The sequence below is a fragment of the Telopea speciosissima genome, chromosome 7 (genome assembly GCF_018873765.1).
Source record: "Telopea speciosissima isolate NSW1024214 ecotype Mountain lineage chromosome 7, Tspe_v1, whole genome shotgun sequence".
Lineage (NCBI taxonomy): Eukaryota > Viridiplantae > Streptophyta > Magnoliopsida > Proteales > Proteaceae > Telopea > Telopea speciosissima.
In genome coordinates, this window is record NC_057922.1 from 44,647,686 (window position 1) to 44,791,864 (window position 144,179).

Here is a 144,179-nt window from a genome sequence, read left to right on the forward strand (position 1 = left end):
AGCCCGTGATCACACACACGTACAGGGTAAGGATCATAAACCGAGTCAAGTTTGACCTTGCTACCTGTTGATATACTGACTATCAATTTTTGGGCCATTTGCTTTGGTTTGATAGGTATCTTCTTGGCAAAACAAGGGGACACAAAAGAATGTGATTCCCCCGAATCAAACAACGCATAGGCAGTCTGAGAGCAAACAAAGATCACACCTGACAAACAACAAACAACCCATCATAGAAACAAAAACTCTAAGGATGCACATCTCAAGAGTTGAGTGCATTACCTATAATAACATTGGGGTCAGCCTGGGCCTTTTCATTAGTGATAGAGTATACCTGCCCTTGAGTTCTATTAGCCAGAGTAAGAAAAAGAGAATGCACGGTCGCCTTAGCTTGGCGTGACTTTTGTGTTGCTGAGCCCGGAGGACCTATCATCCGAGGATGAGGACATTCCCTGATCATATGCCCGGATTCCTTACAATTATAGCATATGAAAGGTTGGGCTCCATAGTGAGGGTTTGATGCGGTCTTGGGTGCTTGTGCCACATCTGGCCTACGGGATTGGATTGGGGAAGCAGCAGTGTAGGATCCTTTCTTCTGGAACTTTGTGGATCCCCATGGCTCATAAGGGGTCATGGGCCTCTTACCAGCCTAAATGGCCCTGTAATTCTCCCTCTGTTGGTCCTCAATTACCTTGGCAGCTTGGACCGTCTCTGCATAAGTGGGATATTGGTGCAGCACCACAGAAGTACTGACACTAGGCCTAAGCCCTTTCTCGAACTTCCTGGCCTTAACATGCTCGGGCTTCATATGTGCTGGCGCAAAGTAAAACAGTTCTTCAAAAGCTTGTTGATACTCAAGGACCGACTTGGATCCTTGATAGAAGTTCATGAACTCGGCCTCCCTATCGTGAAAGTTTTGAGGAAAGAAGTTTTTGAAAAAGTCTTCCTTGAATTGAGCCCAGGTCGCATCTGGATGAGTTGCCCAGAAATTCTCTTTGGAGGAGAGGCACCAAGCATCGGCATCACCTCGAAGTTGGTATGTTGCACACTGGATCTTATCTGTGTCGTTGCATTGTAACACTTCGAAGATCCTTTTAAGATCCCTTATCCAAGTTGTCGGGTACAAAGAATCATGCGACAACTTGTAGAAGGTTGGAGGACAGTGCTTCTAAAATTTCTCCACAGCTTGGAGGCATCTGTCCAAGTTGGTGCCGCTACTTGAACTGGAGGAACCTCATGAGTGGGAGGTAGAGTGGGTACCGACACCGCTTGTGCCAATGGAGTTTCGACAGCGGCAGGAGCCGAAGGAGTACCAGGTATGGCAGTACCCATAGGGGCTGGTGGAGGAGGATCCACCTGTATGGGAGGGGGCACTGGATGCCTTTCCCTGACAATGTCTCGGCGTTGAGCAGTCATATCTTGCATAAATTGACACTACTCTTGTTGTGCCTCTTTATGCTCACGTTGTATGGCTTGCAACATATTACCCAATAACGCGGCGACATCCGCATTGTTATTGATTGGCGGTGGTACCGATAAGGCTGTGTTCGAGGCTTCTCCGGCCTCTTCCCTAGGAAGGAAACGGTTCATAGTCGACCGGGTATTAACCATGGTTGACACCTGATTAAAGTCGACACCAACAATAACAGGTACAATTAAATTTAATCATAAGAAAGTCAACCATAAAGTACAATTTAAAAGGGTAAGATAGGTCACAAGGGGTGAGGGAAACAACAAATGAAGGAAATAAAAGTCTAAAACAGGTCGGTTCAACAAAACGGGGCAAGAAAACCCTTTTTGGCTTTGGTGGTTTTATGCTCACTTTTCCTTAAATGGTGAAACCGCAAGTACAACAACCTGAGACAAAATTCAATAATTGGCCTTTGCCTAGGGCGATTTTACAGGTGGTTTTTACCCAGGCCGAAACCACATGTAAAACCGTCGGGCTTTTTTCTTTAAATTTAAAGCCCGCGACTTCAAGGGTCATTTCCCTTCTTTCAAGCCGCGACTCCCAAGCTCTGGAGAAGCTTAAGCCGCGATCATACCTGCTTTCCCATCACTCCTTGGTGGATTTTAGTGCTCTAAAACACTTCACATCAACACCAAATCGTGCTCAGGTAAGATTTCCCTCTTCTTCCCTGATTTTCCTCTTGGAGAAAACCCAAAACACGATTCTAGGTTTTGGAATGTTGTGGTTATGCTTCCTTCTTGCTTAGTAGACTGTTTGTAGCCTATTCTTAACCATTTCTACACCATGTACAACCTATACAAGGGCTTGCACACGATTATGGCATCTAACTCAAGGATTTGGGTTAGATTTTGGAAAAAACCAAACCCTAAGTCGAATGTTCACCTCTCTTTTGCCATGTATGATTCGGTCCATGAATGAGGGAGTTAATTCATGTTATTTAGGTTATCATAAGTTGCATATACTCTGTTGCACATGATTCAACCCTAAACCAAGCAAAATTTGAAGATTTTGGAGTTCACAACATGTTTTTATGTTTGATAAGTTCATTCCTTACTTGAATCTTGCTGTTCTGTATAAGGTATTATGTTCTAGGCATAGTATGGCCATGGATCTTTATTATTTATGATGTCATTCACATAGTGGCCATGTCTTCCTCTTTTCCCCAATTTCTTAGGTCATCTTTTGATAAAAATCAGAATTTTTTAAGCTTAAGAATCTTGCTATAATTTAATTTTCTTTGAAAGGGGATCAGAGGCTAGGTCTTGAACCTAATGACTTTGTATTACTCATCATACTTGGGGTTTTAGCATTCAAGGTACTAATTTGCTATGTTTTTTTTTTTTTTTGGCTATTGGTTGTAGGTTGAAACCATCCAATGGCTCCAAAAATACGATGTGCTCGCGCTAAACAAGTTGCATCAGTTATCCTTGACCCACTGTGGTTTCAAGGAGTAGAGGACTAAGAACTTTACCAGGACTACTTCCACTTCAAAAAGATAGTGGAAGGGTGGGATGTGGTGTTGGATGATCTCAACGCTTACAAGGTTGAGCAGAGATTTGAGGCTTTGGGGTGGACCAACATCCTCAACCTCCCAGAACCGTATTACCCAAAGCTCATTCGCCATTTCTATGCGAATCTGAACGTCGAGAACCCGGGCACACAGAATTTTCGGGTCGTTTCATATGTTAAGGGGGTTCATATAGCCTTTACTATGGCACAACTAGTGGGCATTCTCAATGTGTCTATTGGGGGACTGAAGACCTATCGTTCACCAGGAAGGAACCCCTATTCCTTCATCAAGTGGAAGGCGTACAATGAGCTGTACAAAGTGCTTACCCATGGAACATTTGAGTTAAAGGTGCCCAAGACTTCATTTGGGAAGTCCCCGAGGGTGTTGAGTCGGATAGTGTAGCATAACATCGTACCTATAGCAAAACATCGCACCATGCCCTCAATCTTTGTGGGGTACGTGGCATATCATTTGTACAAGAGCGTGCCACTCTGCCTACCCTACGTCATCATGTGTACCATGGTTCACACAGGGCAGAATCCTAAGAAGAATTTGGACTTACCCTATGGGAGGTTGCTTACTACAATCTTCCAACACTTCAGGGTTGATTTCAGTGGTGAGGACCAGGATATAACTGAAGATCCTCCTCTAGATTGCAATGCAATCGTGAGGATGTGAATCCGGATTGACACATACAGTGATGGGGAACCAATTCCCCCAGCAGAGGATTACATGCCGGAGCCCAATGCACCAGAGCCTCCTCCCCAGCCAGCCAAGCACATGGCCTCACCATCCGGTACTATTCCTGGAGGGTCAGATACAGATAGGGTTCTTGCAGCCTTAGGTTAGATGAGCACCAACATGACCTAGGGCTTTGCTGGTGTGAATGCTCGACTCGATGTGACTGATAAACGCATCGAAAGCCTCAAGAAGCAGATGCATAACCTGCACACCTATCTTCACGATGAAGGGACCGATGACGAGTCTGGCAGCGGTGAAAAGATGGAGTTATAGACTCCATGACCTTTCTTATCATGTTCTCTCTTTTGAACTTTCAATTATTTAGCCGTATTATGTAGTACCTTTTAGTTATTTCTCAGATGTAAGAACTTATAGTCAATATTTCAACTGAAGTTTTGTAATTTCCTTTTTGGATTTGTGGACGATGTATTCACCTCCAGGGGAGGTCTATGTACACAACAACTGAAACTTAAGGAATATATAAATATAAGTTTTTTCTTTCTACTGTTGTTCCTATTATTCACTATTGTCATCGGCTTTCACACTGAACTAGTCTTCTTCCTAGGTTTCACATACATTCCAATTCTTCTCGTTGGAAGCTTTTAAGTTAGACCCTAATTATATAGAGTAAATCATGAGTCCGCAAGACTGTGGTTGGTGCAGAGCATCACGCTCTGATACCACGCTGTCACGCCTCTATTCCATTCAAGGAATATAATATAATATAAAGGGTGATTAGGACGACACGTGTCATCCCATTAAGCTATCCGGATCACTGACACAGTGTCCCAACGCATAGTCATAACTATATTAAAGCAATATAATATTAGAATGCTGGAAAGGGAATATTATATTCCAAAAGATCAGTAGTTTGCGGAAGCGTATAAAATCAAATAGTTACAAGATGTTCAAAAGGCTAAATGATAAGGTACTGTAGTTAACATATTTACCATGACCATCTAATAACTATCAAAAGGGTATAACAGTAATTGTTTATACATGGGCTTTAAGCCCCAAAATAATCAGAAAGGGACCAAGTCCTAAGTATCCTCACGACTCGTAGGCACAATCATCATAAGGACACCCGTCACCGTATTCCTCTAACACAGCTTTCGGCTCCTCCGTGCCAATATCATCGTATCCTAAGGGCTGGACTTCGAGTCCCGTGAGATAACCACCATCTGCATCATAATCTAAAAAGTGTGTACACGAGGGGGTTAGCTCCACTGAGCCAGTGAGGGGATGGGGATGCACAAACACACAATTCACATATAGTCCATGATGCATGCACATGTTAGTAAATTTTCCACCTATTACACAGACTAAGTCAATAGTATATGCTATTATAACAACTCAGGAGACACTGTGGGTCACTTAGATTATCGCCACAATGAAACCTCAATTGTCACCAAGGGGCATACACCGGTCGAAGCCACTAAAATCACCCAGTGGAAGACCCCGATAACTATTACTACCATGACTAGCTCTCTCTCACGCTCCACAGAATCCAAAGCTTTGGTTACCCAACACCTAAACCCCTGTTGGTAAGGGTCGTAGCATAAGGGAACAAAGGTCCTAGCCGCAGATATATTACATGCAAGTTCTATCGTCCCGAGAGGTATTTCGGGTGCATCAACGTCCCATTCCATCTAGCACCTGGGTACCAACACAACACGGCATATATAGTTCAATATGACATTCAATAAAAGATATTATACATTCCTAGGGTTCCGACATCGGCACTTACCAGCACCTTAACCCTAATAAAAGATGGAAAGCAATCACAACATCATCATATCAATCAAGTATTATAAAGTATGCAAGATGCGCAATCATGCTTAATAAAGTGTACTAGTAGCATGATATATGTACAATTAATAATAGCAAACCCAAACAATAACCAAACCCACTCATAATATAGGTTATGCCTCATTGTTACAAGTTTGTCGCCGCGATTGAGTAATACGCTACAAGGTAGGAGTTTTAAGCCTAGGGAAAGAGTGAGAATAAAGTTAAACAAGTGATGGAGAGGATCCCCAAAAGACATCCCTTAAATCACCTAAGTATAGGGTTTCAAAGGCAGGGCAGTTTTATGGGTGGTCTTAACCCAATTCCTGAAACAGCATGTAAAACCTCTCTAACCAATAGCTTTAAAGCCTGGCGGTTTTATGGGTGGTTTTACTCAGAACATAAAACCGCATGTAAAACCTCTCCAACCAGTAGCTTTATAGGCTGCCGGTTTTATGGGTGGTTTTACTCAGAACATAAAATCGCATGTAAAACCTCTCTAGCCAGTAGCTCACATAGGGAGGCAGTTTTAAGGGTGGTTTCTCGTAGCTCTCAGAACCACATGTAAAACCTTACACCTTTAGGTTCGAGATTCAAGGGATTCTTCACCTAGGGCTTCATTTCCAAGGAGTTTGAGGGCATGAGAGCACTAAAGTAGCTTCCCCCTAAGTCCCATAGGGCCATAAGACCTCATTAGGTCCATACGACCCAAAGGATTCAAGAGGAGAATCCAAGAAGAGCCTAATCTAAGGCATAGTAGGGTAAAACCCTAAGTCCTTCAAGTAGGGTGAGATGATGAATCTTAGGGTTAAGAACGGAGTGTAATATCTCCACAATAGCATAGCCTAAAGATTCCAATCGATCCTTGGGTTCCAAGTAGAACCCTAGGTTAAGGTCTTCCCATCTCCCAAGTCCCAAAACCCAAAAATAAAAGAAGGGAAGAGAGTTTAATGGCCTACCTGGCCAAGACAAAGGAGCTCCACATTTAGGACTCCAAGGGGTGGGGTCTCAAGCCTCTAGCCAATCCCCTTTACCCACCTTCTTCTTTTTCTCCTTTCTTCTTGCTCTTTTCCACGATTTAGGGTAGATGGGAGGAGTTATGACTAATGAATGCCCATGGGTTCTATTTATAGTAAGTGGGACTTATGGTCCATTTGGTTGGGTAACAAAATAGGTCAAAACTCATTTTGGGTCAAATTAGATTAAATGGGTCCACCTATTGGTCCCACAAAGAAAAGAAGATTAATAATGGGGTCCACAAGATATGGGAACACAAGTCCCTTACACGTTTCCCAAGGTAAGCAGGACCCAGAATAAAATATTCCACCAATAGCTAAAATAGCCTAGACGGTCCTATGGTGGCTTTACTCAGCACCCAACCACATGATAAATCACCTAAGCAAGGATGGGTTACACCTTAACCCAGACATTCTTAGCTTTGCCCCGCATTTCGAGGACATCAACGGGAAGGGTAAACAAACAAAACAAGAGGCTAAAAACTTACTTCTCAACTATCATGGTGTGTCCCCCCATGACCCCGGATAGTTTCCTCACAACAATGCCAAGTTCATCCCTGAACGAAGTGTCCAAGTGAGGCGATGCTCCAGGGTACTCTCTCCGAAATTCTTTGCTTCCCGGGCTAGTATTAGGAGGATAGTCGAAAAAGTCACCATCAATGAAATTTCCCGATTGCCGGTTGAGGAATCTTTCCTCCACAGGTAAACCCATACTATGGTCAATGATCTTGTAGTTTGGTTTGACCACCATTGAGAACAGCTCACCAGCATACAGGGCAGCAGTATCTACAAGTCACGAGGAAGAAATAATAATTAATTATGATCTCAGGTGCGGGTATAACAGTTTCTAATTCCTGGCATGTCAGCTACCGACTAGGCAAAGACGTCAGCATTAGCCCTTAAGAAGGCCATGATTTCTTCCTTTTGCTTTTCTTTCATTTGGCTTCCAATTTGTACAGTATAGTCTAGATGGTCCTCAAGGATCGAGATGATCAAAATCTTTTCAAGCTCTCCCCTTTGAACTGTGAGCTCATCCCTCTGGTCAAGAACTTCTACCATCAAAGCCATTCCTCCGTAATTGTTCTTATTCTTCATAAATGTCGTGTAACATTCTCTAGATTTTTTCTAATCAGTTTGATTTTTTTCCACATCATTAGGAGTCGGGAACTTTATCTTTAAATGCTTCATTGACACGATGGCTCCCAACACATTCTGAGCGGGTCATCCCAGAATTATGTTGAATGCCAAGACCGTTCTCACTACTATAAAGTTTACCATGATGGTCTCCTCATTCGGATATTCCCCTGCTGTCACAGGCATCTTTATACTTCCTTTGATCCTCACTGCAGCTCTAGAAAATCCATACAGGTTTGTTCTGTCGGGTGTCAAACTTTCATCGCCCAGACCAAACTATTGAAAAGCTTGTATGAAAGTAAATCCATTGAAGCTCCTGTATCGACCAAGATTCTGTGGACGGGTCGGCCATCGATGACCATTTTTAATACGATTGCATCATTATGAGGCTAGCTGATACCCTCCATAACATCATCGGTGAAATAAATGGCTTGTTCAGTTCTTGCCACCTTCTTGGTCATCTTGGCCACACCAAAAAATCTAGCATGTGCCTTTACCTTCCTGATTGACTCCTGGTCGGGCCCTCCTAGAATTGTTAAGATAAGTGCCGCCATAGGCCTGCTTGGCCCCAATACGTCCTTGGTTGGCTCCATTCACCTTTCTTCAGCTCTTCCCTTTTCTCTGTCAGTCCTTCTTTCTTCTTTTTAATCATCTCTTCTCTCCTCTCTTCTCTCCTCTCTTCTCTCCTCTCTCCTTCTATCTCGACCTCCTTCCCTGTGATCGAGTCAGTTGTCTCTCCTTTATCAACATATAGGGTCAGATGCCCCTCCTTGATTAAATTCTCTATTTCTCTCTTCAGTTGTCTATAGTCCTTCGTATCATTCCCCATATCTTTGTGGAAATAACAATACTTGTGGGGGTTCCTATCCTCGGCTTTTGAGAACATCGGTTATGGCTAATTTAGGAGACCGGCCTATTCTCAATTTGCATCAAGATATCAAACCGCCTGGTGTTGAGTGGGGTGTAGTCAGGACTTGGTGCCCTTTCAATTCTTGACTACCTTTCTAATTTCTTGTCAGCTTTTTTTCCCTCCCTGTCGAAACCTTTCTTCCTTTCTTGAACTCCATTTGCTTCATTTCATGCTGCAATGACTTCTGGCATGTTGGTGAATTGGTGGAATCGATTGATCAGCTCAGTCATGTTGTTGGCTTTATTCAAGATCAGAGATTTTGTCAACTCTGTCTGTGACCCCACTATTAAGTGCATTGAATGCAATAGACTCATCCAGGTCGGGAATATCCAGAGACTCTTGATTGAATCGCGAGATAAAGTCTCGTATCGGTTCATCTTTTCTCTGCTTTGAGGTTCGCCACAGTCTTCTTCTGCCGAATGCTACTCTGGAATCGGGTGACAAATGCACAAATGAGCTCGACGAAGTTGCTGATTGACCTGTGTTTCGGGTGAGAGAACCAATAAGTTGCTGCTCCCTTCAATGATGCTGCAAAAAATCTATAAGATGCAGTGTCCGACCCTCTACAGACCATCATTACCGAATTGAAATAGTTGACATGATCAATCGGGTCAGTCGATCCATCGTACAGTTCAAAGGTTGACATCTTGAATCCCTTAGGAAGCTCGACCTCCATGATTCCCTCTGGGAATGGGTCCTGATTAGACACTGTCAGCATATCCTCAACTGCTCCTTTACCCAAACTCTGAATCCTCTCATCGAGGTCTTTCATTGCCCCAGCTCAACCTCTTCAGGTCAAGATTGAAAAACGTTCTCCACCCGGGACGTCTCTTGAAAAGAACCATGCTTGCTCTTAACAGGTGAAGAACTCCTCCCGTTACGGTCCAAGCTCCACCGGGAGCGTCTCAAAATAGTTCTCTCCCGTTCTCACCTTGGATTTTTCTCAAGTTGGGACGATGGATGTGTCTGAGATTCTAGCCTGCTATTTCTCAGATCACCACACCACTCCTCTTGATTGGACCGAGATGGTGTACGTCTCCTTACATGGGCTCTATTGGTCCTGCTTTAAGATCGGTGGATTGACCTACCCATCCTTTTGGGTCCAGGTTGGGGTTGTTGTTGTTGTTGTTGTTGTTGGTTTGCCCCGGCCTACATAATATATGCCCTTAACAACGCATTATTCTCCAAAACTTGGAGTCGCAGATCATGCACCTGTGCATTGGTCGCGGGTGCGTTCGGGTTGAGGTATTCTATTCCCAGGATGGCAGGTCTGGGTCCTAGTCTGCCACCTTGTATTCTTGGAATTGGCAATGGAGGTGGAGGTGGGAGATTCTCCTCGATTAGCATCTTTGAAGGTTGCTACACCTGGGGTGCCACACCTATTGGTAAGAGCAAGGCTCGGGTCGTCTGGCGTGTGACCGAGCCTTCATCTACCCGACTCCCTCCTCGATGAGAATTCCCCGTTGCACGGCTATTTGCTGATTGAGAATTGTTCATCCTATCAGTAACCATGATCAATTTCCTTTACGTAAAGTTTCCCACAGACGGCGCCAATCTATTGCAGTGAGATCCGAATTGCTATCCACCTGGCCGAGCTGATCTACACAGGTAAACAACACAAGAGAAAAGAGTGTCGGCCCATACCGGTTAGTACACTCTGATGCCTAAGTCAAATCTCTACAACAGATAAATTCTCAAATTCAAAGAGTTTGAAAGTGAGAGAGAGTCCCCATTACCTGGAATAGGCCCTACTATTTATAGGTTTGAGTTACTAGATCGTAAGGATGTCAATTTGGGACCAGAACCGGGAACCATCCTAGAACCGTCTCGCTAAAACCTGATACCGGACCGTCCCATTAAGAAATAGGATGGTACTGGGATCTGATTTTGGTATAGAATAATAAACGGGATGGGATTCCTAATGGGACCAGTACCGAAATATCGATTAGGTACTAGATGGGACTAGAACTATCAATACCCTTTCAAAGGGTATATTTCATGTTCTTTCATTCAAGCTTTATGGCCGGACTTTGATGTATTTGGGTGATATTTTCTCTTATGGAGGTTTTAGCTGATAGACCTTTAGTTCTATTTCTATAAATTTGTTTTGTGATAGCACTAAAACTGTATAGGGACTTGTTTATTTCATTCTTGTTAATTCTTAGTCGCCATTTTGAGAAGGTTAAATGTGACCTAAAGAAGTGAAACCATGAAATTCAATTGATCATGGTTTTGTATTCTAAATTACTTTTCTAAATTACTTTCAAAAGTAAGGAATGCCTTAGATCTAGGGATGTAAACGGAACGGATACGGATCGATGTGATTGGAACCGGATATTCCTGTGAATACGGATACCTCTAAACGGATTCGATGCGATCGGATTCGATTTTCACCATCCGTTACATCTCGCCGAAGGACCTTCCTCCTGATACATTTCACTCTCAATCCATATCTCTTAGATCATGATTCTCTTTCCATCATATTCTAGAACTTGTTTAATCTTCAAAAACCCTCAAAATCATTATTTACTTAATTTTTTATTATTAAGTATTCGGATTATTTTCCGGATATCTCTAAACGATAGATGCCCTAAATCATAATAGTGAAAAGATCTCATAATAGTGAAAAGATCCGCAACACCACTAATTGAACCATCTCATTAGAAACCATTAAAGTTCTTTCTCCCTTTTCCTATCAGGCTTAAAACCGTTTAGAAACCGGTACCGTCCCATCTCGTTGATAATCGTGATCGAGACCTAGATTTGGTCCCGTTAACTAAATGGGACGGTACTGGGACTGACACCTTTGGTACCGATATCGATACAGACCCATCCCGAATACCGGGAACCGTCCCATTTGACACCCTTACTGTTAAACCCGTGCCCAAAAATATGGGCTAATTTGAATTTTTGTTGAAGGTCTGGAACCCGAGGTAAAGCTACCATTACACTATGGTGCTTTGATCCCATGGTTGAATTTAATGAGGTAGTCCTGTTGGTGAGAACCTACAATTAAGAAGGTAAACACCAACTCCTTGTAACTATACAGTTCACCATCAAATATATAGCCTAAGATGGGTACCATCCCTTGATTTCTTGGGTCCTACCCGAGTGCATGATACATCAGGCCTTTGAAGCATTTAGGGAAGGTTAATAGGCGAAGACATTAAGAACGGGGTGATTCGACACTGTTTCATTAAGGAAGAAAGAATAATAAAAGAGAGGCCTAAGCTCCTAAACTTAGCTTGAGTGTCAGAAGCCAAGCTTGGAATCCTATCAAATTGCTTCAAATTTCTAAGGTAAAGATCCCAACCTAGTTAAATTCTTTCTCCCAACCTATTCTTAAACATAGGGTTGGTTAGTATTCTGGAATTAAAGATAAGAAGTTAACATCCATCTTGCTTGCATATGTTCTATCTTGTTTTGGGTTAATTATAAACCTAATTCTTTTGCATGCATGCTTAAACCCAACCATAGGACCTAATCCTAGTTCTAGGTTAAACTAATGATGACCCTCATCACCTTGAATGTTTGAGTTAAAGCATTTTTAGACCAAACATCAACTTGCATGTTTGATTTGTTGATGAGAACTTAATTCCATACATGCATGTTAAATCTCAACATAAATATCAATTTTGCTACTCTGACAGATTGACCCCCGCTTAGTTAAAATGATATCACTCCACAATCCGAATTTCATTTGCCTTGGCTCCAATTTTTTTAGAAACTAGACTCATAGAGTTGCATTTCCTTAGAAGGAACCATTGTCCAATTATGTCTCTAAGTGAGCTGAAATTCACTTCAAGTTGCTGTCTAGAATCGAATCCTTCTGTTGGACAGATTGACATTTGTTTAATAAAAATAATATAACTCCATCATCCGAATCTCATTTCCTTTGATTCTAATTTTGTTAGAAACTAGACTCATGGAGCTGCATTTTCTTAGAAGGAACCATTGTCCAATTATTCCTTTAAGTGAATTGAAATTTCATTTCAAGGCACAACAAAAACTCAGCAGAGCTGCATTCTTTGGACGTTGCACTGGACGATTGGCCCAAAGGTCCAGTGTAAGCTCCAGAGAAGCTGAAACCTGTATTTTCCATTCCAAACTTGTGGTAACTGAGTACATTGCTTGCAAACACTCCTTATATGAACTTTGAAATTTTAGGAACCATCCCTTACCTTTGGGTCCATGTGGGCCCCACCCATATGGCTAAAATGGGCAAGAATCCAGCTACAAATGCATTTTGAGTTAGGGGACTGCCAAGCCAAATAGGCCTTAGTTACCCCCAGCCTATAAATAGATGGCCCAGCCTTAGGGTTTGTTTCCTACTGTTCAAAACGTTGGAGAGAAAAAGAGAAAGAAAGAAAGAGAGGGAGAAGGAAGGAGAAGAAGAAGAGAAGAAGGAGAGTGAAGTTGAAGAGCCTTGGGCGAATTCACCCAAGCCTGAAGGTAACCATCCTAGAACCTATTCTACCCTTCCCACCATGCTTTCAATTCTGTTCCATGTATGTGAATCCCAAAGACTCAACCATATTACCATATCCTACCATGGTTCCTTGTGTAGAATCATGTAGAGTGTATAGTTGAGCCATGGATCATTGCATGCAAGACTTCTTGCTTATGTTTCCCTTTCCATTTATACTGTTACAAGTTGTAGATGCTTAGATTTCAAGTTCCAGCCATATTTATAGCTTAGATATATGCAAACTCATGTATATAGCACATGGATGGTTGGATAGAACCATGGATCTTCACATGCATGTTGTATTTCTTACTTGTTAGCTTAGTATCTCTACTGTAATTGACTAAAACACCAATTTCCTACACTGTTAGTAAGGATAGATGATGTTATAGGACTGGTTATATAGCCTTGCCTACTTGATCCTTGATGCATGAACCCAATCCATTGATCCATATAGCAAACCATGCTTAGGATCATGTAAACTCATTGCTTTTGCCCAAGTATATGTATTACTATCCTCTGGGAGTCATCCCAAATCGAAATAGGGTGAAACCAGTAAGCAAATCCAAGCTTGGACTAAAAAATCCCGTGTTAAATAGGGATTGGACGATGCACTGGGTGTTACACCCAAATGTCCAGTGAAACGCCCAGTGCTGCTATTCAAGGTCTAAATTGATTCCAACCTATTGGATCATCACCCACAGGCCTAAAATAGTATGAGGGCATAAAAATCACCTTAAAACCCTACCCCATCCATCCTTGCTGATATCCATACCTTGGGTGCATCGGTGAACCCAAAAGGGGTCACACCAACACTATAGCCTAAGCTAAACCTGGGAAAGGAACCTTGCTACTGTTTCCCATGATTGTTGAACAATGAATAAGCAAACCTAGATCAATCTTGGAACTCTAAGACCCTTTTGAAACAATGCTTGACATGTTCTAATGGTCCGGTTAACATAGCTTATAACCCCGAACACGAGGTGCAGTGTTAGATACCAACTGGGACCAAGCCGACTGAAGAACAAGCGGGATTTGCACAAGGTGAATGGAATTACACCATGGTGTAGGTGTAACATGACTGATGAGTCATGACAATATTAACAATAATATTTACTGTTTTTATTCATTTAAATTGTTTTGTATTCCTATTTGATTCTGATTTATATCTGGTGGATATTGGAAGTGAATGTCAATGCTATACATGTGAAAATGCTAGTTTAGATGCCGTAGCCGGCTTGGAGATGAGACTATTGGTGGCCCATAGAATGGGATGCGGGGCACCACACGACTCATTATGTCATATAGAATGCATATAGCTAGGAAATCATCACCTGTGCTACGAACCCTTGCTAGCAGGGGTTTAGGTGTTGGATACCACAAAAGTGTGAGACCAATGTCATGAAGGGCATTGCTCGGTCAGTTGGCTCATCAGGTCACTAGGACATGTGATGCCTGTTGGCCCATTAGTTAATAGGGCTGGTGGTAGCACAGTGGTAAACCTAGAGGGCTAGTCAGACTGACCTGGGAAGAGATGCTGGAGCCGACTAGTTTTCTCCGACAACTCAATGGGTGTATCGGCAGAAGGGATTAGAGGCCCACACCAGGGATACATGTATTGGGGATTGTAGTAGCACTATACCTGCCTTAGTTTTGTCTGTTTGGTGGCTTAATAATAACAATGAATATAATTCATATAGGCTCATGGTTGTGCTTGCATGTGTACGCATGGTTTATACCTCATTCACAGGCTTGGTGGAGCTCACACTCTTGTATATTCTCTTTTAGGTGATTTTGCAGGTACTGGTTTGCCAATGGACGATGAAACTGTTGATGGAATTCTAGATCTTCCTCATGTTGTTGATCTATGAAAATTTTGTTATTATTTGAGCTTCTCTCTTTCAAGAAGTGTAATTACCATGACAATGTACTTTTCGAACATAAATGGATATGTATATGGTATAACATAGGTATTTAGGATTTTATTATAAATGATATAAATCATCTATGGGTAGTTCGATCTTCCGTTGCACTTTGATATTCATTTATTATCTTTTATCCTCATTGTGTGGTTTGTGACATATAAATACTGTTTTCTGGATCCTTGGGGATTGGCGGATGCCGTAGGATATCCATGTCACTTGCCTAAATCCTCCCAGGAGGTGGTTTGGGGCGTGACACTTACTAGATCGGTATGAGATGTATATATTTCATATGATCCTAGGTGTCATTCCTAGGATTCGACACACATTCATAGTTCCGAGTCCGATCTGAGCAGATTGGGCCGATCTTCTACTTGACTCGGTGACTGGTTTGCCTGGTTTGTCACTTCGGGTTTGTTCGCCCGGCACTTGATTGGTAAACTGGTCCTATACGTCATTCAGTCTCTTTACGTCCTTCATGGTTGATTTGGGCACAATGCCGGTTCGGTCATGGACCGGTCCGCAACATGTTATTCTGGTTCATCGGTATGGATTTGAAATTGATATCTTTTAAGTTGCGGTATGTGAGAACAATCAAACCACAAACCAAGTGGAATTAATCCAGCCCAATCCTGAACTAAGAGAACCATAGGACCCCGATGGTTGAAGGCCCTATCGGTCTTTCGGTACTCGCTCTTTCCCTCTTCACTGCACAAACGGAAAAGCTGGGAAGGGAAACCGATACCACCTCTTTACTACCTTCGTTGGCGGGAAACAATAGCCACTTATGTCCGCTTTTGAGTGCAGACTTCAGACTCAATCAATCACTATTTGGAATTCGGATAATATTGTAATAATTCCTTCACCGCTTTGGAATTTTGTTGTATCTGTTCGATTGATACTGTAAAATAAAACCCCACTCCAGATTATGCAACCTGAAAACCAATAAATTTCAGAACTCGCGGACGCAAATCAATGGAGGCTCGTTTACCCAGAAGGCTTGCTTTGAAAACCCATCAATCCAATTGGAAGCAAAAGGTATCATCTCTTGCTTCACTTTTTTGTTTTGGGTGAATTTGCTTGCTTCACTTTCCTTCTCTCTCAGCTTAAACTTCATACAATTCTAAATTTGATGATTTTTTAACTCCTAGAAATCCATTGTTTCTCTTTCTCTCTCTTATGTTGCACTATGTTCTGTTTTATAATAGTTAATTCCACTTTCTAATTGAGATTCTTATTGAAATTCTTGCTGTATAAGTAGGGTTTTAGATGATATTTTTCGATTGCTTTTAATAAGATTCCTTATGTTGGTTGCAGCTGCGGGAGAATTGCTTCAGGAGGGTAAAGGAGGGACGGACCCGCTTGCTTTGGAAAATGAGATTACCTGTGGAATCCTCTACGAATCAAAAGGTTCTTTCTTCCACATTTTCGTTTTTCTTTTTCAGAGTAGAAGTTGTACCAATGTTAAATTTCAGTTTGTTTTCTGAAGAGAATTCTAGTTTTACAGTTTATGGCATGTAATGGGCTTTCAGATTTTGTTGCTATGTGCTTTCCATTGGTGACGACGGCTTATGCTTTCTAATTAAGTCAGCTGATTATAATTCTGGAATTAGAAGTTTGAAGGGGTATAGGATAGGGCTCCTTAACAAGAAATTTTTTCAGCTACATAAGAGTTTCAAGTCAAGAAAATAATTTGAACTATGACACAATTATACCATGCATTTTTTACCACAAAATCAAATCTAAACCTTTCTACTTACATGAATTAAAGTTTTATTGTAGTAAAAGGGAGAATAGGGTTTGATTTAGTAAAGCATACCAATTCCAACTTCCCAACCCTATTTGCGCAATTGGAGCACCTACCTATTCACAGGTTACGCTGGAATCATGGGAAACTTCCACCAATGATCTGCTTCACTTTCCAATATAAAGTCTGCCTAATTAACTTTCTGATCATCAGAAACACTCCAAGTCCTCAAAGATTTTCTCCAATTAAACCGTATGTTCTCATCACCTACATCGCCTTTGCATATACTTTTTTCGTTACTGATGTTATTTGTATTTTGAGGTTTGCGAGTTCAGTTCCAAATTCAATATCCCATATCTTGTTTATTCATCACTTTTCTGCCTAAGTAGATGTATGTTTGTTGTGAATTTCTTGTTTAGATCCTGTTGTTTATGTATATAAAAATTTGGTTGCAGGAAATTGTGGAACATGCTTTCAGAGACATAGTTTCTGAGGAACTGAAAAAGATAAAAGGCTCGTCTTTGGATGGTGACATGGAAATCTCAACTTGTGCGGTTGAAGACAGTGATACTCTGTGGGAATATGATGGCGTGCACACGTCTTCTCAGTCAGATGAAAGCGAATGTGAAAAGATAATGTTAGAACTGCAAAAGATATTTTATGAAGATCTCAGGGAGGAATTAACTAGTAAGGGTAAATTTTATGGCCTTTTCAATGTAGTTTTTGAAAATAAGTGGTTTCTTAGATTTTCGATCCCACATTTCAACCAATGCTTATGTCTTTTTTATTTCCAGAGGATTGTTTAGTTTCTTTTCTGCAGATTTGAGAAGTTACAAGAGCAGGTGGTAAATCGAGAATTACTTTGGAGGAACTGGTGAAAAAAGATATGAATGCTCTTGGTTCACCACAAACATGGTTTAATCAGACTTGAATGGTGAAACAAGATCTGAATAGCCCACCTTACTTAGTTGGAAAGGCTTAGTTGAGTTGAGTTTTTTGTGGTTGCTTCTCTTCAAGAATATGGCTGATTAGATCTTGACACATGTTATCTATATGAGGATTGTACTACAGATTAACTGGATTATGATGCCTTTAACTCAATGCAACTAAGCTGTTTTCTAAGTAAATTGGTTCATACCAAACTTGTCTCACCATTCCACTCTAGTTAGAGCCATAGAGCTGTTAACTCATGAGTACTCATATCGTTCCCATGGACTCCAACCCAGTACATCTTTGGGCTACCACTTATACTTTTAATACCTTCAATTTGCACAATGGACTCCTTAACAGTGTTATATTGCTCCTTGTGTAGATATCCAAACCAGCTCAACTGCCCTCTTGTCACCTATTGGTTTAACTCAGTTCCCTGGAATGTATTTATTTATAATTCTACCCCTCCTAGTCTTGCTATCACCTAAACAATCCTCACTAGACACATTGTGTGTCTATATATTTGTTTCTTTGTTGCAAAATGGTATACATGCCTTCCTGGTCTGTGAAGGCCATTTTACTTTATCTGGCTATATACCTAGTTTTATTTTTTTTGAATGAATAAGAAATTCATTACCAAAGAAGAGAGAAAAATGAATACAACTTATAAGGCCCTGACTTTGCAAAGAAAGGGAGTCATGGGGCCAAAACAATAGAAGGGGAAAGCCCCGGAGCATCAACAATCAAACTATTTGTAGGGTGTTGGCACAATGGGAGTAGCCGAAAATTTGGATCTAACATCGAAAAGAATGGTGTATAAATCTGTTGGAGGGATCTTGACTTAGAAGTCCATCTTCTAAGGTTACGTTCTAGGCAAATGTATTAGATAGCAGCTCCAAACGCAAGCTTTCCCACCGTATCGCAGCAACTTTTCCCGGTGAAGGTCATGTTCACCCATATCCATTCTCTTGTCAAACGGCAAGATCCTCCTTCTTTGAGGCCAGCATGTGGACTGTATACTTAGTTTTGGTACGTGGAAGGATATTTAGGAAATGATAAGGACTGGACGTGTCAACTTTCAGCCTCAAATTTGATCACGTATCCTCTAGTGTATGTCCAGGCGCCCACCATGTAGTCCATTAACGTTCTTCATTGTCCTGAATTTGAATTTTTCAATGCTTTATTTTGCTACTTTGCAAGCTCCATCTGGGCTGAAACTTGGCTTGTGAGCAAGAGACCTCAGGGTATACCTGTCCACAAATTTTAGTCTCATCTGAGCTGCCATGTGACAATACATGTGTGCAGAACTGGCGAAGTAATGTGGTCTGTAATGTAGTCCTACAGAGGTAGAAGACCTACTAGAAGCCAAACAACCAGGATCTTTAGATCTGCTGGTTCGATGGGGGCAGAATTGAGGTTTTAGGTCAAGTTTAGGGTTAGGGTTAGGGTAATGGATAGGTATCTTATATGGTAAAGCTAGAAGGTTTAGGGGAGTGTAATGAACTAGGTTTTATGAGTTTTGGATGGGTAGAAGTAGGTTAGATGGATTTGGGCAGCAACTAGGGTTTGGGTTTTGAAAGGTGGAAGATGATGGAATCTAGGGTAGGAAATCAGGTGGTTGAATGGGCTTAATATTTAGGTTGAGTATGGGTAGGGTGGACAGGAATATATGCTGAAAGTTGCAGCTAAATCAGATGGTTAAATCTAGAGTTTTGGAGGTTTCCTAGTAGAGATAGGAGGGAGAGTTAAAAGTGTTGTTGAATTATTTATCCACCCGTGTCCTCCTTTGGATAGTCCGCCGTATTAGAGCTCCTGTATGATATACATATTGTATCCTCCCTTTCCTATAAGGTCGGCCTTTTAGAGGAAGCGGTTCCATCATGGTATCAGAGCAGGCAGGGGTCACGGTATCGAGCCCCCCTGGGAGCACGCAGGTGTTGAATTATTTATCCACCCGTTTCCCCCTTTGGATAGTCTACCGTGTTAGAGCTCCTGTGTGATATACATATTGTTTCCTCCCTTTCCTACATGGTCGGCCTTTTAGAGGAAGTGGTTCCATCATGTTAAATTCCGTGAATACTGGCTTTTTGTCAGAGTGACTACAACCATCCTTTATTTATAATATGTGAAAGAACATTCTGGAATAGGTACAAGGACAATATTACCCCTATAACAATTTTACCCTTGAACCCATATTACAACACTCCCCCTCAAGTTGGTGCATACATATCAAACATGCCCAACTTGCTAACAATAGGAAAAAAATAACTTATTGTTGATCCCTTTGGTAAGGATATCAGCCAGCTATTCACTAGACTGGATAAACGGAATACAAACTGTTCCCTGTTCCAATTTCTCTTTGATGAAATGCCGGTCAATCTCAACATGTTTGGTACGATCATTTTGGACTGGGTTGTGAGCAATGCTGATTTGCTATCATAGTAGAGCCGCATTGGAAAATTAGCATTCATCCCCAAGTCTTGAAGAAGCCTCTTGAGCCAGAGAAGTTCACAAATACCCTGTGCCATAGCTCGAAATTCAGCTTCAGCACTAGATCGAGCTATAATAGCTCGTTTTTTGCTTCTCCAAGTAGTAAGGTTCCCTCCAACATATGTGCAATATCCGGATGTGGACTTCCTATCATTAGGACTGCCATCCTAATCCTCATCAGTGTATGCTTCTATCCGGAGATGGCTGTGTGAAGAATACAAGACTCCCTTTCTAGGAGAGGACTTGAGGTAGCAGAGTATTCTGTATGCTGCTTCCAAATGAGAAGAGTGAGGATCATATATGTATTGACTGACAACACTTACAGCAAATGTGATGTCTGGCCGAGTATGTGAGAGGTATATCAATCGGCCAACTAACCTCTGATAGCTACCCTTGTCCACTGGGTCACCTTCCTTACTCTTTAAATGTGTGTTGGGCTCAAGAGGGGTGTCTGCTGGTTTATACCCAAGCATCCTTGTTTCACTCAATAGATCAAGGGTATATTTTCTTTGGGAAAGAGATATGCCCTTAGCTGAATAGGCAACCTCAATCCTTAGAAAATATCTCAATCTCCCTAAATCTTTGATTGCAATTTCAGTGCCCAAATATGTCTTCAGCTTCTGGATTTCAAGTGCATTACTACCTGTGATCACTATGTCATCAACATAGACAATCAAAATGGTCACTTGCTGTCCCATCCTTTTAACAAACAATGTATGGTCAGCATTGCTCTGCTTATACCCATAAGCAACCATAGCCTTATGGAATCAGCCAAACCAAGCCCTTGGTGACTGCTTCAGACCATAAAGAGCCTTCTTCAACTTACATAGCTTTCCTTGAGTCTCTAAAGAGGTGAAGTCAGGATGTTTCTCCATGTAAACATCTTCTTCCAAATCTCCATGTAGGAATGCATTCTTCACATCAAGTTGTTAGAGTTCCCATCCTCGATTTACAGCACAAGAGATGATAACCTGTACAGTATTCATTTTTGCTACAGGAGCAAATGTCTCTTAATAGTCAATTCCTTGGGTTTGGGTAAACCCTTTGGCTATGAGTCTTGCTTTGTATCTTTCCACTGAGCCATCAACCTTGTGCTTCACAACAAAGACCTATTTACAACCAATCGGTTTCTTTCCTAGTGGAAGATTTACCAAATCCCAGGTCTGATTCTTCTTAAGGGCAAACATTTCTTCATTCATCGCATCCGTCCATTTCTGTTCGGCTATTGCTTCCTGCCAATTGTTAGGGATGGAAACAAAGGATAAAGAAGATACGAAAGCATGGAAAGCAGGAGTTAGAGAGTTGTATGACACATAGTTGGAAATAGGATGTTGTCTACAACTCCTTTTTGGTTTCCGAATAGCAATGGGTAAATCAAGACTGGGATCAGGAGGTGACTTACTAGAAACATAACTAGGAGCAAGACTTGGAGCAAGAACAGATGCCGATTGTGTAGGGTCGGTGGTGGTGGTCTCTTTGTACCGAGGGCCATCCAAAGGAAAATCAGTTCCCCGAGTGTAAGTTTGCACTTTATTCTCCCCCTACACCTGTTGCTGTTGCTCAATCTGTCCCACTTCTTGTTCTTGACTTGTAACTCCATCTTCTAGTTCAATAGAGACATCATCTATAGTAGTTGTCTCAATGTCTAGAGGAGCAATCAGCAGGACCTCTTCACCACTTATGAATCTCCCCTTGCAGAGGTACCAACTGTTTAAAGTAAGCCTCAGACTCCCGAAAGACGACATCCATAGTGACAAATACCTTTTGTGTAGGATGATGATAGCATCTATACCTTTTCTGGGTAGTTGAGTAACCTAGAAAAATGCACCGCAGTCCTTTGGGATCAAACTTGCCGTGTACATGGTGATTCCTAGCAAACACGACACAGCCAAAGACCTTTGGAGGCACAACAAAAGTAGATTTTCGAACCAATATGTCCAAGGGACAACGGCCACCTAAGACTCGAGAGGGAAGCCGATTGAGAAGATAGGTAGTTGTAAGAACAGCATCACCCTAGAAGCGGGGAGGAACAACCATAGTAAACATAAGAGAACGAGCAACCTCCAAGAGATGTCTGTTCTTGCGTTCAGCTGCTCCATTTTGAGCAGGAGTGTCAACATAAGAGGTTTGGTGTATGATTCCATGGCTGTCCAAATAGGAGCGGAAGGCACCATCCATATACTCTTTTCCATTATCTGAGTGGAGAATCTTCACCTTGGCATCGAACTGGGTTTGGACCATCTTATGGAATAGAGTAAAACAAGTGAAGACGTCACTTTTACTATGCATTAAATACACCCAAGTTGTCCGGCTAAAACAGTCAATGAAAGTGATAAACCAGCTAAATCCAGAAGTAGAAATACATTGAGCAGGGCCCTACACATCAGAATGTATCAAACCAAAAAGCAAATTGCTTCGATTATCAGAAATAGGAAAAATACTTTTAGTTTGCTTTGCCAAAGTGCAATCGTCGCAAGAAAAATTATGTTTATTACACCGTTTCACTAGACTAAGAAATAAAGTAGATAAAACTCCTATAGGAGGATGGCCCAAACGATGATGCCATTATTTAACTCAAAAAGTACAGAATCAAAATCAAAAGATGTCGGCTGAGATGTCAAAACTGCCTGGGAACTGTCAAGCACATACAGACCACCAACTACTTTACTACATGCAATCGTACTGTCCATTTCCAAGTCCTGAAACAAACAATAGGTTGGAAAAAATGTTACTTTGCAGTTTAAATCCCTAGTTAGGCTACTAATGGAAAGCAAATTAGTAGTAAACTTTAGAACATGTAAGACAGAGGAAAGGCTAAGAGAGGAAGTGTACTGGACATATCCCTTCCCCGAGATAGGAGAAAGAGACCCATCAGCAACACGAACCTTGTTATGACCAGAAAGAGGAAAATACTTGGAAAAAACAAATGAAGAACCTGTCATATGGTCGGTTGCCCCTGAGTCAATTACCCAAGAATCGGGCATGACTGAGGTGCAGTTCCTACCAAATGAAATACCTGTGGAAGAAGAAGAATTTGGGTTGGTAGGTAGAGACAAATCCGAGGCAGCCATGGAAGGAGATACTGATGCCGAAGAAGATGTGTCCAATCGATTCACCATATCCCGAAGATTTTGCAATTCAACCACTACTTGGCAAATAGATTGATCATGCTGGTCGTCAGAAGTTGCCTGATGAGCACGGGTGTTACTAGGCCGATTGGATCCACCCCTCCCACGCCCGCGAGTCTCCGTAGGGCCACTATGAAGCTTCCAGCAACGGTCTTTGGTATGCCACTCCTTCCCACAGTGATCACATTTAATGGGAGGGCGATCACCAGATGTCCGATTAGTACTAGTAGACCTGGTAGAATTTGCTCGGGAAGACTGCGAACCAGAGACAAGAGCCGATCGTTCCTGAGTGACAGGATGAACCATGGCTGTATGCCTACTGTCCTCAGCCGATAGAATCGCATAGGCTTGCTCCAGAGATGGAAGTGGGTCTCGGTTCAAAATATTGGCACGGATCTGATCAAACTCAATATTGAGGCCGACCAAAAAATTGAAAACATGTAAGCCATCCTCCCACTTACAGAAGGCCTTGGCATCAACATCGCAGGTAGCAGTGAAGGTGCCCAGAGAGTCCAACTGCTGCCACATAGTACACATGGTATTGTAATACTGAGACAGTGACAACTCCAACTGCCTGGTAGAGTGAACTTCTGACGAAGCTCGTAACATTGGGCAGCATTCCCAACCTGAGAATAAGTATCCTTGGCTGTTTTCCAAATCTTCACAGCCGAATCAAGGAGATAGCGCCCGACAATATCTTGCTCTATCGAATTGATACGATATGACATGACCAAAAAATTGAAGTTCATCCATCGATCCACTGCAGAACCAGCCTCGATAGGCCTGACTTGAGTGCCCGTGATATAGCAAGAGAGACCATGGGATCCAATAGTGAACAAGCAGGAACGAGACCACAAAAGATAATTGCTGCCATTGAGTTTGATGGGATTCACCGGAAACAGAATAAAGTCACGTTGGGATGACCCATCAGAACCAGAGGAAGCAGACGTGATCTCTGAAACATCAGGCATGGTGGCTGGAAAAAAAAAAGCAGAAACCAATAAACAAAGCCCCAAAAACAATCAGAACATATGGAAGGGAAAAAAGGAACCCTCGGTGGGAGTCAACTTACCACCAAGGGTGGGGAAAAATAACGGCGAAAGGAGGGGGACCTCTTGCGAGAAAGAGAGGAGGCGAGAGGCCAGCGGGCTTGGGAGAAGTGGCGGAAGGTGGTGGGGTAGCCTGCTGTGGCTGGCAGAGGTGGCTAGAGACTGGCGGAGGTGGTGGAGTGGCTTGTGGGGGCTGGCGGAAGGTGGGAAAGGGCTGGCGGTGGTGGCTGTCCTTAGGGCAAAATCACGAAGAAGAAGAAGAGAGAAAGAAAAAAGAAAAAAAGGAAAAAATTTCTAATTCCCATATCCTCAGAATATTTTTGGCTCTGATGCCATGTTGAATTCCGTGAATATTCGCTTTTTATCAGAGTAATTCCCTTTATTTATAATATGTGAAAGAACATTCTGGAATAGGTACAAGGACAATATTACCCCTATGACAATCTTACCGTTGAACCCATATTACAACAAGTGTAATTTCAGACGATCGGCTGGGTGGATGGTACTGAAATTTGGATCGAGTCTCTCTTAGGGTTTGAGGATGATTTGATCAAAATTTTAGCAGATTCTAATGGTTAGATTTGGTTAGCAGAATTCTTGCGAAAATCACCTTGCATGTGACCTTCTAGTAGGGAAGAAGAATAGTTGCAGGTTTTAGGGTTCTAATGGGTCTATGGTATTAATGGTGGATGAGGAAGGTAATAAGGATTGAGTATTGGCAATGGGGATCGATGGGGCTGGGTTTAGAGGATTAGGAGAAGAAGGTGATGGCTAATACTGTTAAGTACTTACTTGGAGTTGCAGGTCTTCAATGGCAGCAACTTGAAGACAAGTAATAGGTCCTCCTGATCTACAAGATGCAAGGAGTCAACTGGAGATCCACCAGTCCCTTCACCTTGATATGACTCACAAAGCAACATTCAATAGAGCAGAGCAGCAGCTATGGCAGCAAGCAAAAGCTTTTTCATTAATCAAATTCGTGTTCAATATTGTGCCCCCTTACAACTTTATATAAAAGACTCAAAATTAGACTCCTATACTAAAAAGGAAAGGCCTAACCCAATCCTTAATCTATTAGGTAACTTAAACTGAATAGGAAACTGAAATAGACTCAAAATAGAGTCCTAATCCAGTTCAACTAAACAATTAAAAGAAAACTACTAAAATCACTTAAATTAAACCATTGATTCAAACCAACTTTGGACCGGTTTAATTTAAAACATTAAAAACATGAAAATAAAATTAAGTATAGGACTAAAGCATCTAATCCCGTATGCAACCTAATTACCCATATTTTAGGCCCATAAAAGTGGTTATTACATAGAAAACCCATTGGATCAAAGGCCCAACATGTATATAACCCAACCCTAGACTTATTCCTAATAAAAGAAGCCTAGTTTGGTAATAAATCTGCATCAACTCTCCCCAGGTTGAAAAAATTCGTCCTTGAATTTTGTAGTGATGAGGGGGAAACAACATGTGAGTAGCAGCTTTGACCATTCCCAAGCAAAATTTTGGTTGCTTGTAGACTTTAGGGATGTAGTCTTCAAGGCGTGGAGCTTCCTCTTCAAAAAACCATGGTGGCATAACGAACTCTATGTGTTCGACGTCTGAATCAATATCAACCGTGAATGTTGTTGGTGAGAGATTAGAATTAGGAGTGAATGCTTGGATTGTCTAAGGTAGACCCCAAACCATATATTTATAATAAGGAATGAAAATTAGATGGACAGAATTGTCCCTCTCATAGCCGATATGGCTGTACATGAAATAAAATAGTAAAAAGTCCAGAATACCCCCCACGGTATTCTGGCCCATACAATCCAACACTCCCCCTCAAGTTGGAGTATATATGTCGTGCATGCCCAACTTGACTAAGATAGGAAGAAACACTTTGCCACTTAGCCCCTTGGTGAACACATCGGCTAACTGATCAGTAGACTTTACAAAGGGAACACAGATGAGTCTGGCTTCGAGCTTCTCCTTGATGAAATGTCGGTCAACCTCAACATGCTTAGTACAATCATGCTGGACAGGGTTATGAGCAATGCTAATGGCTACTTTATTATCACAATAAAGTATAATGGGAAGATGGACAACAACACCAATATCCTGCAACAATCCTCTAAACCACAAAAGTTCACAGATTCCTTGTGCCATTGCACGGAACTCTGCTTCAGCACTGGACTTTGCCACAACATTCTGCTTCTTGCTACGCCACGTGATAAGGTTTCCACCCACAAAGGAACAATAGCCAGAAATTGATTTTCTGTCAATAGAGCCAGCCCAATTGGCATCAGTATAAGCTTCAACCTTTAGATTACCATTGGGAGAGAATAAGGATCATGCATAAACTAGCTCATCAAACTTACAGTAATGGCTATGTCAGGTCGTGTGTGAGAGAGATAGATTAGTTTGCCCACTAATCGCTGATAACGGGCTTTGTCAACAGGTTCACCCTCTTTCTCCTTAAGTCTTGTAGAAGCTTCCAGAGGAGTATTTGAAGGATGACAACCTAGCAACCCAGTCTCAGACAACAGATCTGGGATATATTTTCTTTGAGAAAGAAAGATGCCCTTTGAAGATCGAGCAACTTCTATCCCTAGAAAATATTTTCGAGTCCCCAGATCCTTTACTTCAAACTCACGGCCAAGGAAGTGCTTCAATTTCTTGATAGCATCACCATCATTACCAGCGACCACAATATCATCCACCTAGACTATGAGAATAGTTACTTTGTCACCAACTCGTCTGATGAACAAAGTGTGATTAGCATTGCTTCGCTTATATCCTGCTGAAATCATAGCTTTGTGAAACCTGCCAAACCAGGCTCTAGGTGACTGCTTCAAACCATAAAGAGCACGCTTCAATTTACAGACCTTGCCCCTGGTCCTATCATCAGAGAAACCTGATGGAACATCCATATATACCTCTTCCTCAAGCTCCCCATGGAGGAAGATATTACATCCAACTGCTGAAGATCCCACCCAAGATTTGCAGTACAAGACAATAACACCCTTACAATGTTGAGTTTCGCCACTGGTGCGAAGGTCTCCTCATAGTCAACTCCATAAGTTAGGGTGAACCCCTTTGCAACCAATCGTGTCTTATAACGATCCACGGTCCCATCTGCCTTCTGTTTGACCACAAAGACTCATTTACATCCTACTGGTTTTTTCCCTGGAGGAAGAGCCACAAGATCCCATGTATTATTTTTGTTTAGTGCTCTCATTTCTTCCAACATTACTGCCTTCCACTTTCCATCTGTAGATGCTTCCTGCCAATTTTTAGGAATGGAAACAGAAGAAAGAGAAGATACAAATGCACGAAAAGAAAGAGAAAGAGAACTATAAGAAACAAAACGAGATATAGGATGCAGAGTGCAAGTCCTAGTACCTTTACGATGAGCAGTAGGTAGGTCGGAAGAAGAGGGCTTACCAGGAGAGGAAGGATCTGAATCTTGAGCCGGCAACTGGATGGGTATTGGTGCTACAGTGGATTGAAGCTGCCCCCTTTTGGTGCTTCCCTTTTTGTAGGTGATCATATTGGAGTTGTCAGTCTTCTTCTGAAACTCACCAATAGTTCTCTGGACAGGAGTTAGCTGCCCCTGAATGGGAACATCAACAACACTCTTTTAAATGGTCTCCTAGTAAATGATTCCCTTCGGATGAGGGGGGGAACAGCCAGAGGGGGCTCGGCAGCAGCCAAGGGAGATTGGGTAGCAGTCAAAGGAGGCTGGACCGTAGCCATGGGGGGCTGGGCAGCAGCCGTAGGGGGCTCGACAGCAGCTGTAGGGGGCTGGACAGCAGTCGTAGGGGTTAGAAAAGGAGGAACCTCAAAGGACAACACATCTTTACTAGAACTCTCCCCTTGAAAAGGTGGTGAAGAATAATAGGAAAGGGTCTCATGAAAAATAACATCCATACTGACCAAAGTATAGCGGGAAGGGGAGTGGTAGCACTTGTAACCCTTCTGGGTTGGAGAATAACCTAAAAAAATACAACGTAACCCCCTAGGTTCAAGTTTGCTTGGAGATTTTGTATCTAGCATAACACACATAACCAAACACCTTGGGAGTAACAACAAAGGAGGAATTCCCCAGTAAAACTTCAACTGGACTACGGGAGTCAAGAACCTGAGAAGGTAGCCTATTGATGAGATAGACAGCAGTGAGGACAGCATCTCCCCAATATTGAGATGGGGTATGTCTAGCAAACATCAAAGCCCTGGTCACCTCTAACAAGTGGCGGTTTTTCCTTTCTACCACACCATTCTGGGCGGGGGTATCAACACAACTGGTCTGGTGAACAATACCATGGTCAGCTAGATAGTTTTGAAATTGAGATTCTTTATACTCGGTTCCATTATTACTTCTCAATATTTTGAGAATAGCCTAGAACTGAGTTTGGACCATTTTATGAAAATTCCGAAAACACTCAAAAACTTGATTTTTTGTGTGTAAAAGATACACCCATGTGTGCCTAGAGTGACAGTCAATAAAAGAAACAAACCATCGGTGACCAGATAGAGATGTTTTACGACTAGGACCCCAAACATCAGAATGCACCAATTGAAAACAAGAACTTTTATTTGATAAAAATAAATTGATCGTGTCGGTTTGGCCTGAACACAAGCCTCACAAAAAAAGTCTTCCTTAGTACATGGGGTGACCAAACTAGGAAAGAAATGTGCTAAAATTTCTATTGGAGGGTGACCTAATCTAGAGTGCCATTGCTAAAGTTCAGAAGAGACCAAGGAGTTCTGAGGTAGCGGAGAAGGCAATGGTGGTGGGGAAGGACGACCATCTTCAAGCAGGTACAATCCACCATGTACTTTACTTAATCCAATTGTCTTTCCAGAGTCCAGATCCCGAAAAACACAATGGGAAGGAAAAAAAAATTACTTGGCAATTAAGAACACGAGTAATACTACTAATAGAAAGAAGGTTAGTAGTAAAATTAGGAATATGTAAAACAGATGACAAAGGAAGAGAAGAAGTACAGTTGATGATTCCTTTTCCAGATATGGAAGAAAGGTAACCATCAGTTACTTTGACCTTGTCTTTCCCAAAAGTGGGAGAATAACGATGGAACAGGCTAGAGGAACCGGTTATGTGATCTGTAGCTCCAGAATTTATGATCAAAGGATGGGAAGCTACAGAAGCACAGTGACCACCAAAATGGAATACCTGACCGGACAAAGTGTGAACCTAAAGGACCAACAGAGTTGGTAGTATCAGCAGATGTAGTAGAGGCAGCAGCATCGGAAGTCCTTAGCACACGTAGGAATGCCTGTAGATCATCCTGGAATAGACCAATGTCAGTAGCAGGGGCTGTAGTAATAGTCTCAGTGTGATGAGCCTTATTCTTTGGCTTTATCTTTGTCTTGGCAGCCCATTTAGCTTCAAAGTCAGCTGGTTTCCCATGAAGTTTCCAGCACTTCTCTTTGGTGTGGTAAGGTTTGTGACAGTGCTCACAAACAACAGTCCCTGTTGTAGAATCACCGAGAGAAGCAGTGCCAACAGGTGCAAGAGTAGCTGGGGCAGCAGCCTTGAGGGCTGATCTGTTAGTAATAGGTGGGTGTAGCATGGTAGCCCTGCGGTTTCCTCAAAGGAGACCAAAGAATAGGACTGTTCAAGAGTGGAAAAGGGTTCTGGCCCAACACCTGAACCCGAATTTGGTCATACTCCACATTCAAACCAGTTAGAAAGTCATACACTCTGATCTTGTCCACATGCTTCTTGTAGGAAGTAATGTCAGCAGTTGTAGTAGGGTGATAATCAGAGAAGTGGTCCAATTGCTGCCAAAGGCTGCGCAAAGTAGAATAGTATTTAGAGACTGATAACTCTCCCTGAGTAGTGTGAAGCACCTTCCGCCTGAGTTCATACACCTGGGCATCATTGCCAAGCTGCCCATAAGTTTCCTTGCAAGCAACCCATATTTGAGAGGCTGTATTAAGGGGAAGAAATCCATGCGCAAGATCTGAAGTCATCGAACCAATGAGGTGTAACATGAGCACCCCATTATTGGCAAACCATCTATCTTGAGCATGACCAATCTCAGTTGGTATAACAGTGGTGCCATTAATGTAACCAGTAAGGCCATGGCCAGCAATGGCAAAGGAAGCAGACCGAGACCAAAACAAGTAATTGGAACCATCCAGTTTGATTGCATTAGGTGGAAAGGTATGAAATTCTGATTTGCCTTGGCCATCCCCAACAAAAGTTGCAGTCGAATTAATTGAGTCACCCATGATCACAGAGAAGTTGGTCGGATGAGAAACCCAATAATCCCTTCAAGGTAAGGGCTGAAATTTGTTGGAGAATCCTCTTTAAATGTAGGAAGAGATATCTCAAAAAACCAGCAGCATTTGGCAGAGAAATCCTTGAGATCGATTTTTTCAGGGTTTTGAAAAAATCCTTGATTTTGGTGAAATCGATGGAGGGCTGATTGCTGACAAAAAAACACCAGATAGAGCTGAAACTTGGATTGAGTGTGCTTCTAATAGGACTGAAGTACTCCTCCAAAAACTAGCCCCAATGGAAACCTGAAACTCCTAGATCAATATTTGTCAGGGTTTTGAGAAAACCCTTATTTGATGAAAAGAAATCGATCTAGGAGGTCTTCAATCTTGTTGGAGATAGAAACTGATCCAAAAAAATAAACACTGCCGTAGTTCTTGAGTCTTCAATGAGGTAGATTGGTCCCTTGGAAAGAAGTGGAAGCAATCCAAAAAAAAACCTGAAGATGAAAATATCGCAGGCAGCAAGAAATTGTCCCTATCAATCAAAAAACCTTATCATAGGATGAGGTAAAGGAGGGCAGCGACTGGATCTGTCAATCACCTCATCAGTGCTGCCCTAGTGGGAGAATGATGGAGAGAAGATCAAAACAGAAGAGGGGGGTGGGAAGAAGAGATCGAGAGTAAAAGGGAGGAGGGGGGGGGGGGAAATTGAGAATGGAAAAAAAAAACTCCCTAATTAAAACCTCCTCTGATGCCATGTTGAGAGATTAGAATTAGGAGTGAATGCTTGGATTGTCTAAGGTAGACCCCAAGCCATATATTTATAATAAGGAATGAAAATTACATGGACATAATTGTCCCTATCATAGCCGACACGGCTGTACATGAAATAAAACAGTAAAAAGTCCAGAATACCCCCCACAGTATTCTGGCCATACAATCCAACAGTTGTATTCATAGGGTCTTCAACGTTGGTAACCTTCTCACCTAGGACTTGAGGCACAAGCTGTACCTCTTCAAGAACAGCATCTTGAATGCAAACGATTTCCTGTGGAGTGTTCTCAACCACCTCGTCATCTTCTGCTGTTTCGGCTTTGTCCACTTTAACTTCTTCAACGTAGACCTCTTCAGTAGAATCTTCCACATGTTGACCTTCCATCTTTGAAGCTTCAAGCACTATCTCTTTCTTATCATCACAACTCATTGTGAGCACTTCAACTTTATCTTCAACTTGTGCACTCTCAATTTCCTTTAACAATGTAAATTTGTATTCAGCCCCTGATTTAACACTGGTGATGCCAGATTTCCAACACTCTTCAATTTGCAAACTGAATCTCATTGATGGAGGTTTTAAGTTGTCTTCAGATTTGAAGGCCTTTTGGTGGTGGTGTTGTCGAAGGGAATTTATTTGACCTTGTCGTCGAGCTCTGAATGCCCGTGGTAAATATTTTCTACTCAGGTCTTCCTTCATCTCTGCTCAATTAATAGAAGCTTTGCCTTCACACTGAAGATTCCTCTCAGTAGTTCTCTACTACTCAAGGGCTGGCCCCACTAGATTAGTACGAGCTAACCTCATCTTCCTAGACTCAGATAGATCATACCAATCAAAATAGTCATCTAAAGCATTTAACCAATCACAAAATAACTATGGATTTGGTCTTCCATCAAAGTCTCTCAACTCATATGCCTCTGGAGGTCTAGGCCGTTCCTTGTAGTCTCTGTATTTGTTCTTTGTTCCTGTCTTCACTGTGATCTCTGTACCTTTCTCTGTCTTCTCTGTATTCCCTATAACTGTCCCTGTCTTCCCTGTCTGTCTCTGGGATCTCTGTGATCCCTGGATCTGTCTGAGATTCCCATCTCTTCCCAGGGTTCTTTGTACCTCTGAATTGACTTGATACCTGTCCTCTTCCAGGGGTTTGTTGCTGTCCCTATTAGGGGTATTCCTCTATTCTTCTAATCGTAACAATTTGTCATTAATAATCTTCTGATCAGCAGATAACTTTTGGAGCATCTCCATTATGGCAGCCATGGGATCGGGTGGGGGTGGCAGCACTGGATTGCCATGTTCATCCATGCCTCTGATACCACTTAATGTAATCCTAGATAGGTAGAAGACTTACTAGAAGCCAAACAACTAGGATCTGTATAGCTGCTGGTTCGATGGGGGCAGGATTTGAGGTTTTAGGTCAAGTTTAGGGTTAGGGTTAGGGTAATGGATATGTATCTTATATGGTAAAGCTAGGCAGGTTTGGGGGAGTCTAATGAACTAGGTTTTATGAGTTTTGGATGGGTAGAAGTAGGTTAGATGGATTTGAGCAGCAACTAGGGTTAGGGTTTTGAAAGGTAGAAGATGATGGAATCTAGGGTAGGAAATCAGGGTTGAATGGGCTTAATATTTAGGTCGAGTGTGGGTAGGGTGGAGAAGAATATATGCTGAAAGTTACAGCTAAATCAGATGGTTAAATCTGGAGTTATGGAGGTTTCCTAGTAGAGATAGGAGGGAAGGGTAAAAGTGTAATTTTAGACAATTGGCTGGGTGGATGGTACGGAAATTTGAATCGAGTCTCTCTTAGGGTTTGAGGAAGATTCGATCAAAATTTTAGCAGGTTCTAATGGTTAGATTTGGCTGGCAGAATTCTCGCGAAAATCATCTTACATGTGACTTTCTAGAAGGGAAGAAAAATAGTTGCAGGTTTTAGGGTTCTAATGGATCTATAGTATTAATGGTGGATGAGGAAGGTAATAAGGATTGAGTATTGGCAATGGGATCGATGGGGCTGGGTTTAGAGGATTAGGAGAAGAAGGTGATGGCTAATACTATTAAGTACTTACTTGGAGTTGCAGGTCTTCAATGGCAGCAGCTTGAAGACAAGTAATAGGTCCTCCCGACCTACAAAATGCAAGGAGTCAACTGGAGATCCATCAGTCCCTTCACCTTGATATGACTCACAAGGCAACATTCCATAGAGCAGAGCAGCAGTTATGGCAGCAAGCAAAAGCTTTTTCATTAATCAAATTCGTGTTCAATACTTTGCCCCCTTACAACCTTATATAAAAGACTCAAAATTAGACTCCTACACTAAAATGGAAAGGTCTAACCTAATCCTTAACCTATTAGGTAACTTAAACTTACTAGAAAACTGAAATAGACTCAAAATAGAGTCCTAATCCAGCCCAATTAAACAATTAAAAGAAAACTACTAAAATCACTTAAATTGAACCACTAGTTCAAACCAGCTTTGGACTGGTTCAATTTAAAACATTAAAAACATGAAAATAAAACTAAGTATAGGACTTAAACATTTAATCCCGTATGCAACTTAATTACCCATATTTTAGGCCCATAAAAGTGGCCTATTACATAGAAAACCCATGAGATCAAAGGCCCAACATGTATATAACCCAACCCTAGACTTATTCCTAATAAAAGAACCCCAGTTTGGTGATAAATCTGCATCACTCTGTGCAGACCAAGAAAGCCTTACCCTGAGTAACTCATTGGCATTATTGAACTCATGTTTTGAGGGGGAGGGTGAGTAGGAGTCCGCCAATTACAATAGGGACCTGCCCACATTTGATCATCATCTTGGCACATTCATCTAAAAAATGAACTAATCCCTACCCTTGAAGCACCTTAAGACTCCAATAGACCTTGATGAACAGCCATGGTCTCCACAACCAAAATCAGACACCATGGCTGTTTTGCTCCCATTACCAAACAAATGAGTACCACGATTCACACATAGGAGCAATTCCCAACAGCTTTCTTCACTCCACCTTTGACGAACCTAAGTTGAATGGAATTTCTATTATTCTTTTAAACCTGTTAGAAGCTTTGACCCAAATTTGGATTAGTAAAGTGGCTTTACTTGCCGATATTTTTAAATGAAAAAGTAGATTATCTATCTTTGCAATATGTACCTTTAATACTCTCTTTTTATGAACTTAATTAATTGAAGCAGTTTTTTGCAGAGCTGGAAGAATGTGATGGATCTTGGGAAGACAAAGAAGATGATTACTTAGCTCGTTTAGTTATGGAGCATATGCAGCTGAGTGATGGTCAGGTATGCATACATAATTAATTTATTATATGCCTACAGCTGCAGTATATGTGTTTTTTCTCATTTATATCATGTGGACCGGTATACATTTCTAACGTATGATAGTTCTGAATGCTATAGTTATGCACTAGTTATTTTCTTTCAGATAAATAAGGAAACTCTGTATGACGTAAATTCGTGGGCTACACAAGAGGATAAGTCATGCTCAAAGAAAAAGAAGCTTTACAAACATTTCATTAATATTACCTTTCGATTTCTTCTTAAATACAAACAACAACTCAGCCTTATCCCAACTAAATGGGGTCGGCTACATGGATCCTTGAATCAGTTCTATTCGAGGTGATACTTGATACAAGGCCTAAGCTATGCATGTTTTTCCTCACCACTTCTCTTAAGGTCATTTTAGGTCTGCCTTGGGCTCTTTTAGTTCCTTCAATTTGAGTTAAATCACTCTTTTGTATTGGAGCATCCAAAGGCCTCCGTTGAATATGGCCATACCACCTCAAACGACTTTCTCGTAACTTATTGTTTATCGGAGTTACTCCCAAATCAGCTCTAATATGATCATTCCTTACTTTGTCCTTCCTAGTATTGCCACTCATCCATCTCAACATCCTCATCTCCGCTACACTGAGTTAATCTATATGATGCTTCTTAACTGCCCAACATTCTGTACCATACATCATAACCGGTCGTATGATTATCCTAAAAATTTTCCTTCAAGTTTTTAAGGAATACACTGATCACACAACATTCCGGACGCACCTCTCCACTTCATCTATCCTATTTTATGTTTATGTGAAACATCATCCTCTATATCTCCTTCTTTATTTATGATTGATCTGAGATACCTAAAATAATCACTTTGTGGAATCTCCCTCTCATCAATTTTCAACACCTCATTATCCGTCCTAGTGTAATCAAAGTTACACAGCATATACTCTGTCTTCGTTCTAGTTATCTTAAAACCTTTTGATTCCAAGGTTGATCTCTATAACTCCAACTTGGCGTTGATCCTTGCTTTTGTCTCATCTTCCAAAACAATATCATCAACAAAAAGCATACACCAAGGAACCTCATCTTGAATGTCTCTTATTAAATCATCCATAATAAATGCAAACAAATAAGGGGCTTAAAGCTGATCCTTGATGTAACCTAATTGTAATTGGGAATTCACTACCTTGGCCTCCCACAGTTCTTACACTTGTCATTGCACCATCATACATATCTTTAATTATGTCTACATATTTACTTGAAACACTTCTCTTCTCTAGTACTTGCCAGATTAACTCTCAGAGGACTTTGTTATAAGCTTCTTTTAGGTTAATAAAGACCATATAGAGATCTTTTTTGCAATTTCTAAATCTTTCCATGAGTCTCCTAAGTAAGTAAATAGCTTTTGTCGTGGATTTTCCTGGCATCAAACCAAATTGGTTCTCTGTAATAGTAGTTTCTTTTTTCAGGTGTGTTTCAATAACCCTCTCCCATAATTTCATAGTATGACTCATTAGTTTTATGCCTTCATAGTTATTGTATCTTTGAATATCACCTTTATTTTGGTAAATCGGAACCACGATGCTTCTCCTTCATTTATCTGACATTTTCCTTATGCTCATAATCTTATTAAACAGCTTGGTTAGCCAAAATAAACCACATATTCCTAAGCTCTTCCACACACCTATTGGGACCTCATCTGGGTCTTGTGCCTTGCATACTTTCATCCTCCTTAAAGCTTCTTTTACTTCGGACGCCCTAATTTTTCATATATTACGACATGTGGTGTCTTGATGGGTAATCCAGTCTTTTGGAACATTGTTAATCGAAGTGTCTACATTTAGTAGGTTGTAGAAATAGACTTCCCATCTCTTCTTAATTTCCTCATCCTTTATTAGTACTTTCATCTTTACTTCTAATACATCTAACATGGTCCAGATCTATACTCTTCCTTTCCCTTACTTTAGCTATTTTATAGATAGCTTTTTCCCCTTCATTTGTGCTCAGATTGTTATAAAAATCTTTGTTAGAATATATCCCTCTTAGGATTAGTGTCAGAGAGATTGGCGCTAATCCCGAGATGGCTCTCTTTTTTTATTTTGTTTTCCCTTTTTGCCCTTGTGTTATTACCCTACCTCTATATATTTTTATTCTTTCGGCTCTCTTTGATTATGAGAGTGTAGTCATTCTCTTTCTCTCCTCTTTCTCCTTATTTACATGGTATCAGAGCAATCTGATCTGTAAGTCCATGCTTCTTTTCTCGATCTCTCATTGTCTCTACAACACAAAAAGGAGGGGCAGACTATGATCGATACAACAAAAGTTTTCGATTTCCTTTTTGCAGCAGGGGGTGTTCTCATCCCTAGTTAAAGGCTTGAAGTTGTTTGGATATGACTTGAAGACATCGTTATTTTAAATCAATCACTGATTCTCAAGTTCGATGTCTTTTTTATTTGATTTCTACTGAAGATTGATTGTTTTCAGATTGACATTTATGGTCGATGTTGCTGGTTTATAAAGATTGATGTTGAAATCGATTTTTGAATCGATATTGGGGCTGGTTATTGGATTGGTTTGAGTTCGGTATTGGTGCAGCGTGATTTTTCAGATCGATTTTCGTTTCGGTATTGGGAGGCTGGTTGTTGATTGCTTACCTAATTATTTTGGTGCAATTTTTGGTGCTTCTTTTGGTGTTGGTTTGGTTTTACTCTCTGCTCGATCGATTTTTGGTGCTATTTGCGTGGTGGTATACACTTGCTGGTTGAGATGAGTGATGCACAAAAAGATGCAAAACTGGTGACTGAAGTAGTGTCCTCTTCATCTACTTATCTTACTTCCAAGAAGTTGGAAGGTAGTAACAATTTTCAGCAGTGGTAGAAAATTGTATCTCTAGTTCTCGTAGGTAGAGGTGATAAGAACCACTTGACAGGGTAGGGACTGATGAGATCACATGGGAAACTGTTGATGCCCATATTTTGGGGCAGATGCTGAACTCAATGGACAGCAATATAGCTGATCTGGTGACTCATATTAATACAGTAAAGGAGCTGTGGGTTTACTTGGCTGTGTAGCCTGTGTGATATTTTGGACATAATAATCTCTCTTGGATCTATGAGTTGTCCCAAGAACTTTATCATGTTGATCGGAAGGGCCGCCCTCTTACACAACACTTTGCTGGCTTTAAATGGATGTATGAGGAGTTAAATTCTTTGCTCCCCATTACATCTGATGTGATACACTAGAGAGAGTTGTTGGGTACTTCATGGTTGTCCCCTTGGTATGGGTGGTGGTTCCACTGGTATGCATGTTGGCAGGCGAGGAAGACCTCGAGAAAATACTGTGATGCCTGAGCCTGACCCAGTGGCGTACCATCTGGCCCGCCGTCTCATCATAGTTACCTTACTAGGGACGACATTGCAGCACTTCACAGGATTATGTGTCAGTTGGGCAGCTCTTTTTCTTCATCCACAATGTCAGACACTTCGGCTTCCGCCTTGCAGGTCTCCCCCTCAGCCCCTTCCACTACTCCTTGGGTCATCGACTCTGGTGCTACCGATCATATGACTAGTATGTCTCAGTATTTTGATTCTTACTTTGTTTGTTCTGGTCGCTATAAGGTTAGGGTTGTCGATGGCTCCCTTTCATCCATTTCTGGTAAGGGTAGTGTACATGTTATTTCTTCTATTCTCGACTCTGTCCTTCATGTTCCTAATTTTGCCACCTACCTTCTCTCTGTTAGCCATGTTACCAATTCCTTGAACTGTTGTGTCACTTTTTTGTTTCCTCCTCTAATTGTTTGTTTCAGGATTTGCTGATGAGGATTATTGGCATTGGACGTGAGGAGAGAGGCCTTTACCTTCTTAAACCCCGCATACCGTTTTTGCCCGTGGCCCATTCCTATGTGTGTGGACGGAGTGATAGCAGTACCCTTGATTCTGTGATGCTTTGGCATCAAAGTTTAGGCCACCCCTCTTTTGTTGTTATGAAAAAACAATTGCTACATTTGTTTTTTTCTCTTCCTCTTATGTTTTTCAGTATGAACCATGTATATTTGCTAAACATTGTCGCGCTTCTTATTCATATCATGGTAATAGATCCACTGTTCCTTTTCATATTGTGCATTCTAATGTTTGGGGATCCTCTGTCACACCCCGCCCCGGTTAGTAAGGGCATGGTATGACCGGATGCCAACAGACATCCAACAAGCACTAGGATCGCAAGTGCAGTACTCCCATTCACAGTTCATCACAATACAGTAATCAAAGCAGTGGAAGAGAAACAGATAATAAGTAATAACAGCTGTAAGGAGAATTGCTAAGTGATAAATATGTTATATTCATATAAGAACTTGTGAGTACATTGTACATCTTCACAAAAGTAATTACAAGCAGGGTTTAAAGTATTGGTGCATAGCGTACCGTATCGGCCGATATGTCTCGGTATTGGTCGGTGTCGATACGATACATACCGATACGTATCTATTTTTTTGTAAAAAAAACAATGTATCGACTATATCGATATGTATCGACCGATACATGTCGATACGATACGGTCGATACGTACTGTTTTCAATTTTTTATTATTTTTTAAATGTATCGGTACGTATCGATACACATGCCTTTTTCATATTTTACTCCAAACACGAACTAGAACCCCCAAACATTTTTTCCTGGGCATAGCCCCCGAACCCCCCCCAAAGAGATTTGTTTGCTTGCTACAGGTGGGGCCTATCGGCCCAACCCTCTGCGTCACGAACTAAATCTCAACTTTTTCTCCCTTCGAGTCGCGCCACAGAATATGTCGGGTCGGGTCGGATCCACATCGCACTTGAATCCTTGGAATACAAGACATACTCAACACTTGAAAGGGAAAAAGGTAGGCTTTTTCAAAAAACTTGATCTTTTGCTTCAAATCTTGCATTTTAGTTCTTTTTTTTTTTTTTTTGCTATGATTCAAGGAGAATAGGTTCAACTAACTATTAGATGCATGCTTTGTATACATTTGCAAAGTTTTGAACTCAATCCACCATTTTTCACCGAAAACCGAAAATGGCTTCCTTAAGGGTCAGTATTGTGCTTATGTTCGGTCAGTACACAACATCATCCTAGTTGCTCTTATTCTTGAAGACCCTTACAGACATGAGTTTGATCCACACCGATATTCTTCATGGCAATAGAGTGACTCTGCATGTAAGAAATCTCATCTTTTATAACAATGTAGAAGTGCCGCACTTGTTTGGTTATACATTATTCACAATTCTTAGTGTATATGCATGATATATGACATATATTGCTTGTTTATATTGTTTTTTGTGTCAAAAAATTTAATTTCATGTGTATTTTGATCATTTTCATGCGTTTATGCACCGATCGATACGCCTCTCCGATACGATACGTCTCTTAAATCACCTGACCGATACGATACCCGATACCGATACTTTAAACCTTGATTACAAGTATAGATGTTGTTGAGAGTTGGGGGTATTTTGGTCTTATAGTTTTGGGTTTGGAGTTAAGAGTAATTTTCTTATTGTCTTGTCCTTATTTGTAAGTCTGTAATAATGTAAGGGCTTAGGGGTAATATTATAAACCCCTAACCTCCTTACTTTCTTTTTCCTCTCTAAATTATTATATATATGTGTTGGTTCGTGCGGTAGTGTATTCCTAACTACCGTAGGCTGTTTCTTCTCTCCATCTCTCTTGGCTGTCTGTCTGTCCCTTCTATTCATCTTCTTTCCTAGTTTCTCTTCTTCTCTCTTCTGCTGATTAGTTAGGATCTGGTCTGCAACATGGTATCAGAGCCATACTAATCAATAGAAGGGTTCCTCTAAATCTCCTTCTGCTGATCTTCTTTTCAGGTTCTAGCTTCTCTGGTGTGCAGCATTTGTTGCTGGTGTTTCTTGCGATGGATTGAAGACTCCTATTTGAATGAAAGGAGTTCTCCCTGTTGCTGTGATTGCTAGTGATTGAAGACCCTTCGAAGATTTGATTGAAGGATGAATTATGTTCTGAATTCTTCCATCGATGGCACTCCGTTTCTATTTTTTGAGCCCAGTTTCTAATTCTGGTTGAGCTCGAACAAAAGTGATTTTCTGCCAAGTGATGTTTCTCATATTTTGGGGGATTGTTGTACCTATTTGGAGGGAGACTCGAATCTCATTTTGTTCTGGTGTGGTGGCCTGATCTGTTACTTCTGGGATGTCTTCATTCAAACTGGCGGATGCGCTGTTTTCTGAGTTTTTCTTTGAGACCTGCAGTTGGCTTCACAGGTTCTAATCTGGTTGTTGGCTCCACCTGCCCTTTGGGGTTTCATTCTCCCCTCCAGTTACTAGCTTCGATCACCATATTAGCCCTTAAAACCCTGCTGTGTGTGAGTTCTGAAAAAGCTCCTATATAGCAGGCGCAAATGCTCTGTTTTTGGGTTTTTCTGCCCCAGCCGATTTTGTTTTTGGCAGTATTTCTTTTTATTGGTTGATTGCTGGTTTCCCTTGAAACCATTGCTGTTCTGTTGCCTTCTTGGTATCCTAGTTGGGTGTGAGGCCATTGGCTGTGAGTTTTGTGTTTCTGCCCTATACCTGCGTGTTCGATTGAAGGTTCCAGCTGCTGGTTGTGTTAATATTGGCTGTGAGTTTTGTGTTGCTCCCCTATATCTGAGCTTTTGATTGAAGGTTCCTGCTGCTGGTTGTGTTAATTGTTGATTATGGAGGACAATAAAACTACACCTGTTGTTACCTTCTTCTGAAACCCTGAATGTCACTATCACCTCCATTAAACTTAAGGGCAGTTCCAATTATTTGTTGTGGGCCGAAGCTGTGAAAGTATATATTATGGCTAGGAAGAAGCTCAAGTACATTACCTTGGACCCCCCTGCCTCTGATGCTACGGACTATGAGGATTGGATGTAGGAAAATGTTGTTATCTTAATTTGGTTGTGGAACAGCATAGAACCTGATATTGCTGCAAATGTGATGTTCTATACTACTGCTAAGGGTGTCTGGGAAGATTTGCGGGACACCTACTCTCAGGAGTAGAACATGAATCGTGTTTATGATCTTTATGGAAAGTTATTTCAGCTCCGTCAATCCAATAAGCCTCTCCATGACTACTACAGCTCCTTCAAAGGGCTGGTTGAAGAATTAAATGTTTTTGACATAGACAAATTAAAGGTCCAAAGGAATGTGTTCTTTGTTTCCAAAATTTTGGCTGGATTGGATCCTGAATTGAAGTCTGTTAAGGGACATATTCTGGTTGGTGAGTCTGTTCCCACTCTTGCTGATACATTCTCTCGTCTTCAGTGTATTTCTACTCCTGAGAAGACTGATTCTGTTCCCAAGGATACTTCTGCCGTTGTTGCTGGCCATGGTCCAGGGTGTGGTCGTGGTGGTGGTGGACGAGGTACTAGTAGTTCATCCAATGATAGATCTACTCGCAAATGTACTCATTGTGGCAAGACAGGTCATACTGTTGATTTTTGTTGGGACAAGCATGGTAAGCTATATTGGGCACCTCAGTCGGCCAATCATGTTGTATCAGATGGTGGTCATGATGGTGTTCCTCATAGTGATTCTTTACAAGGTGCCCTGCTAGGTAGCAGTTCTACTACAACTCTGCACCGTGATGATCTCTTGCAGATATTACCGCGCTTGCAACACCTCGAGGCATCCGGTCATTCATTCACCGGACCATCCTCCTGCTACTCTAGCTCATGCAGATACACTGGCTCTGTTTACCACTACTACACCACCCTAGGTCATTGACTCTGGGGCTTCAGCTCTTATGACTGGTGAGTCATCCCTGTTAACTTCTTACTCTCATCACCATACATCTTCTCTTGTCATACTTGCAAATGGTTCATCTACCCCTATTTCTGGGCAGGGTACTGTCTCTCCTTCATCCATTAGTTTTTATATTTTGTGTTGCATGTGCCTCAATTACCTTTGAATCTTCTTTCTGTGAGTCAACTAACTAAAGCTTTACATTGTTCTGTGACATTCTTTCCTACTCGTCGTGTTTTTCAGGATCTTCACACGAGGAAGACGATTGGTGGAGGGTGTGAAAAGGATGGACTTTACTACCTTAAGCGTGGTGTTGCTTCTTCTTCTGCTGCTACTGTTGCTTCTGTTGGTGGGGTGACTCCTCTCCAGTGGCACTGTCATTTAGGTCATTTATCTCTAGTTAGGTTATAGTTGTTATTTACTTCTTTTAAGTCTGTGTCACGTTTAGAGTGTGAAGCATGTGAGTTGGGCAAGCATCACTATGCTTCCTTCCCTTCTCGTTCTATGGCTTGTAGTTCGTCTTTATTTTCTTTAGTTCATTTAGACATTTGGGGTCCTTGTCGTGTTCGGAATAAGGGTGGGTTCATGTACTTTGTTACTTTTGTGGACGACCATTCTCGTCTTACATGGTTGTATCTTTTGAAAGATCGTTCAGAATTTCTCCCTGTATTCCAAAATTTTTATAATGAAATTAAAATTCAGTTTGGCATGCCTATTAAAGTTTTTCGTTCTAATAATGCTTTGGAGTATGTTCAAAATGAGATTTCTGCGTTCTGTGTTGCTCATTGTATGATTAATCAAACTAGCTGTTCCTACACCCCACAACAAAATGGGGTAGCGGAACACAAAAATAGATACTTACTTGAGGTTGCTCGCACTTTATTGGTCAATATGCATGTTTCGAAGCAATTTTAGTGTGAAGGGGTTCTCACTGCCTGTTATTTGATTAATCGCATGTCATCTTTTGTTCTTGACAACAAGTCGCCCTTTTCTATTGTTTTCCTTGGTCAGCCCGTTTTTAAGTTACCCCTCCTGTTTTTGCGTGTGTGTGTTTTGTTCAAAACCTTCATGTCAACTCTGATAAACTTTCACCCGGGTCAACTAAATGTATTTTTTTGGGTTATTCTCGTACTCAGAAAGGATATAAGTGTTATGACGCTTTCAATCACTGATATTTTGTTAGTACTGATATCACTTTCTTTGAGGAGCGTGCTTATTTTCCATCGTCTCCCTTTGGGGATGAATGGCATGTTGTTGATCCTCCTCCTGCTCCTGTCATTGTTCCCTTCGATCCCCCACCATTACAGGTCTATCAGCGGTGGAACCGAACAACACCACAGGAGGAGGTTCCACCAGCTCTGTCTACTTCACCACCTCTGCTGGTTTCTACCTCTATTGAAGCTCCCTCTTCTTCTGATGACTTACCAGTTGCCCTTCGCAAAGGTACCCGCTCTTGCACCCAACGGTCTAATGTTGCGCATTCTATTGATAAGTATGTCTATCTTTCTCATTTACCTTTGTCTGTTCATAAGTTTGCCTTGTCCTTGTTTGCCAATCCTATTCCTAAGAATCATACTGAGGCTCTTCGCATTCCCGGTTGGAAGAACGCCATGGATGTCGAAATGGATGCTCTCTTGTCTCGTCATACTTGGAGTTTAGTGGATTTGCCTCTTGGTAAGGATCTTGTTAAGTGTTGCTAGATTTACACTGTCAAATACCTACCTGATGGCTCTGTTGAACGGCTCAAAGCCTGTCTGGTTGCCAAGGGGTATACTCAAACTTATGGAGTTGACTACTTTGAGACTTTCTCTCTTGTTGCTCGCCTGAACTCTGTTCGCTTGCTTATTTCTCTGGCCGTTAACCTTGATTGGCCCTTGTTTCAGTTAGACATTAAAAATGCCTTCTTATATGGTGATCTTCATGAGGAGGTCTATATGGAGCAACCTCCAGGTTATGTTGCTTAGGGGGAGAATAGTGCTCGAGTGTGCAAGTTGCGGAAGGCAATCTATGGTCTCAAACAATCGCCTAGAGCTTGGTTTGAGAAGTTTAGTGCCACGATTGTCTCGTGTGGATTCACTCAGTGCTACTCTGATCACTCTGTGTTTGTTCGTCGGCATAATGGCAAGTTGGTTGTCTTGGTAGTTTATGTTGATGATATTATTGTATCTGGTGATGATATGACGGGTATTGCTGAAGTGAAAGATTATTTACGCCAACATTTTCAGTCCAAATATCTCGGTGATCTTCAATATTTTCTTGGCATTGAAGTTGTGAGAAGCAGGAAAGGCATCAGCTTGTCCCAGAGGAAGTATGTGCTCGATCTTTTGTCTGACACTGGTATGCTTGCCTCCAAACCAGTGGATATACCTATGGATCCCCATCAGAAGTTTGGGGTAAATGATGGTGACTCTCTCAAAGATGTACACCAGTACAAGAGTTTGGTTGGGAAGCTGATATACCTTATTGTTACTAGACTAGACATTTCATTTGCTGTTGGTGTTCTGAGCCAGTTCATGCAGACTCCTCAGAAGGTTCATTGGGATGCTGTTGTCTGCGTTCTTCGATACTTAAAGAGTGCTCCTCGTAAAGGGTTAATTTATCGTCCTACTAGGCATATGGATCTAGTAGCATATTCAAATGCTGACTGAGCTAGGTCGGCTAGTGATCGTAGTTTTAGTACAGGTTATTGTACCTTTGTTGGGGGTAATCTTGTTTCGTGGCGTAGTAAGAAGCAGACCACTATTGCTCGACCAAGTACAGAGGCTGAATATAGGGCCATGGCTCACACTACTGCTGAGTTAATGTGGCTCAGGTCTCTTCTTCTTGTGATGAGTTTTCCTGTTCCTACATCTATGAAGAATTATACTAAATGCTTATTTTCAAATATTCTCCCATTATAAATTGTCCTATACCAACATGTATGGCTAAATGATGATATTCAAATTGTTCGAAGAAAACTAAACTACATTATACTAAATACTATGTACACTACACATGGACACTTAAAAGTCTACATTGTGCCAAAATCAAAGGTTAACGGTAAAAATGTATATCTGTGCACTAAACCAATGCGATTATGAAAGATGCAAGATGGAAAGCGTCCCCCGGCTCAGGTGGGAGACAAATGACCGACTTATCCTCTTTTGAACAGAGTAACGACTTGCAAGTGTTGAGTCTTGGAATCTCGGGCAGAGTAACGGCATCACGAGGTCTTAGGAGCCAAATGCTCGATCCTCAGATAGAATAACTACGCCATAGAGGATTCTCAAATCTTTAATGGAATATGGTGGAAATAGGTTGGAAAGTCAAGTTTGGGGAATCCAGACCTTGGGTAGGGTAACAAGGCTCGAGGATTCGAAACTGGTGGTGGGGCGGACCCCGAAATAGGCAAAACAGGACTTTGGGAGGCAAAATAGGCAAAACAGGGCTCTAGGAGGGCTTTTCCAGGGAAATCTTCCCCTCCACAAATGAGGGAGGGGACCCCTATTTATAGGGGTTCCCGCCACTCCGCGGCGCGGTAGTAGCTACTATGGCGCCGCAGTAGTCTTTAGATTATGGAGGTGCCGCAGCTGTTGTGCTGTTATGGTCTAAAGACTACTGCGGCACTGCAGCTACCGCGGAGCTGCGGTAGTCCGACACAGAGTCCGCAGTTGCGGTGCGCCGCGGAACCCTAGGTACAGGCTTTGCTGCCGTTGCGCGATTTTGGCTCTTTCTTTAAGGGTTTTTGGGTTTGAAAGGAGGTGTCTGCGAGGGACGTCATCAATCATCCGTGTCCGGTTCTCGTCATTGTCGGGGGTGGTGACAAAATTCAGCGTCTACACCAACATGCAAGGAACAAAAATTAGAAACCAGTAAATATAGTAACTACTAAAAAGAAAAAAACTGTTACAGAACCAAAATCCTGTAACTAGACTTCAAGAAAAGAGAAGACAAGACAAGAGAAAAGAGAAAATAGGAGAAAGGGAGCTGCGATCCCAAGGGAGGAGGCAGCCTGCGGTAAAGAGAGATTATTCTCTATCGTGGCTGCCTCTCCCAAATATTTTAGAAACTAAAAAAGTATAAAAAGTACAGAACTACCCCTGTACTTAAACTCTAATACAAAACAAAGAATAAAACTAGTAATAAGGGCAGTGGACAATTCTGCCCCTAATACTTGAGATTTCAACAGTCCCCCTCAAGCTGGAGCATATATATCATCCATGCTTAGCTTGTTACAAGACACACGAAAAGTAGGAACAAACAAAGACTTGGTAAACATGTCCGCCAGTTGATTTGACGAAGATACAGAAGGAGTTTCGACTAGCTTCTTCAAGACAGCATCTCGAACAAAGTGACAATCTACTTCAATGTGTTTAGTCCTCTCATGGAAGACGGGAATTACTAGCAATATATGTGGCTACTTGGTTGTCACAGTACATCTTCATCGGTGTTGGCACAGGAAAGCCCATCTCAAGAAGGAGCTAACAACCCACATTAATTCAGCAGTAGTATGTGCCATTGCTCTATACTCTGTTTCTGCACTAGACCTGGCAATGGTAGTTTGTTTCTTACTACGCCATGTAAACAGGTTACCCCCTACAAAAGTACAATATCCTGTAGCAGAACGATGATCACTAGCCGAATCAGCCCAATCAGCCCAATCAGCCGCATCAGAGTACAGTACGCCACCAACTCCATATGCCTATTAGGACGATAAACAAGTCCTTTACCCAGAGCACCTTTCAAGTAACGAAGAATACGAAGTACGAACAATAGCATCCAAATGTGCCTTTTGAGGAGACTGCATAAACTGACTGAGTACCCCAACAACAAAGGATATGTTTGGTCTTGTGACCGGTAAAATAAATTAACTTCCCAATCAAGCTCCTATAAGAGTGCACGTCCTTGAGAAAGTCACCATCATTAACACCAAATTTCTGATAAGGGTCCATAGGAACATCCACTGGTTTTGAAGCAAGCATACCAGTGTCTGATAGTAGATCTAACACGTACTTCCTTTGGGATAAATTGATCCCTTTTTTGCTTCTGATCACCTCAATACCTAGAATATAATGAAATTGGCCTAAATCCTTAGTCTAAAAATGTTGTTGTAAATAAGCCTTGACTTCTGCCACACCAACCTCATCATTGCCTATTACAATGATATCATCAACATATACCACCAGGACAACCAACTTGTTAGCACGCTGGCGAACAAAGACCAAATGATTAGAATAGCACTGAGAGAATCCACATGTAGTCATAGTAGCACTAAACTTCTCGAACCAAGCGCAAGGAGTCTGTTTAAGTTCGTAAATAGCTTTCTGCAGCCTGCATACATGACCACTATTCTCCCCCTGAGCAACATACCCTGGAGGTTGCTCCATATAAACCTCCTCGAGTAAGTCATCATAGAGAAAAGCATTCTTAATATCAAGCTGAAATAAAGGCTAATCATAGTTAACAACCAAAGATATAAGAACACACACAAAATTCAAACAAGCAACAGGGGAGAACGTCTCAAAGTAATCAACACCATAAGTCTGGGTATATCCTTTAGCAACCAGACGGGCTTTTAGCCATTCAACTGACCCATTAGAATGGTACTTAACAGTATAAACCCAATGGCACTTTACCAGGTCCTTACTAGGGGTAAATCGACCATCCTCCAGGTGTTACGAGCCAAAAGGGCATTCATCTCAACATCCATGGCAGCTTTCCATCCATGGATAGTAAGAGATTCAGTATGAGTTCTGGGGACATGATTAGTAGACAAAGACAGAGCAACCGCATTAACAGACGATGGAAGATGAGATGAGGAAACAAACCGATCAATGGGGTACACGAACAAGGATTTTTGAGTACATGACCGTGTACCTTTACGAGAGCAATGACAAATCATCAAGCACTGGAGGACTTAGATCTGCACTAGAGGGAGCAGGAGGTGAAGGAGGTGGAGCAGTGACTTTTGGAATAGGTTGCCCCAATGTCTTCCTTCACTGCCGGGTATAAACCTAAGAAGGGGGCTGCTGCCTGTCAGAGATAGGAACCACGGATGGTAGAGGAGGTGGGTCAGACTCAGCCCAGGGTCCTCAGACAAGGAGGACGAACTGGAAAAATAGGATGTGCTTTCAAAGAAAGTCACATCAGAGCTAACAAACTGTTTATGGGTAGTAGGGTCATTGCAACGATAACCTTTCTGAGTATGAGAATACCCCAGAAAAACACTCTTAGTGGACTTAAACGAAAACTTATCACCATGGGAATGTAAGTTGTGAACAAAGCACATACACCCAAAAACTCGGGGATGCAAATGAAAAATCGGTAAGGCTGGAAATAAAATAGAGAACGGGGACTTGTCGGAAAGGAGAGAGGATGGCATACGGTTAATCAAATAGTATGCAGTTAAAATAGCATCACACCAAAAAAACTTTGGAACATGCATATGAATCATAATGGCACCAGCCACCTCTAGTAAATGTTGATTTTTACATTCTGCTACTCCATTTTGTTGTGGAGTATAGGTTCAACTAGTCTGGTGAATCATGCCATTAGAGGTGCACAAATCAGAAATTTCAGTTTCAACATACTCCAAAGCATTGTCAGAATGAAAATTTTGAACGGGTAAGCCAAACTGAGTCTTTATTTCATTGATGAAATTTTTGAATACATATAAAAACTCTGAACGATCTTTCAAAAGATAGACCCATGTAAGATGAGAATAATCGTCCACAAAAGTGACAAAGTAACGAAAACCATGCCTATTACTGACCCGACAAGGACCCCAAACATCATAATGAACTAAGGAAAATAAACTAGGACTACGTGAAATGGTGCGAGAGGGAAATGAAGCCCGATGGTGCTTTCCCAACTCACAACCCTCACACTCTAATCTAACCAAAGACTTAAACTGCGGAAACAAAAGTTTTAACTTAGATAACGACAAATGGCCTAACTGACAATGCCACTGAAAGGCAGGCACCCCATCAATAGTTGTAGCAGTAGTAGAAGCATTAGGGGCACCACTAGAGAGGTAGTACAGTCCATCTTTTTCACGCCCTCCACCAATCGTCTTCCTCGTGTGAAGATCCTGAAAAACACAATGTGATGGAAAAAGGGTTACTGAACAGTTGAGAGACTTAGTTAGTTGGCTAACAGGAAATGTAGGAACATGCAACACGGAGGAGAGATTGAGAGTAGAGTTAATGGAAACTGTACCATGACCAGTGACTGGTGTAGGGGTACCATCAGCAAGAATAACGGAAGTGTAGGAATCAGGGGGAAGAAGACTAAAACAAGAAGACTTACTAGTCATATGAGTAGAGTCACCTGAATCAATGATCCAGGGTGTAGAAGTAGTAGTGAGGAAGGCCGATGTACCTGCATAGGCCAAAGTAGCAGAGGAAGAAGATGCCCTAGTGGATGTGGAGGTGGATGTCTCAAAGACTCTGTAAACGGCACATCAATTGTTGAACCTCGTCACGAAGGTTGGAGGTAGAACCATCACTAGTAGGTGGACCTGACTTAGAGTCATAGGGAGGTACTGTATCAGAACCATCTTCAGAGTAGGCATGATTGGCCAGCTGTTTAGCCCATTTGGGTTTGCCATACATGGCCCAACAAGTCTCAATGGTATGATTGGGCTTGCCACAATAGGAGCACTGTCTAGGAGGACGATCACGTTGCTGCCCAGCATTACTACGCCCTCCTGAACCACAACCTCCATCATAAGAACGACCACGACCACGACCACGACCTCGGCCAGCATTAAATGCAGAATTATCCTTAACTAAGGATTCTGATTTTGCAGGAGGACCAATGCTCTGCAGCCTGGAGAAAATTTCATTAAGAGTGGGAACAGTCTCTCCAACTAACAAGTAGCCCTTAACAGTCTTCAAAGTAGGATTCAGACCAGAAAGGAAGAGAGATACATAGAACTCATTCCTTTGAGACTTGAGTTTCTCAACATCAGTAGTAATAGGCTGAAATACATTCAGCTCTTCGATCATACCCTTAAAAACACTGTAGTATTCCTGTAGAGACTTGGTCGAAATGAGAACATCTTCTCATACAGGTCATATATACGGGTCATATTCTTCTCTTGGGAGTACATCTCCTTGAGATCATCCCACACACCCTTGGCTGTGGTGTGAAACATGACGTTGGCAGCCACATCTGGCTCCATACATTCCATAACCAAATCTGCAGAATAGTATTATCGTTGACCCACTCATTGTAATCGTTAGAATCAGAAGCAGGAGGATCAGCAGTAATGTAACATAGCTTATCCTTGGCAATAATATAAACTCGACAACTTGAGCCCAGTGTAAATTATTAGAACTGCCCTTCAACTTAATTGAAGTCATCTGAACATTAACTGAATCGGTGGTAGATTTGACCTCAGCCATAGTAAGAGAAAAATCCAAAAAGATCACCAAAAAACTCAATCAACAGCAGCAGCAAAAACCGATACCTGATAGGATGGAGAAGAAACCCGAACAGATGAAGAGCCAGCAAAACCAGTAGAAGCAGCCACAATAGCAAGTAATGAATCCAAAAAAAATTTCCAGCAGAGAGATCGACCAGTCATCCAAACACAAAACCCAAAAAAATAGCGCCAACCTCCAATATCGATTGGTCAGGGTTTTGAGAGAATCACCAAAAATCGATGAACTTGAAGGAGAGGCTCCTCAATCTTCAGCAAGTGTAGTAGGCAGCAAAAACAAGACCAAGAAGTTGATCCACGTAGCATGACACAGTAGTCATCAATCAGTCAACAAACCAAAAAATCGATTTCACTGTTAGGGTTTTCATGAAAATCGATCTCAGGGTTTTGATAGAAAAAAAGTCTTCAATTACCAGACATTGGTACTGTAGTAGATAGGTAAATAGCACTTCATAAATAATATGAGAAGTGCTCACTTCATGATAGAGGCAGCAGTAGATGGCTGCACACCACTGGAGGGGAAACCGAGAAGAAGACCAGCAGAGAGAAAAGAAAACAAAACCTTGGTTGATGACAGTAGCTCTGATACCATGTTAGAGAACCAGAATCTTGTAACCAGACTTCAAGAAAAGAGCAGAGAAGAAGAGAAGACAAGAGAAAAGAGAAAAGAGGAGAAAGGGAGCTGCGATCCCAAGGGAGGAGGCAACCTGTGGTAAAGAGAGATTATTCTCTATCGTGGCTGCCTCCCCCAAATATATTAGAAATTAAAAAAATATAAAAAGTACAGAACTACCCCTGTACTTAAACTCTAATACGAAACAGAGAATAAAACCAGTAATAAGGGCATTGGACAATTCTGCCCCTAATACTCGAGATTTCAACAGAAACAAAATTAGAAACTACTAGATACCTAGACTTAATAACTAAGAAGCTATTACAAAAATAGAAACCAAGTTAATAGCAGCTTCTAATAGAATATTCCACCAACATCCAGCAGCTAATCTTCATAACAGCAGTCCATATCAACCCCAAATCACCGTTCACGTGAACAGTAACTCGGGTACTGCTAATGTGAACATTAACTTCCTTTTTTTTAAAAAATTTGTGTCTTGGTCTTTGTAGAAAACCCTAAGACCTGTAACCAGTAACTTGAGAGAGAAGAGAAGAGAAGAGAGAAATAGAGAAAATAATATCATTGATAGGTAAGCCCCTCTATTATGGGAAATTACAACGAGACTAAACTAGGCGATGTGGGACTAAAACCCACATAGCCGACTGTACCTAATAACATAATAAATAAACTAACCCCAAAGGGACCAGAATACCCCCATGGTATTCTGGATTACATATTCCAATACTCCCCCTTCAGCTGGATTATATAAATAAGTAAAGAAAGAAGATCCAGCCTGAACTAAAGAAAAAAGAACTCCTAATAATGCTAACACTGTCCCTCAAGTTGGCGCATACAAGGTACTAATGCCCAAGTTGAACAAAATGGGAAAAAAACTAAGGTGCAGCAGAATCCAGCTTGACATATGAATGCAGCTTCCAAATAAACCTTCAAGAACTTGAAAAAATAGATCTTCAAAACTTGGACAGACATGATCAGCAAATCGGGACTGGAATGTCTTCCAAAAAAGGCAGCTTTCAACGATCTTCAATAGCTATTCAGTGATGAATCTCAGATTGTCATAATGACATAAAATCTTGAAGTTAAATAACTAGAGCAGCAAGCATCGAAAACAAATTGAATCAGGCAGCGGAAAAAATACTGTATCAACCTAACTCAAAGTTCTCAAATAGGCAACAACCAAATATCTTCAATACTCTTCAATACTTCAATCTCCCCCTTATGGCAAACTCAACCCAATAACGAAGGATACCCAATGGCTGCAATGGTGGAGAAAACTGATCTTCTATGTTTTGCACTAATGTTCCTACAAGTTCTGCGTTCTGCAATGTCTGTAGGTGTATTGTACATAATCCCCCCCTCACGTGTAGTACACGTGGACATAACAGAGATGATGTAAGAGATAGGGCAAAAACATAATATTCCAGAATTTTCCAAGAGGTGCTAAGGGTAATGGAAAAGGAAGAAATGGCAAATTAGAGAATACCATTATCGTCCAAAGTAGTTATGGGTATATGCCAAAGGTATAGGATATGAAGGGAATTAGAATTATTGAAAGGGAACGGTGTTGGAAAAAAGGATGGCATGGCTATAATTTGGTGGAAATCCACTTCTAAATACAATCCAAGCCAAAGGGCAAACTGGTAATAAATCAGAATTGTCAAGGGTCAATTGGGTAGTCAAATAAGGGAATGTATGAAAAAGTAATGGCAGTTTCGTAAATAACCAGAATTATGCAAGGGGCCAATGGTAAATAAAGAAGTAACGGGACATGAAGAATTAGTATTGTTGTATGGGACAAATTAGGCAATGACATGAAATATGGATATGAGCTAAATTAAGCATAAAACCAAGGGTTTTTATGGAAAATGATAAATTATGGGATTGGCATGGGACATGGTGACATAAGTGACATGGGGACATGGATGACATAGGGAACATGGGAGACATGGGGTAATAAAGGACAAAAGAAAAAAATACTTAAAATAGGTAATGTGACTGTCCTTTTTTTTCTTGACAGTCACGTAACCAGCAAAAGAACTCAAACCTCACGTTAACTATAGAAATCATGTTCTACCTCTAGCCGAAAAACGAAACCAACACCTTTGACGAAAATCAAGGAACAAGAGCTGCAACGACATTGTTTACAAGGATAGGGCCTCAACAAACACCATGGTCGTCTTCAACCTTTGTAAAACCAATACTAATCGAAACACAACCAGCAACCAGAGGCGGAAACCCAGTCGTCGTTAGTAGCAGGATTCAAACAGAGATTCAGATTCAACAGTATGCCATTGTCACCTTTGTAGGTCTTGCAACTAACGAAACCAGTGGGGAAAAGAGTGCGACCCATCGACCAAGAGATCATGCCGAGAAACAAGCAAATCAGGAAGAACCAGCAACAAACCCATCAAGAACCTAGGGCTCGAGTAATGGTTCACCAACCTCCAGCATGAACTAGAGGGGAAAGACAATGAATCAAAACAGAAGACTGGCGGTAACCAAGCACATATCACAGGTGCAATCGAGGCAGAAAACCAATAGCGTGAACCAGAAACCGAGAAATCCGGAAAATAAAACAAAGAAAGTACCGGACGGAACTTGCAACCGAGAAATCCGAAAAAAAAACGTCTTCAACCTTCCAACCAAGAAACCTGGTATAGAAGGAGGCGGCAAAGCAAACAGAATAGCAGATTCAACGATTCAGTTTGATTAATATACATCTATCTTCAACGAAACTTATAGGAAACCCTAGTTCTTCTTCGTTTATGAACAAGGGTTTCTCCATAAATCGGAAAACTTTGAAACGACTCTCAAAACTGCAAATCTTGGGGAGAATCAGTCACTGGTTGCCTAGCTCTGATACCATGTAGAAAACCCTAAGACCTGTAACCAATAACTTGAGAGAGAAGAGAAGAGAGAAATAGAGAAAATAATAGCTTAGAATAATATCATTGATAGGTAAGCCCAGGGGAAATTACAACGAGACTAAACTAGGCGATGTGGGACTAAAACCCACATAGCCGACTGTACCTAATAACATAATAAATAAACTAACCCCAAAGGGACCAGAATACACCCACGGTATTCTGGATTACATATTCCAACAGTCTCTTTTCTTCTTCATGCTCCACTCTGGGCTGGGGCTGCCTTAGGTGATGCTCCATCAAACCAATAAAAACTTTCCACATCATCAGACCAGGCTGCCTCTCATAGTAGTCGCATCCCACAACCTTGCTGGGCTGGTTTTGGGGCTTGTTCCTGCGGGTACATATGGACTTGTGATCTACATCAATAATGCTTATCAATTCCAGTCCTAATTATTGTCTGTTTCTTCTTTTATTCAGTGTCAATATTGCATTAGGACACTCCATTCATAGCATACGGCTGGAGGAGCTAGTTTTGATTTGGTTTCTATTATTTTACTTGTTTCCTTTTCCAATTGTGGTCAAGTTTCATCAGGTTATAAAAAGCATCTAAAGGGGAAACTATCCATACAATTTGATTAATGGAATGGAAAGGATTAGTATGTTTTGAAAGGTAAGATTCTTTCTTTTCTCCCTCCCCCATGATCTGTTCTCTCTCCTCTCGCTTCTTTCATACCTACAGCACTATTGCAGGTTTCTGTTTCCCTTCTTCCTTCTACTTTTCCCTCATCTTGTTATCAGATCTGATCACAGCTTATCACTCTGCCTGCTTGCGTCTGAGACCCATAATCTTTTGGATTTTCAGTTTGCATAACCTGGGTTACCGGACTGGCTCAGAAATTGCAACCTCATATCAATGCCCATTCACTTGTTACCTTCTCAGATGCTTGCTGCTTCTTTTCCTACTATGGTAGTCACAAGGATAATGGTAGTAACTCCATTTATTTGTCTACATGATGTAGGACAAGTTTGGGAAACCACATCTTTCATCACAATCAGCCCTATGCCGGCCAAACAAGTATGATTTATTGGGGTTTACAGGCTGCTGTAGTTGAAAGAAATAAAGGAAGGGACTTGAGAAATGAAAATGGGGTTGGGAGAAATATGATAATTAAATAGGGATAGTTTGCTGTACGTATAGAGTTTGAAAGAGGGGAATGGATAGGGCCGCTTTCTGTTAGTGTTAGTAAGATGCGGATACGATCCTTAGAATTGACTGCTATGAGTCCATTCGCAACGCACGTTCAAAGATTACTTACGCAATTAAGCTAATATTCATCCAGTTTACTGAAAAAAGAAGTCTCTCATAATCTCGTATTTTATACTAATTGTTATTGAGATTATGTAATCTCGGTATTAGCGCCTGCTGCTAATGCCGAGAATGGTTAGAGGGTAGTTTAGGGAGTTTTTATGTTAGATATGTTTTTTGTTGTTTTACTGTTATGCCCTGAAGGGCTTATTTAATTAAGTTTTGTGGGAGGTCACACATAACGTGCGACTCCCAAGTTGCATTCATCTTCTCCTCTTCTTCTTCTTCCTTTTTCTTTTATTATTGACATGGTATCAGAGCTTTAAGCACTGTTACAGCTCTCGGTGGACTTCTCTATCTCTTTTCTACAACCTAAGATTGAAGATTGAAGTGATATTGAAGCTTGAAGACTTGCGGTTTCTCCCTCCCTCTGTTTGAAGGGGTGCAGCACCCTATGCTGTATTTTGGAGGCTTTTAGAGACTAGTTCATGGTATAAATTAAGCACTAGGTCTCTTTTGTGTTTGTGGATTGCATTGGATGGAGTGAAGATTAAATTGAAGGCTGCAGCATTGGATCGACACCTTTTGTCAGGTTTTTGAGATATCTATTTTTTCATAGGGGTTTTGAGATCGATTTTTGGGATTGTTTCTGGACTTTGCTGGATTTTTGGAGTATGCTGCCCCCTCTTTCGAAGGACATATATCAGAATTTCTTGGTGTTGATTATCTTCTCTTAAAATCAATTTTTTGTCAGGGTTTCTGATAAAATCGGTTTTTGCCAAGGTTTTGGAGGTTCGATTTTTCCAGAATTTTTTATTCCTTCACTTCATCAATTTGGTAGTAAATTATGGGTGATGGTTCCAAGTATGTAATGACTGAAGTTTTCTCTTCTTCCTCTAATCGAATCACTGAAAAGAAATTGGAGGGAAAACTTTCAACAATGGAAGAAAATTGTTAAGTTGGTATTGACAGGACGTGATCAGTAGGACCACCTGTTTAAGCTCAAGCCTGATGATGACCCATTGTGGGATACAGTTGATGCTCGAATCTTGGGACAAATGCTGAATTCTATGGAACACAAATTGTTGATTTGGTAACACATATTGATGAGGTTAAGGAGCTTTGGAAGTATCTCAATATTTTGTACTCTGGACAAAACAACCTTTCTCGCATTTATGAATTGTCCCAGAAGTTCTATAGAGTTGATCGAAAGGTTCGTCCTTTGACCCAATACTTTGCTGATTGTAAAAGAATGTATGAGGATCTTAATTCACTTCTTCCCATTACTTCTAATGTGGAAGCAATGCAAAGTCAGCGGAAGCAGCTTGTTGTCATGGGTTTTTGGGAGGACTTGGGAAGGAGTTCGATTCAGTCCGTTCCCAAATTCTTGGTGGTGACAAGGTAGCCACATTGTCTGAGACTTTTTCTAGGGTTCTACATGTCTCCCGTGAGAGTACTACTATTGTTGATAATTCGGCCTTGGCTTCTTTTCCCCAGAACCGTGGGCCCAACGGTGCGGCTGGTACTGGTGGTAATGGTAATAGTAGTACTAGTCGTGGTCGTGGTCGTGGTCGTGGTCATGGTCGTGGTGGTGGGGCTGGTTCTAGTAAACCACCTACCTTGGGTACTCAGAGTATTCTTGATGGTTCGGGGCAAGTGAGGACTTGTCATCATTGTGGTCGTCTAGGACATATCTAACGCTTTTGTTGGATACTTCATGGAAAACCACCGCAACAACAGTTTACCAATTCAGCTACCACTATTGAGTCTACAGTTTCTGCATCTCCACAGCCTGAGGGTAAGACCGTGAAGATGTCTGATGGAGAATATGCCCATTTTACACAATTTCAGATTTCTCAGTCAACCCAGCCTCCAACCGCCACCTTTGTTCAGATAGGTAATGCTACTGCCTGTATTTCGACTGCTACTCCTCGTCCCTGGATCATTGATTCAGGGGCATCGGATCACATGACTGGTGTTTCAGTTATTCTTTCTTCCTTCTAAAATCTTTGTCTAGTGTTACTTTAGCTAATAGTTCCTTAGCTAACGTAATTGGTACTGGTACTGCACATGTTACACCTTCTTTGTCTTTATCATCTGTTCTCTACTTACCTGATTTCCCATTCAACCTTTTCTCTGTTAATCGTTTTACCCAATCTTACAACTTTTCTTTAACCTTTTTTTCGGATTCTTGTGTTTTTCAAGGATCTTACGACAAAGAAGATGATTGGTAGAGGTTGTGAGTTGGGGAGACCTTACATCCTTGAGGACACTTCATTTATGGCGTGTACCGGTGTGGCGTCACCCCACCAGATTCATTGTCGCTTGGGTCATCCTTCGTTGGAGAGTTTAAAGCGTTTGAATAGTCGGTTTCGGTCTCTTTCTAGTTTGAATTGTGAGTCCTGTCAGTTTGGGAAACTTCATTGTGTGAGACCCTCCTAGAGTCAATAAAACGGTCTGACCAACCTTTTTCTTTAGTTCATTCAGATGTATGGGGTCCGTGTCCTGTCGTGTCTACTTTGGGTTATCGTTACTTTGTAATTTTTGTTGATGATTATTCCAGGGTTACTTGGCTTTATTTAATGAAATGTCGTTTTGAATTATTCTCAATTTTTTGTGCATTTGTGAATGAAGTCAATAATCAATTTCAGACTCCTTTGCGTATTCTTTGTAGTGATAACGGTAAAGAATATTTTTCTGCCCCCTTTTCTGAATGGATGATTCAACGTGGCATTATTCATCAATCCTCTTGTGCTTACACCCCACAACAAAATGGTGTAGCTAAGAGGAAGAATAGACATTTATTGGAAGTTACTCAATCTCTATTATTTGAGATGAAAGTACCTAAATCTTTTTGGGCAGATGCTGTTTTGACTTCTTGTTATCTCATTAATCGCATGCCTTCTTCTGTTTTACATGGTGGTATTCCCTTTTCTTTGTTTTTTCCTTATATGCCATTATTTGTTTTACCACCGCGAGTATTTGGCAGTGTCTGTTTTATTCGTGATCATCGTCCAAGTGTCTCCAAGTTGGATCCTAAATCTCTCAAGTGTATGTTTGTTGGGTGTTCTCGCACTCAAAAGGGTTATCGTTGTTATTCTTTTGAGTTGCGGAAATATTTTGTTACTGCTGATGTTTCTTTCTTTGAGTCTACTCTCTATGATAGTTCATGTTTTACTGTGTCTGACTTGGATGATGATCTTCCTGTTTCCATTGTCCAGTCTATTGTTCACTCTGTTCCGCAAGATGCCTCATCACCGGCACCTCCACCTAGTGTGTTTAAAAGTCACCAATGGAAAGTATGTACTTGGACCCCCGCTTTTGCGCGTTCTGCCACACCTACTTCTTCGCCGGCAGATCCTGAGACAGGTATCACTCCTCCTTTGGAACTTCCTTTTGATCTTGATATTCCTATTGCTCATCGTAAGGGTGTTCAGGCTTGTACTCAACGCCCCATTTCTAACTTTGTTTCCTATGCTGGTTTGTCTTCCACCTTTCATTCTTGTTTACAAACTGTTGAAAATCATCCTAATCCTAAGTCTGTCGCAGAAGCATTGCCCAGTCCTGGTTGGAAGGCTGCTATGAATTAGGAATTGTTGGCATTGGAAGAGAATCAGACTTAGGATCTTGTGCCCTTACCCTCAGTTTAATCTGCTATTGGTTGTCGGTGGGTGTTTGTGGTGAAGGTGAATCTTGATGGATTCTTGGCTTGTTTGAAGGCCTTTCTTGTTGCGAAGGGCTATGCCCAAGTATATGGGGTTGATTATTTGGATACTCTCTCCTGTAGCGAAGCTCACTTCTGTTCGCAGTATGATTTCTCTTGCTGCTACTTACCATTGGCCTTTGTATCAGCTAGATGTCAAAAATGCTTTTTTACACGGAGATTTGACTGAGGAAGTTTATATGGAGCAACCTCCTGGGTTTGTTGCTCAGGGGGAATCTGGCTTGGTGTGTAGTCTCTGTATGGGCTGAAACAGTCTCCTAGGGACTGGTTTGGCAGGTTTGCTAAGGTTGTATTAGAGTTTGGGCTGACACGCTGTGGTAGTGATCATTCTGTGTTCTTTCGCCATTCTGGTGCAAGGAAAATATTTCTTATGGTTTATGTAGATGATGTAGTCATTACAGGAGATGATGTTTCTGGTATTGAAAATTCGAAGGTACACTTGCAGCAAGAATTTCAAACCAAGGATCTGGGTGAGTTGAAGTATTTTTTGAGTGTGGAAGTTCAGTCAAAGAAAGGAATTTCTCTCTCACAACGAAAATATGTGCTTGATCTTCTTTCAGAGACAGGAATGTTGGGTGCTAAACCTCTAGATACCCCTATGGATCCCAATTTGAAACTTACTGCTGATGATGGTGATATTTTGTCTGATCTTGAGAAGTATCGGAGGTTAGTTGGGAAGTTAAATTACCTAACAGTAACTAGGCCGGATGTAGCCTTTCCTGTTAGTGTGGTGAGTTAGTTTTTATCTGCCCCACGGACATGTCATTGGGAGACAGTTGTGCATATCTTACGCTATCTTAAAAAGGCTCCTGGACGAGGTCTTCTATCTAGTGATCATGGACATAGGCGGATAGAGGGTTTTCCAGATGCTGATTAGGCAGGGTCTCCAATTGACAGGAGGTCTACTACTGGCTATTGTATGTTTGTTGGAGGTAATTTGGTGTCCTGGAAGAGCAAGAAACAGACTGTAGTTGCTCATTCCAATGTAGAGTCAGAGTATAGGGCTATAACATTTGCTGCCTGTGAATTGATATGGATAAGACAGTTGTTGGCTGAGCTTTGGTTAGTTGATGATTCTCCTATGCAGTTGTGTGATAACAAAGCTGCTGTCCATATTGCTTCAAATCCTGTGTTTCATGAGAGGACAAAACACATTGAGGTTGACTGCCATTTTGTTCGAGAGAAGTAGCAATAAGGGTTGATTTCTCCTTATCATGTTCGTACTGGAGAATAGCTTGCAGATGTCTTTACGAAGTCTTCGGGGAGCAAGCTGGGCATGATTAACATCTATACTCCAGCTTGAGGGGGAGTGTTATCAAGATTATGTAATCTCGGTATTAGCAGCTGCTGCTAATACCGAGAATGGTTAAGAGGGTAGTTTAGGGAGTTTTTATGTTAGATATGTGCTGTAATATGGGATATGTAAGGGTAGAATTGTCCTAAGAGTTTTATGTTATGTTGCCCTAGGGGCATTTCTGTCCTTGTATTCTCAAAGCATTTATCATAAATAGACATGTGATTGTGTCTCATTGACATAAGTCACAATTCCCAAAGCTATCATGGTATCAGAGCCTAGAGAATCGACCTAGGGTCTCCCACCGCCGCTACCATCTCTCCTTCTCTTCTCCCTTTTTTTTCCCTCTTTCCCTAGCCACCACCAACTTCCGCCGCCTCTCTCTCTCTCTCTCTCGCCTCTCGTCGCAACCACCACCCGCCGCCGCCGTCTTCTCCTTGCGACCCCCTCTCTCTTGGTTTCCCTTCTAGCGTCACCGAGCAGTAGGGAGTTGCACCCTTCTTTGTCTGCCACCCCTCGGTGGTGTTTGGTTCATCACCGAGGGTCTTTTTTCCCTCCTTTTTTGGTTCCAGCCTCTCTCTATGAACTAAATTGGCAGTGATCTTCTATTTGCCAACCTTTTTTTCAGATCTGTTAATGTTCTGAACTTTTCCCTTTTTTCCCTTTAATCTGTGGTTTGTGTTTTTTTTTTATATTTCTGCACCTTGTTTCGATGGGAGACTCTAGTTCCTCGACTACATCTACTCTGGATACGCCCATCCGTGGTTCTCATGATGGCTTTCCCACTTTCCCTGCGTGTGCTGTTCGATTTGATGGCAACAACTATTTGATGTGGTCCAGATCTTGCTATCTCAACATCGATTCTCGCGGCTTTATGGGTTATCTCACTGGAATAAAGGAGAAACCCCTCATTGCAGGTCCTGAACAAGATAAATGGAGTTCTTCCAACTCCCTTGTAATGTCTTATTTACTTTCCAACATGACACCACAACTTGCTCGTGGTTATCTGTTGCTTGACATTGCTGCAAAAATTTGGAAGGCTGCTCAGGAAACTTATTCTCAGGTTGGGAATGATGCCCAGGTCTATGAGTTGCACAAGAAACTTCATGAGACCAAGTAGAAAGACCTCAGCCTGTCTCATTACTATTCTGAGTTGCGCAATCTGTGGCAGGAGTTAGATTTTTATGACACTTTTCAAGCCTCTACACCTGAAGATGTGATCAAGTTCAAGAAAAGGGAGGATAAATTCCGGGTATATGATTTTCTTACTAGGCTGAATGTCGAGTATGATCAACTTCGTGCCCAGGTTCTTAGTAGGGAACGCTTTCCCATCTTGGAGTAGGCTTGTTCCCTAATCCAACTGGAAGATAGTTGACGCAATGCCATGATGCCTCCTCCGTCTCCCCAAGAGAGATCGGCTCTTGTCTCTGGTTCTCCTGCTGCACCGTAACTCTTCTCGCCCCAGTGATCATTCTGAAAAAGAAACTATTAAATGCGATTACTGCAGAAAGGAGAGGCATACCAAGGACTTTTGTTGGAAACTTCATAGGCGTCCTACCACTCTTGGTACTAAGGGTCGTGGTCGTGGGAGACCAGCTGCGCACATGACTGACACCGTGGTTACTGAACCCCCTACTGGTACAGCCCTCACTCCTATTGGGCCCCCTGCCAATGCTCCGGAGGAATTGACTAAGCTGCTGCGCCATTTAGTTACCAAATTGGATTCCACTACCAGTTCTGCTTCTGTTTCTACCTCTGCTTTGGCTTCTTCTGACACACCAGGTAAAGAACCAGGTATTTCTTTTGCTGGTTTATCTCACTCTACCATTTTCGTTTGTTGGATCTTTGATGCTGGTACCTCCGACCATATGACTGGTAAGGCCAATTTTTTCTGTACCTATTCTCCTTATTCTGGTAAGGACAAAGTTCGTATTGCTGATGGTTCTCTTTCTTCCGTCTCTGGGAAGGGAACCATCACCTGTTCTCCTACCTTTTCTTTACATCCGGTTTTAAATGTTCCCAATTTTGCCACAAATCTTCTCTCCATCGGTCGTTTAACATCTGATCTTAATTGCGGATCTTAATTGCAAAGTAACTTTTTTCCCTTCCCATTGTCTGTTTCAAGATCTGGTAATGGGAGAAACGATTGGATCTGGTAAAGCTGATGGAGGACTTTATTTTCTCGATGCTGCTTCCTCTTCCCTTCGACATGCTCATCCTACCGTTACTATGTCATCTGATTCTCCTGAGTTATTGCTTTGGCATCGCCGTTTAGGCCACCCACCTATGGGGACTTTAGTTAAAACTTTTCCACATTTATTTTCTGGTTGTAACTTGAAGAATACTTTTTGTGATGCTTGTGTTTTAGCCAAGCAAACTCATTCTTCATATTCTTCTCTAAGTTCTAGAAGTACTTCACCTTTTATGTTGATTCATTCCGATGTGTGGGGCCCTGCCCGTTGTTCTTCTCTTTCTGGGTATAAATGGTTTGTTTCTTTTATTGATTGCTATACTCGTTGCACTTGGATTTATTTGATGCATCATAAAAATGAGGTTTTCTCTTGTTTTAAAACTTTCCATTCCTTTATCCAAACTCAATATGATTCTCATATAAAAACTCTTCGTAGTGATAATGGGAGAGAATATTTGGATGGGGCATTCTGTCACACTCCGGCCCGGTTCATAAGGGCCAAGTGTGATTGGATGTCTCTGACATCCAACCAATCCCTCAGGATCGCAAGTGCAGTACTCCATTTACAGTCAAATATCACAAATACGGTAATCAATGCAGCGGAAGAAATTAAATAATAGAGATGACATTGATAGATAAGGAAACTAAGTGATAATTCATTTATATTAAAGATAAAGCTTGTGATACAACTATACGTTTCTCAAAAGTACCACAAGGTAAAACTATACAAGAAACTATACTATAACTATACAAAAATGTTTATAAGCACAAAAGAGTGGGGAGATAGCCTGGACTGTCAGACCAAGATCAAGAGAATGCGCAATCATCACATGCGCACAAAGCATCGTGCACTTCATACTCCAGCGCCGCAAATCCACCACCAGAAGTAACCAAGTCATCTGAAAAATAAGGATATCCACAGGAGTGAGCTTCACTGAGCCCAACAAGGGAAACTTGTTAGCAGATGCATATAGTCCATGATGAATGATTTAAATCTAAGTATGCTTCTAACAACAGTATTAAGTCACATGAGGTATAAGTGCTACTATGGTAGGTATGATATCCTCGGTCCTAGAAACACATAACCAGACGTCGGTCACCTGAGCGATACCACTCTACCACGGTGGGGACCCGCCAATTCCGGAATGAACATATCAGACCCCAGCAAACCCCCAATGATAACCCTACTGTTTGTTCCTATTCCGGTATAAACACATCGGACGTGGGACAGTGAATGACATTCCGGTATGAACACATCGGACCTACCACGGGTTATTCAACACCTCAACCCCAGTTGGTAAGGGTCGTAGCACTGGGTTCATGCCAATCCTAACCATATGCAGTCTAATATGATGGCATATGTTTTAATAAGAGTAATATATTAAGCTGTCCAGTAACATCATCATAAACCATGTAATTGTAAGAACAATAATATGCGCAATGCAATATGAAAATGCATCCTAAATCATGCACATCTAATGTAAAGAAATAAAAGCTAATAAACTATATGATTAGAGTTGTAAGAATGATGCATGATATGGCATACTTAACAAAACAGAAATTAACTTCATAAACACACCAAATTAAGGTCAAATTCCCTTACCTAGAGTTGGATGTTTGTACAAGTCCGTAGATGAATCCAACTCCCAAACAAACCTCACCAATAGGAAATTACAGTCCTAAACAGTAGTAAATAGCATGTATTAGACCCTATATAAGCCTAGGTTAAAGCCTAAACCAACTAGGACCAAAGTAGAGACAACAGGGGTGGACCAGATTCAGACCAGCCCTGAATCCGGTCGACCGTAGGGGTTACGGGCTCTGAATCCGGTTGGTAATACAATGCCTATTTTTGAGTTCCAATTTCATGGATCTTGCCATGCATGGAGTCTAATCCCCCAAATTGGCTTAGGGGAAATAAAGGGTACAGCCATGGGGTCATTTTGACCCAATTGCATGTATGGTCAAAGCCAAGATTCCCAATCAAAATTAAATAAAAAGTGAATTCTTGGAATTTCAGGAACCTGGCTGAATCCCAGGGAAAGAGGGCATTGGGACAGCATCAGGGGGATTGAAGGTAACCTTAATTGGGTTGACTTAATCCAATTGCATGTAGGACCAAAGGCTTTCAAGCCAAATTATCTAAGGTTCTAAGCTTTGGGGTTTGCTTGAGTTAAGAACTCAACAAAAGCAAAGAAGAAAGAGAGGAATTGGGAAATTTCAGAATAGTTAGACAGCATACCAGGGATATGAAATGAAGAAGATGGTAGCAGCCCAACCATCAACCTTTCCTAGAGTTTCTCTTCTAAGCTCCAAGTACTTTAAATCCTTCATGTTTTTCTTCCCTCTTTTTCTTCTCTTCTTTCTCCCTTAGAGCAGACTTGGTTCTTGTTTAGATAAAAATGAACTCCTAAAGCTAAGTATTTCTTATATAGCTAAGGTTACTAAAGCCCGTTTGGTTTGGTCAAGTTGGGATTAGTTTGGTTAATGTAATTTTCTAAACTAATTCTAAGACAAATAACCCCTTAAAGGCTTATAGTTAAGTCACGGGATTGATGTACCATGTCATAAGTGGGGCCCCGGGCATGTCGGTCCACGGGCAGCTCGGGACACACGGGGGTGTGGGTCCCACAAGAGAAAATTACAATTCTGCCCCTACTATACCATAAAGCATTAATGCTATATATATAGGAATGGATTCTTATCTAAGACCCGGCCCAATGGTATGCGGACAACTTAACCTGGGCGGGTACGTGGGTCCCATAAGGAGAAAATTGTATTTCAGCCGATATGACCACCAAACGAGATAATAGTTTATATAAAATTACTAACGGGTTTCATATAGAGTTATTACACAAGTTCAAATAAGACCCGATTTAGAGGTGGGTGTCACACATTCCAGGTATATCTTGCATCCCATGGTATTTTGCATCAGACTAGTTGTGTAGATACACCGGCTCAGAATGGAGTGGCTGAACGTAAGAATCGCCATCTCCTGGAAGTTGCCCGTGCTCTTCTCTTTGAGATGAATGTCCCTTCTCATTTTTGGGAAGAAGCCATTATGACTACTGCATATTTAATTAATCGCATGCCTACCTGGGTTCTTTGACTTTAACTCTCCTATTCAGGTTCTTCAAGGCTCCACCACCTTTATCATTCCACCCAAAGTTTTTGACTGTGTGAGTTATGTTAGAAATCACCATCATCCCAGTAAATTGGAACCCCGGGGCTTCAAATGTATTTTTGTGGGGGTATTCTCCTACCCAAAAGGGCTACTGATGCTACCATCCCCTTTCTCGTAAGATGTTTGTGACTATGGATGTTATTTTTAATGAAGCTGTCCTTTTTATGATGTGGCATCTCGTCAAGGGGGAGAACTGGTTAGTGCCAATATGCCTGATATGCCTGATATGCCTGATATGCTTGTACCATCTCTTCCTACTTCTCTGGTTCAGGGGGAGTCTTCCATTCCACAGGAAACTCAACCTACTGTTATTCCACCACCTGTTATTCAAACCTACACCCGCCAACGTTCTCGTTGTGGGTTGCAACCAGACACTACTCTAGCTGCTCCACCTTCAATGGCTACTCCTACGCTAGACTCGTTGTCCCCAGGTAATATTTCCGATCCATCTCCGCTTCCGTTAACTTCAGATCTTTCTTTTGACTTACCCATTGCACTTCGAAAAGGGGTTAGAACTTGTACACAACACCCTATTTCTCAGGTTGTGTCGTATGAGTCTCTTTCCCCTGTTTATCGTGCATTTGTGACTTCCTTGTCCTCTGTTTCCATTCCTAAGAACTGGCAGGAGGCTCTTCAAGATCCTAAAAGGAAGGCTGCTATGGTGGAGGAAATGCGTGCTCTTGCAAAAAATGACACTTGGATTTTAGTACCACTTCCTCCCCAGAAAAAAACAGTCAGTTGCAAGTGGATGTTTATTGTCAAACAGAACTCTGATGGCACAGTGGAGCAATACAAAGCTAGATTGGTTGCTAGGGGGTTCACCCAAACATATGGCCTGGACTATCAAGAAACCTTTGCCCCTGTTGCCAAGATGAACACCGTCCGGGTAATTTTGTCAGTTGCTGCTAATCTTGGGTGAGAACTGCAACAGTTGGATGTGAAGAATGCATCTCTTCACGTGGAATTAGAGGAAGAAGTTTATCTAGATGTTCCTCCTGGGTTTGCTACTAGGAAAACTCATGGGAAGGTATGTAAGCTCAAATGTGCTCTATATGGCTTAAAGCAGTCTTCGAGAGCTTGGTTTGGTAGATTCCATAGCGCTATGGTGAAGTTTGGATATACCCAGAGCAATGCAGACCATACCCTCTTCGTCAAGAAGTCAGGGCCAAAGATTGCCATCCTCATTGTGTATGTGGATGATATTGTTGTCGCAAGCAATGATTTAGAAGAAATTGAGAGCTTGAAACGACTTCTTGGGAAGGAATTCGAGATAAAAGATTTGGGGCCCCTGTGATATTTTTTGGGCATTGAGGTTGCCCGTTCTACCAATGGGATATTTCTTTCTCAGTGGAAGTAAACCTTGGATCTACTATCTGAGACTAGAATGCTAGGGTGTTAGCCAGCCGAGACACCTCTTGAAGCTAATGTTCGTCTCTCCAGTCAGATAGGTGACCTAGTTGACAAAGGGAGATATTAGAGATTAGTGGGGAAACTGATCTATCTTTCCCATACTAGGCTGGATATTGCCTTTGCGGTCAGTATGGTGAGCCAGTACATGCATGACCCTTATTCCACTCATTGGGATGCTGTTCTACGTATTCTTAGGTATTTGAAGGCTCCCCCCGGCAAGGGAATTTTATTCTCCTAATGATCATTTGAAGGTGGAAGCATATATAGACTCTGATTGGGCTAGTTCTCCTGATGACCGCCGGTCTACCTTTGGTTACTGCACCCTTGTTGGGGGTAATTTGGTGACCTGGCGAAGTAAGAAGCAAACTGTTGTTGCCCGTTCTAGTGCTGAGGAAGAATTTTGTGCCATGTCCCATGGCATATGTGAGTTGATGTGGCTACAGGGACTCTTAACTGATTTTGCAATTCCTGCTTCACTGCCAATAAGTCTGCTATTAGTATTGCTCATAACCCAATCCAGCATGAAGCACCAAGCATGTGGAGATAGATCGTCACTTCATCAAGGAGAAGTTCGAGCAGGGACTGATCTGTACTCCCATTGTCAAGTCTGGAGACCAGTTAGCTGATATATTTACTAAAGGGCTGAGTAGTAAAATTTTTTGTCCTCTTGTATGCAAGTTGGGCATGTGTGATATCCATGCTCCAACTTGAGGGGGAGTGTTGTAATATAGGATATATAAGGGTAGAATTGTCCTAGGTATTTTATGTTGTGTTGCCCTAGGGGCATTTCTGTCCTTGTATTCTCAAAGCATATATTATAAATAGACATGTGATTGTGTCTCATTGACATAAGTCACAATTCCCAAAGCTATCAATATGTTTTATGTTGTTTTACTGTTATGCCCTTAAGGGCTTATTTAATTAAGTTTTGTGGGAGGTCACACATAACGTGCGACTCCCAAGTTGCATTCATCTTCTCCTCTTCTTCTTCTTCCTTTTTCTTTTATTATTGACACTAATCACAGTGGCTATCTTTCTTCAAGTGAGAGATCGGATCGAGAAACCATCCCCCAAAGGGTGCTGCTTCGGTCACCGGTGGTAATGCTGTAGGTATAGAGCTTGAAAGAGAGGAATGGATACAAGAAGGAAAAAAAAAAAACAAGAAGGTAGAGAAGAAAGAAGATCATCTTGGCTTCACACCATCTTGAATTGCATAGAATCACTCAAGCTTTCATTCCTTCCTTCCTTGCTTGCTTCCATCTCCAAATTCAGTATTTTTAAACCCCAAAAAGAAAAAAAGAACCTAATAACTACTTTTCCAACAATAACTACTCTCTAATAATTACTTCTCCAGCAATAACTCCCTAATGGCTCCTTTACAATAGTAGTACACAATAATTCTGGTCCCAAATAAAAATACAACAAAATAATAAAAAGAACTAAACAGAATGCTGGTCATTTATCCATAATGAAGTGACATGTGGCTGCATAAATCCTTGAGTGATGTCCTCATCAATTCTTCCCGTGTGGGAAGAATTCACCTCCTGTGAAAATAGGCTCTGGTATCTCTCTAATAAATCAGGTTTAAGGCGCTGAAGTTTGTCCTCGATGATCCACGTACAAGCTGTACTAACCATGCTCTGATACGAAATTTGGTGTAGGACAGGTTTAGGAAACCACATCTTTCATCACAATCAGTCCTATTCCAGCCAAACAAGTATGCTTTATTGGGGTTTACAGGCTGCTGTAGTTGAAAGAAATAAAGGAAGGGACTTAAGAAATGAAAATGGGATTGGGAGAAATATGATAATTAAATAGGGATAGTTTGCTGTAGGTATAGAGTTTGAAAGAGGAATGGATGGAAGAAGAAAAAAAAAGAAGGTAGAGAAGAAAGAAGATCATCTTGGCTTCAAACCATCTTGAATTGCATAGAATCACTCATGTTTTCATTCCTTCCTTGCTTGCTTCCATATCCTAATAAAGTCTTTTTAAACCCCCAAAAGAAAAAAAGAACCTAATAACTACTTCTCCAGCAATAACTCCCTAATAACTCCCTTACAACATTAGTACACAACAATTCTGGCCCCAACTAAAAATACAACAAAATAATAAAAAGAACTCACATAATGCTGGGTCAATTATCCATAATGAAGTGACATGTGGCTGAATAAATCCTTGAGTGATGTCCTCATCACTAAGAGGTGCAGCTTGCAGCCTTCAATGGTTATACATTAATGAATGTTTTCAAACACTTTAATACTGTCTAAAACAACCTGTCAAGACATTGTGAAGGAGGTTTTGGATGGCTCACCACCTTTAAAGGAAATTTGCTAGGAGAGAGTGTTCTTAAAGCCTAGGGCATTGGCTCTTGTATGGTAGAGCAAGGAAATCAATTAGCAGTAGATATCCAAAGAGAGGAAACAAAATTTATCAGAGATCAGGGATGGTCAGGAATTCCCATCCTTAACTGGTTTTTCTTTTCACATTTTTTAAGTTCATCTTCCTCTTCCTCCTACTGCCAGTAGTAGATAACTATTTTCTACTATTCCTGCAGTTATTGTGAAAACAGCAAGAGTCCCCCAAATTATTTATCGAGTTCTGCATTACATTAAATTATTCCTCTCATTCAGCATCAACAAACTTGTGAGCTTATTGCAAGATATAAAGGAAGTCATCATTGATAATTAACCAGTTCCATCTCATATACATTTGAGATCTTGGTCTCATGCCCATATCCTCAAGCAAGCACAAAAGAGTGCAGCTCTCCTTGTTGATGTAAGAATAGAACCCTAAATGTTCTTCTTATGTGAACAACCATAAAGCACTTGGATTGTATTGGTTCTATTACCGATTTGCATGGAGAGACGAAGGAGATATGAAATCATTTTTATCAGTAAACCTATTGGATGCTAATTTTATTTTTTTTTTTCTGTATTTTTTATTAGCAAAAAAAAAAAAAAAAGTCTTTACACAAGAAATCCTATTTTAGGATTCTTATAAGGCTCCATCTGTTCCACAGAATATTTTCTGGAAAGTCAATTCATAATAGATAAAATGGGTAAATTGCCTTTTCATGGAACCAGTTTGAGATGGCTTCGTATGGTTCTCCATTTCCAAGGTGGTCCACCATTCTGATCGATGTGGACATGAGCTCCTAACTTCTTTCACAGCTTGGTTTTTGCTCTTAAGTACTTCTAAGCCCAGCCTTTTCTTTCCCATTCATACTAGGCTTATTTAACATTGTCTAGGCATTCCCTGTTGCTCCGATTTCCCCTATACCTAGGACATTGTCTGGGCCAAGAGCCATAGTTAGTTGTTGTTTCCATTAGGCTATGCTCTAACATTAAGCTATTTCTGCCAGCTCTGGTGGTGGCGAAGCACTACTGAACAATTTGCGTATCACTTGATATGGATGATTTTTGTTTCTGCTGGACAAAACTGAAGATTTCCGGTCGAGTACTTTTTGTCCAGTAGGTACTCCTAATGGTACCCTACATTAAATACTTATATATGGCTTAAAGGCTTAAATATAGGCCTCTGTGAGGCCCTATTAGTTTAAAACAAGGGTATTAACTACGTTAACTACAATAAGACAGTTAGAACTCCCCCCCCTTTCCCCCGAGGACCGCCTCTTGCTCTGAGCTCCCTTTCAACAGTCGTTCCTTTTTATCTGAAGTGAGCTGTCAGTCAGTCTGACTTGGCCAGCTGACCTTACTTCGTAACTGCTCCGTGGGGATTTGTTCAGTCTGATCATAAGTTCGATACAAAATCAGGTAATGAGCTAAAGGTGTCTCGCTCTCCTCACTAAAAATGCTCAACCGGGATAGTCATCAAGTCTGGCCATAGAAATAGCCTTGTGAGATGTGGCAATCTCGACCCTGGATAGAGAGGAGATGGTCTGGATTTGTAAAATGTCAAATTTCTGAGACTAATTCAATCATATACCCTCCCGTGTATTGGCATGCATCTCCATGTATGCAAGTGCATGCCTATAGTACTTCGACTTCTACTATGGATGCTCTCAAACTCCTGGATTTTCAAAGCTCTATTTTGCCACTTGCCAAACTCCAATTGGGTTGAAAGCTTGAAACATGACATGTGAATAGAAGTATCCGATTATAGTGACGGGTGCACTGTCCTCAATGAATGGCAATTGAAGGAGTGACCAAATTACCATAACAGTTATTGGGAAAGTAGTATTCAGAAAAAAGAAAAAAAAGGAAGTTTTTTAATTTTTTGCATTGCATTTCAGTGGAATATTTTTTCTGTTTTTTTTTCATCGTTCCTATAAAGTTTTATTTTACTTTCAAGGTGGTTCTTGCAAAATACTCTAGTGGAAATATCTGGAGCCTTAAAGATTGGTAAAATGCTTTGTTTCATAGTAAGGGGTATATGCAGTCCGTGAAAATTAGTACACATTGACTTATAGGCCAGTGTGGCACATTTTTTGAGACATACCTCTATATAAACGAGGATCTAATATTTGACAGGCTCAGCCAAATATTGTTTAGGCCTAAGTTCTCACATGACAACCATAACCTTCTTTTTCTACCTTATTTGATGAATGACCATGTTGTTTTCCCAATCAGTGATGCTCCAGAAAGACAAACGTAGTAGAGATCAGATGTTAAAAATTGTCTGATCGTGTTTATTTTTGGTCTAGGTAATCTTTGAGATGATACCCTCGGTATCTCCATATATGGGACATGTTGCAGGTTGTGGGTACCCGCACCCATTTGACACATTACGGAGGCCACTCTCTTTCCAAAAACTCATAATTATGAAGAGTTATGCTCTTTGGAACTTAGTTGGCCGTCATAAAATTTATAATTAGAGATTCTAAACCTATACTTCCTTTGATTAGTTACCCATTTGCTTTCAACTCATCTGATTCTTTTCATTACCTATATGCTTGCTGCTTTCTCCATGTTAGTTCATCTATTGATGTTTTCTTCTGTTATTGCCTTGGTTTCTATACTGGGGTGGAAAATTAAGGTCTGAAAATAGCTTCTCACCCCTCTCTACCAAATTCATCATCCTAGGACTTCTTCTTTCTGCTTACACTTTCTACATATATTAATTTTCTTTTTGGAAATGAGAATGATGGAGAATCTGATGTTAATGGTAGGTGCGCCAGGAGATTTGGTGTCCCATCTGTAAGCAGGGAGAGTTGCAAGAGAATCGTCGTTTTATTTATTGCACTCTTTGTGAGCTACAACTCATTAGAGGGGATGAGGTGATACTATCTGCACGATTTTTTTTGATATCCCATACTCCTATTGCTCTTTGTGTTCCAAAAAAGATTTATATCTTGATATTATTTACTGATCTCTATTCGATAATATCACCTAATGAAGAAGGTGATTTTATATATTGTGGTTGAATCATCGGCTCTAATCATGAATTGAAACAGTGTTCACACACTTGTTCACGTGACTCCTACTATTAAACAAGAACCTTGTCTAATTTTGTTATTTTTCTCCGTTTGGAAGAAAGTTATGTAAAGTCTAGAAGCCTAAGAGAAGCAGAAAGTAACAATTGCAGAGATGTGATTAATTTTAGTTTGTTTTAATTGCTATGTTTTTTATAACTTATATATGTTTCTTGTCAGGTTAAGTTGGACATTTTTCAGGATCGTCTAGCAGAAGCTCATGCGGAACATCTTGATAGGGGATGCAGGTTGACTCCCAAGTTCTGCATGGAAACTAGGTTTGAAATAACTGCATTGTATATACAGTGCCAGGCATGCAAGACATTTGAGATTATATTGTAGTTTCATCTCCTTGCATATATATGGTCAACACATCCATGTAGATTAGCGAAAGATTTAATTCCTGCTTTCCAAGTTTCTTCTCTAATAATGGTTTTTTTTTTTTTTTTCCTGCTTGTTTTTGGCATTCCAGATTTCATTTTAATTTATGCCTTACCTCCCATTGCAGATCCTAGGCTTTCGAGAGATTAGTTTATGAGGGCTGCATTTGGTATGCATTCCAAGAAATCACACCAAACGCAGGCACAGCTGAGGTGTTCACATCGAGTACAACATGCTTACTCTGTGATTCAAGTAAACAACCTGAAACTTTTATGACCTAAATCCTACTTTGTTACTGAATATGGTAGCAATGCCCAACTTAAACATCAAAAGCAGAAGGGAAGGTTCAGTCTTAGGCAACTTGTGCTGGTCAGATGATAGTCGGGTTCTCACCCTTGTCTACAGGTCCTGCTAGGGGATTGAAAAGGGAAGATGTCCTACAAAATTGTGTTTGGGCATCAAAACATCGGATTCAGCTCTTCTCCAATCCAACGGTTAGGACTCTTCAACCCATTTTTCTCATTTTTCCAACTTCTAAAATCCACTGCCCCACTGTTTGCCCAAAATGGGTTGAGGGGTCCTAACCGTTGGATTGGAGGACATATAGGCTTTATTGGCGCTCATTGGGCGATCTCCTCATTGGAGAGGAGCCGAATCCCAAAACATCTGACTTATTGCTAATTGGAAATCTGAAGAGAACTAGGAGGTTTAATTCAGTTGTGCCAAATCAGGTCAAGGATAGCAAATCTTGTCTCAGGGTCACACTAGGTAATACAAGGGAGAGAAACCTTTTGACAGAAGAGTCTTAGCTAAATTTGGGTTTCTGTATCCTACTGTTTGAGGAAATAGTCAACACTTCTAATTTATCTAAATCTTCAATCCTCAAATTATAGCTGTTTTGGGAGTAGTTTTAATACATAATAAGCTAAGAGAAGTTGTTTGAGGTGGCAGACCATGTTCAACAGAAGCCTTTGGCTGCTCCGATACAGATGAATGATTTGATTCTGATTGAAGAACTACATGAGCCAGAGGCAAACCTAAAATGATTCTAGAAAAAGTGGTGAGGAAAGTGTAAATAGAGCTGATTCAAGGGTAAAGATTCATGTAGCTGACCTCATTTAGATGTATAAGGCTGATTGTTGTAAAAGTCAACCCTCAATATTAAAGAAAAATAATTCTTAAAATTAATGTTCAATGAGGAAATAGTCTATAATGAGAAATAATTTTTTTGTGCTAGTAATAAATAATTTTTGAATGAACAAATTTAGTCCTATAGAGCATAGTTAATGACTTCTAATATCTAATAAATTAATTACTTTACGTCCTAGTACACTGTTACATGTCAAGATTCTATTGATATTGAAATTTAAAATTTACTCATCATTCACATATATCTTAGGTTATCATTCATTAATTAATAGACAAATTCAGTTTAGAGTCAACTCTCTTAAGTCATTTAAAGACAAAGTCAGCGCTCTTAAAACAAGTGTTAAAGGAGGAAAACATTTAAAAAAAATTATATATATAAGTTAGCCCAGAAAATATCCCAGCAATTAGTTAAATAATCTTCTTACGTATATGAATAAATAAAAAATAACGTAAGAAGATTAATAACATTTGATGTTAGAATATAAATATATATTAATTTATATTCATGATATTTATTTATATATAACTATACTTAATTAATATGTATTTATATTCTAACATCAAATGTTATTAATCTTCAAACATTATGTTTTATTTTTAAATTTATTCATATAATGTAATGACAAGTTAAGGTAGTAGTTTTTTTTTGTTTTTGGTAGAACTTAAGGTATTAGTTATGCACCAAGAAATTAAGGTATTAGTTATGCGCCAGTTTTACGTTATTGGAACTTCAAAGAAAAGAATACAATAATAGGTGGCCATGTGATACGATTCCTTCATACATTCAATGGTTGGGATTGGCCGTATCAGCTCTCCTTGTAATGGAAATGAAACATGATACACAATGTCATAACATACTATTAAGGGTGTCAAAATCAAATCGAAACCGAAAATCGAACCTAAAACTGAACCGAACTGAGTTAATTCAGTTTGGTTTCGGGTCTGGTATATGTTTATTTAATTCGGTTGGTTTGGTTTTAGTTTTATGTTAAGACCCGTCCTATATCTTTTAAACTTTTTTGGTAAATAATAAGTATTCAAAACGACCAGGCAAAATAAATGATCCTATATTTTTTCTTTGTGTTTTTTTGGGTAACCGTCTAACACTAACTGAATGACCGTTCACAGTCTATTTTCCAATTTTTATTTCTCTTCCTCGGTTTCCCACTTTCCCGTTTTCTAGTTATTTTTATTATTTTAGTTTTACTATTTTACTTCAACGGTTCAACTTCAAGAGTTCAAGTGTGCAACTGCAAGTCTGCAACCTCCTTATTTATTATTATTATTATTTTTTTATCTCCCAACGAAGTGTGCAACCTCCATCTTCAATTGGACTCGAGAATTTAGGAATGGCGCATGGGAAATAAAGATTGATAGAAACTGGACTCGACATTTTAGGAGTTAGAAGAGATTCCTATAAGAACGGTTAATTACTATAAAAAACGGTTGATTACTCAAACTCTTGTATCCCAATTTTTTGGGAAACCGAATTAGAGCCGTATTTGGAAATAGAATTTAAACTGTAACCAAACCGAGTGGAGTAGGTTCGGATTCAGTTGGCAATCCCAGAATCGACTCGGTTTTCGGTTCGGTTTCGGGTCACACCATCAAGGCATAGAACCGAACCCGAACCGATTGATACCCTTACATAGTAGTAGTTGTGTCAATTTAAAGAAAGAGAAGTCAAAGTAGTTTTTATTAACATAATTTTAAAAATAAATTAAGGAAAATAAAAAATGGGGGAAAGTTCTCTATTCGGGAGTGCTGGTGTAGAGAGTGTGGCCTACACCAGCACTCCCATGAGTCTATCTCCCTCCTCCCATTTGAAAAGACATCTTTGTCTCCTTGTTTTGAGGAGAGATATAGACACAGGGAGTGTTGGTGTAGGCCACACAATCGGACAAAAAACTAATTCCCATAAAAAATATATAAAGTTAGGGAGAATGTTCTCCGTGCCGGGCTGCAGGCTATGCCCAGACACATGGGGGTGGGTGCAATGACCACCCTACCCCCTTGAGTGGCAGGCCCATGAACCCATAAAGTTAAACCTCAATATTCACATCGTTTTTTATGAAGTGTTCAACCCAAAAGCAAAAGCTATATTAGGTAGTGAGGCCTACTTGATAAATGAAGTCATCTAGGGTCCCATAGTTTTTTTTTTTTTTTTTTAAATAGACAGACTAAGAGTTCATAATTACATCATCTCCATGGAAAACAGAACAACATTGTTTTTGCATGGCAGTATTAACAAAATATTGTAAGAGGAGTAAAATGTTAGAGTCGGTCAGAGGTTTGAATAAAATTCCGGTGGAATGAGAAGAGATATATATGGGTAGGAATAGGAATCCACGGCCAAGGTGTCGTATCCGGCGAGGGAGGAAGACGGACCACCTCCTTGAAATCACACCAAACTTCTTTAATATTGAAATTCAATTGAGAGACATGATTGAGAATCTGCACAATGCTTGCAACATTGCCCTCCAAAAGTTGACCTGTAACCAAAAAACCTATAGCCACCAAAATTATGCACCCTTCTACCAAAAAACAATAACTCCACCCTGATCTTTTTAAGAATGGGTCGGAAGATCCTACGCAAATCAAAGCAAGAAAGTGTAATACAGGTAATTCGATATTCCTAAAAGGAACAATATCATAGGTATTATGCTGAACATTTACATCACTGGGAATAATAAGGGTAGTGATAAACCATAAAAATAACAACCAATCGGCAGGTTACACGTGGCTGGTACGTGGTTGACAATGTGGCCGAGCACTCTTGGCCGACTCTGTGGCCGAGAACTCCATGGTCGGCAACGTGGCCGACCACTCATGACCGACTCCGTGGCCGACAACGTGGTTGGGCGCTCATAGCTGACGATGTAGCCGAGCTCACCACAGTCAATAGCATAGCTGAGCCCTCCATCCTCGGTTGCCCAGTCGAGGCCTCTACCTTCGGGCCCGACGCTGAGATCCTTGGGGTCATCCACACTGTCGACCCCTCAGGGTCATCCACACGACCAACCCCTCAGGGTCATCCGTTGAGCCAACCTCTCAGGGTCATCCATGCGGCCGACCCTCCTCATGGTCATCCACTCTCCTGTCTCAGCCGACAACCGAGCCAACCGCTCTAGGCTCAGCCGACGATCACCGAAGCCTCCCACAAGGTGATAATCATAACTCGCCTGAATCGCGGAGCCATGTCATCACATCTCAACGATCGCGGGATATGCTGAGTCAGCTGAATTAAGCCGTTATCCAACGACGGGATCGTATCATACTCAAATAAGGAATCTTGCCAAATTGAGAGTCCGTTTCCGAATATAACTCTCACTCACACTCTACACGGAAGAGCCTAACCAAAAGTAGAACTCTTGCCATACAAGGACTCTTCTCCACCACCTCCTCCTCATCCTATAAATACCCAGGTATATAGCTCAAACACTCATCTCACTTTTCACTAAGTTGAATCGTTGTTGCTTTGGAAACCTGACTTAGGCATCGGAGAGTCCTTGGCTGAAGCCACACCGGCTCTCTTGTGCTAACTCGGTTTTTGCAGGCTCATTCGTGGGCGAACCGGGGAGCAAAGGTTTTCAAATGCAATATATTTGGCGTTGTCTGTGGGAACGACTTCAACCAAACGTCGTCGTTTCTATCAAAAGCAAGAGTAAGAACAATGGTGCACACCAGATCGGGTCAGCACGACTCCACCTCTCGAGGAGAGGAAGTGCAGCCCAACGAAGGTGCAAGGAACATGCCTCCACCGGAGACGTCGTGTTAGGGGGCGATAGGAAGACCTCCCCGATTAGGGGAAAATCGGCGTGCGAACATGACAACCGATTCAATCCTGCCGGCGAACGGAGGAAACGGGGGTAGTGTTTTAAACACGGTATAGGAGGCTCGATCGCAGGATGAGCTGAATGGAGAAGGGGTGAACTTGCCGCCGCCACCTTCCTTTCCTGAGAATTTGGACCCAGAAGCCCCGGCAAATAATCGGTAGGCCATGGATATTCAACTACAGGTGCTCCGCACCAATGCGATGATGCGGACTCTCATGACACAACTCGCCTAGGGGAGAGTCTTGGGTCAACACCTGACAGTTTCGCCGCTGCCTCTGGCACCAGTGGAGGGGGGATCACAACTCAATGGTGAGCGACCCAGAGAAGAGCCTAGTCGAGCCGCCTCATCTCGACCATGTCGCCGAGCATCTCCACCTCGGCAGAATGGGAACAAGAATCGTGAACAGGAGCGTTGAGCGGCATCTAGGACTCGACATCCAGAAGGTCAGTATTTTTGGGTCGGCTAGTTGAGAACGGACTACAAAGACTCGGATGAGGCTGAGAAGAAAACCTCCAGAATAATCATGCGCATCGGGAAGGATCTTGTCGTACTCCTCCACGTCGAATCCCCACACACCGGGAGCACCATCTGCATAGCCTCCGAAGAGCCAGTCGAGCCAACCTCACCGAGCATGTCAGTCGGTCTCGGGTGGATGAGCACGAAGGCTGACTCCGAATTGACGAGCAGAATGGCTGACCATAGGAGACTAAAGTAGAACGACGATTACGGGAGCTCGCCGAACAAGTGGAAGGCCTAAAAAAGCAGTCAGTCGGAGATGCCTACTCGATGATTGGGCAACATCCTTATCCTCCAGAGATCATGAGCACCCCCTCCCCACGGGGTTTAAACCGCCTCACTTCGATCGGTATGACAGGACTACCGACCTGATCGATCACATCAACTACTTCAACGTGATGATGACCATGTACAGGGGAACGAAAATCATCTCATTCTGAGCCTTCCCCTCATCCCTGAAAGACTCGGCTACCGCATGGTTCTCACGATTGTCGGCGAACTCCATCAGTAGTTATGCTTAGCTCTGTCGAGCCTTCATCACACGCTTCTACAGTAGTATGAAACATAAGAAGACGACGGTCAACCTCTTGAGCATAAAGCAGAAACCTGATGAGTCCATTCGAACCTTCGTCTCCCGCTTCAACAAGGAATCCTTAGAAGTTAAGGATTTGGAAGAAGACATGGCTCACACGGCGATGTGCAATGGCCTCTCGAACATAGACCTCATCAAAGAGTTGGCTTGGCACACAACCAAGAATATGAAGGAGCTGCTCGAGAGATGCAATGAGTTCTCCAATATGGCAGAAGTGCTTCAAGTACAGAAGGAAAATGAAGGGAAGAATGAGAAGAAGAGATCGGCGATGGATGATCACAATGAGAATAAGCTCACCAAGACCGATCGCCGACCCAAGAAGACAGACTGAGCCCGAAGCCCTGACTACACTCCTTCAAACGCATCAAGGAAGGAGATCCTGATGCAGATCCAAGATGAGGGATACATTCGTCGATCTTGGCCAATGCAAGTAGGGTCATCTTGAAACCCTAACAAGTATTGCCAGTTCCACAAAGACATCGATCATGACACCAAGGATTCCTTCCATCTCAAAAGAGAAATTGAAGAACTGATAAAAGCGGGACATCTGAAGTGATACGTGAAGGGAAATCGAGACGAGTGTGGAGGTCGGTGAAATGAAGATCGCGATCAGAGGAAGGACAAGCAGAGGTGTGATGATAGAAGGGCCGAGCATGATGATAACAAGGCCCGACCCGAAGAGAAAGATGATGGCTCAAGATCGAGCGGCATTGAGGGAGCACACATCTACACCATCCTTGGAGGTCCTGGGCAAGAGTCGACAAGAAAGGCTAAGGCCAATGCGTAGTTCGTCGCGGTTGCAGAAATGTCGAACAAGATAGCGAAGACCGAGACCGTGATCTCCTTCACCGACGCCGACCTCAAAGGTATATGTTTGCCTCATGACGATGCTTTAGTTGTGCAGGTGGAAATCGCTAAGCAACCCGTCCATCAGGTATTAATAGATGCGGGAGCATCGTTAGACTTGATGTCACTCGACGTGTATAGGTTGTTCGGCTTTCGGCGATGACGTGCTCAAACCCGAGGGAACCTCCATACACGGATTCTTGGGAGCCTCGACCACGATCAAGGGGTCAATTGAGCTACTGGTCACACTCGGAGAAGCACCGCACCAAGCGACGGTGAAAGTCAAGTTCATGGTAGTAAGGTTGGTCGTAGCCTTCAACGCAATACTCGGTCGGTCGACCCTCACCGCCCATAAAGCCGTCATCTCGCCAGTTCACCTGAAGATAAAGTTTCTGACCGAGAACGGGGTTGGAGAAATTTGAGGCGACCAGAAGAAAGAGAGGGAGTGTTACGCGACATTCGTCAAGCAAAACAAAGGCAACATCTGAGGGATGACTATGTTTGTGGAAGATCTCCCAGAGGATCAAAGAGACGAGCTGACCAAGCATTGAGGAAGACCGATGGAAGACCTTATGCCATTCTTGCTCAGTGGGTATGACATCAACTATCACTCCTGCACAACGATAAAGGGACAAGCTTTGGCCGACTTCATTGCCAAGTGCACTATAGGCCACCCCGAAGGCCAAGAGGATGACACACCAGAGGTTGAGGCCAAACAGGTATGGACCATGAATGTTGATGGCTCAAGTAACTCGGCCGAAAGTGGAGTCCCGAGGGGTTTCGCATTCAATACACCTTAAGATTCAAGTTTTCCACCTCTAACAATGAGGCTGAGTACAAAGCTTTGTTGGCCAGACTTTGAGTCACAAAGGCGATAGGCATCACTCGACTGAAGGCAAAAAGTGACTCTCTGCTTGTGGTCAACCAAATTAATGGCAAGTACGAGGCAGAGGACGAGCAGATAATAACTTACCTAAACCGAGCCCGAGGCATGATTGCCGAGCTCAAACACTTTGAGATGACCCAAGTGCCACGAGAAGAGAATGCCATGGCTGACTCCCTGTCACGATTTGCTGAGGCCGAATTCCCGAGTCTGAGCAGCTCGGTTTACATAGAAATTTTGGATGAGCCATCGCTAAATAACAACGAGATCAGCCACATCGAAAAAGATGGTTCGAGCTAGATGGACCCAATCATCAACTATTTGGAGAATGAACAACTTCCAGAGGATCGAGATGAGGCGAGGAAAGTCCAAATCCGAGCTACAAAGTATACCATGATTGATGGAGTCTCGAGAGAAAATGCACTACTAAGGAACATGGCGTACCAACAGAGAACGGCCAAGTATTATATGAAGGAGCAACGATTCCAACAAGGAGACCTCATCCTACAGAAAGCTAGCACATCTCAGCCGAAGAAACAAGGAAAACTTTCGCCGAATTGGGAAGGACCCTACATAATCTCCAAGAAAATTCGACCAGGGATGTACCGCTTGAAGACTCCGGTGGGCAATAAGGTACCCCAACCTTGGAACGCTGAGAACTTAAAGAAATTTTATCAGTAGAAGTTACAAGTTGAAAGTTTTACTTTGATATTTTAAAGTTTTGACATCAATAAAGTGAAGTTCTCCATCAAAGCTCCTTGTTTACTAGAATGGCCGACCCCGAAGACCGACCTTCATAGGTTGACAACACCAAAGTCATAAGACCAATTCTCATAGATTGGCCGACTCCGAAGATCGACCCTCATAGGTCGAAAAAAAGAGTCATAAGACCAATCCTCATAGATTGGCAGACCCCAAAGATCGACCCTCATAGCTCAGCAACATCAAATTTATAAGACCAATCCTCATAGATTGGCCGACCCTGAAGACCGACTCCCATAGGTTGGCAACATCAAAGTCATAAGACCAATCCTCATAGATTGGCTGACTTCGAAGACCAACCCTCATAGGTTGGCAACAGAGTCATAAGACCAATCCTCATAGATTGGTTAGCCCTGAAGACCGACCCTCATAGGTCGGCAATAGAGTCATAAGACCAATCCTCATAGATTGACCGACTCCGAAGACCGACCCACATAGGTCGGCAACAAAATCATAAGACCAATCCTCATAGATTGGTCGACCCCGAAGATCGACCCTCATAGCTCAGTAACAGAGTCATAAGACCAATCCTTATAGATTGGTCAACCCTGAAGACCGACCCTCATAATCAATGTTAAGGCTTTCCGTAATATTTAAGAACAAGGTCTGAGGGTCACCGACAAAACCAAAATGTGCCCCTTGGGAGGAAATCATAAAAATCTCTAAGGCATATGGTTCGGCCTCACGGGTTGGCCCCAAGATCGGCCTAACTGGTCGGTCGCAGTATCAACCTCAGGAGAGGCCTCATAGGTCAACCAAGGATCAAGCATGAAAACTCCAAGGCATAAGGGTCGGCCCTAAGTTCAGCCTCACAGGTCGGCCTCGAGCACATGAGGTCAGCTAATCAACCTTAGGGATTGCATCCCCCTCCATTCAAAACAACCTAGAACAAAACTACACTATGTACAAAAGAAGGAATGACGATGCAAAGTACTTAGAAAAAAGAAAAGAGAATTTCATTGATTGGGCCGAGGAAAACTGATTGAATCTAATAGTCCAGATCGAATGACGTTTCGAATTCCCGGGCGTAATGATGGTGTCAAGTGACGTGTTGCACGGGCCGCGAGGCACCGCCTGACGTGTCACTGACAACATTTAATGTCAAAATCCATACAAGCCTGAGCCTGGACTAGACAGCCTCGGCCTCGAAAGTTAGTGATTGGCACTCCAAAAGGCATACTCACCAAGGTTGAGCCGAAGCTTGATGAGTGGGGGGCATGTGATAAACCATAAAAATAACAACCAATCAGCAGGTTACACGTGGTCAGTCCATGGTCGAGAACTCCATGGTTGACAACGTGGCCGAGCACTCTTGGCCGACTCCGTGGCCAAGAACTCTATGGTCGGCAAAGTGGCCGAGCACTCATGACCGACTCCATGGCCGACAACGTGGCCGGGCGCTCATAGCCGATGACATAGCCGAGCTCACCACAGTCAACAGCATAGCCGAACCCTCCATCCTCGGCCGTCCAGACTAGGCCTCCACCTTTGGGCCCGACGCCGAGATCCCCATAGCCGAGACCCCCGCGGTCATCTACATGGCCAACCCCTCAGGGTCATCCGCCGAGCCGACCCCTCAGGGTCATCCACACGACTAAGCCCTCTGTGTCATCCGCTGAGCTGACCCCTCAGGGTCATCCATACGGCCAACCCTCCTCAGGGTCATTCACTCTCCTGTCTCAACTGACAACCGAGCCAATCGCTCTGGCTCAGCTAGCGGTGACCGAGGCCTCCCACAAGGTGATAATCATAACTCGCCCGAATCGCGGAGCCACATCATCACATCCCGACGATTGCGGGATACACTAAGTCAGCTGAATCAAGTCGTTATCCAATGACGAGAGCAAGGTTAATAGCTCCCTTCCTTACCCGAGTCCAGATGAGCCTGTCCTTTACCTTCGATAAAAACATCTTCCAGTTCAAAACACTATCCCGAATTTCCTGCGAGTCAATTTTTTGTAGCTCTCCTTGGTCCCAAGTTCCATCAAGATTCCACACATCCCTCACACGAAGATCGAGATCAAGGTTAATAGCTCCATCTACCTGATCCAGCAATGCCCCAAAACCGGACCAATTATCCAACCAAAACTTGACTTCACCCCTACCCACAAGCCATCGAGAGTTGGTGAGAAGGACCTCTTTAAGAGCCACAGCCTGTCACCAAGAAATAGAGCCTGTCGCTCTAGGTGACGCTAGCACCACATGTTGGTTCTTGAGAAACTTTGCTTTAAAAAAGGTTGACCACAGGGATTTTGTAGTGAGGACTCACCATAACCCCTTCAATCGTAGGGCACGGCCCGTATCCTCTAATCGCCTAACACCAAGCCACCTTCAGCCAGTGGCCGACACACCTTCTCCCAACTCACCCAGTGATGTCGGTTTCCCCACTCTGACTCCCCCCACAAGAAATTGGCACATATGCTATCGAACTTTTGAATAATGGTCCTTGGGATGTCCAACGAGGCGATTATGTGAATAGGCATTGAGGAAAGAACATGCTTGAGGAGAACCATTCTCCCACCTGAAGATAGTAATTTGCCCTTCCGCCCTGCTATTTTCTTTCGAATTCTTGCCAGAAAGTCTTCAAAAAAATTAAACCGCAGTCGTCCAACATATAAGGGTGCCCTTAAGTAAGTTAATGGCAGCCTTTTCCTTGAGAACCTAGTAACAACCTCTATCATATGACACCTCCGCTCTAGCATTTTATCCCCCACAACAAACCAGCTCTTTGCTTTGTTTACAAGCTGCCCAAAAGCTCCTTTATATCTTCCAATAAAACCAACAATTTGCTTCAACGAATTCTTGAGGCCCTTTGAGAAAATGATAGTGTTGTCCGCAAAAAGACTGTGAGATATGCCAGGACACCCCCTTGGAACTTGGAAGTATTTGGCTCTGCCTTCACTAAATAAAGACCACATCCCTCTACTCAGGACCTCTTCAGCAATAATAAAAAGCGTCAGCGAGAGGGGATCACCTTGTCTCACCCCCCTTGACGATTTAAAGAAACCTGCAGGTCCCCCATTAAGCACCACTGAGAACTAGCAGTTCTCGATTGTTTTCTTTATCAGATCAATCCAACCAGCTGCAAAACCAAACCTCTCCAATACTGCATACAAAAATCCTCACTCTAGCCTATCATACACCTTTGCCATATCCAATTTAAGCACCACATTGCCTCCCTGAGCATTTCTGTTAATGTCATAAACCACCTCTTGCACCAGAGCGATGTTATAATGAATACACCTACCCTGAACAAAAGCACCTTGTCCCTCGGAAACAATATTAGGGAGAATAGTAGCCAGCCGAGTAGAAATAATCTTAGCAATAATTTTATAAGCAAAATTACAGAGACTGATTGGCCAAAAATCAGAGATTACCTCAGGGCTCTCCTTCTTTAGAACAAGCACCAGGTTTGCCGAAGTGTAGCCCCTTGGTAGCAATCCACCAGCAAAGAAATCTTCCACCGCCCGCTAGACATCCACCCCTATGATCTCCTAACAGGAGGTGAAGAAGTAACCTGAAAATCTGTCCGGGCCCGGGGCACTATCCTTCGACAGCCCAAAAACTGCTTTTTTAACTTCCTCAAAGGTAGGGGTCCCTAAAAGGATCACATTGGCTGCGTCCGTAACCAGCCTAGGAATAATGTCCAAGAGGTCCTCATCATTTCCAACCCCCTGGGCCGAGAATAATTCAGAAAAAAACCGAGCTGCCTCCATAGCTACACCTTCATTACCGTGAATCCACACACCATTTGCATCTCTAATTTTATCAACCCTTCCAATTCGCCTACGAACGTTGACCGCGGTGTGGAAAAATCTGGTATTCTCTCACCTTCTTTGAGCCATCGCACCCTAGATTTTTGTCTCCAAAAAATCTCTTCTTGTAGCAGGACATCATGGAGCTTTTTCCTGGCATCCATCAACGCCCTTCTAGAATCATCACTAGGTGATTGCTCCGCTTCTATTTCAGCCTTGGCAGCCATGTCCTCTGCATTCCTTGCATTTTGATGGATATTTCCAAACACAGTTTTGTTCCAGTTCTTGAGCCTTATACGCAGGGCTTTCAACTTCAAGTAAAAGACCTGCAGTGGGACGCCAAACACCTGCGCTTCCCAGCACAGATGAATGCATTCCTTAAAATCAGGGTGGGAAATCCACATCTGCTGAAATTTAAACGGTGACGCTCGAAAGGCTGCCTAGGCTGCAAAAAACAACAAAATAGGCGCGTGATCCAAGCATTCACGACTAAAGTGTTCCACCCTATTGAGACCGAAAGAATTTAGCCAAGCACCATTAAACAAAAAGCGATTGAGTCTTGCAAGGATCTCCCACCACCCTCCTAGTTGTTGGACCAAGTGTAGGCATTCCCTTGAAAACCCCCATCCACCAGGCCAGCATCATTCCCAAACTTGCCGAAGTCCTCCATAGAAGTAGGACACACCTGCCTTCCTCCCACCTTTTCTCCAGGGCTCAAGATGGCATTAAAGTCTCCACAAACGGCCCAAGGGATTGAAGCTTCCAATTCCTGGTCAACCAAAGCATTCCAAAGCACCCGTCGGCAACAACGGAGCACAGTGCATGCACGAAGGAGATAAGAACAGCCTTGTCTCCTCCAACCATGCATTCCAATGTGATAAACTGTTCATGAGTGCCCACCACTTTGACCTGAGTATTTTGTCCCCAAAAGATCTAGATTCTATGGCCATTATTTTCTCCATTAGAGCAAACACAGTCCATCCCAATCCTCCTCATAATTTGCGTTGCCTTGGAGAAGGGAATTTTCGGTTCAGCAATACCCACCATATCCACCTTAGCAGATAGTGTTAGAGACTTCAAGTGCCTAACAGAAGGCTTGTTACCCATACCCCTGATATTCCAAAACATAAGATTCATTATAAAGGCTGAGAGCATGCAACATCAGGTCCCATGGACCTAGTGACTGGCCGGCTAAGAGATGAGCTTAGGGTTACCCTCTTCTTGGACTTCCTTTTAGCTACAGGTTTGACAAACTCCTTGGGCGCCCCAGACTCCCCCTTCTCCCCCTCTATACGCTCTGTCAAGGCTTGAAATCGCCCTTCAAACACACGGCTTGACGCGCGAAGCTCCTCAATAGAGATGCCATGCATGGGCTGCAGACGTTGTCTTTCCAAAACCAGGTCATCCACTGTTGTTTTAACCATCTGGCTGCAAGCACCCTGGAAGGAAGGCTTCATTAAAGAAAGGTATTTCCTAGGGGAGTCTATCCAATCTCTAAAGATCTCCTCCCTATCTTCGGCAACATCCCCCATGCTCTCCAAGGATTGGACATTAGGCTCCTCACCAGAACTATCAAGTGCCATACCATTCTCTGACCTGCACCCAGCTTTCCCCTTTGGCCGCCAGCTTCGAGCTTCTTGACCCCTCGTAGCCTCCACCAAAGACGCAACCACTACCTCCACGCTGTGTGGCGCCCTAACAGCCCCCTGATCCGCCCTTACAGGCTCACCGTTGTGGCCCTCTGTGGCTGCAAGAGTACCCACCCCTACGGTCTCCTCACCGACGTCTAGTGTTGCACCCAGGGTAACTCCCTCCCCTTTGTTTTGGCCTGGGATGGTCCCTGTGCCCTCACCATCAATCCCTGTGGACACCCCTGTGTTCCTTGTCACCAACACCCCTGGAATCCGAGGCTGCTCCACATGAACATCGTCTTGACCATTCCTTGCAATTCTCTGAGACCCCTGGTTCTTTCTGCAATTCTCGACACAATGTCCCAATTTGAAGCACCCTGTGCAAAAGAGCGGCAATTTCTCATAGACCACCCGCTTGAAGAAACTGTCCTTACCACATCCCACCGACAACTTATCAAGAAGGTTAGAGAGAAGATCGACTTTGACACAAGACCTCGCTGCAGATGTCCGAGAGCATGCCACAGTTGCACCATCAACTCTAAGAACTTTCCCTATCATCCCAGCTATCGATAGAAAGAAATTTCCATGGTATAGATTGATCGGCAGATTGGGGAAGGAGACCCAAAGTAGGACAATCGAGGATTCTACTCCAGACCTGAAGAACCGTGTCCACTTGAAAAACTAAATGGGGAAGCCCTATATAGAGGCATGATCTTTGAGCCAAACTCGCGTGAAGTCTCCATGGTTCGTAAACCTAAGAAGAAGGTGCCTGGGATCCAACGAGGATATCTGCACATCAGAGGAGAGGTGGAACGTTGATTGGAGAACCCGTTTGAAGACAAACAATGGTGGCCTGCCATAGGAGCAATTGGCCACAAGCGCCATCCGCAGTGGTTCCTCCGATAATAGAATCTCCTCATCCGAGAAGAACACTGCGGGCGCCCCCATATGAGACGATGGAGATTTCAGTGCAATCAATGGGCAGGCTACCTGAGCCGACCTAGCCACCACAGAAGCAAAAGAAGGGACCGCAGGCCGTCGCTCTGCCGGCGGCAGATCCTCCTATGAGGGAGGATCAGCCATGAACCCTAATAGAAAAAGATGCTAGCTTGCGCCTCCAGAGCCTCCACAAAACCCCCTTGCTAACATGCGCGCTAAGTCGCCATAATCGATTCGTGGTCATACTTCAGACAAATAAAACATTTAAAACCTCAACCACTCTTGCACATTCTCCCATTTTCATACACCTAGTTCTACTTCCACCAGAACCAGAAGATGCTTCTGTACCCAAGGTTCGTAAAATTTAAAACCCATTAAGACCCAACCGGCCTCTCCGAAATTCCAACTAATATTTTTCAAATGAAAATGAAAACAACAAAGTCAAAAACATTGAACTCATCATACCGTCCCCAATCACCCCACGCCACTCACGACAAGCTACAATCAAGAAGAATTCAAAAAACCATTAATAAAAAGAGAAAAATGCTTCAAATAAAAAAATCCATAAATAAGAAATGCTTGATTGCCCACCAATAACAATGCCATCCAATTACAACTCTATGCCTCTATCCAGCAACCAAATTACAGGTATACCCTCATTCAAGTCAACCTTGTCCAGATCCTCTACTGTTGAGCTGCCTGGTAGGACCGTGCTGCCCAGACATGATGTTGCATGCAATGACCGCCTTAACCCCACTCGGGCAAGGCATTTAGACAGGGGTAAGGCGAACATTACGCACAACACCGTGTCAGGCAGCACGATCCTACCAGACAGCTCGACAGTAGAGGATCCAAATTGTTATTTTGGACCCCCATGAGTTGTTGGTCTCTTGAAACAAGGTTGCCTGTCTCCAACAGAATACCGACCTTGACCCCTTCAAGCACCCTGTATCTCCTCCGCAAGAGAAGAAATCACAATACCCAGTTTAAAAATCTGGGCCGGCAATCAAGTTTTTTTGATAGTTTAGAATTAGGTGTGATTCAGGGCAGGATCTCTTCTTCTTCTTTTTCTTTTTTTTTTAATTTTTTTAATTTTTTCCTTTTCTCTTTCTCTAACTCTTAAAGTCTTCCATTGAAGAGACGTTTAAAAAACGAAGGAGCAAATAAGTATACAGAAGCCTCTGTTTCTCCACAACAAAGAGGAAGGGAAACACAGTGTTACCTGAGGGAGGAGATGAGGCTTTTGAAAAGGGCTTCTGCTGTTTTAAAAGATAGAAACAGCATCTACCTTGCAAAACTATCAAGAAAAAATTCCTCTCGACACGTAGAGCTCGAATCAGCGATCATCAAAGCTACCAGCCACGATGAATTCTCTGTCGATCATAAGAATGCACAGCGAGTCTTCACTTGGATCCGCACCTCTTCCTCATTCAAACCTTTTATATGGTCTCTTTCTAAACGAATCGAGAAGACACGAAGCTGGGTTGTAGCAATCAAGGGGTTAATGCTCTTACATGGCATCTTCTGCTGCAATGTCCCAGCTGTTAGAAGGATTGGTCGTTTACCATTCGATCTTTCTGAATTCACAGATGGTCATTTAAAGACAACGAAATCATGGGGGTTCAATGCTTTTGTTCGTGCCTACTTTGCTTTTCTTGATCAGAGATCTGCCTTTTTAAGCTGCATTCCACCCCGAGATGATCAAAAAGATGACAAAGATAAAGATGGTTCATCTATGATGAAAGTGCTAATTGAATTACAAAGGTTGCAGACATTGCTGGATATGCTAATTCAGATTAAGCCTTGCACTGATGGTATGAATGTTCGTCTCATTCTCGAAGCCATGGATTGCATTGTAATTGAGATTTTCGATGTATACAGCAGAATGTGCAGTGGGATTGCTGGGGTTCTTGTGGGAATATTTAAGGCTGGGAAGAAAGAGGCTGTAATGGCTCTTCATGTCTTACAGAAGGCTGCATCTCAGGGTGAAGAATTATCTTTGTATTTCGAGTTTTGTAAGGATTTTGGGGTTCTAAATGCATCTGAGCTCCCCAGAGTTGAGCAGATCCCAGAAGAAGATATTCGAGATCTTGAGCAGATGATTAGTGAGAAAGTTTCAGAGAAGATGAACAACAATGAAAATCACGGAGATAGAGCTGTCATGCCAATAGATGAACAGGAAGATCCAGACAAGTCCTTGATGAAGAAGAAGACAATAGTGACCCAGACCTGGGAGATGTTTGATGATGAATTCAAGGGTAAAGGAAATGCAGATGATGAATTCTCATTTTTTGGGGTAGATGGAGGTGACTTCTCTGATGTCCCAAACACAAATTGTATAGATCCTTTTGCACCTTCTCTAAATTGTCCTCCTCTTCTATGTGGTTATAACAATGATACTACAATAGTATCATCAAATGGTTTCCTTCAGTTGGAGTATTACTTCAATCCAATCCCAGCTGCTTCTTCAACTGTTGGAAACCAGAGTAATTGGATTGTCTCTCTTTGAGGAGAAAAGAGGTTTTTTTTTTTTTTTTTTTTTTTTTTTCTTTTTTTGTTTTCTCATTTTGTCTTTCAAGTAATGTCTTGTGGGAGTTAATGTACCTTTTTTTTTTATGATAAAAAAACTAGATATATTAAGAAGCAAGAGTTTGTACAAATTTCCCAGTCCTATTATGTATAGCCTGGAAAGCTTCTGGGCTTGAAGGGCGGACAAGGTTATCTTCTTGGGTTTCTTCATCTGTTCACTTTGGTAGGCGAATTCCATACCGTCTTTCATTTTAAACAGTATCTTTTTCTCTGTACACATGATGTTTGCCCCATAGGCAGATATCCAATCCATGCCTAGTATTACGTTGAAGTCCTTCATGTCGAACTTAATCAAGCGGGCTGCCAAGTTCCTCCCACAGATTTCTTCTAGACAGGGGTCGTAAACTTCCCTTAGGCTCACGATGCTCCCCGTTGGTGTGCTAACTACTAATTTATGCCCTATGTCCTTTGGCTGGATGGTCATTCTATCCGCAAAAGTAACAGACACGAAAGAATGGGATCCACCCGAGTCAAATAACACTCATGCAGGAGCGGATGATAAGATCAAGGTACCTAGGGTTTGTATGAAAGATAATGATGCAATCAAACTTCTTGCATCCAACTGGTATATTTCCCTTAAATTAGCAGTGTTGTAGGCATGTACCTGTTATTACTTCCGGGTTCGCCTTGGCTTCTTCATTGGTCAGCACGAACACTTTCCCTCGTGTTTTGTTGTCCCGGGGCTGGGAAAGTCAGGCGGCAGACTGAAATGGCGGGTAGGAATTGTATCTCTGGCTGGCGTACTCTTTTTCTAATTGCCCAGTTTTGTTACACACGAAGCATCTGTTGGGTGGTGTGGTGGAAGGAGAGGCTTGGCTTGCTTGGCTTGTTGCTGGTTGAGGTGGCGGAGCAGTAGTTGTCGCTTGACTTGGAGTGGGTTGGGCATATTGAGTAGTCCGATTAAAAGCAAGACGAAAAGGTTGAGAAGCTTGGCCCACTTCTGGTCGCCGGTACTGTATCGGGCTGGGACTCAAGCTAGTTCCTCGGAATACCTTGTTTGGCAATCCAGAATTTTGGAATTTGTTTGGCCTTTTGCCAGCTCCTAATGACGTAGTGGTCTTCTCCCTCAGTCTATCTTCCATGGTCTTAGCCTTATCGACCATCTGTGCGTAATCTTATATGTCTAAGATTGACAGGATGGATCCGATCTCAGGCTTAAGTCCCTTCTCGAACTTTTTCGATTTGCTAGCCGCCCCCTTCATGTGTTCTGGTGCGAAATGGAACAAGTCTTCGAATTGCTATTGGTAATCCAGTACCGACTTAGACCCTTACACGAGGGCAGAGAACTCGACTTCCTTCTTATCCTTGAAGCCCTCAAGAAAGTAATTCTTAAAGAAGACTTCCTTGAATTGATCCCAAGTAGGGTTGGGATGAACCGCCTCCAGATTTGGTCGTGTTGCCTTCCACCATGCTTCGGCCTCATTCTGCAACTAGCACCCAACGCATATCAGCTTCTGGGCGTTGATACATTCCAACACGTCGAATGCTTTCTCTAAGGTGCTGATCCATCTCTCCAATTGCATCGCCTCTGAACCGATTTTGGAGAATGCAGGCGGCTGGAGTTTCTTGAATCTCTCCATCACTTTAGCCGTGAAGTTGTCCACCGCATGGTGAGGTACAGGTGGAGGGAATTGCAGGGGCCGATTGGGTGGTGGTGGTACTGCTCGTTGTTGCATCATTGTCGTGAACTGGGCAGTCATTAGGCCCAACAACTCCTGTTGTTGTTGCATGGTCCACATTATGGTGGTCATGATGGTATTCACTTCACTGGCGGCCATACCCAGTGGGGGTGCGGTTGCAGTAGCTGGAGGGGCTACTAGCACCGGATTTGGGATGACTCGGGGCATTTTTGGCGAAGTAACCGACACTTCATAGTTTTGAGCTTCGGCTCCACCCGGGAGTTCAACTTCTGGAATGAATCGAGGGCCTCTTCCTCGCTGACCATCTTGGTTGGATCTTGTGTTAACCATGATTGATTCGCCGAAAGGAACCTTGCATATGAATAACTCTACATCTCTTAGCTAAAAAAAAAAATTCTAGTTCGATCTTAGGCATACAAGCTAACATATTTTTTCTAGATTGCAGTGTAGTAGCAATATCGTACATCAAAGAAGTGTATATCAACAGGGAAGTTTATGAAAGACAAACTGAAATAAAACCTATGATAGGAAGACTTTTTTTGTACTTGTGTCTAGGAGGTAAGTTGTTCCAATCTTTTTCCTATGAAATAGACCTGTAGGTCCAGGTAAGCTAGGTCACTGCTAACCTCGTCGACTAACGCAAGATAAATAAAGCGGTCCTCTGCGCTACAAGTGTCAGCATGTGCTAAGTATACTATTAGGTACTTCACTGCTTGGTTTCTAATCCTCTGGATTCAAGCTAATCTCTTTCTTAGTTGTCTAATGTAGCACATGTTGTTGGGGTCTGCCAAGCCCGAACAACACAACCATTCCCTGTCATGGAAAATTTTGGGCACTAGTCTTCTATGGTTGCTTTAACTTAGGGTAGGTGTGCTTAAAGCTGCATGAACTTAGGCAATACACATATGGAGAATCATAAAGTGGTATAACTTGAGGATGTATGCAAACAATAATATCTCACCAAATTTCATACAACAGCCAGGTATATGCATATTTGGAAACTTAAAAGACGAAGCCAACTAATACCCTTACCTCCATTTCCTATATTAAGCATTGGATTAGGTCTGACCATCGGCAAAATATACTCTCAATGCGTGTGGTATGGTGCTGAAGATAACTAATTCTTCTTTCAATGACGCTGAAATCCCTAGTCATAAGGTCCATGCTATAGTGCATCTGGTCCTGTAGATACATACGGTCACAGATCATAATTTCAAGCTTTTGGTTCAGCTCATGTATGGTGTCCTCATCATAGTGATAGTCTGAAATTTGCCTCAGGAAGTATCCCATTGTGAGTTCAGTTTTCCGGGCTTGTGTGTCAGCACGTCACTCCCGACACCTAAAAATATTCAGTTAGATTCATATATGGTTTTCCCGTCCTTACCTATCTATTTATAGATTTTTTATCACAATTCACACACACAAGTCCATACATTCTGATATAGATATATACATTCATACGCATACATTCATATTATGACATTTCCCATTATTTAATCATTTCATTATTATATTATTATTTTATTTTATTTTTATCAATGGGCCAAATATCACCATGTCCAATTAAATTTTTTGGGGTGCCCATGATACCCAATTATGCAGGTTGGTTCACGCTCAAACAAGGAAAAATAAAATAAAAATTATTGTCTGCCATTCTCTGGGCGTTTGGCTATATCACCCAATGCGAACGCCCAGAGAATCGGGGGCTGCTATTTTACTCAGTCCGAATTACTTTTTCATTATTTCTTTCTTCAGGTTTGTGAGCTCTAGAGCTTCTAGGTTGCGCCCAGAGGGTCTTGTATGCTACTCCCCCACATTTTAAGGCACTTCATCAAGATTCCTCGCATTCACACGCCACCTAGGTGAGTTCGAAGTGGATTTTCTTCTTTTTTCCCAAATTTTCTGAATTTTTCAGGTATATTCTTGTAAGAACCCTAACTTATTTATATTTGTTGCATTGCAGCCATGTCCACAAGCAAGAGGCATAGGACAACAAGGAAATCAGTAACCCTCAAGCGCATTCGGTCGAATCAATCACCATCTTCGTCTTCAACTGTCCCTTCACCAAGTGCTAGTGATGGATCCTCGGTCGAGGAGCATGACTTTGATCGATTTTGGTTCTCATGTTACCAACATGAGCGAGAATGGAAGGATTTTCGGGATAAGAAGGTGGTAAACAAGAGAGTGTGAAGGTGGAGGACTTCCAACAGTTCTGGCTTTATGCGAGGTTCAATGCCCTAGGTTGGGCATCAATGATATCTCCAACTCTCCCATGCTACCCGAACCTGGTTCGACACTTTTATGAAAATCTTGTTCCGACGACTGGGACACGAGGCTTTGGGCTTAAGAGTAGGGTGAAGGGGGTTGAAATAACTCTTACTCTTGCTATTTTGGCCGAAATTCTTCAGGTTCCAAATAGAGGGAAAAAGTGTTATCACAAGCCCAGGGTGGATGTCTCAGATCAGTTCTCTTTGGAAACTAGAAATTTGGTATTCAAGGCTCTCACTGGTTCAGAAACGGCTCCGAAGTCCGAGGGAGACTATAAGCCCACGGCTAGGATTTTGAGTAGGTACATCTCCTACGACATTTACTCCAAGGGTGGTAAACGAGGTAGTATCTCAATGCTACGGGCATATATTACCTATTACTTACTGATGACGGGTAAGGGAGGACCTAAACTCAACCTACCCTATCTACTTATGGAGGTCATGGTTTATCATGCCAAAAATCTAGCGGATGGGAATCTACCATATAGGAGGTCTCTTTCCTGAGTTTTTGCACACTTTGGGGTTACCTTGACTGGAGAGTTTGAGGGAGGTGAGGGTAAGAAGCTAATCGATAAGACTTCCATCAAGAAAATGAAGATGGTAGAGGAGCCAGAAGCAGCTCAGAGGAGGAAGAAGAAGAGATAGAGGAGGAGGAGGAAGCTGGGGATATAGGTGAAGAGGAAGAGACTAGAGATGTAGATGAACGGGAGGGTGATCCTATGGATCTGGGTACACAGCTTGAGGATATCCCCGCGTATGGCTATACAGAGGCTTCTGGTTCACAGGCACCTCCCCCAGCACCTAGAGCTTATGGTTGGGAGGATATAATGACATAGCTCAGGGGTATATGGACCTAGCTTACCCAGGTGTCATCAAGGATGGACTGTGGCTTTACTTCCTTGGAGGGAAGAGTGGGTTCTATTGAACAACGGTTGACTTTTGGGATGCTCACTATCAGGTCAACTCACGTCAACCTCAGCCTCCACAGAATGATGATCCAGCTTAAGAGTAGTTCCACCAGCTCTGATGTCTCCAATTTAGGAATTTTATGTTTTACTTTTAAGTTATGTTTTAAGTATTTCCTTATTATCAGCTCTACCTTTATTTTCTAAGTTGTAATTGGAAGTAGTACTTCCAACCTTGCACAAGATGTAATGGCCTATGCCAATTCTGGCCTATGAAATCTTGTTTCCTTTATGTTATGTTAGTCCCTATGATGTTTTATTCATAGAGTTATCTCATGTTAGCTTAGTTTTCTATTCGCTTAACTTTCTGTTATTAATTATCCTATCTCTACTGTTTATGAGTATAGAAAGAGCTTCTCGCTCTGATACCAAGCTCTGTCACACCCCAAACCACCCCCTAGGAGAAATAGGCAAGTGACCCGGATTGCATGTTAACAATCCACCAAATCCCAAGGATCTCGAAGCAGTTAATATCACTCACAAACACACATACCCATAAAAATGGATAAAATAGAACACAGAGTGCTGTAAAAGCTAAAGCTTTACATTAAACATAAAAGTTAATATTTACATCATTGTTTTGGTTCCATCACCATTTCTGTGCGGTCTATACATTTCTAACCAAATAGCTTACATGTAAACAAAAGTGGGCAAGAGAACAGAAGTTCAAGTAAGCTATACAAAAGGAGGGAAGGCAGTAGATCCTATCTACCCAAAAAGAATCCCTAAGGTTAGAATAAGTATGTTGCCTGCCCATTATGGGCCATCCTCAAAAGTCACACTAATCACCTACACCAGAGGGATAACTTCCGTTCGGGTCCACACCCACACAGTCATAATCAACATCACCCTCCTAGTCGAGATGAGCCTCTCAGCCATCGAGACATCCACCTACAATATCATCTAAAAAGAGAATATACAAGAGTGTGAGCTCTACCGAGCTCGTGAATGAAATATTAACCATGCATGCATATGCAAGCACAACCATGAGCCAATATGCATGAGATTCATTATATTTATTTAGCCACCTAACAACAAAACTAAGGCAAGTGCAGTGCTACTACAATCCCCAATTAGGGATGTAAATGGATAACCGAAATCCGAATCCGAATCTGCATCCGTGTCCGTTTAGGGGCATCCGTATTCGTTTAGAGATATCCGGGAAATAATCCGAATACTCCGATTAAAATCCGTCCGAAAAAAAATCCGAATACTTAATAATAAAAAATTAAATAAATAATGATTTTGACGGTTTTTTAAGATTCAATAGGTTCTAGAATATGATGAAAAGAGAATCATGATCTAAGAGATATGGATTGAGAGTGAATTGTATCCACTAGGGGGAGGAAGGTCCGGGTTACACAAGGCAGAGATGTAAACGGATGGTCAAAAATCCGAATCCGATCCGCATCCGAATCCTTTTAGAGGTATCCGAATTCGGTCAGGGAATATCCGACTCCGATCACATCCGATCCGTATCCGATCCGAATCCGATCCGTTTACATCCCTATCCCCAATACATGTATCCCTGGTGCGGGCCTTTAACCCCTTCCCATGATACACCCATTGAGTTGTCGGAGAAAACCATTCAGCTCTAGCATTCTCTCCATGGTCAGCCCAACCGGTCCTCTGTGATTAGCCTGTGATACCATCTTTCTTGAAGATGGGTACCCAACCGAAATATACCTATGGTATTAGTTCTCTTACAGACATCCAACACCTTAACCCCTGTTGGCAAGGGTTCGTAGCACAGGTGATGATACCCTAACCATATGAATTCTATATTGAAGATAGTATGAGTCGGATGGTGCCCCACATCCCATTCTACGGGCCACCACCAGTCCCATATCTAAGCCGGCTACGACATCTAAACTAGCAATTTTATATATATACATTAGCATCAAATTTTCAACATCCATCATATATAAGAACCAGAGTAAATGATATTGTAAAGCAAATTAAATAAGTAAATTTAGTACAGTAAATGCTATTGTGTTATGACTCATCAATCATGTTACACCTACACGTACGGTGTAATTCCACTCACCTTGTTCAAGTCCTACTTGTCCTTTAGTCTGCCCGATCCCAGTTGGACTCTGACACTACACTTTGTACCTGGGGCTATAACCTATGTTAACGGGACCATTAAAACATGTTAAATATTGTTTAGAAAGGGTTAGAGTCCTACGGTTGGCCTAGGATAGGTTGGGTTCAGATTTGGATGTCAACCAGTTAAATTAGAAATCTCTAGGACTTGCATTGGGCCTTTGGGTCAAATGCCCAATACATCATCTAGAGATGCAAGACACAGCAACTTATTGATTTTTCTGCAGGGTTTACTCATTCATGGTCCCAACAATCATGGAAAGCCGTGGCAAGTTCCCCCCAGGTTTGGCTTGGGTCATAGTGTTGTAAGGGTGTCAATTTGGAACCGAAACCGTATACCAATATCAAAACTGACCGTATAAAACCGTACCAAACTGTACCGTTGCAAAAATGGTACGGTACGGTACCAAAAAATGGTATTATCTGTGGTACGGTACGGTATTGATATTGGGTACAATACCGACGGTATGTACCAAAACCGTACTGTTATATCGAATCTATACCAAAATCATACCGTGTTGTGGGGTATATTTGTAAAATTAAACTCCTAATAGTCCTAACTCCTAAGACCCTAAATCCCTAATTCCTTTCAGTTCAATCGGAAATGACTAACCCTAAGGTCTTCTTCAACATGTCGGTCGACAGTGTTCTCGCTGGTAGAATCGTCATGGAGCTCTACGTCGATGTCACCCCTCACACTGCAGAGAACTTCCGTGCTCTTTGCACCAGAGAGAAGGGATCTGGTCGAAGCGGTAAGGCCCTGCACTTCAAGGGATCGTCCTTCCACCGTGTGATCCCAGGATTCATGTGTCAGGGTGGTGATTTCACTGCCAAAAATGGTACCGGTGGCGAGTCGATCTACAGATCCAAGTTTACCGATGAGAACTTCATCAAGAAACACACTGGAGCTAGCATTCTGTCTATGGCTAACGCTGGACCTAACACTAACAAATCTCAGTTCTTTATTTGCATTACGAAGACCGAGTGGCTCGATGGAAAGCACATGGTTTTCAGACAGGTGGTTGAAAGGATGGACGTGGTGAAGGCAATCGAGAAGGTCGGTTCTTCTAGAGGAAGGACATCTAAGCCAGTTATGATCGTTGATTGCGGAGAGTACAGAGAACACGGGCATTTGGGAACACTGTCATTAGAAATGCTTCTTCCAAATACGATTTTGTCAAGGATTTTAATCTCTCTCCCCTCATCTTTTTCTACTTTTCTTCCATTGAGATTTTTATGCAAAATCAGTTTACTGAGTGCAGTACTATGGATTAATGAATGGAGATGTGGGTTTTGTTGGTGATCAGGTGAAGCCGTGAAGGTATGGTTGGGTGATAATGCGGAACACCATTTTTTAATACCGTTTTTTAAAAACCGAATTCTATACCATTTTCGTACCGTATTCATATCATTTTTTATATCATTTTTATATCGTACCAAAACCATACCATACCAGTACGGTGACGGTATTGAAAAAATAAGACTCCTAAATGGTATGGTATGGTATCAGTATTGGGTACCTATTTTTGGTACCGTACCAAAACCATACCGTATTATCAAAATCGTACCGGTTGACACCCTTACAGTGTTGGTTCCTAACCCCTTTGTGTCCATTGGTGCATCTAGGGTGTGGATATCAGCAAGGATGGATGGGGTAGGGTTTTTTAGGTGATTTTCATGTTTCCCATGTTGTTCTAGGCCAGTGGGTGAAGATCCAAAAGGCTGGGATCAAAACAAACCACAAACAGCAACACTGGGCATTTCACTGGGCGTTTTGGTGTAACGCCCAATGCATCGCCCAATCCCTATTCAACACGAGATTTTTGAATCTAAAATTGATTTTGGCTGCTTTTCACCCTAGCGTTGATTTGGGATGATTCCAGGGGGTAGTATTGCTTATAATTAAGCTAATGTAATGGTTTTATGGGTTCCTAAACATGATTAGCTAATGGGTTGGTGGTTTGGGTCCAAGCATCAAAGGAATCAGGTAAGCATAACTATAACCAGACTCATAGCACCATTAATCTATATAATTATCATGAGATCAGGTCATATTTACCTACTACATTTGCTATCCCAAGCTATAGTTCAATAAACATATCATGCATGCAAAGATCTATGTCTCTAATCAACCATTTATGAGATATATACATGTTTTATCATGAAATCCACTATCTAACATGGCTGGAAAATAAAATTTATGTACCAACAGACTGTAATAGGGTAGATGATGAGTAAGTCATAAGGAATTGAGCATGCATGAATGATCCATAGCTGTCCTAGTGCTCTAGATGATGATTCTATAACAAAACATTCTTGGACATGGTTACATGGTTGAGATTTTGGGCTCACACCCAAGGAATAGAATTTGGAACATGGTGAGAGGGTAGAATAAACTCTAGTTTGATTACCTTCAAGCTAAGGTGAATTCGGCCAAGGCTCCTAGGCTCAATTTCCTTCTCTTCTTCTTCTCCTTCCTTCTCCCTCTCTTTCCTTCTTTTTCCTCTCCTCTCCGACGTTTGGAACAATAGGAAAATGAAAGCTAAGGCTGGCCCCTTATTTATAGGTCATGGGTTACTAAGGTCTGTTTGGCCCAAGCTGTCCCTATTGAAAAATGCATTTTTCACTTGATTCTCTCCATTTTATGTATGTGGGGCCCACATGGTTCTAAGGCTGAGGGATGGCCTATATAAATCCAAAGGGATATTTTGAATGTGTTTATTAGCAATGCACATGGTTCCCATAAGCCTGGAGTGCAAAATACCTATTTCAGCCACTCTGGGACATGCACTGGGCATTTAGGTGCGACTCCCAGTGAATCGCCCAAAGAATTAATTTTTACTGATTTTTGTTGTGGCCTTCCACAGGGGTTAGGACTTTCACCTAGGCATCTCCCTCCACACATTTATCAAAGCAAGACAGATGTAATTGTGGGCATGGCCCCTAGGTACACATTAGGGAGAAATTACCTAGAGTCAAAGTTATAAATCAGGTGATGGGCTGGGAAGCTATATGGTGTTGCAACCCACCTTCTTACAGGTATACTGGATGTCATCTACGACGGCACCCCATTGATCTTAACCACAAGGGTGACATACCACAAGGTATTTGAGTGGGTGATCTTAGGCTCTGATTCTACAGGAAGGGTTCTAGTCAGTTTAGGGCAGGTTTAACACACCTAGTAGCATCAACATCCTTAAGAGCCTCTGAGTATGTTATCGGATCATCATCCTACTCAATTGACAACATGTGGAACCCTTCCACTATTTTCTCTTCTTGGGTGAGAAGAGTAAACCTGGTGGGTGGTCTAATAGCCATCCCACTGCATCGAGGTTCTTGAGGTGTTTCCTTTTCAGTGGGTATGTCAAATGGTCTCACTTCTGAAAGTGAAGTTTCTGAGTTATCCAATAACTCCTCAATAATTACAGATTCAGTTTTCTTGGTCAACATATTTTCCTCCAAGAATGTAACATGTTTACTAACAATGACATTTTGGTCAACAGGGTCATAGAAATAGTAACTTATCGTGCCTTTTGGATAGCCTAAGAAATAGTACCTTGAAATCTTGGATTCTAATTATCTGTCTGATGTTTTTGCGCGTGTGTTATGCAGCCCCATACCCTAAGGTGTTATAGGCTAGGCTTATGCCCTTTCCACAACTCAAAAGGTGTCTTAGCTACAAACTTAGTGGATACCTATTCAAGATATAGATAGTTGTTTATAAGGCGAACCCCTAGAAAGAAAGAGGCAATTAGTTCACTACAAGTGAACATCGTACGGACCATAACCAATAAAGTCCGATTGCATCGTTTGGATACACCATTTGGTTATGGTGTTCCTGGATTAGTTAATTGATTAACTATCTCTTGTGAAGCAAGATATTCCCTAAATTCATCTGATAGATACTCTCCTCCACGATCTGATCGTAAGGACTTAATGCACTTATCCAACTGTCTTTCAACCTCGGTTTGGAATTCTTTCAATTTATCAAAGGCCTTCGATTTTTTACGCATCAAGCAGATGTAACGATTTCTAGAGTAATCATTAGTGAATGTTATGAAATACTCAAATCCATACCTTGCTTATATATTAATGGGTCCGCACACATCAGTATGTATCAACTTTAACAGATTTGTGGCTCTAGTACCTATATTGCTAAAGGGTTTCTTGGTCATCTTGTCCTGAAGGTATGACTCACAAGTAAGAAATGGTTCAAACTTTAGACTCTCTAAAGGCTTATCCTCTACTAATCTACTGATTCGGTCTATGTTAACGTGATTTAATCTTAGATGCTACAAATATGTTGAATTCACTGATGTTACTTTACGTTTCAAATCAACATTTAAAACTACATTCGTTCTAATAGGGCAATCTAAGAAATACAAACCACTTTACAAATATCCAGATACCACAAAGGAATTATTAAAATGAATACCTAATTTAGAATTAAAGGAAAAATATATCCGTCCAAAACAAGTTTTGAAACTGAAATAATCTTCCTCTTAAAAGAGGGTTATAGTAACAATCCTTTAAAATTAAATCAAATGAACTAAAACTTAAAGTAAAAGTTCCTATAGCCAATGCAATCCACTTTACAAATATCCAGATACCACAAAAAAATTATTAAAATGAATAATTAATTTAGAATTAAAGGAAAAAATATATTCGTTCAAAACAAGTTTTGAAACTGAAATAATCTTCCTCTTGAAAGCGGGTCATAGTAACAATCCTTTAAAACTAAATCAAATGAACTAAAACTTAAAGTAAAAGTTCCTATAGCCAATGCCATGGCTTCAACTCCAGTGCCCACCCGAAGATACACCTTATTTTTTTACAGTTTTCTTATCTCCTTGAACCCCTGCAATACATTACAAATTTAAACAGTGGAATCACTATCCACCAACCTAGAATTGGTTGGCTCACCAGACAAACTAGACTTATAAAGAAAGTCAACATCACATATACCTTCTTTAGCAGCCTCTGAATCATCTGGCTTCTTGTCTTTCACAGTGGATAGGAATGTACGACAGTTTCTTTTCCAATGACCCTCCTTCTTACAATAGAAGCACTTGCTTTTAATCTTCTTATTGCCAGACTTCCTACCCTTGGGTTTCAGAGTTTTACCCTTATTTTTTTTTTCTTCTTTTCATTTGAAGAAGGGTTCATATCAGCTGCATTGACGTCAGCCATATCCTTTTTCAAGGTAAATTTTGCTTCTACCAGTGCATTAGCAAGCTCGGTGAGCTCCAGTGCCATATCTGACATCTTATAAGACATCCAAAAGAGTGCATAGACAGAAGTCAGTGATGATAAGATCACATCAGTCTTGTACCTCAGGTCAAAATTTATCCCCATGGATTCCAGTTTTTCAAATAGATTTATCATTTTCATGGCATGACCATTTGGAATTATGGATCAGACTTACTACATCGTAGTGTGGATGTGTCAGCTGCCTGTTGAACAATTTAGTATGCTTACCCATTTTTCCTCCTGAAGTACGTATATCCTTGACAATCCAATATTGACTTTTCCAATGATCCTAGGATGTAAAGTGATGTTTTGAAATCCCTCTGAAAGAAATCTTGCATCACCTCATGTGCCTTAAAATCATCATGGTGGGGTTCAGGAGGAACTAGTTCATCAAGAACCGTGAAAAAATCTTCTGCAGTCAAGAGCAATTTAATACTCTGATACCAATCAACATAATTCGTTTCATTTAATTTATATTCCCTAATGAGCGATAATAGGATGGAATTAACGGTAGCCATTGAATTAAAATCTACACATGTACAAGTAAATCACACGCATATTAATAACCATCGATAAAAATTTGAGCATACTTATCAATGGTCTCTCATAATTTAGGTCTCCCTCATGACCTAAAAAATGAATTGGATACCTACAACCATTGCATGCATAATTTACTCTGCCGAGAGTCATTATACACACCGTGGTAGTGTGGACTAATCTTTTCGCCTCATGGGCTTCCAATATTTTCGACCACCTGGGTGTCATGTCCAGATCCTGTTGTCTGACATACACCCAAGTCATGTATATACCTGTTGCATTAGTTAGAATCATGGAATCATGAAAGATGGCCTATTGTCGCAGTGCCCTCTCACTATCCATACACTAAAGTATCTAGATAGAGATAAATATAGATGATCATGTGATAATGATCTGGCAATGTCCTGTCAACATATGCGGGGTCATATCACACAATCTCTACATTTACCTTCAATAGGAGGCCATGGATATATCTACTAACCTAGACTAATCCATATCATACATGTATTATTATCAAAGAGGGATAATGATTAACTCTCACATCATATCATATATGGTAACATACAAAGCAATTAATCCACATTAATTTTAAGTGATTATGGGATGACAACATTTTAATAGAAGTAATAAATTAATTGTCTCCCATTAAAAATAAAAATCTAATTATCTTCATGGGTGCACCATCATGCCAAGGATGTAGTTTGCTTCAACTCGATCATCTCTTCCATCTGATCTTCCTTCAAAGTTGGCGATCATCATCTCCATGAACTTTGAACACATGTGAATCATCATCAACATGCATCGAAAAATCACATCTCCTTTAAAATTACAATAGAAACCTAGGAAGAATTCTATATTTTCCTTTCCATAATAAAGAAAATCTGCATGGAGAAACCAACCCACCATTTGGGCTGCCCATGGGGTGGAGTACATTTGTTTAAAAAAAAGATAGAGGGTGAAAGAAAGAGAGAGAGAAGCATCACATCCAACTTTAACCCCATGAAATTAACTCATACAAAAAATAACCATTTACATTATTAGATAGTTAATCTCATAATCACATAGCCAATGCAAATCATGCATGGGCGTAACCATGCAAGTAAAGAATACATATGGATGGATTTCATCAAATATTGAAACACCACATCACATGTGATAACATGTACCCAAACCTATAAAATTGAAATCCAATTTTAATTCCAAGTGGGTGGAGAGAAGTATCTCTTCACCCATCTTCTTCTTCCAACCACATAACTAATGTTTAAAAATAAAATTATATTTTTTAAATATTGGAGGACAAAATACTACAGAAAAAAAATCCAATCGATCGCACACTGGCACAGGCCACGGTCATGGGTTATGGGAAGGTCCAAGGGAGGAGTGTGCAGGGGTGCTTGGCAGCATGCGTCCCACCCCCACATCCAAAAATTTTAAAGATAAAAATTTTCCTTCCCTAATTGGGTACAATTTTTCAATAATTGGAATTATTAGGGTTTTCAAACCCAAAATCAACCACAACTAATTCACATGAACAAGTTGCTAAAACTTTTAACAATCTTATAACTACCCATGTACACATGGGAAGGTTGTTACAATAACCAATTAACCACCCATGTGCATCCTTAACAAATTAAATAAAAAAACCTTATAACTTGCATCTCATACATGATATTTGCATCTAAATTTAATTATGCGATATCTATGGGTGTGAAAGATGGCTCTGATACCACACTATTAGTCAAATAGCAGTCCATGGGATCATCTCCATGTAAATCATGGCTAAAATCAATGGTTGAATTTATCTGGGTCAGCCCATGGTCTCCCATGGTGGCCTTAGGGCAACCAATTATAAAACAATTAGGGTTTTAAACCTCCTGGGTTAACCCATGGCTGCCCTATTTAATTTGAGGGTTGCCCATGGTCTCCCATGGAAACCCTGGTGTAACCCAATTAGGGTATGGTGTAATATACCACTACTCAATCCTTCTCTTTCTTGTCCCATAAAATTATGGGATTCCTAAGAGAGAAATTCATCTCTTTTCCATCCCATAGAAAGAGGGGTCCATTCCATACCCGAATGCGCAGCAGAAAGAGATCAATTTGGGTTTCTATCACATCCCATGAATAATCATATAATTAAAACAAAAAGAATTAACAGAAACTTGCTAATCTGATGAGCATCAAGTGTTGCTCCTCAAATAGACAGTGGTTCTTTCTTCAACGAGCACACCAGGTAAACAGATCTGAACCTCCAATGGTGCAGCCAAGGTTCTCCAAGTCAAAATCAAATCTTCTTCTTCAAATCTTCAAAAGCAATTGTGAGTTTCCAAAAACCTAACTCTCAAAAGATAGAGAGCAAGAAGACTGAGAGAGAGAGAGAGAGAGAGAGAGAGCCAAAATCGAGGAAAAGGAAGGAGCACCCAAAATCACCCAAGGCTGAAAATGTGGTGTCCCCCCTCCACGTTTTTTAATATTGAAATAGACAGGGCTTCTAAAGCCCTGTTTGGAAAAAAAAAAACCAGTGAAAGTCTGTTTCTCTCTCTCCACTTTGAATTGAACCTGTTTAAACCTGATGGGCTTCTAATTAGTGAAGAATTAGAATCTAATAGGGAATACTAAATTAATTATTTATTTTATATTTAATGGATAAATAATAAATTTTATCATATCCAATAAATTAAATAAAAAATTAATTAATTAACAAATTTCTTTTATACTCTCACATAATAATCAATTATTATGTACCAACCCACCACTAATCAACATCATCATTATGAAATCTAGGGCATGTACGTCTATATACGTGATCGGATCCTGCAAAACACGATAAAATATTTTCAATTAAAACTACATATATTATATCATTTTATGTAAAATAGGTTTTGCAAAAATCAATTCTAAAACAGCACTGGATCCAGATTCTGATCCAACCATCCACAGACAATCTCTATCTTAATGTTCCCTAATTGGAAAGTGGTGACCATGTTGAGTAACTCTCTCACACATGAAATATTTGCGCATTCCCAGAACACCGATTTTGACTCTCTTGAATCTTAGTCATTGATGATTCAAAGAATGCGATCACATTTCGTAGTGACAAGGTCCTCTCAGGTACTGGATCTCGGTGACACATGTCTATCTCATCCTACACCTGGCAGTAATACATGAGGGAATCGTCAAAGTAGATTCTTCACCAATGCACATCATAATGTGCACTCTCATTCGTACCTTGACATCAACATGTCTAGGCATACCCAATGCGACGACCATATGATAAGGGTGCCCAACCCAAATCCTAGTCATGATTACCATTTTAAGTAAAATTTATAGACACATAATGCTCAAAAAGTTTATATCGCATGTGATAATATTAAACCAAAATGTATAAAAGGTTCAATACAAAGTAAATTGGACTGAATCAGACCGAACCGGGTTTGATGGACACATAAATCCAACAGTTTGATGATTCTTGGCTTAAGAAGTTATTAGAACTTAAAAGGAAGAGGCAAACCTAGTTGACTCAAGGATGAGCATGAGTTTGAGGTAAAAGTCTTGAAATTTGTTTTCTTTTGGATTATTTCTATAATTTGATGAATGAATAGATCATTGAAGCTTAGAATGTGTTATTTGTAGTAGGTTTTAAATGGTTTAAGAAGAGAATCTTTGGATTACAACAGATCAAAAGAAAATCACCATGTTTGGGTAAAAAATAAGGTAAATTTCTTTTTGGTTTTAAGGATTCTTAATGCATGTCTAATTGAAGCATCCTAGAGTTATTAGGATGCATTTTAAAAGTGTATTGTTGTGGTTTGGGTTTGCATTTTCGAGTTTGATGCTTAGGTTCAGAAAAACCCCATGATTGAACATCATTCTTGCTGTATTTTTATTTTCGAGCAGAGCGACCTTTATGCATTCTAGATGACATATCTCACTCATTTTAACTCAGAATTGACTGATTCTTGTTTCTGGTGAAATAAAACTTCCGTAGCTTCATGTTTTGTGAAATAGGGATATTTCCTAAATCGGCTTCTAATAAGGTCAAAAATCTCTCTTGAAGTTATTCCATTGCTTGCTGAATTTTCAATTCTGAGTAGACTGACATCTGTGTACTTGGAGTGGCATAACTCACTCATTTGAAGTGAAAACAGGGAGTTTAATGTGGCATTGGAAAGTAGACTCATAGGGATTCATTAACTATGTTTTGAGTTTTTCCAACAAATCCATGGAAGTGGGTCAAAAACCTCCTGAAAATTTGAGGCAGAACATGAAAGTTTTGTTGTATTTTGCCCAATTGTCCTATGATGCTCATTCTTTTGAATGCTTCTTTAGGATTTGTTCAAGAACTATAAAGAGACTTTTTTATAATTAAAATACTCTTGAATGGCATGTTTTCTACTGTAGGAACCTTAATTGGCGACTGGAACGGGAAAGTGTTGGTAAGGAAGCATTGTTAATCGATGATTAATATTGTAGGATGAATATATAAAAATTTATGCAATGTTGATGGTGATATTTAATAAAGATTTCATGATATGACTATGTTAGGTTTCTATATGCTTGAATGTCGAATGATCTTATGATTGTTAATAGGAATATAAATGGTACATGATTTCTATGAATGATGACTAAAAATGATTAACAAAGAATGAAAATGAAAATAAAGTTAAGTGCCGACGGGCACGGCCAACATACGATCCGGTGCTCATGGAAGTGCCTATTAAGAAGGGTGTTGAGGCCATCGACTGAACCCATTCTAGTGGTTTGTAACTAGAGCCAATTCGGTGGTATGACTGAACCCATTCTAGTGGTTTTTAACTAGAGCCACTTTTGTGGTACAACTGAAACCACTCCAGTGGTTTGACTGGAGCCACCTTGGTGGTATGACTGAAAACGCACTGAACGTATGGAAAACGGAAACGAAATACTAAAATGAAATGAGAAATGATAGAATGAATGAAATGCTACCGATTGACAAGTGAATGAATGATTTATAGTAATCAAATGATTGACTGATTATGATTCAAAGTATGGACAAAAGCCACTTTGGTGGTATTTGACATATGATTGAACGATTTATAGCAAAAGATTGATTGATTGATTATGATTTAAAGTATGAACTGAAGCCACCTTGGTGGTATGACTGAAAACGCACTGAACGTATGGAAAACGGAAACGAAATACTAAAATGAAATGAGAAATGATAGAATGAATGAAATGCTACCGATTGACAAGTGAATGAATGATTTATAGTAATCAAATGATTGACTGATTATGATTCAAAGTATGGACAAAAGCCACTTTGGTGGTATTTGACATATGATTGAACGATTTATAGCAAAAGATTGATTGATTGATTATTATTTAAAGTATGAACTGAAGCCACTATGGTGGTATCGACAGAAGTCACTTCGGTGGTATTGACCGGAACTAAACCAAATATAAGGAATGCTAAGGTTAAGGATAGAACTGAAATGATGACTGACATAGAAGAGTGAAGGGACAAACGAATGAGATGATAAAGGATGGATTAAGGAAAGATTAACAGTTTAGATGGACTACAATCATGCCTATGAATAAGATTGATTTCTTGTATGATTAAGAAAGGTTGGCAAGATTGTATCTATAAAAGAATGGGAATAAATGAAATGAAATGTGATTCAATTATAAATGGATTATTGATTGAAGATGTGTGATTGATAAATCGTTTTATGATTCAAATGACATGACATGAAAACATGCTTGCAAATAGAGATTGAATTCTTATGTTATTGTTATATTGTGAGCATGATTAGCAATGTTATTTCTTACTGGGTATTAGTTCATTCCTCGATTGATTAACTTTTACAGATGTGACTGAAGATATCAAGGTCAAAGAAGTTGCCTTTGATGGAGGGATTATGGACTGAAGATTTTTGTTACTTTGGGGTTTTATACCCAATGTATTTTGATAGGACTTAAGGAAAGTAAAATTTTATTTTGAGGAGAGTCTTGGACCCAAATGATTGTAATCACTGTAAAGTTCTGTTCCTCTCTTTGGAGAGTAAGGGTCCGTAGACAGCAGAGCCATTAATATCATGTTTTAAGTTTTAGATTGTTTGCCTTCCGCTTAATTGGTTGTATTAATTTTATTTTTTATTTTTTTTGCACTTTGACCTGATTATATTTATAGATTGTATACTTGATCGAATGTTTTTCCTATGCGATCTCCGCTGGACTCTGGTGCCATGGGCCCCACCTAGTCCTTGGATCAGGGTCGTTACACTTCATCCCCGGATAGACATCAGCCTGACGGTTTCTTGACTCAACAGGGCTAGAGGAGCATTGGGCCTCCAAACGGAATTTTGGGTGGATGGTACTTTATTGAATCTATGCATTTCTCTCTTACTTTCCAAAATGGCATTTTTTTTATCCATGTGATGTACATTGGATCTTTAGTGTTGCTGCAATTACTATTTATTTCCTTTGGCAACACCATAATCAGGTTTTATTCCAGTCCCCCTCTGAATCCTGTTAGTCATAAACAATGCTAATCAATTGACTTCCCTTTTGACAAGCAATTTGTCTGACCCTATTCCGTCATCTAATTTAGATGAGGATCCAGCTAATTTACTTGGCAGTTTAACTCAAGATCCTCCAGTTCTTTTTGTTGCAGCAATCTTTGATGGTACCACAACTAAGCCTGGGTGGGCGAGTTTATTGATTCATTGAAACCAGTTTATTGTTGCTGAATTTAGTTTTGAATGCACTGATGACAAGATAGAAGCTGAAGTCAAGGGTCTTGATCAAGACCTCTTAGGAACGGTAAGGAAGCAACATGACGAGCTACAAGTTGTGACAGATTCTAACATTTTGGTATTTCTTCTTCTGAAGAAAGATGGTGCTGTGTGGCCTTGGGGGTCTTTTAAATTTCTTTTAAACATTTCTCTGTAATTTTATTATTTTAAACAAGTTTCCTAAAGGTATAATGAGAACAATATGGTTAAGCCAGTTACGTTCTTAGCTTCAAAAGCTAAGGATAAGCATCTATGCATGGAGGTGGAAGATTATGTAGGTAATAATATTCATTTGTCTCTGTTTTAAGGTAGTGAAGTTTTTTCTTTCATCTGTTACCAAAAAAAAAAAAAAAAAAAGTTTTTTCTTTCATCAAAAATTAAATATGGGAAATCCGGTTCCTTAATCTTGGTGGAGGAATATGAATCAGAGTAGCTCGAGCCCAAATTTCGTAGACAAGTTAGCCTTCGTTTCCCTGCTCACACATCACATTTCAGTTCTATGAAGGTTCCTCGTGATAAAACAGAGCTTTGAAGATTCAATGATTGGAATACCATAGATGAATATTAACATATATGTAGATGCATGCCTATACACAGAATCGGGGTCAAATTAGACGCATTTGCCCCTTTTTTTAATTAAACAAAAAAAAAAAAGTTTTAATTACCTATTTACCTTGACCGTACCAATGGATTAGTACAGGATCTGGATCGATCTCAGCCTATCGGGGAAAATTCACCAATCCAAGCAAGACCTATAACTCAAACCATGGTCACCACTAACCATCCCATAACAAATATAAGGTAAGGAGTGTGACCATCATCTCAACAATTATCACTTCTCAGGGGCATAGAATAGGCGTCTTTGAAGACATCAGATAAAAATTGGAACAATAGAGAAGATTATCATAGCCCTTGTTGCACAAGGATGCCATGCTCGAAACGAGAAATGGTCCAAATTTTTTAATAGTGAAGTTGTAGTGCTAAGACCATGCTCTCCATTAGGTCCTCAAGTTCAAGTCTCCTGGCAGTTACATTCCCCAACCAAACCCCCCCCCCCCCTCCTCTTTCTATAGAGTAGGCACCGATTAAAACAACCGGGGTAGAGCATAGGTGACCAGCGAGATGGCTAATGAAGCATCTCAAAACATGGAATCAGGTCCCAAGTACCCTGGAAATCCACCAACTCAACAATTCTAGGATTTCTTGGCATAAATCAGCCATGTCGAATTGGTCATAATTGGAATTGGACACGGCGTGCGCAGGGGGGAGTGTCTAAGGTGATTTTGACATCAGTTGTAGAAAGCATCAGCAATCCAGAGTGCATAACTTGTTGCCGGAAATACTCTAATGACACTTTCCACTTCTTCCAGTAGTTCGAGTCATTTGAGAATGACAATTACACAAAGATCTGCATTGGTATGAAAAATTTAAGGACTAAAGTGAGGAAGAACCTACACCCTCTATACAAAGCCTACATACTGTAGCAATTATAGCAGAATAACTAGAAATATTCCACTAATTAATAGGCACAACACGAACATACTATATAAAACATGGAATCTAAGTCTTGGGCAAGTCTTCAAATCCATTTCCTGTAAAATAGAGCTAATCAAGGAAAGAAGATACTACCCTATAGAACAGATTCTGTTCAAGGTTGTAAAATGTAGCTAATCCAGAAGTAGTTATCTGATACTTGGAGTGCATAATGGGCATATAAGATGGGATCCTACAATTTGTATCCCTCCACCAACCCCCCCCCCCCCCCCCCCCAAAAAAAAAAAAAAAAAAAAAACAAACAGGAGACATCCAACAACAGAATTATTACCCCTACAAGTACCACCTCTTACAATAAGGAAATGAAGCCTATAGGCCAAGAATCTAGCATCATTGTATGACTAGAAATGTAGAGTTTGAAAGACTAGTGGCTGAAGAGACCCTCTTGCCTACATATTAATGATGGAAAGAAATAACTTTCATAGACAATCACAAAACAATTTGGGCAATCCTACCATATTTTGAGTTAAAAGTTAAAGCCACAAACATACATTATGCAGGTTAGATGAGATTACTGAAACTCCAAAATTACCCCAACATAACGGAAACTCTTTGGGAAAAGATTTAGATGAACTTGCTCAGACAATCTTCTGAATCATTTTTACATTCATATAACAAAAGATAAGGATAAAATTTTATTCCTCCCTCCCCAGCAATTTTACATGTGCATGTAACATCCCTTAACAAGGCTTTGCCCTATTTATAATTTGCAACAGAGAAAGGGATTCAGAAATTAGGTTTTATTTATGCAAAGAGATGGAAGGTGGGCCTTAGTGCGACCGTAAGGTTGCTCCATTGTGACCAAGAGATCATGGATTCGAGTCTGGAAACAGCCTCTCCGCAAAAGCACAGGTAAGGCTGCGTACATTATGACTCTTCACAGACCCAGCAGTGGTGGGAGCCTTGTGCACTGGGTACACCCTTTTTTATGCAAAGTGATGAAAGCAACTGCACATTCTATTTATCAATAGCATAACGACAAATGTACAGGGATATCAATATGCAGATATCCAGAGTGAATATGATCAGGCCAGGAATGTTAATTATCTATTTACTAAATGGCCTATCAAATCTTTTGCTATCAAAGGTAGCATACTTTAGCAATTGATTCCACCATTGCTGTATGGAAATGTAGAAGAAGTGAAGCAGGAGAAAGCATTTGAAGATGAGTCAAATGTACTAACATCAGTAGGTAATTAACAGATAACTCAGAGGTATTACAACCTGTTTGGTTGTGGGTTCAAAACTTGGAAACAGCCTCTCCTGCAAAGCAGAAGGTAAGGCTGCGTACATTTGCCCCTCCCAAAACCTCCAGTAGCGGGACCCTCATGCACTGGGATGCTCTTTCTTTTTTTCCCAGAGGTGTTGGCAGATCTACTAGTGGATCCAACTGGATCTTTACACTACAACAACCAGCCTTATCAAAACTGAATGGGGTCGGCTACAGGGATCTGCCCTCCAATCAGCTCTATTCAAGGTCATACTTGATACAAGGCCCAAGCTATGCATGTCTTTCCTCATCACTTCTCCTGGAGTCATTTTAGGACCACCCCTGGCTCTCTTGGCTCCTTCAATCTGCATCAAATCACTCTTCCGTACTGGAGCGTCTAAAAACCTCCCTTGAACATGTCCATGCCACCTCAAACGACTTTCTCGTAACTTATCATTCATCAAAGCTACTCCCAGATTAGCTCTAATTTGATCATTCTTTACTTTATCATTCCTAGTTTGGCAACACATCCATAATTGGATCTTTACACTACCAGATGATATTAGCTTCTTTTCATATACACCCTAATAAGATTGAAGTATACATTCACACAAATAATACATACATACAATAAAGTGTTCAAACAAACTTCAAAATGAAATGATTTCTTGTCACAAACAAAAGGGGTGACAGGTGGAGACGGAAGAAGAAAAAGATCCATTTTCTCTTCTCCACGTTATGCATGGACAACACCAGCTATAAATAAGCCACTAAAACATCTGCGACCATACAAATGAAACTATATACCAACTACAGTCTACAGCAGCCCACCAAAAATGCCACTACTCACTTCGCAGGATACCCAATTTGTAACAAGAAACCATCAAAATATCAAATGCTAGCAAATTTATGTCACAACGTTATCCCACCAACAATCCTGAATCATCAATAGAACAACCAAGCAAAATAATACATGCGCATAGGTCCACCCCAACCTCTTTCAGCTATGAAATCATAGCAACAGCTGTGGACCTCCACCGCTTCCACTAAACACAATAGATGCAGTACACATCTCTTAAGAGATAATCAAAATATTTAACATTAGCAACTTCAAGTCACAACATGATCCCCAACCAACCAAAATACCACAACATCCCAAAGCTCCACTTAAACCTCCTTCAGCTAAATATGAAATCATAACAACAGCTATGAACCTCCACCACTTCCACCATTGATTAGTCTAGTGGCCTTCCCTCAACCCATTCAGCTGGATTTGGTTTGGTTAGTATCCCTCTTTAACATGTCAATCTAAGATATTACTGAACTACCTAGAATTGCATCCTATATGCTTCACTGATCCCATTTAACTAAAGAATCATCAACGTACCATTATTCTGTGTAATGTTTTTAGCTTAAGATTTTTTAGTACAAACTACCCCATATCAGTTGAAAGATCTGACATCTCTAGAATCATAATCCAATTCAACCTTTTCATATCCCTGTATTTCAACCTTCCCTAAGGGCACAAGCATGATCAAACCACTTAAGCTCAGCAATTCCACTACATCTAGCTTTTTTACTTCCATGCTTCACAATATCCAATTCTTTTATCATTGGTTACCTATTCCAATCTTATAGTTTCATCCACACTCATTAAATCATTTCATAGGTAATTTTAAGAATAGCTACTTTCACCGCTCACTTGATAAATCATGTTCAGACTGATTCATCATCATAAAATACCTCCTGCTGATGGTCTAGTTTCCATCTCCACATCCAGAAACAGAGGTTTTGCATGTTCTTTCATCCAAGACCAGTTACTCTCTGAATCAAATGAAGTTTCCCAAACTATAAACTACCAAAATAACAATTAAAGGATTTTCTTACCTAGTTAGATTATAGAGGTAATATTTGCACCAAACTGATTAATAATCCTTTTTCCTTTTCTTGATAAATGTCACCACCATAGTTGTCATGGCCTTACCGATCAAGGTTCCCAAACCCAAATGATAGAGACACTACAAAAACCTATCATTTGCCAAATATACCAAGAATTTGGCACTTGCAGCCTTGGCAACTCCTAGTCATCATGGTGTCTCCAATATCTTGGCACAATGGGGGAGAGACTGATGTAGCCTAGGAGGCTATCACGCCAGGAACAATTCCGGTAGAAAATATTATCCAGATCTAAAATGAAAAATACCTACGATGGTGATGAAAATGAATGATGGAGATGAGGATGATGGCTATGATGATATTTGGATAGGTGCAGCCCAGAGTCCCACTCATTACCAACCGTCGGAGTCCCATCGAGGTCACAATCGAAGGAGTCCCACCTTGATCCTACTTGAGTCTCACAAACCTTCTTGAATCTCATAAGGAAAAACTCTCACAAAAGGAGTAGTCATATTTCAGATTTTCTTGGATTTCAATTCATGGTTGCCAAGAGAGGCTCTCATGGTTCTCTTATATAGCCAAAGGTATGGAGGCTAAATGCCTCTTGAAACTACAAAATACAATAAGGGAACTTTTGGGATTCCAAGACAAAGGTAATTCCTAAGAATTCAAATTGAAAAGACCTAAGCAAAAATTAAAACTTAGCACTAGACTTTAGACTACTACTTAGGAAACTGAAAAGACTAACTAATAGTCCTAGGAATAAAAAAAAGGGCTCAAAATCATGCCTTGGAATACAGAAAGACAAGTACTAAAAACTAGCAGATACTTTAGTGGCTATTAGACTTCTAACTAGATACATGAAACTTGAAACATGAAAGGACTCTTAAATAAGCCTAGGAAATATGAAAAGACTCTTTGAAAACTAAAAAAGGCTTCATAACTACTTTTGAAGGACTTTTAAGAGACATAACAGAATTTGTTGAAGCTGCTGCCATGTGGACCCCACTTCTCAATGAGCACGCAAGAGCTAGGCCTTGGGCTGGTGGCTGCTCCTGTATCAATTCACCCCTTAGAAATAACTCAACCTCGAGTTTTGCAAAATGGAGGAATCAACTTTGTGTGGTGAACATCCGTCATCAAACCATAACAGTACTCCAGCAGCTCGTGGATATTAGGAATGTAGTCTTCAAGGTGTGGAGCTTTCTCTTCAAAATATTTAGGTAGGATCACAAACTCTATGTGATCAATTTCAATATCATCAATTGTGCCCATGGGGTCGTCCACAAATGTGTCTTCGACCTTCTCTGCTTAAAACTCAACTCTTTAATTTCTTCTTTGCCGTCCATAGTCATCCTAAATGGGTTTTTCAACCACCTCGTCAACTGTAGTGCCAAGTTCCACACCATCCACTGCCTCAAGTTTGCTTGCTTCAAATTCTTCAATGTAAGCCTTGACATTTTAACCATCAAGGACTGGCTCTTCCTTGACGACAGAGATTGCTAGAACTTCTTCAACATTAACCTCAATTTTAGGTTCTGGTTCTCTGATTGGAGGTTTCTTCTCTTGTTGCTCTTTAGAAGACGAAGGTAGAGTGTTTGGTATGCCTCAATTCTGCTCAATTGGAGTCAACCGAGTATTCAGCTGGTTCATCAACTCACATATCTGATTCATTTGTTCTTGTTTGTGTCATTGCTCCATTGCCGTCACTCGATTTGTTAAGGACTTCAATGAATCCGCAATATTAAAGTAACAGATTTACTTCCTTGTGGTACAAAACTATTCTCATCTCCAGCCATGCTCTTATACCAATTTGATGAAGCCTAGGCACGCCAAGAGCAATTCTGGTAGAGAATATTATCCAAATTTAAAATGAAAAATACCTACGATGGTGATGAAAATAAATGATGGAGATGGTAAGGATGACGGCGGGGATGATAGTTGGATAGGTACAGCCCAGAGTCCCACTAGCTGCCAACCGTAGGAGTCCCACTAAGGTCACAATCAAAGGAGTCCCACCCTGATCCTGCTTGAGTCTCACAAACCTTCTAGAATCCCACAAGGAAAAACTCTCACAAAAGGAGTAGTCATATTTCAGATTTTTCTTGGATTTCAATTCATGGTTGCCAAGAGAGGCTCTCACAGTTCTCCTATATAGCCCAAGGTATGGAGGCTAAATGCCTCTTGAAACTACAAAATTCAATAAAGGGACTTTTGGAATTTCAAGACAAAGGCAATTCCCAAGAAGTCAAATTGAAAAGACCAAAGCAAAAATTAAAACTTAGCACTAGACTTTAGACTACTACTTGGCAAACTGAAAAGACTAACTAATAGTCCTAGGAATAAAAAAAGGGACATAATCATGCCTTAGAATACAAAAAGACAACTACTAAAAACTAGGAGATACTTTAGTGGCTATTAGACTTCTAACTAGAAACATGAAAAGACTCTTAAATAAACCTAGGAAATATGAAACGACTCTTTGAAAACTAAAAAGGCTTCATAACTACTTTTAAAGGACTTTTAAAAGACATAACAGAATTTGTTGAAGGTGCTGCCATGTGAATCCCACTTCCCAAAGAGCATGCAAGGGCTAGGCCTTGGGCTGGTGGCTGCCCCTGCATCGATTTGATTTAGCCTAGGAAGCTATCACGCCAGGAACAATTCTGGTAGAGACTATTATCCGGATCTAAAATGAAATTTTAATTACGATGGTGATGAGAATGAATGATGGAGATGATGAGGATGATGGTGATGATGATAGTTAGATAGGTTCAGTCCAGAGTCCCACTGGTTGCCAACCGTCAGAGTCCCAACGAGTTCAAGATCGAAGAAGTCCCACCTTGATCCCACTCGAGTCTCCGAAACCTTCTTGCATCTCACAAGGCAAAACTCTCACAAAAGGAGTAGTCATAGTTCAGAATTTTTTTGGATTTCAATTCATAATTGCCAAGAGAGGTTCCCACGGTTCTCTTATATACCCCAAGGTATGGAGGCTAAATGCCATTTAAAACTACAAAATACAATAAAGAGACTTGGGATTTCAGGACAAAGGTAATTCCCAAGAAGTCAAATTGAAAAGACCTAAGCAATAATTAAAATTTAGCACTAGACTTTAAACTACTAGTTCGCAAACTAGAAAAACTAACTAATTGTCCTAGGAATAAAAAAACAGGCACATAATCATGCCTTGAAATACAAAAGGACAAGTACTAAAAACTAGGAGATACTTTAGTGGCTACTAGACTTCTAACTAGAAACATAAAAGGGCTCTTAAATAAGCCTAGGAAATATGAAAAGACTCTTTGAAAACTAAAAAGGCTTCATAACTACTTTCTAATGACTTTTATGAGTTAACAGAATTTGTTGAAGCTGCTGACGTGTGGAATCCACTTCCCAAAGAGCACTCAAGGGCTAGGCGTTAATGTAGTCCTAGATAGGTAGGAGACCTACTAGGAGCCAAACAACAAGATCAAACAACAAAAGGGGCTGCTGGTTCGAATGGACAGTACTAGGATTTAGGTCAATTCCTAGGGTTTGGGTTGGATATTGGGAAAGGGGTTTATAGGGTATTAATGGGCAGGTCTAGGGGGTCAATATGGTATAAAAATAATAGGATTTAGGGTTTTAAAATTCTGCAATTCTGGACAGAATTGAGTTGCAGATTTTAGGTTTAATGGAGTGGGGGAATGGAGGGGTTGTAGTGGAGACTAAGGGCTGTGTTTAAGGTCGAGTGTAGGGAGAGGTGCGGAGAATATAGGCTGGAAGTATGGTTCGAAATTGATGGCCAGATCTGTAGTTATGAGGGAGTCCTAGTTGAGGTAGAAGTTGCAGGTTTAATGGAAATTAGGGTTTGATGAATGGAGGGGGGTGTGGATTAGGTTAGAGGATGAAGAGGGGAAGGATATATGTAAGAAACTAAGATTACTTACTAGTTTGATCTCCTTCAAAGGCAGCAGCAGCAGCTTGAAGAAGCTCGATTGAATAAGAAGAAAGACCTCCCGATCCACAAGATGCAAGGAGTCGATCGGAGTCCACCAATCCCTTCAACCTTGATATTACTCACAAGGCACACTCACGATGGAGCAAAGGTAGCAACAAAGGCTGCAAGCATAAAGCTAATTTTTATTAATCAAATTCGTGTACAATGCTAGCCTCCCTTACAAACTTATTTAGAAGACTCAAAAATAGACTTAGACACTAAAAAGGAATGGCCTAACCTTATCCCTAACCTATTAGGCAACTTAAACTGACTAGGAAACTCAAATAGACTCAAAATAGAGTCCTAATGACTTAAAACAACTTCAACTACTTAAAATAAAGAAGATTCCCTAGTAGCCAATAAGATATAAAAACCTCTTAGCCAATAGGATCACTTCACTTAAATTAGACCAATTGAACCAATTTGATGCAACCAATTTAAACCGGTTCAATTAAAAACACAAAATAAAAACTAAGTATTAGGCTAATCCCGTATGCAACCTATATACCCCTATTTCAGGCCCACTAAAGTGGCCTAATACATAGAAATCCCTTGGGAACAAAGGCCCAACATATATATATCCCAACCCTACACTTATTCCCAATGAAACAAGCCCTATTTGATGATGAATCAGCATCAACTCTCCCCAACTTGAAAAAATTCGTCCTCGAATTTTGTAGTGATGAGGGGGAATCAACATGTGATCCCCACCTTTGACCATCCCCAAACAGAATTTCGGTGAAGCGGGAACATTGGGGATAAAGTCTTCAATGCATGGAGCGTTCTCTTCAAAGAACCATAGTGGCATAACAAACTCTATGTGCTCGACCTCTTCAAGAACAACATCTTGGATGTCGATGATTTCTTGTGGAGTGTTGTCAATCACCACTTCGTCTTCCATGTCCTCAGCCTTGTCTACTTTGCCCTCTTCAGTAGTTTCTTCTACCATTGTGTGTTGGACCTCCACATCAAGTTGATGGCCGAGCTTCTCAACCATGATCTCAACTACTGGTGCAGCTTGGTCTACTTAAATTTCTTTAGCTATAGGTTCTTGAATCTCTTCAACACAAACCGCTTTAGTAGAAGCTTTTGTTGATGCATCTGCCATAGGTGAAACTTCAAACACTGTCGATGTCACTTGCATTTGAGTTGACATGTTCGGCAGTCCTTGTGGCTGTACAGTCGATGTGGTCACCTTTGGTTGTAATCCTTTTAAAGTAAACAAATTGTATAGACGCTGTCGATCAGGTAGGACACACAAGTTGTTTTCCGGTTCAATCCAACCTTGTCGCTCGTCCAACCAATTGGAACCTACTGCAATAAAGATCCTTGGAGATGGTACCGGCTTACACCAAGCACCATCATGATATGAAGAACACCCAAATTCAACACAAACTTTACCTGTAGGCTCGATGCAAATCTCTCCTGATTGGGACAACATATCCACCACGGATTGTGAAATAATATTATTACGTCTCCTCTCATCAATAACTAAGATGGTTGTGCTCCCATTGGGTAGACGAACTTGGGTCTTGAAAACGAAGGGAGGTGGGTCTTTCGAGGCTTGGTTGGAGCTTCCCTCCACCATAGCTTTGATACCAATTTAATGTAGTCCTAGGTAGGAGTAATCCCACTAGGAACCAGGGTAATAGGATCTCTTAACAAGGCTGGCCGATTGGGACAGCTTAGGCTAATTAGGGCAGAATTAGGGTTATGGTTAGGGTTTCGACTTAGGGTTTTATTTGGTAAAGATGTGTAGAATTTTATGAGTCTAATGGTATAAGTTGGATCAAATTTGGTTGAGGTTGGAATTCTAGGGTTTTGGGAGGATGCCTTATGAAAATGGACTGTTTGTAAGATCTAGGGTTTAGGGGCAGATTTTAGGAAAGAGGTTTATAGGGTATTAATGGGCAGGTCTAGGGGGTTATTTTGGTATAAAGAAGTTAGGGTTTGGGAAGGTTTTAAAATTCTGCAATTTACGGCAGAATTGGATTTAGGGTTTTAGGGTTCTAATGGATCTATGGATTAATGGAAGGGGTGATAATAGGAGTAGATGGAGCTTAGGTTAGAGGATTAGAAGAAGAAGGTTAAATGCTGAATTAATAAACTGCTTACTTGAAAGATTAAATCTTCAATGGTAGCAACTTTGAAGAACTAGAAGAAAGACCTCCCGATCTACAAGATGCAAGGAGTCGATCGGAGTCCACCAATCCCTTCACCTTGATATTACCCACAAGGTAGCCTTAATATTACTCACAAGGTTCACTCAACAGAGCAGAGCAGCAGCTATGGCGGCAAACAAAAGCTTTTTCATTAATCAAATTCGTGTACAATGCTAGCCTCCCTTACAAACTTATATAGAAGACTCAAAAATAGACTTAGACACTAAAAAGGAATGGCCTAACCTTATCCCTAACCTATTAGGCAACTTAAACTAACTAGGAAACTCAAATAGACTCAAAATAGAGTCCTATAAAGAAGATTCCCTAGTAGCCAATAGGATATAAGAACCTCTTAGCCAATAGGATCACTTCACTTAAATTAGACCAATTGAACCAATTGGATGCAACCAATTTAAACCGGTTCAATTAAAAACACAAAATAAAAACTAAGTATTGGGCTAATCCCGTATGCAACCTATATACCCCTATTTCAGGCCCACTAAAGTGGCCTAATACATAGAAAACCCTTGGGAACAAAGGCCCAACATATATATATCCCAACCCTACACTTATTCCCAATGAAACAAGCCTTATTTGATGATGAATCTGCATCAGGCGTTGAGCTGGCGGCTGCCCCTGCATCAGAGACAGAAGAGGATGTAGAGATGGGTGGATGAAGTGGAAAGGAACTTTTTAAAGTGTCCTGTGAGATGAGTAGAAACAGTAGGAAGAGAATTATCAGGTAATGAAAGCATTCAAGGAAACTGTGGAGTGGCAAAGGGAAGGCTATTATCAGAAAATGAGAGCATTCAAGGAAGCTCGGGAGTGGCACAGAAAAATGTTGGTTTAGATGGTTTAGTAATCTAGAACAGAGACCAATGGATACATCAATGACTGAACACGCTGCAAATTGCAGTTTAAAGGACAAGCACAAGGGCCAAAATGAATTCAGTAAGGTAAGATTGAGTTCCTACAAGTTCACAGCAGATATGGCTCCATACAAAAAGGACTTAAGGAATAGGGTTTCTGCGACCGACACCAAGTAATTAGGACGTCACCTAATGAGATGTTAAGATTTCATTAGTTGATGTCAACATCTGCATATTCATTGTCTAGTTAAATGATAGTCCTACTACCTCTGTGTGAAAAGAAATGATTGATTTCCATTACAAGAGCGAAACTTAAAGTGCTCTTCAAAATTATTGAAACAAGTTCTTAGGAAGGATCCGGTCACAAACAGAAAACTTAAAGCTTAGCAGAAGGCTATTAGAGATTCTGGTCCATAAACTGACCAGGTTGCCATAATCACAAACAAATTATCAGGAAAAAGAACTCCAGTAACCGCTATACAATGCAAACTTCAATGATTAAGAATTGACAAATGAAATCACTTTCAAACCTAATCAACAAAAATTAGATTCAAGAGCTGACGCTCTACAGAGTTTAGATTTAAGAGTTGAAGCATCGTTAAGCTAAATGTTACCAAGGAGATGAACAATAGAAGCAAACACTACGGATCTCTAGACCATAATGGCCTTGCCAACGACACACAAAAGCCAATTTTTCCTTTAATCAGTTCTTCGACAAATAAACTGAATCCAGGAAAATCAAATATACATAAAAATCAAATTTTTTGAAGTTTAAATGCTTAATTTTCCAAAACCCAATTCAATTCCAAAAGAAGGAAAGCAAACTAAACTTCCAATGTCTAAGTCCTAAAAGTTCACATTCATCATTGAACAAGCTAAATATGGGATGGAAACAAATTTAATGTAAGAGCAAGTATGACTCAAGTGTTTATCACACCTATGCTTCCTAAAGTCTTTTTCAGATAACGCCTTTTCATTACGAAAAGAAGAATACGAACATAGTTGTCAAGGCATTGCTTAGGAGACCTTGGCATCAAGGCGCCTCGACAATTAGTGTCACCTTGGTCACCTAGGCTGGCGTTTTGGTAACCTTGGTAGCCTTGTTGGTGTCGACTTGCGTCCAGGCCCCCTCCAACCCCTTGGTTCACCTAGATGCCGTGACAACTATGAATGCAAATTAAGATGCATCCCAACTTAAGTATGTTCTTGAGCCTGGACAGCCTCAGTGACTTATGACTTGTTTACAGTACAAAACGGACACTAAAATTGGTTCTGTACTATTTAATAGTACAACATAAACATTAGGCAGAACCAAGTCTGGAGTGAGAAGACATCACTAATTATATATAAGCAACAAGAATAATACATAGACACATAACAACAGAAAATGCTTAAAAGTAAATTGAATGACAACTGCCAACAAAATTTAAACCATATAGCATTATCTCCTCAAAAGCCCCTTAACCTCAATTGAAACAGAAACCAGTTCGAGTACTGAATCAATAAAAGCATTGTTGCTCAAATTATATCACGAAGACTATTGAGTATAGTGATATGCCCATAAGTGCAACAAAAAAGAAAAAGTACCAACCAAAATCTGTTCTTTCGATAACATCAGTAAAAAGTAATGCCGAAGTAAATTGTCCTACAGGGATCCAAGAAATCAAATCTCATCCACATCTCCTAAATCCTGGCACCCAGATAAAATTGATAACTCTTAAACTGCAGAAAAGAAAAAGGAAACAACATATCCAGGGAACCTGAATGTCTGAATTTAAAAGACATGAAACATGACTGAGAAAATTCATCTGACTACAAACTATCCGAGAAGCCTCTGCAACAGGCCACAAGTATATATACAGGAGAAACAGACCAAAAGCAATTGGAGGCCCATTATGGAATCCACATTGTACATCTACCTGATAGTGACAAATTTGTTGGTACCATGTTTTGCCCAGTGAGTCCTCAAATCAATCGGATTGGAAAGGTTATAACCTTCAGTAGAAAGTTTCTCCAATACCTTTTTAAAAGCTCCCTGGCTCATTTTCCGCCCTGCTATCCTTGCACCCCGCCTTTTTGTACTCATTGGCAAGGGATACATAGATATACTAGTTGTACAACATGCTGACTGCCACCCACCACATCCCCATCGATAACATTGTTGAGGAACTCCAGTACATGAGCAAATAGGGATCGGAATACCCGAAATATCCATATCAACCCCATTTATGACTACTTCAGTGTTCTTTTTCCCAGGCTTTGCTCTTGGGACAGAAGAATTACACTCATCCTTTGGCACACCAGGGGCCTTTTTACTCTTCTTTGGTTTCGGAGACTTTTGGGTGTTTTGGGTGCGGCCACCTTGCCTTTTCTTCAAAGGTGCCTCCTTCTTACCAGCTACCTCTTCCATACGAACCAACCTTTCATCCTTCGATGCCTCAGGTGGCTGTAGCATTTGAATGGGATGAGTTCCAGACGCTTCAGCTATCAGAGCAAAATTGGGGTTCCCCGGTAACACATGCAAAAACTTATCTCTCTGGTTCATCCAACCATCTCTCACAAAATCCATGGGGACTGGTGCTTCTGAAACACCACAGTCTCTGTGATGGAAAGCTCCATTAGCATTAACCATGACGGCAGATTCGCGCCCAGAGAGAAGAGATTTAGTGTCTCTCTCTGCCACAGTTGACATGAGCTGTAGACCGAGATGCCCTTTAAGGGAGGAGGGTTCATAATAACCCCAATTGCGGATGTTCAATCCGCTATCGTCGTCCATTATATATATAAACGAATAATAAACTCTGATAAATATATATTTTTTATTTTATTCCCGTTCAACCCATCTACCACATTGCCTGCTAGCAGAACCTGCACAATCCACGAAAGCCACAGAACCAGAAGAAAAAGAAATAAATCCCAACAAAATCACAAGCACAAAATAAGAAAAGAATAAGAACATAGAAATCAAAATCGGAACATCAGAGGAGAACCAAATCATCTAAAAGGTTTTGGACCAAAGCATCAGAGTATCCAATAATTAACCCCAGGAAAACAATGAACCAGACCAAAACCTAATAAATCGTTTAGATGTTCAAGACACAATCTTGCATGCCCACAGGAAATCCTTAGTAAACAGCATTCCGGTTTTCTCAGAAAAGCAATCATCTTTTAGGGTTTTAAACTTAGATATCTCCAAACAAACCCAGATTGAGATTAAAGATTCAAAATCAAAATTTCAAATTTTCAGAACAGATAATGAAATAAAAATAAAATATCAGAGATTTCAAAGACAGTTTTAGATTCTAGAGAGGGCCAGAGAAAGAGAGAGAGAGAGTCTTACTTGCAGGTTGTAAAATTGCTATCTAGGGTTCTTCCCCTTTTCTGATGGGGAGAGAGAAGGACGAAATGGGCAAAAATCAGCGAATGTACTTTGTCTTAGCTCAACCTAAAATGCTTATTTATATATATTTCCTGTTTCATGAAGGAAATGTAATCTATTTCTAAAGTATGTCTTTCTCTATGTTTTCTCTTTATAAAAACTATTTTTTTTTATTTTGTTAACTGTAATAATCAATTATCATCGTTGGCATAATGCCAGGTGCCACTAAGGACTTATATATCTTTGCCAAAAAATACAACCTCCCGAGTCCCGTCCCCTCGTTCTTATCTCTTTCATTCAACTTGAAGACACTCAACTTTTGTTTTTGTTTTATTCTATTCATTTAGTCTTTGAGCCCAAGGGGTCAACGGAATAAACCCAATTGCACCTTAATTCAACCATAGGGCATTAATGGTCCAAACATTCACTCATTCTTTACCAAAACAGCCATTTAAAAGAAGAAAAAAAAATCACATATGCTTGGTTTTAGATTATCACAATCAACGGCAACCAAAAAGTTATACTCGAGATTTACTTCTTATTTGTAAATAGTAAAATGTTGAATTTAATTAATGTTCAAATTTATTTCTGACACCATTTGAGACACAATAAAGCCAAAAAACCAAGGAATGAAAATTTAATAGAAAACAACACCATAGTAATTTAGGTGATGCTTTATAATGTTGAATTTATACATCCATTAAATCTAATTTAATGAACTTAATTAATTATTGGGAGAGGGAACTACATGCTGCCTGTTTATAGGATCAGGATCGTCTCCAGGAAGCAGGGAACGCCTAGGGTGCTGCCAGTCGTTGGGTTGTGCCGCACACATCCCTAGGCGTATGCCGAGATGTGTGCGGCACAACTCAACCGTTGGATGCCCCCGGGCAGCATCCTGGGCGCACGCCTCCCTGGAGACATGCTTAATTCGTGTTTATATGGATTTTTATCGTCTCAGTTACACCCTCGTCAATTACACTTCAAGTACACCCCTACGATGAAGACACATGGCGTTAAATGATCTGACGATCTAAATTAGAAATGATAATTTATCTTTCATTTGACTCAGATTCGGAAGTTTCCTTCCATTCTCTCTCTGTCTCTCCCGTCTCTGCTTTCTCAAGACGATGACCAGATCTTGTGCTCCACGGTGGAGCTCCTCTCTCACAATGATGACGACCTGACCAGACTCACCCTAAACTACATCCTCACGCCGGCATTCACCTTCCTCATGGTTTTTATTTCTAAATCCCCAACTCCTTCTCTGTCATAACTCTAAGCGTTCATCTTCCTCGCACGAACAAAAGACGAACGCCTGGAGTTATGGCAGAGAGGGAGTTGGGGATTTAGAAATGGAAACCACTAGGAAGGTGAACGCCGGCGTGAGGATGTAGTTTACGGTGAGTCTGGTCAGGTCGTCATCATCGTGAGAGAGGAGCTCCATCGTGGAGCACAAGGTCAAGTCGCTGTCTTAAGAGAGCAGAGACGGGAGAGAGAGAGAGAGAGAGAGAATGGAGGGAAACTTTCAAATCTGAGTCAAATGAAAGATAAATTATCATTTCTAATTTAGACCGTCAGATCATTTAACGCCCCGTGTCTTCATCGTAGGGATGTACTTGAAGTGTAATTGACGAGGGTGTAATTGAGACGCTAAAAATCCGTGTTTATATTGGCTTCTTACACATTAAAACCAATAGTGGGTAACAAAATGACATATTAATGAGGAGAGAAAAGGTGGCCCAAACATTTAATGAGAAGAAATAGAGGAGAGAGATAGTGGGAGAAGTACACATTGACACCGTGTACTTCCTTTTCCCTTAATTATTAATTTGAATTGTTATTTTTTAGGTGTGATGAACCCGAATTCACACCCACCAATCAGAGGTCGCCACGTGCCCCCGGTCCCAGGAGGTGGACCAAAACCGAGCCAACGGCAGACCGATCACGGGTTCGCCCCACACGGCCCGCTATGAGCCCAGGCCAAACAACAACCCTCCAGGGACCTGGACTAGGATACAACCATCGTCCCCAATAAGAGGTACACCGCCACCTGGACTCTGTACCACCGTCATAGACAAGACTTCTACCACCTTCAGGACTCTACACCATCCTCCATCAATCACACAATCCAAGACGGACACAAACACTTTACATTTATCTATTGGAAACACCATTCCTATCAGGACACTACATCCCCGTAGAGAAGCAACCAACCATGGAAGACCTCTGACACTCCTGGACTCTATCTGTTACGGGGATTATTCGCCATCAATTAGGACTCTCCTCACCGCCACAGTCCATTATAAAAAGGAAGGTATGTTACTCCATCAGGCATCTTGAATTCTATTCACTCATCTGTTTGCTCAGAGAGATCTAACTTAGGCATCGGAGAGTCCTCGGTCGAAACCACACCAGTTCTCCTTTGTCACCCAGGGTCTTTTGCAGGTTACGGCACTCGAAGGACCATCAGACGACTTCCTGATGCAATAGATTGGCGCTATCTGTAGGAGCGACGCTAGCCATTATATCTACTAGCTTGTTTCCATAACTGCTCAGCAATGGCACCACGAGGCAAGAAAGCCGCTCCCTCCACCAACAATGCCTCGAGGGAGGGGAATGGATCACCTCCTCCAGAAAGCTCGCTTTTGTAGAGCCAATGACCGTGTCACTCTAGAGGAAGAGGTCCCAGAGAACCAACATGTTGAGGCAGTCAACCTCAACCCTGAAGCAGCCATTGAAGTTGTCGGGGTGCCAGCACCTGATCCCAATGCGCCAGCAACTGTAGGTCAGATCAACGACTTGCAGCGCCAGATCCTCCGTGACCAACAACTCTTCCGCGACTACTTGAGATAGCGTGCAACATCACACCGTCGTAGGGCGGATCCCCGATAGGACCAGAGCCCTAGGAGGTCACCTCCCAGGGGGGATAGGTCAGAGAGGCACACCAGGCAGCGGGGAGAGCCTTCCCAACCTCCCAGGCAAACAGCAGACCTCCCAGTACGGTCGGACCATGGAAGAACACCCTCACACCAATCCGTGGTACCCAACCCCGAAGGGTCCATCCGGAGATCAGTGTTCCAAGGTCAACTAGGAGGAAGTTATACACCAGAGCGAAGCCGGACATACCATAAAGGAAGCCCCTCGCGTTCACGTCAAGATTCATCGTGGTGTGATCCTTTACCATCTCGCCAACAGTCAAGACAGGAGGGGACTTTAAGGAGAGGACGTGAACGAGGTCGCAGTGAGCGTCCGGCCAGGCGTGAGGGACTGTCCCGGGATAAGGAACTAGACAAGAGACTCCAAGACTTGGACGAGAAGTTGGAAGGACTGAAGAAGCAGACCAAGGGCGAGATACACTCGATCCCTGGACAACATCCATTCTCAGAAGAGATCATGTTGGCCTCACTTCCCTCCAGGTTCAAGTTACCCACCTTTAAACTCTACAGCGGTACCATGGACCCTAATGACCACATCAACTATTTCAATGGTATGATGACACTGTATGGTGGATCGGACGTGGTCTCCTGTCGAGCATTCCCTGCGTCCCTCAAGGGTGCAGCTACTTCCTGGTTCTCCAGGGTACGACCGAGGTCGATTGGTTCATTCACAAAATTATGCGAGCAGTTCGTCACTCGTTTCCAGAGCAGTGTCAAACAAAAGAAGACCACGGTCAATCTATTGAACGTGGTACAGAACCCTGGGGAGTCCCTCAAGGAATACGTCAGCAAGTTCACCAAGGAATCCCTGGAGGTCTGAGACTTAGATGATCAGACCCAACATGTAACTTTGGCTGGGGGTATCAAGGACCTTGACTTGATCAAGGACCTGGCACATCATGAAACCAAGACCATGAAGAAGCTCCTAGAGCGGTGTAATGAGTTTGCCAACATGGCCGAGGTACTATAAGCTCGAAAGAAGGTGATCGAGGCCAAGCCCCAAGATAATAAGAGGTCGGTGATGGATGACAGCAAAGAAAGTAAGAGGTCGAGGATCGAGTGTCGGCAAGACAAGGGTGATCGTCCCTCAGGTAGGGGTGACCGTCGCCTAGAAAGAAGTGAACGAGCAAGCAGTCCAGAGTTCACACCTCTGAACACCACCAAGTCCTAGATCCTTATGCAGATCTAAGATCGTGACCTACTCTGGTGGCCCCCACACATGCTAGTCGGGCCTGAGAAGCGTAACCCCAATAAGTCCACAAGGATAATGGGCATGACACAGAAGACTGCTACCAACTAAAGAAAGAGATAGAGTAACTTATGAGGCCAGGGAGCCTGAATAAGTACATCAAAGGAAGGCGTGACGACCGTTCGAGCCAGGGAGACCGAGGTCGTAAGCGAGAAAGAGAAGAACCAAGAAGAGAAGAAAGGAGGGCGGATAGAGATAGGGAGAGAGACCGCACAGAAGAGAGGAGAGACATACCTGAAACAAGCGGCACCAAGGGAGCCCCCATCCTCACCATACTTGGAGGACCGGGGCAAGGGTCTACCAGAAAGGCCAAAGCCTATTCCAGGTTTGTGGGAGTAGCAGAGAAACCAAGCAAGGTAGCAAAGACCAGGAAGGTGATCTCCTTCTCGGATGCAGACCTGGATGGTGTGAGCTTTCCACATGAGGACACTTTAGTAGTGTAGGTGGAGATAGCCAATCGACCAGTGCAACGGGTATTGATAGACACAGGGGCGTCAGTGGATGTGCTCTCATTAGAAGCCTATCGACAATTTGGGTTTGGGGACGACCAACTCAAGCCGGAGCCTACCTACCTCCACGGGTTCTCGGGTGCCACAGCCTCCATCAGAGGCACTATAGAGCTACCTATCACCTTTGGAGAACATCCTCGACAGGTGACCATCATGGTAAACTTCATGGTCGTCAGGTCCGTGGTCTCATTCAACGGCCTCCTAGGCGACCCTCCTTGATAGCCCTTAGAGGGGTCGTGTCACCACTCCACCTGAAGATGAAGTTCCCCACTAACAAACGGAGTGGGTGAAGTCCGAGGTGATCAAAAGAAGGCCAGAGAATGCTATGTCACCTTTGTCAAGAAGAACAATAGTAACACCAAGGGAATGGTACTATGCATGGAGAACCTGGTCAGCGACCAAAGAGATGAACCGACAGAGAAGAGAGGTAGGCTGGTAGAGGACCACATCCCATGGCTACTCAGCAAGGATGACCCTTCCAAGGTTGTACAGGTTGGTTCGTTGTTGAACGATGAACAGAAAGAAGAACTGGGGCACCTCCTCCAAACCAACATGGATGTCTTCGCATGGTCGACTGCAGACATGCCTGGCATACCCAGATCCATAGTAGAGAGCAGGTTACATGCAGACCCGACCAGGAAGCCCGTCCAACAGAAGCGGTAGAATTTTGCCCTTGATAGGCAAGCAGCTATCAAAGAAGAGGTCGAGAAGTTGAGTCGAGCAGGGTTCATCCGAGAAGAGAAGAGAAGTTTCCTACCTGGCTCGCAAATGTGGTCATGGTACCAAAGCCCAATGGGAAGTGGAGAATGTGCGTTGACTACACCGACTTGAACAAGGCATGCCCGAAGGACGAGTACCCACTACCCATAATCGACCTATTGATCAATGCAACTACAGTCCATGAGATGCTCAGCTTCATGGACGCCTACTCTGGGTATAACCAGATCCTCATGCATGAGGATGATGAGTCTTACACCGCATTACGAACGGACAAGGAGAACTACTGCGATCGTGTCATGCCGTTCAGACTGAAGAACGTAGGGGCCACCTACCAAAGGATGGTCAATAAGATGTTTGAGGAACAGATCAGATGCAACATGGAGGTGTACGTGGATGGCATGCTCGTGAAAATCGTCCAAGCCCACCAACACCTGACCAACCTGGAGGAAGCATTCACGGTACTGAGAAGGAACCAGATGAAATTAAACCCTGTAAAGTGCGCTTTTGGAGTAATATTTGGAAAATTCCTAGGGTTCATGGTCTTAGTACGCGGAATAAAAGTCAATCCATCCAAGATCAAGGCCATCTAAGAGATGGCACCACCACGAACGGTCAGGGAAGTGCAAAGGTTGAATGGAAGGATCGCCGCCCTTTCAAGGTTCGTGTCACGGTCGGGAGATAAGTGAACGTCTTGAAGTCCTAAAGACTTTTCCTGAACAGAGGAGTGCTAGAAGGCGTTCGATGAGCTAAAGGAGTACCTCGAGAATCCACCACTGCTTGGGCGGCCAGAACCCAATGAAGAGCTGCAGATCTACCTGCCTGCAACCCCAGTAGCGGTGAGTACAAAACTGTTGAAGGAAGAGGCAAAGGTACAAAGACCCATCTAGTATGTCAGTCATGTCTTGATTGACGCAGAGACCAGGTACACCAGGATCGAGAAGGTAGCCTATGCACTCGTGATCGCGGCTAGGAAGCTTCGACCATACTTCCAAGCCCATACAATCACAGTACTCACCGAGCTACCCTTGATGAAGGTGTTGCATAAACCAGACGTCTCAGGAAGGTTGATTGTCTGGGCAGTCGAGTTGAGTGAACATGACATCAGGTTTCAACCCCGAACGGCCATCAAAGGCCAGGCATTGGCAGACTTCGTCGCCAAGTGCACCCTACCTTAAGGCGAACTAGGAGCGACAGAACTAGAGGAGCATGATCAAGGATCATGGGAGATGTACATAGATGGTTCGAGTAATGCAGTAGGAAGTGGGGCTAGCTTCATACTCACCAGCCGTCCAGCCCCGAAGGATTTTGAATCCAGTATGCTCTCCGATTCACCTTCCCAGCATCCAATAATGAAGCAGAGTATGAAGCATTACTCGCTGGACTCCAGGTGGCCAAGGTGATTCAAGTCACACATCTATCTATCCGAAGTGACTCTCAGCTTGTAGTGAACTAGGTGAACGGAGAGTATGAGGAGAAGGTCGAGTGGATGGCATCATACCTAGCACGTGCTCGAGCATTGATCGGGGAGTTTGAGAAGTTTAAGATGGTTCGGGTTCCCAGGATCGAGAATGCCGCAGCCGATGCCCTGTCCAGGCTAGCCAACGACGAGCTCCGTAACCTAGCCAGTGTCGTCTATGTTGAAATACTGCATGAGCCAATATATCAGGAAAAGCAGGTTAATGAGATTGAGGAGGGGCCTAGTTGGATGGACCCTATACTCAAGTACCTACAGAATGACATCCTATCGGAGGACAAGGTCAAAGCGAGGAAGATAAGAATGAGAGCTACAAAGTACACCGTCCAGGACGGTGTACTATCCAAGAGGGGGGCCACAGCACCATTGCTTCGGTGTCTAGGACCCAAGGGAGCCCAGTATGCCTTGGCGGAGGTCCATGAAGGGATATGCAGAAGCCATATGGGAGGACGAGCTTTAGCCTACAAAATACTCTGCCAGGGACTCTACTGGCCAAAGATGCAAGAGGAGGCAATACAGTATGTCAAGGCTTGCGAGCAATGTCAATTGTTCGCCCCAGTACCCCATCTACCCGCCACCAAATTGACATCGATCCTCAACCCCATTCCCTTTGCCATGTGGGGGGTGGACATCCTAGGCGACTTCACAGTAGCATCAGGGAATCGCAAGTACTTGGTGGTCGACATAGACTACTTCACCAAATGGGTCAAGGCAAAGCCATTGGCCAAGATAATAGAGAATGAAATGGAGAAGTTTGTTCGAGACGACGTCATCTACAGGTTCGGGGTACCAAGAATACTAGTGTCAGATAACGGGAAGTAATTCAATAACCCCAAGTATAGAGCCTTCTGTCAGAGTTACAACATTAACTATCGGCCTGTATCAGTAGCCTACCCATAGGCCAATGGTTAGGTGGAGGTGACGAACAGAACGTTGTTGGATGGAATCAAGAAAAGGTTAGAAGGAGCCATAGGGAAGTGGGTCGAGGAATTATTAAGTATCCAGTGGGCATACCGAACCACAGTAAGGACACCCATAGGAAAAAGCCCATTTTGCCTAGCATACGGTACAGAGGCACTAGCACCAGTAGAAGTCCTCACCATGTCCCACAGAGTACTACACTTCAACGAGCGCACCTACGACGATGGACTATGGGCAAACCTTGACTTCCTGGACAAGGTTTGTGAGAAAGCACTCCTGAGGAACGTGGCCTATCAACAACGAACAGCCAAGTACTATAATGCCAGAGTAAGAGAAAGGCTGTTCCACCAGGGAGACCTAGTCCTAAGAAGGACAAGTGCATCACAACCGCGGAAGGAAGGGAAGTTGCCGGCCAACTGGAAAGGACCGTACATAGTTTCCAAGCAGATACGTTCAGGGGCCTACCACTTGAAAACTCCAGGGGGCAAGAAGGTAGACCGTACTTGGAACTTAGAGCACCTGAAGAAGTACTACCAGTAAAAGCAGCAGAACCACCAGTAGTAGCAGCAGTAGTAGTAGTAGTAGCAGTAACAGCAGTAGTAGTAGTAGTAGCGTAGTGAGATGTCAGACAGGTGCATTTTCAAGGATAATTTAAAATTTTATTTGAAGTTTATAGTTGATATACTCGTCTACTGCACATCAATCGAATCACTTCCACCAAAGCGCAACACCAAGGTCCGTTGACCACTAAGGTCCGCTGACCACCAAGGTCCGTAGACCACCCAAGGTCCGAAGACCACCCAAGGGCCGTCGACCACCGAGGTCCGTAGACCATCCAAGGTCCATCGACCACGAAGGTCTGTAGACCACCCAAGGTCCGTCGACCACCAAGGTCCGTTGACCACCAAGGTTTGTTGACCACCAAGGTCCGTAGACCACCCAAGGTCCGTCGACCACCAAGGTCCGTTGACCACCAAGGTCCATAGACCACCCAAGGTCCGTAGACCACCAAAAGTCCGTAGACCACCAGACCACCGAGGTCCATAGACCATCTGGAGTACCAAGGTTCGGGAACCATTAAAGCAATAGGGATCAAATGACTACCGAGGATAGACCATACAAGAAGCAATACACACAGAAGATAAGAAGTTCACTGCACGTAATCAAAAAAGTAGGTCGCAGTAATAACAACTCAGAGTCCGCAATCCACAAGTCCAACAAGCCATATGCACAAAAGTCAAGAAACCTCCGCTAGGGGAGCCACATCCTCCTCTGGAGGAGAACCCATCTCAGACTCAGGCGGGCGCGCCACTCCCTCCTCTGTAGGAACCACGCCCTCATCAGGCTGAGTAACGCCCTCCTTGGGCACTGCAGTGCTCTCCCCTGCAGGAACATCGGTGGCCACAACAGCGACAGAGGTCAACGTCGCCACACCCGCGAAGCGTGAGAAGTCGTAACCAGGAGTCTCCTTAAGGACATAGGCGGCCAAGTCCTAGATCCCCGCGTCATATATCCTTTGGTTCTCCTTATAGAACCAGTCCATGAGCTCAGAAGACTGTTGGTACTCTGCCATAGCCTGCCTGCCAGCCTCGGCTAACTCCGCCTCATGACTCTCCCTCAAATCACGAAGCTCCTCCTCTAGAGCGGGGATCCTGGCTGAGCTCTCGGCCTCCCTAGTCAAGCTCTCAGAAGACATAACCCTGAGCTCCTCAGCCATCCTCCTCACCCGATGCTCCTAGAGCTCCCTCTCCATGCTATGCCACTTACGAGTCAGCTGGATCTCCTGGAATGCTCTCTGCTTGAGGCGAGTACTGCCTCCATAGTGCTATGCTAGACCTATGAACAACAAGAGCATTAGAAGCCCATCACACAAATACATTAAAAATAAATAATGGAGAAATATGACTTACTAAAGCCATGTCCTGATAAAGAGAGTGTACTAAAACTGAATCACTCATCCCCTATAGGGCTGAACGCTCCGTTGGAAGCCTCCCCAGGTCCAGCCACTCACGAGGTACACAAGGGTGAGTCAAGACCACACCCTCCTAAAGCTCTCAAGGAAACACCAAAGAAGAAGGAGTCGGTGGGTCAGCAGTAGATAGAGTCGACGGATCAGCAGGCGCTCCCATAGAAGAAGAAGCTACCCCCTGAACCGCAGTAGGGGGGAATAAAAGGTCTCGGGACACCTGCACCAGAACTCAGCGGCTTTGGAAGAATAACCTGTGGACCACTCCTCATACTGGATGGATCAGGACCTCCCTTCCGCTTGACACCAGCAACTACAGCAGGAGGAGGTCTAGAAGCTGGAACATCCCCACCAGAAGATGAGCCACCCTGAGCGGCCTTCTTCCACAGGTTAGAGCGGAAGACATTAATATCTGGTCGACGGTCCACTGCACAACAACAATAATACCTAACTAAAGCCACAGAGATCCCGAAAGAAAAGCACCAACATAGGTACCAAGTATAGAATCGAACATCTTACCAGGACTCAGCTTCCAAAGAAACAGGAAGGCCTCCGAGTCCAACTCCCGGACTTTGAATGGCTCACGTCCTTGACAACGCCTGAGGGACTCGCTCTCGAAGTCACTCAACCTGAGACGGCGATTCACCCTCTTGATATTGATATCCTCTCAAGTAGTCCGCAGTGAACCATTGGGGACTGTGGCAAAGAAGAAATGATCCCTCCAACGCTTCACTGAATCGGTGATCCCCTCGAGAAGGTTAAGATCGGCAAGATGGGGCCTAGGGAAGCGGCGGGAGAAGTGATAACATCCGCCTTCCCCCTTCTTCAACATATAGAAATACTAGAACAGGGGAACAGTGGCGGCACGCCCCATCCGAGCAAAAAATACATAGAAACCCAGGATGATCCTCCAGGAGTTGGGCAATACCTGCCCTGGGGTGAGGCGCCAATGATCCAGCACCAACTCAACAAAATGAGCAGTGGGAAACCGAAGACCATAAGAGAAGAAGATGCGGTAGAGACAAATCTCATCCGCTCGTTGTGAGAAAGCCCGATCACCAGGTCCTGGGACACGAATCACCATCTCAGAAGGTATATGGAACTCTCGGCGAAGGGAAACTAGGTCCGAGGCAATAACAACACTGGAAATTCAAGATAATTTACTAGTAGGGTCCGCTACAGGCGAAGTGCCTGGTCCCCCACTAGGACCAGGGTCACTAGAGGCCCCATCCTCCTCACTAGCAATTGGGGAGGGCAGTGAAGGGATAGGGTCTACAGGGGAAGAAGACCCTGATGAGGGCTCCCCAGAAGACCCAACCACAACTGTGGCAAGATCAGAATCGTTGGATAAAGACATAAATATGAAGCAAACAACTTACTCAAAATGAGGTCCTCCTAATGATAGGCAATCGACACAAGAAGACCGCCAACCTACAACCATAAATGGTAAATTTGTCAAAAAAAAAAAAAAAAAAAGAAAGAGAGAAGAAAAAGAGAAAAGAGAACGATTCCATACTAGTCACGGGCGCTGATCGTCAATTGAAGTAGAGGCTGCAGGCATGGATCGTCGAACCACCTATCGCGGGCGCTGATCGATCGAATGAAGGACGACGGGCGCTGATCGTTGAACCACAGTCACGGGCGCTGATCGTCGAACGAAGGACGGAGGGCATTGATCGTCGAACCACCGGTCGCTGGCACTGATCGTTGAACGAAGGATGGGCAGGTACATGGATGATGATCATCGAACCGCTGGTCACGGGCGTTGATCGTCAAACGAAAGACTACAGGCACCAATCGACGAATGATGGTTGCGGGCGCTGATCGTCAAATGGAAGGCCGCGAGAGCAGATTGAATGGAAGGCCCTGGGCACTGATCGAACAGAGGTCTCGTGGGTGAATCGCCGAATGGTGGATTATAGACACCAATCGTCGAAGGACAGACCAATGCCGCCAATAGAAGGGCGCCGCGAACGTGTGACACCAGGCACGAACCACCGCGGGCGTCGATTAAACAAGCGGTGATGCCCCACGCAGATCACGTGCAAGAGTGCTACCGACACAAAGGGGTGGCCACGACAAGGGCCTAGAAGTTGAACCAATGCACTAGCAATGCGCGTAAAGGGCACGACCGCAAGCACAAAGATGGACCACCAAACCCAATATCAAAGGCCAAGCCAAGCAAGCCACCAAGCCTTACTGTTCCTTGTAACCCAAAATCAAACACTTGGGGGGCACAAAAAGCAACTATCCAATGCAAGGAGGGAGGAAGACCTCAAGAAGCAAAAGTGAAAATGCAAAAGGGAGAAATGAAAAAGTGAAAAGGGGATGGAGAAGAAAAGGAGATATATTTACAAAAAACGAAAGAAAAGGCAAAAAGAAGTAAGAGGAGAGGTTTGAACCTACAACCTCTCCCCCCCACACAAAAAAATTTGCAGACACATCCTCCAACTGGAAGAATCTACAACAAACCCCCTAAGAGGGTAAAAGGACGAAATTTACTCTCTTGGACAACCTGACCCAAGAGAGTGGGGGAAAATGATGAACCCAAATTCACACCCACCAATCGGAGGTCGCCACGTGCCCCCGGTCCCAGGAGGTGGACCAAAACTGAGCCAACAGTGGACCGATCGCGGGTTTGCCCCACACGGCCCGCTATGAGCCCGGGCCAAACAACAGTTAACCCTCTAGGGACCTGGACTAGGATACAACCATCATCCCCAATAAGAGGTACACCGCCCCCTGGACTCTGTACCACCATCATAGACAAGACTTCTACCACCTTCAGGACTCTACACCATCCTCCATCAATCACACAATCCAAGATGGACACAAACACTTTACATTTATCTATTGGAAACACCATTCCTATCAGGACACTACCTCCCCTTAGAGAAGCAACCAACCAAGGAAGACCCCTGATACTCCTGGACTCTATCTGCTACGGGGATTATTTGCCATCAATTAGGACTCTCCGCACCGCCATACTCCATTATAAAAAGGAAGGTATGTTACTCCATCAGGCATCTTGAATTCTATTTACTCATCTGTTTGCTCAGAGAAATCTAACTTAGGCATCGGAGAGTCCTCGATCGGAACCACACCGGTTCTCCTTTGTCACCCAGGGTTTTTTGCAGGTTACGGCACTCGAAGGACCATCGGACGATTTCCTGACGCAACAAGGTGATTAAATGTGTGGTTGCCACATTGAACATTATGTTAGACTTATGCATTTTGGTATTGGCAATACTGGTAATTGACAATATGTGCAGTGTGTGTAATGTGTTGTTATTGTTGGCAATAGTTTACCGATTATGTATACGGTCTGATGAGATAGGCAATGACATGGTTTTGACAATGTGTGAAAATCAAATGGCAGTACAAAGGTAGATGTGTCAGTGGCAATAGTTAGTGTGGTTCTGGTAAGGCAGATAATGTGTACAAGCTCTAGTGATGTGGCAAACATGTTGGTGATGTGTTAGGACATATATCTGGGATGTGTTTGGCATTGATTTGCATGTGTTTGGTATGTTATGTTGTGATAGATGCTGGCATGATGGATAGATGCATGATAACATGTTGTCATGCATATAGGTATGCATGGTATGCCTGTGGTCATGTTATGATATATGCATGGGGATCACCTAATAACATGATGGCATGGTGACATGGGGTCTACCACATGGCAGGTTCATATGGCTAGGGGGGGTGTGATGGAAGCAAGGTGGGCCCATAGGGCCACAACCACACAAGTGCGGCCATGCTCACAAGGACTTGCACCACGCAACACACAGATAGGCCACAGCCGCAAGCAACGACCATCCACGCATGTTGCAGCTTGAGGGTAGAGGCCCCCAGGCGCACAAGTGCTAGCCATAACCTGGCCACAAGACTTTATGGAAGTTGAGGCCAAAAAATTATAAGGCATGGAGTGCTTGTGAGGTATTCAGGGGAATGCCCTAATGAAGGTCCAAAATATACCCCTCTCGATAAGATTTGACTGAGAAGGCAAATCAGTTAATGTGATTTTGTTCACAGAATTCCAAGAGCCATTGGATGGGCATCAAGGCATCAAGATTACAAGCGCAAAGCGCGGAGATGGTTGACCAGTGAAGATTTTGATTCGGGAAGTGAATGGTTGGGCACAGGGTCTCCCATAGATCAGTGCTACATAGATGAATGAATTAGACAATGACCTGTCCGATGAGAATCCATGGCATTGTTTCAAAATCAAAGGCATGATATGGTTTTGTGGTCGGAGCGCTAAAGATTCTGGCGCGGGAAATATTAGTACACATGTGCATGATGTTTAATGTGATGTGATGCATCGTATTAAAGCAGTGCTCGGGTGTAGCACGCATACACAATACGCTTGTGGAAGATACCATTCCATTGGCTCTTGTGTTTCATAAGTTCGATTTGAAAGATGCACGCAATCCAGCGGTAGAAATTCAACCCACGCTTTGAAGAATTGATCTAATGGCTAATATTCCAGCTAACTAATCGTGATGCATCTCTTGTCGCCAGAAGTCATGCATGAGTGCTAGCCATGACTTGGTTACAAGACTTTATGAAAGTTGAGGCCAAAATTTCTAAGGCATAGAGTGCTTGTGAGTTGTTCAGGGGAATGCCCCAATGAAGGTCCAAAATACACCCCTCTCGATAGGATTTGACTGAGAAGGAAAATCACTTAATGTGATTTTGTTCACAGAATTACAGGGGAGTCGTTGGATGGGCATCAGAGCATCCAGATTCCAATCACAAGGTGAAGATTTTGATACTTAGGAAGTGAATGGTTGGGCACAGGGTCTCCCATAGATCAGCGTGTAGACACTGAAATTTTGCCACCACCTTTGGCAATGATGATAATGGGACACGGATGGAGAACATCACACCCATAGCCCATGAGAAACCCAAAAAAGGCCAAAAATATGCCTAAAATTGCCTAGTGATGTCGTGCCCAGAGCACGACGCTGTGGGAGGCATTCCACGACACCGTGGTATCCCACCGTGGTGCCGCGAAAAAGGACAAACATCACTTTTGTGATGTCATCCACGGCGTTGTGGAAACCCCTTCCATGGTGTCGTGGGGGACCACCACGATGCCGTGATGGGTGGGTCAACCCTATAAATAGGAGGGTCCCCCTCCCCCATTTTCATGGAGAAATTGGGGAAGGAGACCCTCCAAACTCGTTTTCCTAGCTGTTTTGCTTCCTCTTGAGCCAGTGTGAGTGATCTCGAGTGGTTTTCTTAAATCATGGGTAGATCCATTGATTACCCACTTGAGTGACGAGTGCTCCCATTCCAATCAAGTAATTATTCCGTTTGAATACAAATAACAAAAATCCCTTTCAAATAGCCATTATTCTATTCGCGTTCGGATAACGAGAAGCACCCCCAGTAAGCCGATACTCTACCTGAAGAACCAATGATGATACACCCATCCGTCTCCACCTGAGCCAGGGGAGCACCAAATAGTCAAGGAATTTTCGTGTGAAGATACAATCATTGTATTTTTATCATTACAATGTAGTCCCTTTTGTTTTCCAGTTTTAGTATATATATGTACATAATGTAAATAGAATGCATGTTTTACAGTTAGTTTAGGCATATAGTATAAAGAGAGAATATTCGACACTCAACACCTAAAATAGAAAGACCGATTTAATCGGGCAAGATGGGTGCTTAATACCTTCCCATACTTGCAACCTGACAACCCCTTACCCGATCTCTGACTAGACCATATGGAATTTCGTAGCCTATTTCCACTAATAATGGATAGGGCTACACTCATTGGGTCCTAGGCCCTAATCCTAGATGGTGACTCCAAATTTATTAAGCATGATCCCCATACCCATGACGATGTGTCGAAATGACATGCCATCAATTCAATGAGACTAATCCCTGTCGTCAAAAAGGTTGAGGAACCCTCATCCCGAGGACCATGGTACTTATAGTGGTAACTCCGCTAGGGACTAGGTCAAGCTTTCGAAAATAGATGCTCCCGATAAATGCAAGAATATTCTCTCTCCAATTTTGTGTGAAAACATGTATGGTTAACTTTTGAGTTGTACTAACTGCATCATGCATAATATTCAAAGTGAAATCAACGACGATGGTACTCCCTGTCGTATCCTTACCCTCGGGAAGGTGAGATAGTCATACTAAGTACTCTAAGATTGGATGATAGCCGCTTCCTGTGCCACTTTCATGCACATACACACAGTATGGGAACACATTTAGCCACGTAGTTGGTTGTTGAAACCCATGTGTAGTCATCGGTAATTTGCGGCGAAGCTATAACTTTTGATATGTACTTTATGGGATTTGTAATCACTGGCGAGGATAACCACTAGTAAGATGTGGGGTGCTTTAGCCACTCAAAAAAGGCACTAGCACGGTTATTCTGAGACCGTGTGACCTATTTCTCAGGTATATTAAAAGAATCACGTACCCATAACTCGCGTAAGCAATATGTATATTTATTCTGTCAAAAGTGACCCTTTCTGTCCTATAAGCCTACCTATATCATCTATCATGTAGGAAAATAGACCATATATGATAGAAATACGACACGAACTAACTCTTGTTAGCATGTTCAAGGTCTGACTTAAGATTCATCAATGATTATTCTTGTTTTAATATGAGACGCCAACCGAAGTAGGGAATTCCATGGTCCCGCGCTAGTACCTCGAAGAAAGATGCGTAATTTATTCTCATGCATTGGAATCCTACTTTTCCCTCGAAGAATGAGCATCCTGTATTATCTCAAGAAATATCAGTTAGAATCTTGAATTGGACCTCCCTTTCTGTGTCCACATAATGAATTTGTTCTTAACTTAGGAAATGTTGAGCAATGATGGTATCCAAGACACATTGTTCATTCCCCCTAAGAAAGGGAAGTTCTGTGACTGTCAAACGTCAGGAACCTCGATCACAACCTCGATTACCTAAGCAAAAGCTAATCAAAAGCCAAGAACGATATTTTGATGCAAATTAACGGATGGTTTGTGTTGATTGCCAGTTCCATTAGAGATCGTTTCCTCTCTTCTAGTATCTAAATAGGATTTTCTTTCTTATGTAGAGGCACGATTCCATATCCGAGAAAGCTTTCCTTACCAGTGTGGATCAGAAATGATGGGAGGCTAACTCAGATCAACCAGTTGCCCATTCCACATACTCTGTCACCTTCTTTTTCTTCTAGCCCTTCAACCGAAATATCATTTGGAAACAACATGGATCCTCCCACCGATCATCACTCTGAGACTCATTTGGAGCATCAAGTGGAGAAATTGCAAGTGGATGTGCCAGAAATGAGACAACTCATGACTCAGGTATTGCAAACAGTCCAGATGTCCTCCAAGGGAGATTTGACACCAATTTCTATTGAGCAAGAAGTGAGGAAGTCTACTCCGACAATTCCCAAGACACCAGTTACAATAGTAGTGGAGGAAGGAGAAGACGTTGTGGCAAGCCTGTCATCTGATCCTTCTGAAACTAAGAGGGGGAAGAAGATGAGAGAAAAAGTTGAGAAACTTGAGGTTGCAGTCAAAGACAACGAAAAAGAGAAAGTTGAGGAAGAGTTGGTGTTCTTTCCTAAGGGGAAGATACCCGATGACTTTAAATGGAAGTTAGATAAGTTCGATGGTTTAGAAGATCTAAAAGCCCACCTCAAAATCTTTGCTACCATGGCCAAATCCTGGGATCTCATGAAGAATCAGATGAAACAGGCCTTTCTCTACTCCCTGGCTAGATCGGCTCTGAGATGGCTAACTCAATTAGACCAAACTCAGACTAAAAAATGGTCCTCTATGATGAAAGCTTTCACTAAACAATATTCTTACAATACTAAGATGGACATTACCAGAAGAGAACTAGAGACCTTGAGGCAAGAGTCAAATGAAGAATTCTCGAATTTCATCGCGAGGTTTCGAGAAAAGGCTACGAAAATGTGGAATCGTCCTACAAAGGAAGAACAAGTAGAGATTTTGCTCAAAAATCTGTATAGGGAGTATCATGACAAGTTGTATTATCAACATATCAAGACTTTCGATGCTCTCATGACCATCAAAAAGAAGATTGAAGATAAGATCTTCAAGGAAAGACAGGCATAGGGAGTGACTAAGGAGACGACTGGATCTTATTCTAGAAGGAAAGCTTTGAAGACAAAAGGAGTGAATGCAACAGGGACAAGTCGCCAAGCGGCAGAGGTGCAGATGGTATCCGCAATTACCCCCCCGCTTGTAATCTAAGCAGAACTAGAACCCCCTAAAACAGTTTTCAATTTTGGGGGAATGACGCCAACTATGTTATTCACCAAGCTCAAGAGGGAAGGAATTATCAACACTGTTCCACCTTGACATGTGGACATAGCCAACCTACCTACATGGTATAAGTCTAATCTGTATTGCCATTATCATGATCAAATGGGGCATTAGATGGACAAATGTATACATCTCAAGCATGCCATCCAAGACATGATAGATGCTGGAAAGATCGAGCTTCAAACGAGAAAATAGCCAAATGTGACTGCAAATCCGTTACCAGCTCTTGGAGTGAATATGCTGCAAGAAGACCCAGATTCGGGATGTCCATTCTTTTAATCAAATCTGTTATGAGAAGAAGGAAGTTGATAGATGCACGCATTTACAGGGCCCTCCTCGCATCAAAGAAGGAAAAGGGGAAGAAAAAGCGTTAGATTGTGTAAGAAGTCTCTCAAGAGGTGAATCGACCTGACTCTCCTTTTATCACCCAAGGTCTCCAAACAACAGGCAAGTACAGTCTCTTCTCCCATTGAAGAAAATGCCACAACCTCTATTGAAAGGATCGTAGTCCCTGGAATCATCAATGGGATCAGTAAACATGATGACAGAAGAGGAATTTTCATTGGACCCCACTATGCTGATCCAACCTAAGAAAAGGGAAAAACAATTCCAAGAAGAGGAATGGTACCTGTCAAAGAGTAAAAAGGCTCGAAAGAAAAGGCCAAGAAGATGCAAGTATGTACCCATTGTGCCATGACAAATTACAATGGTAACATTCGAGAAGGTGGACAATTGTGTGATCATGGAAGAGGGATGACATCTAACAGA

At 41.9% G+C, this 144,179-nt stretch overlaps 3 protein-coding genes and 1 non-coding gene across 7 annotated transcripts; 3 read left to right on the top strand and 1 right to left on the bottom strand.

The window, feature by feature from the left end:
• Positions 1–15,772: 15,772 nt before the first annotated feature.
• Positions 15,773–73,262, top strand: LOC122666596. Of its 4 annotated transcripts, XM_043862613.1 has the most exons (7): positions 15,773–15,995; positions 16,275–16,367; positions 17,160–17,384; positions 23,466–23,475; positions 34,514–34,608; positions 72,537–72,644; positions 73,020–73,262. In XM_043862613.1, exons 1-7 carry the CDS (start codon positions 15,933–15,935, stop codon positions 73,179–73,181), a joined length of 756 nt encoding a protein of 251 aa, XP_043718548.1. In that variant the 5' UTR covers positions 15,773–15,932; the 3' UTR covers positions 73,182–73,262. The 4 variants fall into 4 exon arrangements, with proteins under 4 accessions (XP_043718548.1, XP_043718549.1, XP_043718547.1 ...); XM_043862614.1 differs by lacking the exon at positions 23,466–23,475 and having other exon boundaries at positions 17,160–17,397; positions 34,517–34,612; positions 72,541–72,644; XM_043862612.1 differs by lacking the exon at positions 23,466–23,475 and having other exon boundaries at positions 17,160–17,397; positions 34,517–34,608.
• Positions 73,263–89,257: 15,995 nt separating this feature from the next.
• On the top strand, positions 89,258–90,639 carry LOC122668613 (putative clathrin assembly protein At1g25240). The gene has a single exon (XM_043865153.1). The coding sequence runs from the start codon at positions 89,365–89,367 to the stop codon at positions 90,637–90,639; it is 1,275 nt and encodes a 424-aa protein (XP_043721088.1). The 5' UTR covers positions 89,258–89,364.
• A 20,476-nt stretch (positions 90,640–111,115) lies between these two features.
• Positions 111,116–111,218, top strand: LOC122670179. Its single transcript, XR_006334155.1, has one exon. It is a non-coding gene; the product is annotated as a U6 spliceosomal RNA (small nuclear RNA).
• A 12,296-nt stretch (positions 111,219–123,514) lies between these two features.
• LOC122669086 (protein BASIC PENTACYSTEINE2-like) lies at positions 123,515–125,332 on the bottom strand. Its single transcript, XM_043865738.1, has 2 exons — positions 125,271–125,332; positions 123,515–124,798 (listed from the first exon to the last, which is right to left on the bottom strand). The coding sequence occupies exon 2, from the start codon at positions 124,704–124,706 to the stop codon at positions 123,846–123,848; it is 861 nt and encodes a 286-aa protein (XP_043721673.1). The 5' UTR covers positions 124,707–124,798; positions 125,271–125,332; the 3' UTR covers positions 123,515–123,845.
• Between the last annotated feature and the right edge of the window lie 18,847 nt (positions 125,333–144,179).

Excerpts from the sequence above, each read along its gene's own strand:
- LOC122666596 (XM_043862614.1), top strand. The coding sequence starts at position 15,933 with ATGGAGGCTCGTTTACCCAGAAGGCTTGCTTTGAAAACCCATCAATCC. Across the intron at positions 17,398-34,516 it reads GGAGGAATTAACTAGTAAGG|AGCTGGAAGAATGTGATGGA; the intron begins GTAAATTTTATG and ends AGTTTTTTGCAG. Across the intron at positions 72,645-73,019 it reads AACTCATTAGAGGGGATGAG|GTTAAGTTGGACATTTTTCA; the intron begins GTGATACTATCT and ends GTTTCTTGTCAG.
- LOC122668613 (XM_043865153.1), top strand. The coding sequence starts at position 89,365 with ATGAGGCTTTTGAAAAGGGCTTCTGCTGTTTTAAAAGATAGAAACAGC.
- LOC122669086 (XM_043865738.1), bottom strand. The coding sequence starts at position 124,706 with ATGGACGACGATAGCGGATTGAACATCCGCAATTGGGGTTATTATGAA.